The sequence below is a fragment of the Falco punctatus genome (genome assembly GCF_963210335.1).
Source record: "Falco punctatus genome assembly, chromosome: 13".
In the NCBI taxonomy this organism is placed as follows: Eukaryota; Metazoa; Chordata; class Aves; order Falconiformes; family Falconidae; genus Falco; species Falco punctatus.
The window spans coordinates 3,105,917-3,249,134 of NC_137593.1; the positions used below are offsets into that span (position 1 = coordinate 3,105,917).

Sequence of the window (143,218 nt, forward strand, 5' to 3'; positions counted from 1 at the left end):
TACACATCCTTTTGCTGGATCTGAGTCTTTGGCAATACCAGCCACCTGCTAGACCACAGAGTTCAGCACATGGGTGTGGGAATGGGCACCAAAGCCTGGAGATGCTGGAGGGCTGAAGGAGCAGCTGGCCCCAAGAGCCAGCTGGAAGAGCAGCCCGAGTGCTATGGCTCTCATCAGTGCCTGTACAAGCACTCCCGCTGAGCTGGCTCCAGCATCCCCTTTCTCAGTGCACCAGCTTCTGCAAATCCTCTGCTTTAGGACTAGCTCTTCGCCTGCTACGTTGGGAACCTGCACACCTACCTCTGACTGATGCTTCCATCAGGGAACCTCAGATCTGGACAGTGCAACACAAAGTACCAGAATGCCTCCCCTCCTCAGGGGATTTGGGCCTCCTAAAGGACCTGATTCTGGATGATTTTCAATATGATCATTTACCTTTAAGGAAAAATCTAAAACCTGGGTCTTCAAATAGCTTTGAGGGTTTTCTCTTCTGCTGCATTCATACAGGCTTAAATAAGTCAGGCTTTCATATATGAGCATAAATTCATTTCAACGGTCAGTTAAAAATTGCAGCCTGTTGTATCTCAGATCCAGCCTACAAAAAAGTATGAATTAACAAAGACCTACATTAATAACAAAGGTGTTAATCATAACTGTTACAGCCCACGCAACCTGAAGTCTCATCATGCTAAGTGGTATACAAACAACCTGATGAATTTACAGCTTAAATAGTTACCTTCTATCTTACAAAACTTGTCAGTGAGCACAGATTCTTTTAAAATAGTCTTTCAAGTCTTTTCAGTCCTTGGCACATCTGAAACATTTTCTTAGTTGATATGAAAAGGTGAGGATTTGTCTCATACATACTTGTTTCATTTTATAAAGCTGAATATTCCAATTACACAAAAGCGCTTATCTTTCTTTACAGTTCTGCTTTGTTTTTCATCATGGAACTGAAATCCTGACAAGTTTTAAACTTCATCTCCTGTTTCTTGCATGTCTTAACCAGGTTCCCACCCTAAGGTTATGATGAAGGTGAAGTACAGAAATGTCGGTAAATTCTGAAGGCAGCAATAGTCTTTGCTATGCAACTACGTTCTGTAATGAGCTACAGCAAACACTGCCAAAATCACTCTGAAATCCCACACGAGTCTCAGCCCTACAGTTTGCTGTTCTGGGAGAATGTAGCTATAATAAGCTGCCCTGGCAGAGCACAAGTAGAGGCAAATCTGCGGCAGAAGGAGCAGTTTGCTAGGAATAAGTCCTTTAACATCAAGATCAAAGCAGATTTTTTCTTAGCTTAGGTTGGTGCTATTTTAAACTGAAATAAAAATATTAGGAACTACATCGGCATAAATAAGTTTTTCAGAGTTTATAGCTATCTTTTCTTTAGAGCAGCTGAACAGACTGCTTTTGGGGCTGCTCACATGAAGGAACAGTGACATCAGGTGGACTATCACATTAATCACAGGCACTTCCCAATTTTTCTGTGGCAACTTCTACAGAAGAACGGGCAAGTGCCAGCCACTGTGGATGGATGCCTCCTGGCCAAAGTAAGACCTGTGCCTCTCACCAAGATGTCACAGCCTTTCAAGCAAAGTGTATTTGGCCATTCCTAGAAAGATCCTTACAACACACCTGGCAGTTTGGTTCCATCTTGAGCACATTGCAGTTACCAAAATGAGTCTGCCTAGCAGTACTTGCCCATCAGATTCTCAACAGTTTGATTGCAGGCAGCATCTCCTAGAATGGACCATACGCTACTCTCTCAGCAAAGGTCAGCAGTGCATTGCCCCACAGCTCCTAAACCCACACTGAGAGCATCCAGGGACAGATGTGAGGAACAGAACTGATACAGGAATTAATCTAAGGGCAGATTTATTTAGGGCAGAGACAGATATGCATCTGCAGATTCACATTTTTCCCCTAAGTGGTCTGAGAGGATGAACACTGTCTCAAATATGCAGGTTTCCCCAAAATACGTTCCCTGTTTGGAAGTGGTGTCTCCTTCTTTCCCTCCACTGTAACTGCAGCACCCCGACAGAGGAGAGGCCGAGAGCGCTGGGACTGTTTAGCCTGGGGAGGAGATGGCTCAGCGGGATCGCATCCATCTGTATCAATACCTGCTGAGAGACAGTAAAGATGGAGCCAGGCTTTTCTTAGTGGTACCCTGTGAAAGGATGCTCCCCCAGCCACAATCCAATCAACCAGTGCACATTATATGCTACTCTAACTTCTTTAAGAAAATATTTATGACACAATATTCCCCTGTAATTCCCTATATTTGAGCTACTTCTAAGTGCAAAAGAGACTAAACCAGTATCGATTCTATTAAGAACACCCCATCAGATCAGTATCTCAACGACAACCAATGCATACACTACTTCCTCCTCAGCTTGTAATTTCCCAGAATTGGCACAGAAGCAGTCCTTTTTATATGACAAAGGTAAGTTGTCTGGCACAATTGTATTTTCCAGTAAGTATTTCACCTGAATAACTTCTGCCTGAACCATATTTGGGAGCCTCTGTAGTTACGTAAGAGAATCTACTAACAGATTTTTAAAGCAGTTGAAGGTGAATTGATCATCCTTAAGTTTTTCATCATTAGTATACAAGACTTTTTTCTATTAAAAAATTTTCAAAAAGTAGTCCTTGCATACCCACTCACCTCTTTCTGTGCATTTCTTTCCCTCAGCCCTCCAGCTTTCATGCTATACGGTTTGACTTATGCAACATAACCTCCACCATTTTCTGTGGACAAAACTTTCAGACAGTTATTAAAAGTTCTGCAGTTCTCCCATGACAAATTATTTTTTTTTATACAAGAACTTTGAATTTCAATAAAACGATCTAGAATCACAGTAACACATCAAGAGCTCAGGGGAGCTACTGCACACTGTTCACTACAGCAACCAAACCCCGAAGAAGTGATTCACCATTAAGCAAAATGCAAATTCAGCACTAAATCCCCACCAAGTTTAGATCTAGTCTTGCATTTTCTGCCTCCTTTCTTCGCCCCAGTAATTCCCTGTGGGGTAAAAAAGTGAAACTCCATTAGCTTAAGCTGCTTCCACTATTGCTAGCCAGGGAAGTCAGTGTGACAGGCTGAAAGGCTATATGGAGCCGTACTTTGTTTCTCATTGTAAAAGCCTTGCTTCTGAAAGAACAAAATGTTGGCTGTTTTGAAAGACAAAATTTCTCTTCTCTGCTGAAACAGAATCTCACTAGCTGGCTGCATTTTTTTATTTTTTTTAAAATACTTTAAAAAGTATTCTTTTTAGACTTACAACTAACTACATGTGGTGAGTGCCTTTCAAATTTAACTATCATGTAACTACTTCAGACAATCCTTTTACACTGCGTTGCTATTCATAAATTACAATACGTACTGCTTGGTACTCGCTATCACACATACTCCGTGCCAAATCTGTACACCCACACATGCATATATTCACATCTCAAAAGCAAACCCCCCTCTCCCAAGCAAACTAGCGGGGCATTATGCTTTCAGTTTTTCAAATTCAAAATGCATCAAAATCAGGGTGCTAATTAATCATTATCAGTTATGACTTAAAATCTTGAAGCAACTTTTACACATATAAAAGGAGAGGAGCTTTAAGCTGTGGCTCACTCCAAAGATAGACTATTTCAGAGTGAGTGGCAGCCTTTTATCTACTGTGAATTAAGTGCATTTCATCAAATTACTTACCCGGTGTCAGCGAGAAGACCTTGGCAAACATTTCATTTGCTGGTACACCATCTAAGCCTCTTTTGGCTCGCAACCATTTAAATGTTAAAGGGACACTGTAAACTCAAGAATCTAAAATTAGAACTAACTTGTGTTTCAAGTACACAGAGCTTACCCACTCATTGGAGAGCTGTTACTATGTGTTACCGGCTAGCAAACAAATGCACAAAAAGCCGAGCAATATACTTAGATTTATGACTTGTTTGCTTCATGCATCCACAGCATGAGATCTTTCCAGACAAGACTCTTGCTGAAAGATACTAGAAACCTAACAGACTGGCAACTGCTAGGGGAAAGAGGGACACGTCCAGTAACAAACAGGATGACAGACAAGACAGCAATACATCTGAAATTACTGAGAGACACCATGAAGGAAAACATTAGACGGGAAAGAAAAAGATTTATCAAAAAAGTACAGTTTAAACCAAGCTTTTATTACCCTGCCTTCACCTGCCAATAACAGGAACCTTATTACCAAACTATGTGAGATAAAGGCTTGATCATATTTACCTCTGTCAGAAAAATCACAACCCAAAACACAGCTCATCCAGGCATAGAATGTGTTCATTAGCTACAGGTTACAAATTAAAAGTTCTTCAGTTTCCACAGATTTCGCCCAACAGTCACTAGAATAGTTTATCTACATCTCCCCAGTGCGACTGGCAGGTATAGCTGCTGTTAAAATATGTATAATAAAACATTTTTATTGTAGTGATAATTCAGGTTACCTATGCAGCTGCATTCTCATGAATATTTTTAAGCAGTTTTATGCCTTCCCTATACTGAACTAAAATACTGTCGTGAAATAAATTGTACCTTTATTTCTCAGCAGCTTTATGGATTTCTCTTAACTGCTCTTATACATAGTAAAAAAATGACAAAGCACCCGGGAGTGGAAGCAGAATTGCTTCGTGTGACACAAATACACAGCAAAAGACAGCACTACGGGATGGCTGCGCTGCTAACAATGCCAGCAGATGGCTTAGAGCTTTGCTACATCAAAACTGCCCTTCCACATTTCCATTTTTCCCCCCTTTACAAATATTACAAGATTGTGAGCCACAATAATAATAATGAAAAAACCCCAAAACTATGAATAACTGGTAACTAAACCTAGCTCCACCTTTTACAATCAAAAATATCTTTGCTTTCTATGGCGTATTGTCTGGGCTTGGGCAGTAAGCCTGAAATCCAATTCACACCTGCATGGAAGCACAGTGAAAATCTGACATTTAAAAGCAAAAATTTCATTCACGTGGCAGGGGGCTGTACTCTGAGAAGTCCTTGATTATTTCTTAACTTTTGAGTCCCTGAAAAGCTGTGAAGTGTGGTGAAATAGAGAAAGGTGCTTCTAACACCTCCTCAGCTGATACTACAGGGGAAAAGTGTTATTTTCAGCCCTGTGTATTTCTCTTAAAAGTGGTGACAACTACATCAAGCGTTCTCATTTGAGCTACACCCATCCTTGGTAAGAGGACTCAATACTACCCTGTTTGACGAACCCACACATTTTTTTTTCACCTTTACATTAATAGTATTTTCCTCCTTTACACATGCCAGTTATTTCAGAAGATTTCTTTCTGAAGTTACAAAGATGCAGTTGCATGACGACTCTTGCTACACTATGCTTCCACATGTACAGTTAAATCAAATATATACCCACATAAAATTTCTTTTGAACCACCTTTGTGCAGTAAAGTAAATTAAACCCAAATGAATGAAAGTATGCAATGTCCTCCTACACCACTCATGTCCCTCTTTGGGCCTCTGGCAGAGCGAAATTTGATTTTAAAAGTTAACTAAAAAATGATGGACAAAAAATATCTGTATAGTTTTTTAATAGTTCATACCTGATATATTAATTAGACATTGTGCATATTGCTTTTAATCCACAGATACAGGCATGGGTACAGTACAGCATTCATTACACTGAACAGAAGTTTCCAATCTTTCTGATCAAGAGCTGCATCTTCAATCAATTTACAGGGAAGTTCTTTTTGTGTATGCAGCATGTATATATGGAGTTCCCTTACCAAAGGATCTGAAGGTACACTCTTGTTCTTCCCCAAAACAGTTCTATGGAATAATATAGCAATATCATAAAAGGCTTCAAAGCATTCTGCCAGAATGATTAAGACAGGAAAAAAACCTTCCCATGTGAAGAAATGAAGCAATAAACAGTAGGTAGGTAGTCTACCTACAAATCTAGCAAACCAGAATAACATCTCTCCCTCTGGGCATCCTTCCTTATCAGCTGTCTTCAGTGCAAGACAACGATTATTCCAGATGGATAACCCTGAAGTTGCAAGGAGAGAGCACTTGGGGACAGGAGGGACTGTGGAACTTACGTTGCAATGCTTACACCAGAAATTTAATTCCCAATTCTCTAGAAGATTATATATAAAATATTTATCAAGGACCACTATTTAGGGGTGTAGTGGTAGTTATCACATGATTTTTCATATATATGTGATCAGTTTGTAATGTTTACTTATGTTTTGTGTACTTTTTCCTCATCAAGGGAGTATTTATTACACTGACTAATGCACTATTCTTATTCTGTCATCATATTTGCTCCCTCCCCACCAGTGGCATCCTCAGAAATATGGAGATCCTCTAGCATTTCAGCCAGACTGATTCGCGGAGGACCATCATCATCTGTGTCGCTCTCCACTGGAATATCTGCATCTAAAAACACGTAGGAAAAAACAGCTAAGCAAAGGAAAAATAACCCAAAACCCAAACCAACCCCAAGGAAGGAAGGGAAAAAAAAAAAAACCCCAACACCCAGAACAACCAACAAACCATAAAACAGCAAACCAACAATCCCAAATGCCCCCATAGAAGACACTGAATTATGCATCAAATCATTCACCCAGCAGAGGTTTTGGGTATGGGAGAAAATACGCTTCTCTCGTGCAACAGGCAAACAAACAAAACCCATCTACATCCATTCAGTGCATGGGAAATGCATTGAATACCTGAAGGTATCATGTCACACTGTTCTAGGCATGAGTAGTTCAAAGAATACAAATACACAACTTTAGGAAAAATATTTCAGTCAAATAGTCATGATTTAGTTACATGCAATTAAATTATTAAAAAGTCCTTACTTCTGTAAATGTTGACATTCTTCCTTATGGCTTCATCTTCTTCGAGATCTTCAAGGAAGTCCTGGTATTGTCTGTAGAAGACGATTAATACATTTAATCACTTTTCCTTCGGATTTATGCAGATTTATAAAACAAAATAAAATGAAATAAACAAAGCCCCAAGGAATAACTGCAATCTGCAGTCCTTCAGATGTGCCTTCTGATAGCACTCCTACATTTCCAACTCATTCTTTCTGCCTTTTTTTTTTATTATCACCTATTAGTTTCCAAATAATTTAACTTGCCTGTCCTCATTTAACTCTAATTGCCTAATTTTTTCTACTCAATTGCATGTTATTTACAATCTGCTGTTGCTGTTACCAGCTTTGTCACTGAATAAACCAGCATATTTACACATAAGTGTTCCTTTAGCTAGACTGACACCAACTGTAAGCTGCAGACATACTTCCAGTATTACTCACTTGTCTCATTGTTTATGCTTTTCTTAGGAAAAACATAAAACCAATTTTTTTAATTTTGCAACAGTAATTTCTTTTATTTTTTGCATTATAAATTTGCAACTGAAAACCCTGCAGTATTATCTTTCAGATTTCAGGATTTAGTCTGTTTCCCCTGGCCTGCTGTCCTCAGCATCCACGTTCCCTGAAAACTTAGCTGTCAAGATAGGATCAGCTTAGGTCAGGCTTAAAGCACTTTCTGAACTAGGGAAGGGGGAAAAAATGCAGGGAGATACTGCTCTTCCAAGAGCACTGATAGCAACCTGTCCTACGAGCCAGCATCATGCTCAAACAAACCAGCATTTGCTTGTGCCCCCTTAACAATCAGCACATCAACTTAGGTGTTACACTGCATTTATGCTCAGCAAAAACCGAGAAATATTATTTCTAGACTTGGCACAGTATCCTCCTTAGAAGGGACTTAAAAGCTTCACGGCAGATACTGAACCTTTCATCGTCTGTATCCGTGCCTTCTCTGTCCCTTTCTAGCTCTTTCAGCTTCCAGTTTCTGCGACGCTGGCGTTTGGTACGGTCATAGCTCTTCTTTATTAATACCTACAGTGAAAAACAATATGTATTTACACAAATATACCTTCTAATGCAACTGATGACACTCTTTTGAAAACCCCAAACACCCCCCAAGTCTAGACTTGGGCAACTGTAAATTCAGCTGAACAAATGGTAGTCAGTCTGGCGCTCCGAAGTTATTATAGAATTCACGTAGCATTTGTCAATTCAGAAGTTTCAAAACACTTCAGATTACATCCTGAAGAGGCATGCACACACTGAGGCGTAATACAGTTTTCACCACACAGCGCACAGTGATTTGAACAAAACCAACAAAGAGTAAGGGAAGTTAAAGTAAATGTGCTATTTAACCACCACTCAAAAATTTAAAGTGAGAGAATAATTCTCAACATTAGATGCTATTCAAGTTTCAATATTAATATCCCCTCTTCCTTTAGGCACCATGGAACTAGTGAGTAGTCATTATAAAATCGTATTTCCTAATACCTCTGAGTAATGCAGAGAACTTCGTACAGAGAAAGAAAATAGTCTTACCACATCAGGAATATTGTGTGGGTTCATCTTATTGGCAAACTCGTCATTTAAGTTGCAGTTCGCCAAGTCGAATCTAAAATGAAAATAGGTATTTTATCCCTTTCATGTAAGCCTACAAAACTGAACTCATGTCACATGTTTGTATTAAAGACACCATAGCGTAAGTTACAGATCTGATGAAAGAGAAGTATTTCCAAGTAACATACATAGAAATAAATCTACATCAATATGCAGCTGTCATAACTATGAACAACTCTTAGAAGCTGCTGTTACCAAATTCTGTTCAGCAGCACTCCCCAGCCTCCTGAACCCAAACAGCAATACCCACTGAGGTTCTGTTGGGCTCACCACAGCTCCAATAACATTCATGTTTAAGCCTGATTGAGACTCCCCTAATTTGCCTTATCTTACAAAAATTTCACAGTAGTCACTGCTGTATACAAGTCACTATCAATCTCCCATCTATTTGTGTCTAAACTATTATTCCAGTCTCCACTCTAAAGTCAATACTTCATCTCTCTTATTACTAACAGCCCTCTTCACAAGATGACTTCTGCTAAAAATTTCCTGTATTAGGACCTTCTCTTCATGGCCAAGATCAAAGATTCTATCCCTTTTGCCAACTTCATCTAGAAATCAGAACAGTTCAAAACTTTCTTGATAATACTTAAGGCTGTAGAGAATCCAGAGAATCCAGTCATTAAATAATGATTTAATAAAAAAAACCAAGAAACAGAACAGACCCCAAGACAAGGTCGCCAGGATTCAGAATGTGCCCCAAGTGAGTACAGCAGAAATACTGACGATCTGTATTCAGCTCCGAGGTTTTCTGTACCCAGGCTTCAGCCAGTGTGTGCTTGAGGAATGAAAAATAAAACACTCCTGTAATCAAACACTGCTTAACTTGCTGCACTATTAGAACTGCTATATTACTGTTTTAAATTACATTTCTAATTAAACTTGTATTTCTACATGAAGCATCTGGTGTTATTGCTTGCTACTCCTCATTTCTCACCTTTACAAAAGCAAATGGACATGTCAACCACCTTCCACAGTAATTCCACGAAGGCTGCTTCTGTAACTAGACACCTTTTGGTGTCTTTTTTTTTTTAACTATGTAACTTTCAACCACATAGAACTTTTGATTGAGAAGAAAATATCTGGCACCAATTCGTTAACTCTGATTAAAAAGAAATGCTTCTATACTTCAATAAAAAGAATTACTAATTGAAGAGTGGCAAAGCCAATATAAAATAATTTTAATAATGATAGTAACAAGTAAAGTTCTCTTCAACAGGAAAGAATTTCTGGAAATGGAATTCACATAACGCCTGTGCAATCTCCAAACCCTGAGGAGAGTTTTTACCAGTGCCAAGACACAGAGGATGATACATCTGACTTTGCAAGGTGTAATGATTCAAAACAGAAGTTCAGCTGAGCAGCAGAGGGAGCGGAAGGCCCAAAACCTTGAATCAGACTGAACTCTTATGTTGAATCAAAAAGGAACTCTTACCTTGTTTGATCTCGCCCCTGCCCCTGCCCCTCTTTTCTTTTCTTGAACCCTATTGATATCCACAATGATAAATTCCTCCAGTTGTCTGGGGTGGAACAGGCTGTTGAAAGGGTGGCGCCAGTAGGTATTGCCATCAATTTCAGCAACTGGGAAAAAACCCATACACCAACACAGGCAATTAAAAGAACAGAATTTCTTGTGAAGAAATTAAACGGAAAAGGAATCATTAGCTAAAATTAAGGCAACTGCCAAAAGCATTTTGTTAAATTTGTAACACAAGTATTTAGGACATGACCCATATTGCAAACTCATGCCGTGAGAGTTTATCTGTGACAGCCAAATCATGTATCATGTGTCTGAAGCACAGACCTTTTTATTCACAAGAATAGTTTTCCTGGATGGATCCTTATCAGAGGTATTTTGCTGGTAAAGCTTACCAGCATATACCAATCACTGTACAGTGCTTCTGGTCTCTAAGTGGCTAGAATCACAACCCAGAGAAAAAAAAAAAAAAAAAAAAAGATACCACATAATTTTAGAAGGACATACCTGACAAATGCAAGTGCCTAGCAGAGACCTAGAACATCCAGAACTTAACACTGAGCCCACACATTTTGCCTAGGACACTAAGGGAATCAAGCTTAGAGCGCTACGTCTTAGTTCACTATTAAATTTCTAAGTCAGTGATTGTACAGATAAATTTACAATATTAAGGTCTAAAAATACAAGGTTTCATGAAAACAAAAAAGTTATGCCAGCAGAAAAAACAAGATGCTGCCGTAGTGCGGAAAAGAACCCATAACTTACTCTGCAGAGTGCTAGGATCGATGAGGTGAATGGTACTTGTTACTCTAATGCACACACAGATCTGGCTCATGTTACCAAGACTTTGTGCCAGTTTTGGTGACAGACATACAACATTGTCCTGCAAACAAACAGAAAATAATTTACTCACACGCTTCATTTTTACTCATATCTTCAGATAAATCTGAAATAAGATTTTTAAACTTTGTATTTTCAGTTCTCCACCCAGTATTTCCTCAAGACAGCTGCTATCTGCATTTTCCATGCTTCGTGGTGAGTAGACCCCTCCCCATCCCAAATACACAATAAATAAGGCCTCCATCACCAAAACCAAACTCTACCCACTTCACACAACACCCTGAAGATGAAATAGAGAGAAACTACCTTGCAAATTGGAACAATTTCCACAGAGAAAGTGCTTTTGTAATTGTAGACATTACTATGAATATCATGTGACATCAAACGTTGGGATGATTTTGATCTACAAAACATTAGAAAAGAGCCTTCAGGCAGCAATGAGGACAGGAGAAAATCAGTACAAAGTACAGCAATGAAAGTATATAGCTATGTACTGCAAATACAAAAATTAAGGAAACAGAAAAATCCATGAGAGTTAGTTTTACAATGGCGAAGTGGAAAACACGGGACTTCTGTAGAAGGGATTTAGTTTGTTTTAACTAGAATCAAGTTCCTTACACTTTCACTTTTGAAATTTTTGAAAAATAGAAAAGACATTTCCCAAAAGCTTTTGAGAACTCAAGGAAATAAATGTAAACGACATACCTACATGGCACTATACACTGAAGAAAGTCTACCATCTTCTGGGCCTGTTGCTTTGAAGAATAATAAAAATCCAGGCCATCTTAAAGAGAGAAGAAAGCTGGATGAACATATCTTTTTCAAGTACTGTGATTTTTTTCAAAATATGCCAAGTAATCTGCTGCTTATCTGTACATAGCTACTAGCACACACATGTTCTTCCAATACAAAACAGGCCAGTCTATTCCACCTTGAGACTAACAAGCCACCTCACTTACCGTGGATTTCTTTGATGCGAAGTGTATTTTGATGAAGCCTGTGTTTTAAAATCAGCTGCTCCAAATAGTAGAAAGTCTTCTTGTGCAGAGTCTAAAACCCAAACAAAGATAAAATTATCAAGGTTATTTAAGAACCTTCTAATGCAAATGCAGGATCTCTGAAAAATAAACATTTATATGAAGAGATCACCTAGAGAAGGAACAGTCCAAAGCGTGTTCCAAGAAACCAACAAGATTTCAGAGATGTGCTCTATTTATACCAAATTATTTAACACTTCCATTTCTCATTTCTGCGCAGCTGGTTGCTAGAGATACTATCTTCTTTAAAGAAGATTTAAATACTTATAAACAATCTGTCCCACTGTTTCTAACACTACCTTAAAATACAGAAGGATACTCAGCAATTCACACACAACGCTCCTGCCAGCCATCACTTAAGAAAGCATACACTAATACTGGACAGCAGAGTTTTCCTAAACTAAGATCAGTTAAAAAAAACACAGCCTTGAAAACAAAATGTATCACTGTGGCAGTGTGCAAGCATGAGTACATCTTCTGAGAAAATCAGAAAATAATCCAGTATTTGTCTGCCTGATTGTTCTGCCATGAACGAATGAAATTGCCTCTACCTTTTGTCTGACTTGCACTACAGCTTTCCAGTAATCCTTAGCTTCAATCCTATGACAGTCTTCACACATTTGAGGCTGAACTATATATTCCACCACAAATATCTGCTGAAGAACTGCTCCATTTATCACCTGCAAAACAAAAGTTTAAAAGGTTTCTTTGTTAGTCCTAGACAGTCCAAGACAGAAAGCTAGTTTACCACAGCATTCTGAAATAACTTCCGTACTATACTAAAACTATGTGACAGACAGCTATATTTGGGTCACAAATAGTAGCAGTATTTTCCCAGCTTTACTGGAACAGCTGATAACCTGTTTCAAACCGTGAGTAATGGCACTTCAATGACAAAATCCAGGCAGGATGAAATCAGTTTTCTTTCATGATAGGCCAGTAAACACATGCTGGATTTTACCAAAGAGAAACACTTACCTAAAATGTAATAATAACAATAAAAAAATTAAATAAAATCATACTGTTTGCCATAAAAACTTTTGAAAAACCACATGCAGAAAACCGTATGCCAGTTACCTCCTTCTGAACAGTTAATTTCAGCTTCAGCCTCTTAGAATGGGGTTCAGTCCAAATAAACCCTGCATCAATCAACCGGACCTGCCAGTGGGAAAGAACAAGAACTCAGCTGCTGCCAGTAGTTGTACTAGTAACGTGTTAAGGACATGCAGCTAGCTCTAACTACCACAAAGCACAAGCTTCTGGTACAGTTCACAGTTCCTCAACCAAGTGAAGAAGTAATTAACCTTAATTAAAAAACATATGCAACAGTATACCAAACCAAATTAATAATGCTTGGTTAGAACACAGAGTCTGATCTACCTAAAATAATGACAATGCAACCTCAGACTGTCACACTAGAGTAACCGAAAACACTATTCAACAGTATCACCGTATGCCATGTAGTGATGAATTTGAATAGAATGGTTTCCTCAGGACTTAAAAGCCTGTTTAACCTCTAAAACTAAGAGCATGCAACAGAAGGTATTTTGTATATTTAAGCATTAAGCCAATAGTAAGAAGCTCAGTAAGGCAATCTAATTCCAACTGTGATGCCTGCGGTAGAAAAACAATTTTTTTTTACCTAAAACGCTATCTCACATTTTTTCCTCTGGTAAGATTCTGAAACTAAGAGATACTTTATTCAGCTTAGAACATGTGACTTTCATATATAGAGCTCTGCAACCCTCTTTCATACTGTCATAAACCAGTAAGAACAATTATTATATAAAAAAAATTCAAAATGTATAAAAAGAAAACTGTAAAATTAAAGTGCATTAAAAACATGTTAGCTTCCTTTGGTTAATTATGCTCAACTCCCATCCACACAGTAACAGCTGTGCAGTACACTGTATGCTTTGAAGTCACAGAATTGCACTGCAAGGGCCTCCTCAGTATGCCTGGAAATTTTTGTTTGAGCCTGTCCTTACTGAATCCTCCAAAATTCTAGTACAGAGTGATCCGAGATCTGATTGTCATTCTCTGTGTTTAATATAAATCAGTAGATAAGCTCTGCACTGGTACAAACAGCTGCTCCAGAAGAACTGAACTGTGTAAGTTAGCTGGCCTTTATGTGATGCCAACAGATATGCTATGACATACCACCAGGACTGGCTACTCACCTTGCTCAGTGAAGCTTTGAGTTTTTTAAGACACAAAGCAAGAAGCTCCCTTGATTCCAAGGTACACTGAATCCAGGTTCCTGGTGGCTGAAGGTACCTGTGACACAGGAAGGATTTTACAGCACGTTAAAGCCGCTTCAGCAAATTACACCAGTCAGAAGATGAGCAGTTATTCCCCAAGTTTCTAATATCAAGCAAGTGGCAACAATTCTTGCCTCCCTCAGCATTCGGATCCATACATTCCAAGTGCAGTCACGCTTCTACTGCTCTCCTTTGAAATTTGCCTGTTTTTTTTTTTTTTTTTAAACTTTTAAATGCCATAATCTCACTCATTAAAATCTTCCAGACCTACACACCAAAACCTTTCTACTGCCACAACAAAAAACACCGGCGAAGGCGCTGAGGAGAGGCCCGCGGAGAGCAGGCGCGGCCCGGGGCCCACCGGGCTGCCCCGCTTCCCGCCGCCCCTCTGCGGGGGCCCGACGCGGGGGCGGGGGGTGCCGGTGCCGGGGCGGGGCAGGGCAGGGGGGTCCCGGCCGCCCACCTTTCGCACTGCCTGCAGAAGTGGAGGGTGCCCTGCTTGGGGATGCCCTCGGTGATGTCCACCTGCGCCCGCAGGCAGCCCACGCACATGTTGGCCGGGTTGGGCGGGATGGGCACGCAGCACTGGCAGCAGAGGCTGGAAGAGAAGGGAGAGAAAGTCGGTCACAAATCTCGCCCGCGGAGACCGAAAGCTGCGGGAAGCCCCGGTGACGACCGAAGGTACGCGTACGCTTTTTAATTTCAGTTTTAAGAAAAGCGGTAGCTCAGGAGAGTCGCGTGTGCATGTGTGTGTGTGCGCGCCTCCCATCCCCTCCCCCCGCCGCGGCGGTGTATGCCCGCCCGGCCGCCTGCCCCCGCAGCAACGCGGAGGCCGGCCCACCAGCACCCCGCCGCCCCGGGGCCCAACCGCCGGGACCGCTTACATGTTGCCGTGAGCGGGGGCCGCCGGCCCCGGGAGGTACTCCATGGCGGCGGCACGGCCCGCTTTCCGGGCGGCAGAGGAAGGGGCGGGGGCGGCAGAGGAAGGGGCGGGGGCGGCGGGGCCGGGCGGGACAGGGCGGCCGCAAGATGGCGGCCCCGGCTGCGGGCGGGGTGTGGCCGATGCTGGCCCGTCGCGCCGTAACAAAAGCTTGAAACATTAATTCATTTTTCTTTAAAAGTCGTGCGATTTGAGCCACCCGCCTCCCTCCCCCGCTGCTGTTGTTGCAGCAAATGGCGGGAGTACGGGACAGCCTCGGCGGCTTCTTGTATTCTTCCCATGGCCGATAGATATATGCCCTGATTTATTATTTTTTTTTTTTTCTTCATGGAAATGTGCTGCATCATTTATTAGCATGGGGACTAACTGGAGGGGTATTGCACATCCGCAGATCCCGCTGAAATGGGGGTGAACTGGTGTGGTCAGCAATACCCGAGGGGTGGCCCTTTTCAACTAATTAATTCTTACAGGTTGCTGCTAATTTATCTTCAAGAAACACTTGCTTCGAAGCAGTTTTATCATTGTTTCAACCTATGTGTCGATTATGGCTGGGCGTCTCCAAATACTTCTTTAAGTGCATTGTAAAAAGAATTTGCAACTTTGGTGGAAAGAGTAAGGATGGGGATGCTTGTCATTAACTTTTTATTACTTTCATTACTCATTTTGAAAAAACTATTATCGTTTGCTTCAGAATTGACTAGCTACCTTTTGCATCTGCTGGCAGCTTCTCATCACTTTGTGGAAATGGGTAAACCCAAAGTTCCTGAGCTTCTCCCCTTGTTTAGCCTTCCTGTGTCTGAGCAACGAGATCACTTTTCTTTGGAGAAGATACAGATTATAGATTATATACAATAGGTTGTACGATGGTGCAGGCGCTTGTAAATGAAGAAACACACAGCTACTCCAGCTGGGGATTCAGTGTTGATTTGAAATCGTTATCAGGCATGGATGAGTAAGAGTCCTCATCTTGTCACTGATCTATAAAGGATCAGTCCGTGATAATTATTAGATACCTTTAATTCACTGTTAGGCTGTGAGACTGGCCCCGGCCGCTGCGAGTTTCTGAAGGAAGGATGCAGTTTCCAGAGTAGAATAACAGGACGGTACTGTAACTGATGGCGATAATTTACTGACCTTTTTTCAGAAGTTCTTAGCGAAGCCTTTTTGGATTTTGAGACAATTTAAAGTAATATTTTACAAAATAATAAATAATCAGAGTTCACTTTCCAGACAGGTGCTTGTCTTCCAGTACAAAAAAAGACTCGATGAACTGGAGTGGGTTCAGCAGCAGTCACTGCGGTGGTCAGGGCTGGAGCACTTTCCCCCCAGGGTGGGAGCAGAGGGACCAGGGCTGGTTCAGGCTGGAGAAGAGATGGCTTTGAGGGAACCTAAGAGGGGCCACCCTGACCCATGAGGAGGTCATGGAGGAGAAGAAGCCAGGTTCTTCCCAGTGGTGCATGGTGGGTGGATGAGAGGCAACAGGTGTCAGTTGAAACAAGAAAGATTCAGAGTGGTTTGAAGAAAAACTTCACTATGAGGACAGTCAGGAGCTGGAGCATGTTGTCTATGGAGTTGTGCAGTCTCTGTCCTTGGAGGGTGTCAAGTCTAAGCTGGTTATAACACCAAGCAACCTGCTGTGGCTTCATATTTGACCCTGCTTCGAACAGGAGCTTGAGGACAACAAACCTCCTGAAGTCCCTTCCAGCCTGCCTGATTCAAAACAATTAATAGCTGTCTTTTCAAGGTATAAGTTAAAGCTTAAATACCAAATATCCAAGCCTGGCACCAAGTAAGCAGCACCAAGTTTCTCCTCTCTGCTCCACCCATCTACCTTCTCTGAAGGATTGATCGTTACTTCCCCTTCAGAAAGAGGCTTTGAGTTTCCCCAGGGGAGAACAGCAGGACAACAAATACCTTTCTTCCACAGACTATTGCTAATACAGCTTACCTGCAAAGCTAAAAAAAACTTTATGGTGAGATTGTTGCCAACTACACCGTTGTAATTCACTAATGAAGAGTTGCGTAATACTTTGGTTTAGGAGAAGGTGTTGGTACAATCTGTTTGGTTTAGATTCCATTCGTGGTGTACAATAACCAACCATTCCCTTTAGAAAAGAGGAACTGTCATTAAGTTATGTTTGTGGGTCAGCGTCTGTTTTCTGCAGGTTTATAGTTAGGATGGAGAAGAGTAGAGCTGAATTGCATCAACACATCGTGTGTGGCTTATTTAATGCAGTAATAACCTGATGGAAAGGAAGAGTTGTTTTGATTGCTTTAAAGTTGCTTTGGGGACTGAAAATCACAGGCTGTCGAGCTGTCTGACTTGTTTTTTCTTCTTTGGCACATTTTTCTTTGATGGGCTGCTTGTGTTCACAGACTGTTACTCCTGTTCCTTTGAAATTAAGTTTCTTTGCAGACCTCCCTGGACTCTTACTGTGGACTATATTAAAAATAAGAAAGGAAAAAGCAAAAAAAAAAAAAAAAAGTGTTCCCCTGCACTGAAGTTTCATTTCTATACTCTTCAGAACCCCTGCTGCACAGTGGGTATTATAGAGTTTTTACTTTCAAGCCCTGATGAATCACTCAATCTCACTCAATCTTTGGTGTCTTTGATTTATGAAATAATACACTTCCTGTGAATTCCAGGCTGTCACTTGGCAAGTCTCACATTGCAAGGGGGGTAGCACAAAGCCTGCCATTAATGGGAGCCCAGTGTTCTGTGAAGTTGCTGGGAGGAGAATTTGATCCTAATAATACTTTAAGTGTTTCCACTGCAGATATATTTTCAACTGCAGTTTTCTCTGCTTTATTTTGGTGCTAATATGTAGAGGAGTTATAGAGGACTGTATGAAAAATTTATTTGTAAAAAGGTTGTAGTGATTGTTAAAAACATAAGGTATGCAATGTTGAAAAAAAAAAAAAAAGGGGGAATTGTGGAAGAATGAAGCTGGGTTAATTATCATTGGTAATATGCAGCTGTGGGCTGGCTTCAGGGGCGGCGGTTGGCTGATGTAGATAAGGTGCAGCTGTGGCTGGTTCTGTTAAGAGGTTGGGCAGCTGAGAGAGGAAGAGCAGCTGAGGAAGAGAGAGGATGAAGAAGCAGAAAGAGAACATACGCCCTGGAAGAGGAGAGACTAGGAGAAGGCAGCAGAGGGGCTGGCATGAAGAGTGTGTTGGTATGTGATTGTAAAAGACCTTGTTGTAGCTGGCTAGTTTGGAGAGTGCTGCGACACTAATATACTAAACACTACCTTAGCTTAAGGCACGGCCACCGTCTACTGCCGGTTAGTATGAGAGCCACGTTGTTTGTAGTCATCAAGGTCCTTTGTATTGCTTCTGTAAGCTCTTGTTGCCCTCTGACTTCCACCCATCCAAGTAAAATTTGTTTCAAACTGTCAAAATATTGCTATAGTCTTAGCAGTGCTTCTGAAAGATTTTACTTTTTTGTACACAATTAACAAGATAAAAAGCAGACTGCAGAATTCCCTGAGCACTTTAGCAAGGGTAGGTCTGGATGTCAGAACTTACTATGTGGACTTTGGCCATGGGGTGTGGGCTGAAAGATTTCACTATCTCTTCCTAGTGAGGATCTAGTATTCAAAGAAAAGCCGGTATTACTGTAGTTGTTGAGATGGTTGATATTTCCTCTAAACTGGAGGCGTTTTTAGGAATGGGTTTATGGGTAAGACCTTACTTACTATAGGCTGGCACTAGCCAGAGATCTGACATCTTAGGAAATCATTTATGCTGCAAATCATTTAAGAGAGGGTCAGATTTGCGTAGGCATGAGTATTAATCCCGTAGGCTATCAATTTCTTCTTAGCATATGATTGCCACATGTCTATGATAATGCCTGTAGAAAAAATGATGGACATGGGTGTATTTTCCAGACCTGTTGAGCCACAGCAGCTTGATTTGTGGTAGTCCAGATCAGTCTTTTAAAATAATAGACTACATCTGGGAAGACTGCAGAGTATTTTTGCCATTGTATGCTAGTTACCATCTTACTGATACTGCAGCCAGACTCAAAGGAGCCATGTGGGATATCTGACAGGGCTGGTGTGCCTTCAAAACCAGACATGCCTTTTCCTTACTGCCCTACCAGCCACGAAGGGACTGTGTAAGAGGCACAGAAGGAGACCCCAGGTTCGAAAAAAACAGTGCGTAAGTACATTTGTGTGATTCTTCACTGTTCTGTACATATGTGGGGCAGTCACACTTGTAGCAGTCAATATAAAACTATAGCGTGGAAACAGAAAAACTGGATTTGAGAGTGTTCAGTTGTAGGGTGGTGTAAGTGACTGGGGGAACGTAGGGCGGGAAGAAAACTGAGTGTGCCCAGTTGCTGTTTTAAACAGGCCAAAGAAAGATGTGGGGGCTGGATTTCAAGCCAGTCTGGATGCGCTGCTGCATGTGTGCTGTTGGCTTCGTTTTCGTTCATTCTCACTGAAACAGCCACGTGCTGCATAATGGCATATGTGAGACAGAAGTAAGAAAGTGGCAATAACTGCTTACCTTCTTGGGAAAAAACCTACAGGAATTATACCTCTAATGTGAGCTGAGGCCTTGAGTGTTTTTTCCGTTCCCTACAAATATCTCTGGAGCTGTTATCTAAAGTGCAAGATGGTAACTCGTCAGGACATTTCAGTTTTCACAGCTCCATTTAATTTCCCTTTTCACCCAGGAGCTGCAGGAGTTGTAAGAGCATGTACAGGCACTGCTGTGAATTTAAAGGAGGCTTTGTAAATTCTGGCAGCTTGGGTGATAAAGCTGTCAGTTCTCCACCACCAGCTACTCTTGTACTCATGATGGAGGGTGGAAGGGGTGAGGGGTGAAAAATGTTGTTCCCCCTTCTGTGACTGCTGCGGTCTAAAACTGCATGGGCATTTCAGAGTATGACTGGTTGCATGGAGTTGTTAATTACTCCTTAGGATTCCCTAAGGTCAGAAGCATAGTAAGCAGTGTGCATAAGTTTTTATTTTACATTTTTTCTTTGCAGAATTTGGAGATACAGAGTGATTTAAATGTTTTGTCACTTTTTTCCGTTTGGATTTATAGGGTAGGATGAGAGCATCTGGCAAATAAACACTTGGTTTGAGGAGTGTGTACTTGCTAAGCCTCTGCATCTGTGTCTGCGCAGAGCTTGCTTGTTCAAATAGGGAAGGCACAGCATTACCGTAGCATCAGTCTGAATGCTGCAGTAATCACGAAAGGGCAAGCAGAAGCCCTGCTTTTCAGTGGCCCAGGTCCTACAAGCTTCTCTGTCCTGTGCATCTTTCCTTTGTGCAGGACTGTTTTGAAATATGTTGAGGTCCATGTAGTTTCTCCAGAGACTGAGGGCACAGACAAAGGTTGTACAGTGAGGTTTTATTTATATAACTCAGTTTCTTCTAATTTCAGTTACAGAATCAGAAATTATGAGTTAAAATATGTATAAAAAGCATCGTGTAGAAATACAGAATTTATTAATTGACAGTGTGTACAGTACACCCATCTCATTTATAGAACTCTAATAATTAGGGCAGTTGTATAATTAATTCAGTCATCAGTATAATTAATTCAGTTATCAGTCTATATACTTTATTACATCCTAGAATGAGCCTTTTCTCTCTTGCATTAATTTTATCGCTATCAACAGCTGTGGCAATTTTTTAAGTGTCATTTTACCCTGATTCATCTGTTGCAAGAGGTACATATATTTCAATAAACATTATTTTTAATCCCATTAATCCAGAAACCAGTCATCAGAATGATTTGTAGAAATGGAGACAGTATAGAGAAAGACCTTTTCTGGATGGGTACTGCTGCTAAAGGTGTGAATGGCTACTAACGAAAAATATTTTTTTTGCCTATTGCTGTCCCGTGGGGAATCTCCTGACCCTGTCCTTTGCACCAGGAATGGTCCTTGCCACTGGATTCACACCTCTAAGCCAGTAGAAGTGTAAACAGAAAAGAAGCGATATTTTTTGCTAGTAGTGAGCTGTGTGGTGAATTTAGACATTTGCTTGAATCTTACACCTAGTGGAAAAGCATATCAGTTTGCACTGATGTCTTCTCTTTCCCTTTTCTGATCTTTCAATGAGTATTAACTGTTATATTTATGGTATGTATTAGTTTTCTGCTCTTACTGTTATATTCTTTAGGGTCTGTATAATCCATTACCATAAGCACACTACTTGATCTTGTGCTGTGTTGTTTCATTTCTATTCATTAAGCTATCCAAATATTTAACTGACGTGCACACCAGCATTTGAATTCTATGAATGGCACTGAACTCATATGCAAGTCAAGATGAGTTTATCCTAAGATTTGTAATAGATTTTGTATCCGATCTTTAGAAGTACTGCTTAGTCCCCAAGCTTCCAAAGAATACCAAAGTTGCAGCATTGAAAGGACCTGTGTGATATGTAAGGAAAGCAAGCACACTGTATCTGACAGGTTTAATACAGGTTTGCTGTCATTCTTCTATGCAGATGACTGGGCCCTTGGGTAAATAGCTGTGTGTAGTTTGCATGAAAGCTCGAGTGCTGAGGCAAGAAAAGGCAGGACAGCCTTTGTGGAGGTGTGCCAGCCAGAACAGCTGGCTCACAGCAGCTTAATTTTCAGTAGAAACGTCAATAAATGGAAGAAGCATAGAACGATAAATTAATGGGAAAGATATTCCTGTGATTAATTTAACAGACACCTGAGGTCACTATTCCCTCACGTAAACTGTATCCAGGAAAGGAGGTGGTGAAGCTACTAGTGGAGCTTCTGGGACCTATTGACCAGTCAGCTCTGCTCTGACCTTCCAACAAACAGGTTTTGTTCTGGTCTGGGCTACTGTTTTCATTAGCTGTGTTAATAACTGCTGTGCCAGCAGTTCTCGAAGCTGTAGGAGGTATTCTTGTGTAGGAACAGATTGTGCCTGGTTTGTGTGTGGGGCAGTAACTCCCAGCTTCCAAATAGAGTATGACCCAGATCTAGCTCCCAGCAGGGACCAGCAGGTGCTTCGCTGACCAGGAGGTATCTTCCCCCATGTACAGCCGGGCCTCCTGCCTGCCCCTGCGTCATGAGCCCCAGGAGGGGTGTCCTCACATCTTCTCCCTGGAGGATTGCTCTTCTCTGCTGTTTCTCCTGTGCAGCTTTGCATTTGGTTGAGGTTTTAATCAGACATTGCCAAGTGGCCTGTTCCTGTAGGAAAGAAGGGCTCTCATTGCCTTTCTGGATTGCAGCTGTGAAGTTGCATACGAGTCATTTCAACAACACAGAGCTGGCAGAGCTGTGCTTCAGCAGATGTACTGCTGTTCCAACTTGTCTTCCTTCCATGGTCCCAAGGAGCAGTATGAATGGGAGGAATAACATTAGCTAATTCTGTTGGGACATGACACTTGCAGGGGCTGCTTTCTGTGAGATAATCTACACTAAATGTACTGAGATAATGCTCCAGTTATTTTCCAGTTCTTGCCTAGTTCTTCAATTCCTTGTGAGGAATCCAATTAGTAATCCAATTTATAGTATGAGCCACAAACATTATTACTGTTGAACTTCAGAGGCAGGAACAAAGAGAGCCGAGAAGAAACTTCTTTTGAATAGCTTTGCAACAGAGATGGGCGTGTTGGACACTTTCAGCTGATTGATAGATAAAACCCGTGCGTTGCATCGTCGGGCTTCAGGGAGCTTCGTGGCAGCACACACAGCCGTGGTTTGGGTTCCTTGTGACTAAGCCATGTGTTCCAGGAAACTGGCATGTAGGAATGCTCTGACCCCGTGCAGGGCATGCTTCTTGCGCGGTGTTTGCCAGCGCAGCAGCCTCTCGCAGGGGTGCCCAGGCTGACCTGTAACACCGGCCGGGGGCTGTGCGAACCCAGCCCTGCTGCTGCAGGCAGGGGCACTGCGGTGGGTGCACGCAGTGGTTTTGCACTGCAGGGTATCCTCTGCTTTCTCAGTTCCTGAAGCCCTTTAAGAATCACTGCTGTGTTTGCTGTGGGATAAGCAACAGGTGAATTTATCTTAGTAGCCTTTTAAAAATTGAAATAAGCCAAACGATGAAGTTGCTTGAATTGAGCTGCTTGAACAAAAAGACATCCTAGAGTCATGAAACAGGATCTTCTTCTGCGTATTACAAAGGAAAATCCTCCTCATGCTAATTTCTATTCTTCAACAGCTTCCTGTCACCCTTTTTGTGTTTATCAAACATCACAGCTTGTTTCTTGATAATCACAACCCCCCAAGATTTTAGTTTATTGTCAGGACAACTTCAGCAGCGCAGCCTTTATGCTGTCTTATCAATGTACTGTATGGTCAGAGAAACTCTTTTTGCTAATTAATTCCCCATTGCATTTTAATACTTAGCTATTCTCCCGAGATTGCAAAGTATTCCTCTTTAAAAGAGGAGTGACAGTTGTAGTGTGGCACTGTTAGCTTGCAGTTTTTCTTTTTTAGTGTAAAAGATTGTGATGGGTCTTGTTACTCAGTTCAGCTCTCTTTACCTGGGTTGGGGAACAGCTATGGCAGAGACTGAGTTTTAAGGAAAAGTGTGGACAGGAGCCAGGAAGTGTTGCTTTAGTACTGGTATGTTTGTTACCTGTACTGGGATGCACTAGACCTGAACCTCAGACGAAGAAATAATTGTTTTAAAAAGGTAAATATTTGCTCATTGGAACATGATAGGGATCTTGGAGACTATTGTATAGTAGCTGTTTGCTTTCCATTTGCACATTGTGTCTGTTAAAAACCAGTACATAAATATTATGGGTGATGTTGACATTTCCTAGACTTGCCTTGCTCGAGCTGGCTGGAGACAAACCAGAAGAAGCCAAAAAACAGTTCAGTGAACTTGCTCTAGAAACAAACCCGTATCCCTTGTCTTTTGGCTGGGATGTGCACTGCTTATCTTCCCTCCATCACTGCTTTTGAGGGTCAAACAGCGGCCAGAAGTATCGTGGAAGGAGTTACGTGTTTCGATGTGGGTGGAAGATTGATAGTTTATAGGGGAGAAGGAGGAGTAAGGGCAAGTGTTGAGAGGACAGGGCCAGGCTCTTTTCAGTAGCATCCAGCGACAGGACTGGGGGCAGCAGACACAGACTGCAACAGAGGAAGTTCCACCTGAATACGAGGAAAAATGCCTTTACTTTGAGGGTGAGAGGGCGCTGGCACAGGCTGCCCCGGGAGGCTGTGCGGTCTCCTTACTGGAGACATGCAAAACTCTCCTGGACGCGGCTCTGTGCAGCCTGCTGTAGGAGAGCCTGCTCTAGCAGGGGGTTGGAATGGGTCATCTCCAGAGGTGCCTTCCAATCCCAACCATTCTGTGATTCTGTGAAAGGAGACTTTGGTGGTGGAAATGGAGATAAAACAAATGGAAACAATGATCCAGATTTGCAAGGGGGCCATGTGGAGCCAACTGGAAAGGGTAGGGAAGGAAGATGATCAAAGACTACGCTACCGGATGAGTTGCCTTGCACCAGACTGGAGCAGCCTGAGGTCTGCTGTAAGGCATGGCTTCTCTGGAGTGCAGCGGGGGAGAGGTGGAGTGGCTCTGCTTTTGTCCAGGCTTGATGCCTTCTTCAGTAAACTATGGTAATATTCCAGCAGTTACTATGCCAACCTTGCATCACTGGAAGTGTCTTCTGAGGCAGGGCTGCACTGCAAAATAGTCCAATTCAAAGGGACAGAAAGAACTTGAGAACTAGTCTGTGTGACTGTAGGTAATTTGTGCCAGTAAGTGTGGACTGATAAATGAAAATTGCATAAACAGTCAGGAAAAAGGAGGAGGACAGGGTACTCTGTCCACCCAGGGCTCCACCAGGCCACTTGAACATTTTAGCATTAGACGCCTTTCCAGTGGTAGCCTAGGACATTGCTGAAGTAGCAGGTTTGATATATGTAATGGCAGTTAGCAGTCTTTCTTGGCTTTTTTCTTTTTTCTTTTTTTTTTTTTCCCTTGGGACAGTCTTCTATGATGGTATATGCATTTTATAATTATTCATCAAGGCAAATTCTCAGAGAGAGGTGTTGCAATTTTAGTGGGTTGAAATATTCTTTGCACCGCTCCCATCTTGCTGGCACATGCACAACATGGAGATCCAACACGTTGCTATTAAAAGATGTCTGTGTAGGTATTGCTCAGCTATAAAATTGCAAAACCGGAACTTTCTGTATGTATGAGAGACTTTTAATATAAAGGCACTGACTGTAGATGGCTGGTTTTGAGTGGAAACTTCCAAAGCTGAAATGAATGCTTGCAGCTCATGATTTATTTAGGAGTATATGCATTTATATAAAAGATGACCTCAGTGATGCTAGTTTTGCTGTTGAAGATTTCTTGGGAAAAACAGGCCGTGTACCCAGCCAGGGCTGCTGCAATAACAGTGCTTCAGTGCCCAGGCTCTGCATTCTGATAAGAATGTTTGGATGGAGTGGATTTTAGAGGGCACAGTAATTCTGAATAGGAAGTTGATACTGAACTGCATATGGGGCTCTAAGGTATTCTGGTGCCACCAAAATGTATCTGTCATAAGGAGGAGCTTTTGGATATCAAAGTACTCAGATTATTGGATAGCACGAGTCATGTCTAGCCAGATGTGAAAGGCTTCAATACAGGAAGCACTTGGCATTTCTTGATGTTTCTCCACTCTGTGAGACAGCAGGGGCAGCACTAGATGTAGGTATGTGCACGTCAGTAGTGGATTTCATCAAGTTGTGCCTTTTATTCTCATGTGAGGAGAAATATTGGAAAGGGGAGTAAAAAGTATTCATCTGTGATGTGGAGAGGGCTTCTTGGCATCTGAGTATTATTTATCTTGAGTGAAATATCTGGTATGTCCTGTACTTCCCCTGGGCAAGGCACCAGCACATATGGAGTTGGATGCGTCTACTTGGTTTACAATCTTTTTTCCAGCTGTTACTTCATAAATCACTCAGTCTCTGTGCATTTGGCAGATAATTATGTATATGCGCTACCAGGCATCTCTTGTTGTGCAATTTGCAGCTGTGGAAAATGCAAAGAACTGATACAAGCTCTTTCCTCTGCCAGGCTGATGGGTGAGGCTGTTTGCTGTGCCTTGTCACCCCATTTTTAATTGCATTGCTGCAATCCTATTACAGCCCTCTCTGACATTAGGGTGCTTTATTCTGAGCCTGGCCCTGCTTGTTTTGTGTCAAATACTCCATGATGTACATTTTACCTGCGTTTTCTTTTCCTGCTATTTTTTTAATATCTAAAGATCAGATTCATGGCATGTGACTTATCCTTGAATGTGACCTTCAAACAATGAAATATTTCTGATCTACTCCATGATTATGAAGCAAAGATAGAAGCTGACAATATGTCTATTCCTAACGCTGCCACAATTTACCTTCGTTTCCTTTCCTTCTCCCTCTTTGCTCAGTCATTGTAAGCAAAGCAGAATCTGATTTTTTTTTTTTTTTTCATACAGACTTGCCAGATTTACCCTATCCTCCTCCATACAGATATTTCCACTCTCCTCTTTGTCCTGGTTCTTGGCTTTTTTTTCTTTTCCCTGAGCATGTCTTAGCAGTAGGATACATATTTTGATACAAAGGTATGCATGCATCTTTTTTTAGTTTCACTTTTAAACATAGACTGATGTATCTTGGCAATTGAGGGGGGCTATAGCTTATATTGGGCCACATGAAACAATTTCTACAGCCTATTTCTAGCTCTTACTCTAAAGGAGACCTCAGTTATCCTGGTAACAGCTCCAGGACAGCCCCACTTTGGGGCTGACTGTGCTGAAACACTAGAATCAGCAGAGTTTATCAGCTCTTACCTGTCCTGATGTAGCAACTGCTGAAAGCAGCCTCTGAAATAAGGGTGGAGCAGACACCAATGATGAGAAGTATGAACTCTCAAGAGTTAATGCCTACCTCCGCCTGTGAATCATAGCCTTACAGGTAGGGAGTTTCCGTATAAGTTGTCTGCGGATCTTTTCATAACTTGGACTCCTCAAATTCAGGCCAAATATTGCTTACTTTAAGGAATAAAGAAATTAAGGACAAAATTGATCATGTTTTGGACCAGAGTGTCTTTACTTAGTTCAGGCTTCCTTCCTGTAAGGAGAGGGTTTTCATTTCAGCTCTCGCTGCTGGAGTTGTGGGACAAGCTCTGTGCTGTTGCTGTGCACTTGGATCTAGCCTTTGGAGGACCTCGGGAACGGTACAGGCATCTGACATCCTCTGTGAGCTGACAGACACTGATAGTACGCTGAATTTTCAGTTTCCTGAGATTTAAGGAGGTTTATTTTCCCACAACATGTTGGCAATTTCAGCTCCCTTTATTCCTTTGACTGCAACAAGTTTGCAGCAGGGCTGCATGGTGGGTGAAGTTTGCTGTGGCTGTAGGAGCTGGTGATCTGCACTTTTTAGAAAGAGTCTGGCTTTCCGGCTGACCCGTTTTTTGAGTTTCTGATCAGGCTTGGCTTGGAGGGAAGTACTGATACGATCAGAATAAGGTACTTCAAGGGTTGTGCTGGAAAGTTCTCCAGGCAGCTGGAGAGCTTAGTGCAAGCTAAGAAGCACCAAGTAATTTAGCAGGCAAAAGAGACAGGTTTGGTTTTTAGTTGTGATTTTGTATCTACTTTGTCTGACAGAACATCCCACAATCTTTCTGGAAATAATGAGGAGCCCACCTGGTTTGGGAGGTGTAGGAGGGGGTGTGGGAATGCCATGGGGCGGTAGGATGGAGGGGCGCACCCTTTTTCATGCGGTGTGCCCTATGCTGATCTCAGGGAATAGATGGGACTATGATTTCCTCCTCCTCTGGGGATTAATGTCAGCAGCAGAAACTTCTTCAAAGCAGGAGGGGTGTGAAACAACAGTCACGCACTGCTTGGACAACCTTTAATCCCATCTGGGACAGCAACAGCAGCAAAAGTCACTTTCCCAGGAGGGCGAGCCAGATGCGGCCACAGCTCTCGGGGAGACTGGCAAGCTGCTGGCGGGGCCGTGGGGCAGGGAGACACAAGAAGCTGATGTCTCCTGCTGTCCTGTAACCCCACTGCCACATGCTTTCTTGTCTCTCAAGAAGGTAACCAGTACTCCAGAAGGGGGTGGTTATCTTTGTCATGGTTTATCACTGAACTCTGCTGTTGTCAATACCTAGATGCACAAAGGGAGTCCAGATAAATGAATTGTTGCCTTATCTTGACTAGGAAGACTTCTGGAGTTACCAGAGAGAAATGGGCTCCATGCAAGAAGCAGTTTGTGGTAAGATAACTTGCTGATGATATAGCTGTGGTTTGGTATTTCAGGAGTAAATAATTAAAATTACTTGGGTATGGGTTGACTCGTGCACTGTGAGAGGACAGCGCTTCTTTTGATGCAACATTGATCGTTTTTGTGTGATTATGAGAAAATTATGACAAGTTCAGTAATATTTAATTTGGAAATTAGCCTTTTCTGCTTTAATATTCAAATGCTCATCCTGGCACACTGCCACTTGTCCACATCTCTGCCCCAGAGTGCAGTAATCCATCTGCGAGAATTGTCCCAATTCCGGCACGCACATTCCAGGGCTGTGTGAGTGTGATTTGCAGTTTGTATGGTTCTGCTGGTTGTTACTACACCCTACTGTACTTCTTTTACAGTGGCTTAAATAGTTGGGTTATTTTTTTCCTAGTAATTAGGGAAATTAAATTCTAGAAATGGAGCATTGCCTTGGTAAGAGGTGAAGGGAGGCAGACACAATGCATCGTATTCACAGTCCTCCTTGGTATGTGCTGTGTGCTCACTGGGCAGGGCTAATTCTGCGCGTACAATATCAGGACAACATCTGTCCTTTGCAGCAGAAACTTCCTGCCGTGGAGATTGGAGTGATTTCCCTTTACATACCAATTTTAGTTGTAGGCAAGTTTCTAAGAGGTACCTCTGTGGAGGCACATTTCTCACACCTTAGTTTTTGCATGCTCTTGATTATTGCTGTTTGCTCTTTTGGAAGGTTTATCTAAAACGGAGCCTTTATAAAAATGATTATTTAAAATACATTAATAACATTTTTCACTTGATAAAACCTTTAGGGCCTTTTTACCTTTAACCATAACTGTGTATGAATCATTGTAAGTGAAAAGAATAATAATTTTTTTTTTGCTGAATTTGCATCCAATGTAAGAATCTTAAATGATGGCCAAATAACAGCAATAATAAAACTTCAGGAAAACACCACTGTACCTAAAAATCCTTGAGATTTCAAAACTTCATAAACTCAATGTCTCATTTTTCAGGGAATTCCATATAGATGAAATCAGACACTCAGATGATGGCCTGTCTCTACAAGTGACTGGTTTGAACCCAGGTGCCGTGAAGTTGTGTGGGAAAAGCAATGGCAGTGCATCCCTGCCAGCTGCCTGGGACTGTTTTGCCAGTCTTTTCTAGAAAGATCAAAAGAAAGGATGGAAATAGAGCTTTCTCGTTCTTCTGTTGAGTAAGCAGTCAGGCAGGAGCCACTGTAAGGTGTTCTGGGGGTATGAAAAGGACTGGGAATATCACGCTTCAAATAAGTTAGCACCACATTTAGTCACTGCTCACATAAGCAGAGTTTAGTTGGCAGCTGATCATTGGAGATGTCTGTATCCCACTGATGATCCTCTGAGCTATAAACTGCTGCTACCCTCTTGGAAGCTTTGCGTTTTAGTTCATGTGATCAAAGGTGTGCATGAAAATAACTTAGAAGTCGGCCTGTTAGATGTGCAGAGTCACTGGTGGCAATGCTGATCCCTGTTTCCTGTGCAAGACCGCCACTCAGGAAAAGGTCCCTGGGAAGCTTTTTTTTAATAGTCTTGGGTAAAGGCTGCCTGGAGGGGCTTCAGGGGGAGTCTTCTAGAGGTTCTGGGCGTGTGTGTGTGTAGTTGCCCTCAGTAATGGATTTGGGAGGTGATCCATGAAATTGGCCAGGAAACCTTTACAGCAGGATAAATGCTAGCTTTGATTAAATGAAATTAAGAAAATGAATTTTGAACAAGGGAGGTGTGGTGCTGGCCAGCTGAGCCCAAAGATTTCTTGGCGTTTAATTTAATGATGCATTTGTACTTTCAGGGTGGATGCAACTGGAACTGGTTCATCTCCCTTTCTGCTTTCGTTTCATTTATCACTGTTGGATTATTGGTCCTGTTTACTCTTAACATAGTCCTTTCATTTGCTTTCTTTGGTGTAAAAACTTCCAGCTGCTGTGCTCAGCCTGAACTGCAATTAGCATAGGGTAATAATGGAGCAATTAACTAAAATTAACATGGAGTAATAATGAAGCAGGAGAAGAGAGTGCCCTGCCAAGGTGTTTTATAAAGAGCCCAACACTATACCCTTCACGATGGAGTTGGTGCCCATATGCTGTACGTACCGAGCCGTCTGCTGGAGTTACTGGCAGCCCTCCGAAATGCCACCCTCCTCCTGCAGCCTGTGGCTGTTACAGCAAATGGTGCTCCCATGTTGGTGTGCAGATGTAATCAGATGAAAACCTCTTTCCATCGTGTATGAACGGCTTCACCTACAAGGAAAATGTTTTCGGAACTGGAGCAGAGTTTCTTTCCTATGCTGTGGTGTGGTCTCAAGCTGTCGGAAGTAGTATCCCACCTCCTCTGTCTTTCAGCAGGGGAAAAATGTTTCTGTTCACTGCTGTGTGCCAAAAATGCTTTGAAATCCCCTGCTGGAACCCACTAATTTTGAATATTAAGTAGGTAGAGTTATTTGAGCTTTTCTAGTAGAAAGGAGAAGTGAAAAGGGTTGGGAAAATCTCAAAAGGCTTTTTGGCAGAGAGAGGTTGTTTTCAGCTGTCTCTTTCCTTCCTGGTGAATACCTCTTGCCCAAAAACTTTAGAATTCAGTAAGGAAGCTGAAGAACGCATACAAAAAAAGTGTTTTCACTTAAGTAAGTCTGCCGGGACCCTCCCAAAGAGAAACTGCTGCTCTTTTCCTCCCTCTTTCGAGCACCTCCTGCACAGCTAAACAGAGATAACCAGAATAAGGAAGAGAAGTGCTTTGCAAGAATCCCACCATGAGAGGTCAGTGGAAATTCCCTCTTCCTGAACAAAGCTGTTTGCTTGTTCTGTTTGCTTTAAGTTAAATGTTTAAATAGCAACATTGTATCGGGGTGTGTGCTTCTTGAGATATGAGACCCAGCCTTTGCATACCTGTAAGGAAGTGTTTTCTCTCATACTCCAAAAAGCAGGTCAGTTGTGTTTGGTGCCATTGGGAACAAATGACCTTTCTGAGAAATTAAAAAAAGAAGATGACGTTGGAAACAGGATTGATGGGGAGATGCCGTGGCATTTACATCGTGACATTATCTAGTAGAGTCTTTTGAGGATAGGATATTGGGAAGTATTTTTGGGTCAAGCAGCAACTTCCTAAGTAAATATTTCAACTTTTTCACCTCCCACATTTGGGCTGTTACTTTTATTCTATGAAAGCAATCACAGAAATTTGCACAGGTACTCAGTGTTTTGTCTCCTCCACTGCTTTATTACTGTAAGTGTGATTACAGCTGGGTACCTCATATTTGCAGGTTAGCAGCTGTGATTAAACTGATACAACAGCTAAGCCTTTGGCTCCTGTATGAGCCTAAACGACTCAATTGTTGTGCCACCAGCATACACAGGTAATCATTGCCATAATTTGAAGCACATCAGTGGCTGTCTGCAAGAGAATTCAGGCGCATCCATGATCTGCTTGTATTGGCAATATGAACAAATGCCTCAGGTGTGAGCCAGCACCTGAACACAGCTAGGAAGTGGGATATGATGAACATGGCCTCTGACAAACAGGAGACCTGTGCATCCCTAAGAGTTGCCTTCAGTACCTCCTGAGCCGGTCCGCAGAGCAGGATCTTTGATGAAGTTTCTAGTATTTTTCTTTTCTTCCCCCGCACCACCAGAGGGAGGAGAGGTCTTGGGCTGGAGGATGACCATGGCAGTCCACACAGGGGTTTATTTAAGGGGGTCTGAAATGTTACCCTGAAACATTTGCAACAAAATAGCCTGTCTGCCATGGTGTCAGCCTGGCCCACGCACATCCTGGGTATTTATGAACAAATAGAAAACACAGGAAGAGCAGAGTCATGCACTGAAATGTTATTTCTGATGAATAAAATTTTATTTTTCTCTGAAAAAACTGCATACACATGTTCAGATCTGTTCAACCGTCAAAACATGTCTTAGTTTCCAAACAGTGTTCTTTTAAGCATGCAGGACCCCACTGCAGCTTGGTAAAGAAGTTATGAGTTGGGTTTTTATAATCCTATAACTGTGCAAACATAATTTGAAAGCTATTTACATTTTTCACCCCTCACTTCTAATAACAGTAGCATCAGCTGTTAGATACATGCACTGTATAGCTATAGCTTATGATTTGGCATTCACATTTGATTTAGGTGTAGAGTGAAAACCAAACAAAACTTCCATTGTTCAAGAAACTCCCTACAGGCAATTATAATAAATCTAATTTCTTCTTTATAAAGGAGATCTCTTTAAGCACTCAGACTTCCCTGCAGTTATGAAAATATTACTTCAGCTGTTTTCTGGATTGTCTTCCTCTGGTGCAGACATGCACTTTGCTTGCCTTGGTGAATGTGAGCAGAAAGAAAAGATGTCTCGGTTTTTATCAGAGAAGGCAGAAGTGCACTGAAACAGAGCCAGTTCTGTGTCTTTCTGTCATTTTCAGTAAACTGCAAGATTACCTATAGTATGTTTTTACTATCTTAGACTATCTGAACTCAGATGAAGCAACTTTGATGCAAAAAGTTGGATTCAAGTTCATACTCTTATTACTTTTGCTTCTCATTTCCTCTCCCATCCATTAAATAACAGAAGTCAATAGCCAGCCAGATATTAATACTCAAATCATGCTGTATTATATTCATGTCTTTACGTTCTCTAACCTGGGTCAAAGAAGGCATGGTATGTTTTGCCACTGAATTCTGTTGGCAGAACTTCTTAGTGCATAATGAGGATAGTACCGCTCCTCACAGCCATCATAAACGGTCTTTGCTGTTTTATACGTGCCAGTGTGATTAAATTAGGGTGCTGAAAGTGGGAGCCGGTTGAATATTAGGTAAACGTGGCATTCCAAGTGATGTTTTCCATTATCTCACAGCAAAAGCTGGCCTGTGTTTCATTTAATGGGAAATGTGCAGCTAGTAGTCGGTGCGTTATTCTGCTTTTCAGTTACGGGAATTAAGCAAGCTTATTTTGTAAGCGAAAATGGTATTTTCACAGCTGCAAAAATGCCTCAGAATTAATACATGTAAGTGAAGAAGACACTGCATCTCACAAGTTGCAAGAGCTGCTGTTCCCTACTCAGGCAAATTCAGTTCACGACAGAAGCCGTGCTTTCAGGCTGCTCTCCAAATATCTGGGAGAAGAACTCAAAAGCCAGGCGGACATGGATGGGGACGAAGACATAAGCTGTGTACACCACCATAGCGAAAACAGTCACAGTGATGGTGTGGAACATGGATCGCTCCCAGGGCTCCAGGACGTAGCTGCAGGTGATCAGTAGGTACTGGTAGTACAGCCAATAGATATAGTCCTTCACATGCTTAATATCCATCTTCAGCTTTCAGTGGTTTTGAGAAGATGACCTGTAATGAGAGAGAAGTCTGGATTACAGCTGCAGTGGGAAGTAAGTCATGGAACTAAACAATGATGCAATGACCATAATTTCAAATTTGATAATGTGTGTAATTGTTACATAAAATAAAGTTCAAATAGAAATAATGCATCAGTGCCATCACCAGCCTCTGCTGCCACGGAGCAGCAGAAAACAACGTTTATCGCTAGCGCCTGCTGCTTGCAGTTATTGAAGCAGTATCAGTTAGGCACTTTCACTGCCTACGTTCTGATTATGAGTGTGTTTTGCTATTCATTTTGCAGTAGGAATTAAAACTGCATTAGCTTACAAAGGCACAGGGTACATGTGGAAGTAAGGGAGACACATTTAAAAGGGTAGGTTTGGGGCCAGCTTCCACAAAGGTGGATGGCAGACTCATATGCTCTGAAATAAAGATGAGATTAAAAGAACTGCTCTGTAAAAACTCTGCTTCTGGTATTCATTCTTATTCTGCAATTGTTGGGAATAAAGAAAAGACAAGCTATGAAAGGGAGGGGAAAAAAGTAATCTCAAATAGCAGAAGTTTTTGCCACTCATTCCAAAGAAATAAGATACATTACTGATTAAAAGAGTATTTAATGCCAGTTAAAAGTCTAGGAAAGGTTTTTCTCTTAGGTAATACCTTTGTGCATTCATTGTTCCCTTCTCCATGCAGAAAGAAGAACAGCTGAGCAAGTATTAACTAGGAAATGGGGTTTTCCTTCCACTGTTTTTTGTTAAAATTGCTTTTCAGTATTTTACATCATCTTTAAATTCAGGCTAAAAACATCTTAGAGAAAACACAGAGACAGAATGATAAGCAACTTCATGAGGCTCCGTAGAGAGACTCCTTTATTTTGGGGATTGAGTTTAAGGTCACACAAGCTGACCAGGTCAGCTCGCAGTAAAAGGGAACACAGCAGACATTAGTCCTGTTGGAAAACCTTCCAATGTATTATTTCGTTCTACACTTCTGTTGCCTAAAATGCCTGGAACAGAGATGCTTGGACACGTCACAACCCTCCGGTGTTGTGTTTGTAGTGAGTTTTGGGCAAGAGAAATTTTCTGTCCCTCAAGGCAACAAATACTAAGGTAGCACTGGAGAATTTGCAGTGTGTGATTAAAATAATGATGGGCCACTGATACAGGCCAAATATATTACAATATTCAGTGGTTTACTGCCTCTGGAGTCTGTACAGTATATTCTGGTGGTATGTGGGCATTTTCTGAAGGGAAGACAAATTGCCAATAAAAAGGATCCTTGGTTTGTTTTGTAATAGCTTTACTTTGGTTACTGATGTGTAAAAATTTTGTCCAGTGGATGCACTGTTAAGTGCACACACCTTGACAGACCGTATTTCTCCATCTTGCTTCCTTTAGATCACCGGTATGGCCAGTTCAGCATTCCCCCGTTACCTTGCAAATGGAGCATCCTGCCAGACTAGCTTACACCTCGCCTGCTGGAGATGCTGTAAGGTAGATTTTTGCCCCTTCTTCTTTGGGAAGGCAACAACTGCAGGCTTACTCTAAGTGTGGCAGACTTTTGATTGAATTGGCACCCTGAGTGTCCAACGTTGTTGATAAGGGAGCTGACTATCTTTGTTTCCCTTCCTTCCTCCGTGTGCTGGCCTCTCTCCCAGTGTTTCTCCTCCTGTCCCTCGGCTTCCTGTCCAGATCTTGCATCTGTTCCCCTCTTGCAGCTCAGCTCTCAACACCCCCATGAATGCAACCTCTTTGCTGGCAACAAGCACAGTGAAACTGTAAACACTGTGCATTAAAAAAGGGAGGGAGGCTTGTTTGTGTTAGCAGATTTTATGCAGATTTTGATGTACTTGCCCCATCGCCCACCCAGCCTTTACTTTCTACCAGCCCCTCTTCTGTGTCCTCCAAGCATCAGTACCTTCCCCCAATATATCTTTTTAACCCTCCTTCTCCCAAAGCAGTCCATTCCCTTCGCTTCCATCTTCCCCGTATCTCCTAGACCAAGAGGCCACCTACAATGCTTTTGCAGGGCAGATCACTTCCATTTTAAACTTAACAGTGACTGTCTTTGCTGTGAACAGCTTCACTTGCAAGGGTACAGGCTGGTGAGGAAGGCCAGCATTGGTTTCTGTCCTGGTATGAATGGAAGATGATTCCTTTCAGAAGATTTGTTTTAAGGCAGGACTCAAGAGAGGCCTTAAAGCCTTGTAAATATTGCAAAGCCTGTAATAAAAATGGCACAGCTGGCAAACTGTGACTCACTGGGAGCCAAAAGTGTCTCTATTTATACTTTCTGCAAAAAGAGCAGCATTTTTCAATGAAGAGGTTAAGCCCTTTCCTATACAATTGAAAGGAAAACGATAAGGGCCCTCTCATACTATCTAGGATTATGGTATTTACACTGGGGTTATACCTGTGCTAGTTAAACTCATACCTTTCTAGGGTAAATATCTGTTAAGCCTGACCACCATGCAGAGAAACTGCAAGGCTGGAGCGCTTGCTGTGGATGTTTAAGGCTATAAGGTTATCAGAGCGGTGCTGCAGTGGTTTTGAGGGGAGAGATCCCAGGCTAATGGAGCTTTCTGCCCACAGCGGCACATACACTTGTATATCTCAATACAGAGCTGATATAAGGAACAGCCAACAACAGGAAAAAAATTCCCCAGGCTGAAATTTTACTGATATTAGACCAGTCTACCAGGCTGCAGACTCACCACTATCACTTATTAGACGGTGCTGTCTTGGAGGGAAGTATGAATAAAGTATGAAGTAATTAAAATAAGGAGCAGACCTTCTGATTTATTCCAAAGACCTTGTTACACTTTCTCTAGCCTGGGGATTGCATTTCTATTCAGCTCGGTAGCCAAGTCCTAGCAGCCAGCCTGTGCTTTTTCAGTTCTTCCAGTTCACGGCACAGGGGTATAACCCCGTCCCCCAGCACTCAGGCACACCGGTAATGGGACTCCCTGGACTACCAGCAAGGACGTAAGCAGTCTTAATGCAGAGGATACACGGTCTCCAAATGAATGACAGAGGCTGAGATAAGTAAAAGAAAACCAGTCACATTACAGTCATTGTCCTCACCGCTAAACACACTTCCACTGCATTTAACCTACCCAGAGACTTTCTCTGTTAGCAGGACTGTCTTGGAAATGCAGCAAATGTGAGGGGTATCTTGGGATAATGCAATTCTAGATGCATAATTTATAAAAGGAAAACACAGGATGGAAAGAATGAAGAGCCATCTTAAACCAGCTGCTGAGTCAATGAGATACAAGAATCCACTGCGTTACTGTGACATAGATACCTCTCCTGAAGGTACCCCATTTGCATTAATTCAGGGCCAGTTTTAAGCATAAGCAATAGCCCAAAGCTCCAGAGATCTCAGGCAGCCTTACCACCCAGGCCAATTACCTTCTAGCAATAACTAAAGGGAATGGCAGATGAGGAGATAAACTTTTGAGGCTAAAAATTCTGTATTTTAAATAGGACTTGTCCTAGAGAGTGTCTACTTACATTTTTAAGCATTACTGATTTTTATTACATTAGTGCTGCAATCAGTTGGTGCTCTGAGTTTAAAGGGTCTTGTGTTCTTAGCTCATCATTTCTCAATATTCCAGCACAGGAGATAATTTGCTATTATGCAATTTTAACTTAGCACTCATTTGTCTACAAATTTGAATTTAAGTATTCAGTTGTGTTGTGGAAATGCCTTCCTGTTTAGAGGCCATGGGACTGTCACAACCAGCTATGAATAATATTAATACAATTCAGCTTCTAAAGCCATTAAGCAATATTCAAATTATTTTCAGCAATTTCACCTCCAAGCAAAAAAAATCAAGAAGAGAAACCTGTAAAGCAGCTTTTATTGTTTCAAGTGGCAACCTATTTCTCTGGCTTGTTGACATGTCTCTGATTAGGGCAGCTGAAAGATAAATCATCATAAAAAATATCCCAGGTTTCATTTAAAAGCATGCCTAATCTCAAAAATTTATTTATTAATAACTGTAGTTCCCAGCATTGGAGCCTAGTGATTGGAGTTGTAACTTGAAGATTCCAGCGTTAAGTACTTTACTAAATCATTTCTGCTTTGAGCAACAGGGGTTTGGGGACTTTGTTCACACTAACACTCTGCGGCTCTGGACAGCATCTAGCAAAATGCATCTGCTGGGAAATTCCTGTGGAAAGAAACAGTCTTGTAGGGAAACTGGGATAGACTGGTTTCCAAAGAATGCTTGAAAAACACCTTACACCCTCAGCAGGAGAGTTTGGTTGACTTATACAGAGAAAAAGTGTTTCCAACATACATTCAGGTCTAGATAAGTTTATCTAGAGTGGGGAAAACAAACCCTGGAGCTGGAGATAGCCCCCTTGAATGTAAAGTAGGGCCAAGTGTTCTAAACAAGGTAGGAAGGAAAACCAAGCAAACAATAAGTCCATCCCCAAATGCAAATATTTAATTGGCCATTTGCTAAATAATTGCTGTGATAGCACAGAAGCAAGAGTTGGTGGGTGTTGCAGAATCCTAAGGGATTGCACTCATGCTGGAGCTTAAATAAAATCCTGCCACAAGCCCCTGCAGCTTGTGTTTGGTCTCATATGTAGAACACCTACAACATGCAGGCTCCAAATGGCAGGTGTGATGAGGGACAGTGCAATAATTATTTTCAAGTTGTCCGATATGTAAGTAATTTCACCTATTAGAAGAGGAATGGGTAGTCATCCCCCTGGGAATGGAAATATCTCTCCTTTCTGCAAGTTATTTATCTGTAGTTGTTATTACTTATTTGTAACTTTACTGTGTTAAGGGTTTGTTCTGCTGTTACTCAGAATATCCAAATTGATCCAATGCACCAGTCTTGTCCCTCTTAATGCTAACATAACTCTGGGATGAACCCATTGATTTTATGTAGAAGGACAAACATTTCTGTAAGTGCAAAGAGAACGACAAAGGGATTCACATTCCCAGTCCATCATGCCTTTGCTTTAATATGTTTTATTCAGTGAGCACCAAGCATAGTGCATAAGGAATGAAATACAGGTCCTGTGGACCAGTAACTGGGAAGAAATTTAGATGAGGCAGCAGTTAAAATTGTGCAGAGAATCTGAACACCAGCATTTCCCAGGGACACCATCTCAGTCTGTTCCTCTGTTGCATCTGTGCTGCTCAGATTCCCCATACGCAGCATGGCCTGTGGCCATATAGCATCAGCTCAGCCTAGAAAGCTGCCTATTACCTACTGACAAGCAGAACCCTCAGGTCACTGTAGTACTTAACACACGGATGTTTAAATGTACCCTAAAGCTTGTTTTCACAGGGAGGTAATGCCAGACAAAGAATGTCAATGAGGAGAGCAGCAGTAATCACAGCATAGCTCCCACTATGGACAAGTATGCACCAGTAAAAACATCTTTACAATAGATTTTAATAAATAACTAACTCTGGAGTAAAAATGTACAGCAGCAATCAGGCTGTCTCTGGTTTCTCAGCATTCATCTTCCCAAATCAGCACCTCATCGCATGCTCGCCCATACATTACTGCCAGCCACTGTGCTACAGGAACCGTGAATTCTTCTTTCTTATGTGTTCTTGTCACCATCCATGCAACACCAGAGTGAAGTTCAGAGCTGGTAAAATTTTGTTGCTTGAACATGACTCAGACATTTTGCATGTGGGTGAACATGGTTTGACTGTGCCTGTGGGGTTTTTTTTTTTGGAAAAAAAAATCTTCCAGGAGTAGAAAAATACGTGAGGAGTGGACGCGGTAAGGCAGAAAAGGGAATGGCATTTTCAGCCACATTTCTGCTTTACCTTGTTCAGAAGAATGAACTCCTGCAGCTTCCTCATCTGTAAACGCTAACCCTCTTTCCTGCCAAACTAAGTGGTAGCATGTAGGTGCTATTTTGTTTCTTTTAAGTGTAAACAGTTACATGGTGCCTACAAGACCTAAGAGTCTAGCAAATACCTTTTGCTGTTGGCAGAAAGACTTCCTTTTACCTTCCGCAGCTTCAAACAAGGCAGCAAAACACTCATCGAGTTGCTCTACAGGAGTGGCAATGCCACACCTGCACAAAACCTGACCCAGACTTTCACAGTGCCAGCTCTGAACACCAACCTAGTCCTTATGTGCATGCTTCTTCAACAGCTCTTCAGTAATCCTGCAGTGCCAAGCATTAGTTTGGTGCTATAGTTTAGCTGAATCTGTAACTGGAGCAAATGGATTCTTGTCAGACTCTCCACCCAGACTGCAGAACACCCAGACGATTTCCGAAATACCATTTGCTCCTTCAGTCAAGTTATATACACAGATTGAGCTTATGATGGCCTGCAACAACATGGGCAGTAATTTTAAGCGTGGTATATAAACTATTTACCCTCAAGAATGGAGAGGATGATCTATAGCATCCATAAGGACCTGATTTGGAGAGAGGCTCCCAACCACTCAAGTTGAATGCAGTTAATGGTTAGACTGATTTCATGCCTTAACTGCTGCCTGAAAAACTGTAGACTGCTCCAAGCAAAAAAACCCCAAACCCATATTAAGAAAAATAAACTCCCCCTTAACTCTGAAGCCTGGCTAATTTATTGGCGCACTCGCTTTTCTCTATTCAGACACAGAGAAAGGAGAAGATACAGCTTCTGTAACAAAAACACCCTTGGAGCAGCTCTGTCCCATTTTCTTCCAAGGCCAAATTAATTTCTCAAAGAATTTTCTGTTCTTCCCTCCTCTGAAATTTCCTTAGTTATTTTCTTACATAACTATCTTCTTACAATTTATGCACAGACCCTTTCCTTTCCAGCTTTCTCTGGGCTGGGCATGTTCTGGGCTCCAAGTCCTCCCCCTGTGACAGGGCTTGCACTGTGGAACAGAACTGGCCGTTGTTAAGTGCTGCCAGAGAACCAATGTGAATTGGCAGGTTGAAATCTCAGAGCAAGCTTCGCCTGCATTTCCAGTGTAAGCATAGTTTACTAACATGGTTTTGGACAGAGCTGATTCCCAAACAAGACCTCAAATCTGTGACTAGAGACCAGCACCAGGTTTAAGTTGCAAATACTTAAAAATTTAGAGTTTTTGAAGGGCTGTTCCAGGAGGTATCTAAGAGCGGTTTTGGCTTTGCTCTTGGTGACAAGCCTCCATTCCTGTGAGGAGGTTTGGGGATATCAGCTAGATCCTTCAAGGGGACTTAAAAGACTCTAAAGTTCAGAAGGTTGTGTAAACACATCACTCTATAAATAAAATAGCTAAGATTTTTTGAGCTCTACTAAAAAAGATCTTTCAAATGCAGTTCTTGTTTTGTTCAGACTCCTTTGGTTTGCTCTGAGTCATTTCTGAAGCAGCTGAAAATAGTAGCTGGTCTTGGGTTATATGTACCACAAGAAGGTGAATACTGTCATAGTTATGACAAGTTATTAGTGAAAAACAGGTACTAAACTCTTGTGCAAGTGCATCTCCTTTGATATCTAATGAAAGGAAGCAGTATTGCACCATGCCAGTTATTGCTCTAAAAAGGGGGGAGGGGGAGCATAAAACCAAAGTGAGATACCTGCAACAGATAAGCAAAAAGGAAGATTCATATTTTTTCCACAGAAACTGGTTTAATCCCATCTATGCAATAAGGAACAGCTTCCTTCACAGGCCACTTCGTCCCTATGAGCCAACAGCTTTGAAGGCAGAAATCTTGGTATAGCAGGATACCCTTGAAATTTGGGAGAGCCAAGCCGCCCTTCATTTTTTGGGGGGGAGAACACAACAAGAAATACTCCTGTCAGACAGCAGGGCAAGACAGAGCTTTTCAAAGTTGCAACATGCTGCTGTGCTGATTTCTCCTGAAAAGCAGTAGGAGCTGGGGTACGTAGTCTTTAAATAGAGCAGATGGCATGGGTGAAGAGAAAGGAGGAAGTCTCTGGAGTGACCTGCTGACATCTTCAAGTGCTTTGTACATGCCTATACGCCCACGCATGAGGCAGTGGGAGCTGTGGGAGCAGAGCTCCTGCTAAGCAGGGGAAGGTGGGTTCCCCTCCACAGGGACATGACCAAGTGTCACATCACAGCCCAGCTGCATGGGCTCCTCTCCTTCGTGGCACCGGTTTGGAGAATACTCACTTGGCTCTACACAAGGACAACGGCCAGGCTTGCGGTACACAACTGCTGCACAAATAAAAAGCTCAGCAAAAACAGGATTGGCAAAACACAGTGCAGAGCAACGATTGCTTTTCCCTATCAGCCAGCTGGAGCACCCAAGTCTTGCTGCTGTTCGCTACATCACTTGTCCTGGACACTTTTTGGGCACAGGGGTGATGGAACAAGTATTCCCATGGCCCTGAGCTGCTCCCCAGGCAGCCTTCCACCACATCTCCTATTACTGCTGAAACAACATACACGCTCTGTGCAGAGCTTCCCCATGTTACTCTGCCAAAACCACACCATCTAGAAATCACTCCATGGACTTGCAGAATCGCTCTCAAGATAGAGTTATTTGTGCCATACTCATGATATTCAGAAACAGAAGATAAGCATCCCAATTCCTAAAGCATTTTAAAAGACACAGTCCAAAATGTACCACATGTGCTGATCAAGCAGAACAGCAGCATTTACTACAGGATTTCTCCTCCATTGTATCCCAAGTCAGCTTACACAACAGAGAGGTACTCTCGCACCTACTTCATACTGCAGGATTACTGGAAGCAACCAGCAACTCTAAGAAACCCAAAGAGCAGAGACCTGCAAACAGCAAGTATTGCCACCACACCAGTACAAATAGCACCTTCACCACCCCTCCCCACCTCTTTCAACCTTTTTAATTCTAGGCATTTGCCTTGTTTCCAGTGACTCCCTGCTAAGGCAAACCACCTTCCCAACAGCTGTATGAGCAACAACACCTGGAAACCTGACTGCAGATCTCCAGCAACAAGTCCAGAGAGACCTTGCTGGAGGCCATAGGTAGCACCACCAGGCACCTTGAGGAAGGCAGACAGCAGATCTCGGAGGCTTTCCTGCTGCCACCCCAGCTCCAAGGCCTTTGCTCCAGCGCTTCTTACCGAGCTGCCGACGGCAGCGCAGAGTGCGCGGCTCCGCTCGGCCAAGGTCACCGGCCCCAGCATTTGGGGAAGCCCCGGGACGGGGACGGTGCTGCCGGGGGCCCTTGGCGAGCGCGGCAGGGGGGGGGTGGCTGGCCACGGCCCTCACCTCCCCTCCGCTCCGCCGGGCTCCGCGTACCGCCGCTCCCAGCCCAGCGCTGCCCGCCCCGCCGCTTAAATACCTACCGCCCCGCTCCGCTCCGCTCCGCGCCCCGCCGGGGCCGGTCCCCGCCGCCCCGCGCCGCGCCGCCCCGCCCCGCTGCCGCAGCTGCGCACCCCTGGCCCTTGCGCCCGGGCGGGCGGTGCGGAGCCGTGCGGGGGTGAGGGGCTGTCACGGCCGGGCCGCGGGGCGGGGTGCTGCTTCCCTGCGGTGCGGCTGCGGCGGCATCTGCCGAGGGCACTTGCGTAACGCGCTCGGTGTCCCCGCCGCAGGAGCGGGAGCGCTCCGGGGAGCCGGGCACCGGCCCCGCCAGCCCTGCCCTGCACAGCTGGCCCTAAACGCTTTGTGTTCCACCCGTGCTTTGCAACAGATAAGCTCCTAACGCGGTTTGGAACGTAGCTGGGGGAGGGTGGGCGTGCAAGGGGTGCCCGGGGGTGCTGGCAGGTGCCTGGGAGCTCCCCAGCTCCGAGGGGCTGAGCGGGAAGGACCTGGTCCAGCGTGGCTGTGAGAAACCAGCGTGTAGAGAGGGACGTGGTGACAAAACCTCAGATGAGGTGTTTCCGGAAAAGAGAGATACCGATGGACAAGTGCTTACAAGACTTTATCTGAAATCCTGTGAATACTGCGTGGCACTGCTCACCACAAGGCTTAGATTTCCTCGCTTTTCTGCCCTCAGTATAAAAAAACCCCATGATTTAGTGTCCTGCTCCCTACCAGAGAGCGGCAGGAGAACTGAACTTTGCCATATAAATGAGAGATAAAAGTAATAGAACTGCTTCGTTCACTGTTTTCCCCTCAGGCTGTGGGATACCAGGTACAATCTCATTCACTGAGCAAAGCAGTTGCAGAGACCTAATCTTGACAGCCTGATCCTATTTCTCAGCCTTCAAAACTGTTACTATGTGACACTAATTAAGCGATAAGCGAGTGGCATTAAGAAGGGTTGGGTTTTGTCTCGTGTTGCTTCACTTAAGATTATGGTTTTTGCTGCTGGCCTATGGCTTCAGCTTTGGGGCCAGCGGGGTAGCGCCGCTTGACATGAGGGATGCCTGAATCGCTCCTGGTGACCTCTCCAAAATGAGCTTTGCCAGTGTAGTGTCTGCACCTAAACCCTCACACTTGTACTGCAGCATAATGAACAGCTCATGGAGAATGAGCAAATTCCTGGCCAGGTACGTGGCCACAAGGCAGCATCCCGTTTAAATGGACACATCAAATGGCTCGTAGCGGGTGTGCTGGCTCCGAGAGCAGTGTGACAGGCTCAGGGAAACATCTGCAGTTTTCAGGGGAGCAGGGGGGCTGCAGGCATGGCTGTGTGGGCTCGGGCACGTTGTTTGGATGCGCTGCCAGCCTAGATCCAAATTTCTGCAGTGCTGGGAACAGCTGGTCGTCCTGCTCTGCCCTGAGCTGTTGAAGGAGCATGGAAGCAGCTGCTGTACAAAGTCTTCCTGTAAAAACTGCCCAAGCCAGCCACACCTGGGCACTGGGACATGCTGTGTTTTATATATGCAGCAGGAGGTACAGAGAAACTCCCGTTGCCTTTCAGAGCAAAAATCCTTAACTTCAGCCCCCTAGGTGTGAGAATGAGGGTGTTGCGAGTGTGGTCCGAGCGTGGGTAGGAGCAGGGCTGTCTCTAGTGCCAGGCCCTTGCCTTGTTGGGCAGCAGGCAGCTCCCACAGCCAAAGATTGCCTGAAGCCACTCAAGTGCTGTTAGGAAGGACCATTCCCAAAGAGTGTGGGAACTCATGGCTGTAGCATCGTGTGCCTGTCCTCAGCTGTGGCACAGAGCCACCCAGCCCTGCCCCTCTCCCTGCCTGCCCCTTTGGGGGCACATGCCCTTCTGTGGCAGGGGGGTGAGCTGGGCTGAGGGAGTCATCAGCTGAAAAATAAGTTTATTTTGCCGGTGTCTCTCCATGCCACAGAGGCAAGAGCAAATGGCCGGGGGCAGCACAGGGATGTGGCAGGTGAAGTGTTGTTTAGCCTGGGGAAAAGGGCACTCTGAGGGTTTGGCCACAGGCTGTTTGGCTGTAGGCACCGTGGTCTGTTTGGCTTGTGGTTGTGCTCACGCTGCAGAAGCAGCCACACGCACACCCGTTCCAAAGGCAGCAGGTACTGCAGTGAGCCCAGAGGCTGGAGCTGGCTTGTTGTTCTCACAATTAGAGCTGCTTTTTACAATGAGGTGGGAACTGTAAGACAAAGACGTGGTGTTGGTAAATTGTGTAGTTTTCTGTGCGACAAGCTGCCTCTTAAAGATGTGCCTCTGCAGGTGAGGTGAAGTTTGCCCGTTCTCTGCAGCTGTGCAGTCTAGTTTGTTTAGATCATGGCTTCACCTTGCCAGAGGTGACTGTCACCACGGCTCTGCATGCAGAGTCATGGCTGCACCCCCAGTGGGGACCTCCCTGCAGAGAGGGGTGGCTCGTCCCTGAGCGGGTGGCTGTGGGAGCTGGGGTCACCTCCAGCTCAGCGGGGCCACTGTATTGCTGTTCTGGCACTGGCTGGTGTCTTCTGAACCACAGACAGCCATAAAGGAATGCAAACTGTTTCAAGGGCCAGATGTAACTGCTGTTATTTAAGTTATTCTTTTAATATTTGAACACATTTTAATGGTCCTTTAAAAATGCTCTTTCCTCAATTAATATCTTTAAAAGGCACTTACACAAACAAAGCTGCCCAGGCAGCAGAGGGGCAGTAAGGATGTGATGCTTTCATTCCCAGCTCATACAGTGAGAACAGTGCCTCTTTCTTCTGCTGCTATTTTTATGGATGTTGACTGCAGAACTGATGCTTGCTTATCTTTGATCTTAAAAAATACTTATGCAGAGGCTTTGTTTTAAACTTACAAACAGTTGTACCCCTTTCTAGCTCAAAGCAGAGCTCCCATCGGTCCTGGAGTACTGCGGAAGCCTGCCTTGTGTCTGTGCGCGTAGCTTAGCTTGGTAAAATACCTGGTGGCTGAGTGGACAGTACATGAAATGGTCAGAGTGTTTATGCAATTGATATAGCAGCAGGTAGATATCACTTACAGCAATCCTATACAAATACTTGCAAAAACATTCTCGGTTATCAGAGTGCTTGCTCCATGCAACAGCTTTAACTGTTGTTAGGGCATTTTTTGAAGGGGAGTTTACAAATAACTTTCCCACAGTCTCATCATCATCCTGATGATCTGTTACTGTCCTGATTCACTGGGTTCCACTGATGGTTGCATTAGAATCATAGAATTGTTTATGCTGGAAAAGAACTTTAAGATAATCGAGTCCAACTGTTAACCCAGCGCTGCCAAGCCCACCACTAAACCGTGTCCCTCAGCACCACATCTACATGCCTTTTAAACGCCTCCAGGGATGGTGACTCCACCATGTCCCTGGGCAGCCTGTTCCCATGCTTGACCACCCTTGCAATGAAGACATTTTTCCTAAACCTCCCCTGGCACAGCTTGAGGCTGTTCCCCCTTGTCCTGTTGCTAGTTATCTGGGAGAAGAGGCTGATCTCCACCTGCCTACAGCCTCCTTCCAGGCAGCTGCAGAGAGTGACCAGTTCCCCCCTGAGCCCCTTTTCTCCAGGTTGCCCCCCCCCAGCTCCCCCAGCCGCTCCTCACAGGGCTTGTGTCCCAGCCCCTTCACCCATTAGGTGCACTTGCCAATTTTTCTAAGATGAAGGTTCAGTGTGTATACAAATGCTTCACACTTGTCTTTTGACACACGCGATCTGATCTTATCAAATGGAGGAGGATTTGCCTTACAATGAATTGCAGGTTTGCTGGTGATCAAGTCTTGTTTGCCTTAAGACCAGACAGGGGCCCTGCCAAGCCCTGCTGGTGTTTCAAGGGCTAGTATTTCCAGAGGGAGGAACCTCACCGAGGAGGATGGGCAGAACTGCCTCCTGACTGAATTCAGGATTAATAACTCTGGTGAGGAGTGGGACAGGATTTAATCTAAAGGAGGCTGTGTTGTGATCTGTCGTGTGTTGCTGCTGAGAGAGGGAAGGGTCTTTCCCTTCACCTGCTGTTTCTCCCTGAGCTACCTGCTCCTGTGGGTCTCCTCCACTCAGCTGACCCAGGAGAAGCCTGCTGGCTCGCACCTTGGAAGAAATGCAAAGCAAAGCAATGACACAAGAACAAAAAGAAAGTGAGCAAAAACCAGGAAACAAAAAGTTAACTTTTCTACTAGACCAGCTGGAGCAGCCGGGGTTTGAAAGGGAGACACTTCGTGTGGTCACATAAATGCATGTAAAAAGCCCATCTAACCCCCTTCCCAGCAGTGCGTGGTGAGCCCCGAGGCAGGTGCGGATGTGCCGGGTTTGGGGGCTCCCTCCCCCACTGTTCGCCCCTCTCTGCAGGAGCTGTGGTGGTGCCTGGGTTTGCTCAGCTGCCCTGAGATGTGCATCCCCGTGTCCCTCATCCCTCACATTTACCAGCACAGCCCCTGCTGTGGGTGCTCCCAGGGCTGTGGAGGCCCTTCCACCCTGAGCAAAGGAGCCGAAAAGTCTTCCAATGCCTTAAAAACAGGCCTATACAATAAAAGATGAGTAACACTGATAAACAAGTACTAGCCGTCACCTCCCTTGGGGTTGCCAGCCTCTTGCCCCAAACCTGCTTGAACCTCAGGCTTCTCCGAGTTTTGTGCTTGCCATGGTAAAAATCACACCACAGTTGTTACTGGTATAAAGGATATAAAAAGAAGGGAGTTTGTTTCCTTGTCTCCCCGGGAGTTAGTGTTCTGCTCCCTTCCTTGTTTTATATCTGTGGATTTGTGTTAATTATTACTGGGGATTTGAATGTTGGATTCCTGCAGGAAATACACAAATTACCCCCTTGAGGCCAGAATAAGATCACTTACCTGCCGTAAAGGCTAACAATAACATTTAGAAAGTCAAAACTACAGTTTTTGAATATTTCATGAGTCTTTAGGCTCTGTTACACCCTGCTGCAGAAATACTTGCCGAGAGGCAAGTTTCTTTTCAGCTTGGGTCAGTGGCTGGCTGGATTGCACACCGGGGCAGGCTTGGCTGTCCAGGCTCATTTCCATCCCATTGCCTTCTGCTAGCTCCTGCAGCTTGTCTTTGCCCATAGGACTTGGATACAACACATGGATGTTGAATTTGGGCAGGAGCTTAGGTGACACTGCTGTGAAGATGATCAGTGGGCTGGAGCATCTCTCCTATGGGTACAGGCTGAGAGAGTTGGGGTTGTTCAGCTGGGAGAAGTGAAGGCTCTGGGGAGACCCTGTAGTGGCCTTCCAGTGCCTAAAGGAGCTGACAGGAAAGCTGGAGAGGGGCTTTTTACCAGGGTGTGTAGTGATAGGACAAGGGGGAATGGCTTTAAGCTGAAAGAGGTAGATTTAGGTTAGACATTAGGAAGAAATTTTGGCCCAGGCTGCCCAGAGCAGCTGTGGGTGCCCTGTCCCTGGCAGGGCTCAAGGCCAGGCTGGACGGGGCTCTGGGCAACCTGGGCTGGGGGGAGGTGGCCCTGCCCGGGGCAGGGGCTGGAGCTAGGTGGGCTTTAAGGGCCCTGCCAACACAAACCAGTCTATGATTCTGTGATGCCACGACTTTGATAGCAGTTGCTTTCTTGCCGGGGAGCACCATTTTGCAAACGGACCGTGTCGCTGCATGTTACAGCTGCGTTGCTGCTGCCCGTGGGCACAGGGGTTTCTGCAGTGTCCCTGCCCCTTGTCTGCTGCTGGTGATTTCACTCACACGTGCAGGCTTCATCCATCCTGGAAGGTAAACCACCGGGCTGTGAGGCCGCTTGTTAGGGATTAAGTCGACTCTGAGGGCAGAAAGGGGTGGATGTTCTAAAAATAAAGACCTTCATTTGTTAGCTGTCTGCGTTTGTGTCATAGTCAACGTGTGTGCGTTGGGTATTTGTATGCAAGCTTTGAATGTCAAGTATTTACTAAGTCATGTCCAATTGCCACGGTGATGCTTTTATTAACTCTACTACGTAGTTTGCACCTGTCTTCTACATATGGTAGATATTCTGTCTCGCAAGCAAGTCTGAAATTTCATTTTCTTTCATGTAGTCTTATTTTGGATAAGTATATTTTAAGTGCAGGAGGAAATTAACTGCAGGGTCCTCTGCAGGTCTGGTTACCAGAGCAGACCTGAGGATGTTCCTGCAAACCTAGCAAAACAACAGTCCTGAGCAATTTTCTTTTTGCAATAGTGAGATATCTGGGTGTATTTTTTCAGATCTTGCCTAGCTGGTCACTTAGTGGAAAGAAAACTTCCGGACTAAGTGCAAGGTTTCGTTTTGTCTGAGTTTGCAGAATATACCTGTGAAACATCCCTAGGCTGGGATGCTAGGCAGAGGTGATGCTCTGGCTAAACCTTTGATTATTGTCCTAATTAGGTGTTACTCTTCTCTTGTGGTCCTGTTGAAAGTCACAGACCGATCTCCTGACAAAACTGCAGTTAAAGTCAACCTGACAAATTGGAGAACAACCTTTTATCTAATTATAGGGCTGATTGGATAAAGCAATCACCTATGTGGGGTGTGTATGACAACCATTTGGTTGGGTGATTATCTCTCCACTTTTTTTAGATGAACTTGCTATAGATTGGTTTATAGCTTCTATTTTGGAAATTAGTGTTAGTGCAAAGGTGCCTGTAAAGCGGGAGAGGCTGTGCAGGGCACCAGGCAGATGCTGGCTGGCAGGACGGTTATGAGATCCTGCCTTGTGATGCAATTTCTTTTGGAATTTTGTGCAGGGTGAGATCCATTGTCTGGTGTGAGAAATTACGTTGCATGGGAAACTGCTTATATGTAGCATACAGCGAGTTTGTGATTATTTATAAGCAGCCTGTCACCTGTCCTCATAAATATCAGAACTAACTGGTGTTCTGGGTAAATTCCAGCTGGGGTAACTCTGCCAGAGGAGAGGCTGGGTGGCATTCTGAGATCAGGTACAACAAGTAATTAGAAGGTAAAGGATTAATCAGCAAGGGCTGGGTGTGTTCTACAGTCTTGCATGAGTCAGATCTTCACATCATTCTGCTCTTGGTGTGTCCCTTGACAATATTAAATTGCTACAGCCAGTTTAATAGTCTGTATAAGCAAGTGTGTGATCTCTTGCTGTAATTGTAATCTTGTTGATGGCCTGTAGAAGATCTGAACATGTCCATAGTCACATCCTCACTCAGATATCAGGTGTGAATATTTGTGCTTGTGGACTAAAAAAGTGTTACTGGAAAATTTATTGTTTCATTGACATACTTGCTACAAAGCTTATTTTTCTGAATAATCATAAAGACAAAACAGGAAGAAGGGTGAACGAAAATCAGTTCAGAGTGGGTTTGGATGAATATTCACAAGTAGGTTTAGTTACTGCAGAATTCTTTCTTTCTTTCTTCTTCAAAGAGTGGCTCATCTACAAGATCTTGATTTCTGATAGGCAAAGCTGCTGTGAGCTTCAGCCAGGGATGTTCATACCTTCAAGATACAAGCCAGTCCTCTTTCCCTATCTGCTGGGTGACCTGCACTATCACCTACCTTCACCAGTAGCTATGTGGTAGTGAATGCATGGTTTGCTGCTATAACTGCTTCTTGAGTGTTTTAGAGAGTAATGAAGTTGGTTTAGGAGTTTAGAGAAGCGGCTGTGTTTGGTGGTGGTCTGGAAGGAATCGCCCATTGGACAGCAGTGCCAGCCAGTTTGGCAGCTGCTCTGGGTTGCACCCAGTTGCTGGAGAAGGCTTTCATCTTCATTTTAAAAACACGCAATTCTATCCACTATCTGTTTGATCTCCTCATGCTCTTTCACAATGCTGCGTGAGTACAGCCAGCCTTGTGATTAATCCTACTCATTCTGATACCAGTTTGCTATGGGAAATGTTCTTAAAATGAGCACTTCTTACCAATAGGTGAGTTAGTTTTATTTTTTTTTTTCCATCTGTATACTTTGACCATACAGATTCAGCCTTTATTACTGCTCTCAATGGAAACAGGTTTGAAAAAATGTAGGTCTCACAGGTACCTGATATTTTGTGTTTTATCTATTGATCACATCTATTCAGTGTTCAAAAATTCCATTTTGGTCTAGAAGCTGTTGGTAAGTTATTCCAGGAAAATGTTTGTTGTATCCTGCTGCGCTTGTTCTGGATGGAGCAGGATGCTCAGGATGTGGAGTGTGATATCCAGGGTCTGTGGGGATGATTAAGGTTTTGGGCTGGGATGTTTGTGCTTCATTTTTGGATGGTGCGGGATGTAAACCCATCCTTGGCAGGGCTGTTGGGAGCACTTTGAGTGCCCTCTTGTGCTAAGCCTCTGGCTGAAGCAGCTGTCCTCCACATTTTCTGAAACTTCCTGTGTTATCCTTCTCCATCCCACCTTCTGCCTCCTCATCCTTGTTTATTTACAGCTGCACCTGCCAGTGTGGAAACCTCCTCCTTTGTCTTTCAGCTCTGCTTGTAAAAATATGCTACATTTCATCACAAGTTCTGGCATATGGCAAAGCTCGTCACTACATTTGCAGTCCAAACCGGGCTCTGTTGCCTCCTTGCAAACAGCAGCTTCTGCTGTAGAAATCCTTCCCGCTGAGGCACATTTTGCTTTTTCTCCCTTTTCAAGGCCTGCCATGAGAGACAGAAAGGAGGTTACTCTGCTCCTGCTCTAAGCAGAAGATCTAAAGAATACTATGTATCTTCTGGTTTATTTATATTTATAATTTATTATTATTATATATTCCCCTGTATTATTCTTTTGCTGCCTCTGCTGCTGCTGGGTGAGGTGCAGAGGAGGGGGCGAGGTTTCCACAGTGGTTCCTTTCAGGAGGTCTTCAGGGAAAATTGGGATAAATATATGTGGGAGAAAGATGGATGGTACTTTGGTGGGTGGGAGTGTAACCCCATAGAGCATGAGATACTCCTGTGTATGGAAGTCCTGTAACAGAGCTGTGGTGGAGCCAGCAGATGCTCTTCCAGCCCCACACTGGTGACTGCAGCCACCGCACAGGAGACCACGGGTGTAACAACCTCGACGTGCACCTCGCTGCCTCTGCAGCTCATCTCTGAGCATGCTGAGGTGTGAAATGAGCCCCAGACCACGATGTTCTTCTCACAGTGCCTTTCGCCGGTTGTTACACGGGGAGTTGTGCTTCTAGGATAGTTAATTTTCACCTTGCGTGGGTAATTAGGCATCTATTCCGAATAAATCAGTGGAAATATTTCCCATGACTTTAGTGTTGATCCAAAGTCCCCTGAATCTCGTTTGTATAAAAACAATTCTCTCCCTCTCCTCTGTTGCTTTTTAATTTTTTAAACACTATAAACTCTCAACGAATTTTGAGTCCAGCACACAGACATGGTTTTGTTCCCAGATTTCTTGCTTTCTATCATGATTTGAAGGTTGCAGCACATGATTCTTTAAAACACCGTGACCTGTGCTGTAACTTTTCTTTATTACAAAGCATACATTTGCCAGAGCAAAGAAGAATTCGGGTTAAAGGAAAACATATTTCCATTTCCTTATTTCCAAGGGGTGTTGCAACACCTCCTGATGCAAAAGAGCCTGCAAAGGCGTATGCATCACTGTGTGTTGACGTTGTGCCACAGAGGAGCAGGACAAGATTCTCTGCTAAATAAAATTTGCTGTTGTGGAGATCTAGAAGCCCTTTGTCTCTTAAGATGCTGTTAACTTGGGTAGTTTCAGGCTGACTGGATTTCACAGTATTAAAATAGGCAATGATTGCAGTGTTTAGGGTAGAATAATAAGCTGAAGACAAAACCTTTTGCTAATGCAAAGCACTTTGCCTTGGACAGGCTGTGTGACAGTGAGACATTGCCATCTCTTGGGCAGGTGCAGCTTGAGCATAGACTTTGTTTAAAACCTACAATAATTAAAAGCCTGGTAGTGTAGCTGAGGACTAGGGAGAGGCTGAGTCTGTCACTGAGTCCACCATCCTGGTATTTTAGTTGATGCTGTTCATATGTATGCATCTTAATACTGGCAAGGGCACAATCCAACTCAGAAATCAGAAACATGGCTTATCTCTTTGTGCAAAAATTGTAGCTACCAGGTTGAAGTCCCTTAAATATTACAAGCTGTGAGTAATTTCTTCTCAAGTTATGAGACTGGAAAAATTTAAATATAACTACATTTGGGATTTTTGTCATTTACCTCCTAGAGTCTGAGCCTTTTTAACACAAGGCTCAGAACTGACTTTCTAAAATAAAATCTGCAGTTTTCTGCAATCACAGGGTTTTAAGAGATTAAGGTTTAAGAGTACTAAATATCCTAAGTCTCATGGCAAAACTATGAGGGTTGGCAGTACTGTTGCCTGACTTGCTGCTTGATACTACATCTCCCTTTTTAGAAAGAAGGTTTGTGGGCATAAGCTCCTGATTTTAATTATTTTTTTTCTTTCAGAAGGGAATGTGGCAGGTTATGGAGCTAGAGAGACCCTCTGCGAAATAACTAGATGAAAACTGATAATATTTGGTTTAATCCACAGTGCTGGCATGAAGGTTCTTAGAAAACAACACCTGGCCTTTGCTGGTTAATAGGCTGCTGCTGTGTTAGTGATCCCAGCACACACCTTCGGTAAATGTTGCCTGTTGTAATAGTGAAAAAAAAAACACAAACCAACCCAACTTGGCAGCTAGCCAAGTCAATTTTATTTGTCTGTGGAACTTTATGGGAACTTTACATACATGAGAATAATTGCACCTGATCCAAATACAGCAGCAGCTGTATGGCCAAATCTCTCCTTATTGGTAAAATAAAAGGCTAACTAACCAAAAAACCCCTCCAAACGCAAAAAAAAACAAAGAAACAAACAAACAAAATTTTTAAAATTTTGAATATTAGAGTATGAATTTTGAAACAATACTGGTTCGCTATTTTTGACCAAGTTTTGAACTATAAGTGTTTGGCCTTTATAGCCTGTAGGGTCTTTGCAAAGGAAAAGCGAGAAGCTGCCTCTTTCCTGAAAGAGCCCCAAATACTAACGCCTGTGCTGCATCTGCCAGGTCTGGCATTGGAGTGAGGGTGGTATAGGGGTGTGCACTGCAGGAGGAGGCCTTGGCATGATGTACCCGTGAAAGTGGGGAAGGCAGGTATGTGGGATGAGTGAGACAACAAGCAAGTGAAGCAGTACAACCAAGCATACAAAAAATTAGAGACAATCTAAAACTTTATGGTGCACTCTTCATTCTTTGAGTTCAACCATATGCAATAGGAAAATCTCCTAGAAATACTCCCTTTTACACATATGTGCATGTGTGTGTGTATATATATATATATATGTATATCCCCACACACTATAGTGCTTAGATGCAGAAACTTCTGTGCTCAGGGTGGTCCAAACAGCCTCTTGACTACTCCAGCGCATCTTTCTCCAGGTGGGCTGTTGCCAGCTCGCTGATCCTCTCTCCTTACTTTGGCACATAAATGCACTTTGGATTCCGACTTGCACCCACCAGAAGGCAGAAAGGGCCGTCACCTCTTTAAATTGTTCAGAAAATGCAGTTAAAGTTGGATGTTCATATAAAATCACTCTGACAGTTCATCTCTTTCCTAAGATATTAGCCAAAATACAGTTCTATAGTCCACAGTGTGAGTAGTTTTAAAGATAAATAGATAAATTACAGCTTACAACTGTTTATAGAGGTCACTGATTTCTCCCAGATTTTTCACAAACAAATATATAGCCTGAGAGAAAGAAATATTTTGAATCGTTTAGGTATCTATTTAAATATAATCAGTTATAAATTTGGATACATAAAACTGCTGGTCTGTAATATGCCATAGGCATGATGTACCTCCTTTGGGATTATTTTGATCTCAGAATAATTAAAAACGGGGATATACATCATGAAGTGTTGAGTGGCCACTTTAAGCTGCAGAATTTGCTCATGAAGGAACGTGAAGGCAGCACATTACCTCATAGGCAGTAGGTACTGGGTCTGTCTCATGGGTTTCATATATTAAACATGAAAAAAGAGTTTTCAACAAGAAAATATAATTTCCAGGAAGCTGCAATAAGACAGCTGTTGCTCTCTGTGTCTTGCAAATAGTGACAGTGGAGATCCTTTTGTGCTTCTTTTAGGACTGTGCAATATATGCAGTTTTTCTTCTTTATTTTAGGATCCAGTCCTCTGCATACAACAATCTCTGTACTTGTGGATGGGAAGGAAGCTTCTGCTTTGGTAGATATTCTTCAGGTGAGATACTTGCACTTGCATATTGCTTCTCTGCTTCTTGTAGAAGTTATCATTTTGCTGGGAAAGCGCTTGCTGGTGGTGCATTCAGCTGCTTCCCGTTGATACCAGGAACAGCAGGGGACAGGGACCAAGAACCAGGGACCTGCCATGGCCACCTGCTGTCCCTGCTGTCCCCGGCTGGGGACACATGCCACAGAAGTGGTCCCAGAGGGTGGCTTCTGGGGTGGCTCCTGGGCTGCTTTGGCATCCTCAGCTGCAGCATGCAGCTGGTGGAGGGGCTGCGAACCCTCACCCCAAAGGGACTAGCTGCTGTCACCAGCCAGCCTGGCATTTCAGACCCACCCCAGCAAATACCATCTTCCATGAAAGACGGTACTGGAGACGAGGAGAGGAGGGAAACTATCCCACCACTTGCTATTAGCAAAGGCACCGCTATTGAGGACTATTGTGTTTCTTAAGCACACTGAAGGGAAACAACAGTACACCAGAAACGCAGGGTTTCTGTGACATCCCCGAGCCCAGCGCACAAAGGGAGACCAGGGTGCAAAAGGGGAGCCAGGTAATTTTATCACTTTTTACCTTTGGCCGTCTAGAGTTTCCAAGGAGCACAATGGATGTGTTTCTCAGTCAAGACCAGAGGCACCTGTAGATCCCGACAAAGGAGATCCGTGCCCCGGAGCAGGGCTTGGAGTGGTGCCGCGCTCTGCTCCCCGCTGCGGTGGGTGGTGCGGCACATGGGGCAGCGCATTTGTTTGCAGGGCTGTTTCACACTCCTAAAAGGGCTTCAAAAATCAGCACCAGTGTAGGTTTTCAGCCCGACAAGCTAGAACTTGTGTGCTGTAATTCTGGTCTCTCACATAAATAAGTACATGTTACTGGTGTTTTAAATATGCATTTAGGGACTCTTAGGGTGATTGACTCAATAGAATGTAATAGGTATCATGAAGTTCTTACAGTCCTTAAATAACTCCCCAAATGCTTATTTATGTGAAACGGTAGCGTTTGGATCCTTCTAGCCATTATACTTTAAAATGCAATAAATCTCTATTTAGGTGTAACTGCCCTGCCATCCTGCAGACCTAGGAAATTTAAAACAACATATGGCGTAGGGTTTGTGGGATATACTGGCATAGACTGCTGCAGTCTGATCTCATTTTCCCCTTGATATCTGAATCTTAATAACTCTAAATGCAATTATACTGATTTTACAGGGATATTATTTTATTCCTTTGCATCTAATGAAAATCCCTATGGCAGTATTTTTCTGAAGTCAATCATTTAGAAATCCTACATAAGCAGTAGCTCCATTTTCTACATCAATGACTTGTTTAATTTTTACATGACACAGTATTTAAAGTTTTTGTCATGAATGAAAGCCACCCCCCCCCCCCCCAATTTTGAGCTGAAAACAGAACAACTGTAAAGGCAAAATCCAAAGAAAATTTGTTGTTATTAGTTTTATGTTTTATTTCTCTCAAGCATTTAGTTCATAATTCTTTTGCAGAAAAATGCAAACTACCATCCCAAGTGCTGTGCACATGGACAGACCACACATGACCTCCTGGTTTCCAGGACGGCTGCAGTGTCCCTGGAGTGGGAAGTTCTCCGTGGCATCTGAAGAGAAGTATCCCCAGATGGAAAAAGATTTTGATCTTGTAAGATATTCCTTGCTTTATTGTGGTGTTTTTACGCTTAGAGCTTAGTTCTCAGTAGTTGTATGTTGCATAGAAAAAAATTGACATTATTTGGGTGAAATTGTAATCTGATGACCAGTGAAGGCTTTCCTACAGAGCTGTATTCTGTCTATTCTGACAGGTTGCTCTCAGTAAAGGGAAGTTAACCATTTCTTCCCTTTTCTGGGTAAACCAGGATACATTGGGAAGAGAGGAATACAAGGACCCCCAGGAGGACCTGGACAGTGAGGACCAGGAGGAAAGAGGTATCAGGAGCTCAGTGGTGAAGCAGGACTTCCTTCCTGGAGGGGACAAACTGGTCCTAGAAGACCTCCAGGAACTGCAGACTACAAAGGGCAACTGGGTCCCAGGATGACATGGAACTGGGAGGTAAGTGGGGAGAAAAGAGGTCCAAGGAGGACAAAGGACAAGTGGGTGGGAAGGGCTGGCAGAGACACATGGGGTCACCTGGTGTTCAAGGAGTGCTGGTGCCCAAAGGGCACCCTGATGTCCCTGGGGAAAGAGGTCAGCCTGGAAAACATGGGCTGGCTGGATTTCCAGCTTGAAAAGAAGAGAAGGGACAGAAGGAAAATGGGGGAGAAAATTAAACCATAGCTTTTCCAGCAGGTCTTAAAAAAAATAATAATGCAGCCTTCCACTTTTCTTTCACCCAGCAAGGGTGAATTCCTGCTGACCATTTAGTGCTGCCTCTAAGCGACATTTAGGAGGGTACAGCATATTGAGTACATGAGAGAGGGGAAAAAAAGTTGTATCTTGACTTGATAAACTTATCTATTTTACTGTCTGCTATGGAAATATTCCCTCCCCTAATTAACAACACTGCAGAAAATTTTCATTTCAGTCTGTTTTCTGTTTAGCTCAGTTGCTTTGTGATAATGAATAAAGGAAACCAAAACACATTTCAGTGTTTCAGAAAATAAAATTACGGGGCGAGGGGAAGGACCTTTTCTAGGAAGCCTGCTAAATTGTTGTGGGAAATCTTGTGAGAAGTGCTAACTATTTTTTTCACACAGAAATGTTAATTTCCTTTTAACACTTTTTACTCAGCTCAAATAGAATTTAATTCCATTTTTACCCACTTCCTATTCTATGTGAATATTCTCTTTTCCAGTTTTCCTTCTTGATAGTTGAGCATTAAGATTTTAAATTACTTATTATCACAAACCTAGCCTATTTTCTCTGCTGCTTTGGTTTTCACTGTTTCCTCCTTTATTGTATTTCCAAACCAGATTTGTTTAATTTATCAGTCTACCTTGCACCTGCAGGTCTAAATTTTCTATTTTCATTTGCAAATAATTGGAAGTGCAACCCTTTGAGAAGTGCTTTTTGAATCTCTGTTGCTGATCTTGTTTAAGAAATACTCCATTAATTTAATAAAAAATACATTTACACAGTTTGCTGTGTCCCTCTGTGTTTCAGTGGCAGCCAAGGAGAAGATCCCGTAAGGACAAGGTTTCTGCGGCATCCAGGTTCAGGACGCCATTGTGTCCCAGGAGCAACAGGCTGCAGAGGACAGGAGAGGTGAGGGTCTCTGGTGAGGTCCTTCTGTTCCCCCCCATCTCTGATCGTGATGGGGAGCTGACATTGGGGTTGCAAGGATGCTGCTTCCTTGGGGAATTGCTTTATGCTGGTTAAAGCTTCCTCCAGGATGCATTGGATTTCATGTTTGCTTTTGCCAAGCCCCAGGATGAGGTTTTAGTGACCCAGCAGTTAGCAGAAGATCACAGCCCTTCCTGCCCATGGCTGGTGGACGTGCTGGTAGAAATCAGTAGCATGGACACAGCTATTTTTAACTTAATGTCATGGTTTAACCCCAGCCAGAAGCTAAGTACCATGTAGCTGCTCACTCACTCCCCACTCCCTGGAGGGATGAGGAGGAGAATTGGGAAAAAGGTAGAACTTGTGGGTTGAGATAAGAACAATTTAATAATTGAAATAAAGTTAAATATTGACAACAACAATTGTAATGAAAAGGGGGTTGAGAGAGAGGAATAAAACCCAAGACCGACCAGCGATGCACCACCAGCTGCTCCCCCCGCTGAGCGATGCCCAGCCAGCCCCCAGCAGCGACCGGCCCCTCCCGGCCACCTCCCCCCGTTTATATACCGAGCGTGACGCCCTATGGTATGGAACAGCCCCTGGGCTAGCTGGGGTCAGCTGTCCCGGCTGTGTCCCCTCCCAGCTCCTGGTGCTGGGGAAACTGGGAAGCCCTTGGCTTAGAGTGAGCCCGGGCCAGCCCCAGCTAACCCATCGGTGTGTTATCAACAGGATTCTCACCCTGCACCCAAACCACAGCCCGTACCGGCTGCTGGGCAGAAAATTAACGCTGTCCCAGCTAAAACCAGGACACTGAACTTTGCAAATCAAGACCAGTTATCTACAAATATGCAAGGCTAGGAGTGTGTTTCAAACATACTTTTAAGGAATTTTAACAGCCCACATGCATCATTTATATCAGTAAAATGGAGGTCCAGATCCTCTGAATAAACAAAGTGATTAATCTAATCTAGTACTAAATCTTAATTTATAATCTCAGCCCATGAGTTTTCCAGACTGCTTCAGTAACTCGGTAAGCACTGTATAATTTAAAAAGCTGCAATTGTCACATAATCTAATAATACTATCCTAGACTACTATTATTCATGCTATTCAGGAAAATAAACTAACCTAGGATTAAAGCGTGTTTCTTGCTTTAGCTTTAGTGTGCAGCAAATATAGCATTAAATTGAAATATATGGAGTAGCAGCTTCAGTGAGTGTGGAGGCAACACTGCAAAATGCAGTAATCTTTGTTAAAAATGCTTAATCTTCTGTTCAGTAACTTTTGTGGCTAATGAAAAGTCTTGATCAAAATAAGGTTTTAATTATAATTGGTTTGATTACCTTTTATCTGCAATTTATGCGTCCATGATCTTGTCAGAATTACAACTGCTGAAGACAAGTATTTTTAACTTCAGTTTAAAACAATGAGTCCAATTACAGTATTGAAAATGATTATTAGTGTTTTTATAAAAACCTGTTTGAATTCAGGACCCAGCTCTGTTTTCAGCTGTATGAATGAGCATCACTGAGTGCTGGTGCAGGTTCCGTTGCAGGAGATGTGACAAGCCCACGTCCTACACGGGGTTAGAGTATCTCACTGCAAAACTCCTAAGTGATTTCTTTGGAATAGCCTGAGAAGCTGGTGAATCAATCTGGCCTCGTATTCTTAGTAATAGACTTTCCCTAATCAACTTTTTATTGCTGAAAGCTGTAGACTATTGTGCAGGAAAGGGTGGTCACACATAAATCACGGAGGATTATGGTTCTCTCCACTTACATTAAAGGACAATTGATTGTTTTCTCAAGCCCACCTGAAACAAGCAGCCTTTATTGTCTGGCAGCTGAGCTTTGAGTGTACTGGTATGTAGTAAATTCAGACTGACTGAATGAGATGGTTTCCTTGCTCATATTTCACCAAGACAAGGCGATGAAAGGGAACCTTTACGTTCCTGTGTTTTGCACTGCACTCTGAACTGGGTTGGGAAATCCAAGAATAAAAACTGGCCCATTTTAAGGCCACTGGGGAAGGAAATGAGTGCTATGATTGCTGGGAAAGAGTGAGGAAAATCAATTAGCCTGTGAAATCCAGAGGGGCTATCGGTTCCAATAAGAACAACGTTGTAGCAACCCTCCTTGGATGGATTTGTTCCTTTTCCCAGCAGGACTGTGTTCTGCCACCGCACTGTGCAGCACAGCCGCCCGCAGGTACCATGATCTGCGCTGGAGATGGAGAGAGAAGAAAATGTTTGCTTGTTCCATCTCTGCATTTACCTGGGACAGCCCAGATTTGAGGCTGAATTCCTCTTTTTGGTGCATTTCCATGCAGGCACATGCACACGTGCACTCATGAGGCCATACAGCTATTTCTGTCATTTCTCCTTCACTCTTTCTGAACTCTCACCACAAGGAGGGGACCACGATGCCAAATTGCACTAAATAGCGGGAGAGAAACCTGGACCCTGCTGACGCAAATGGGCAAATTCATGCTGAGTCCGATGGTACCAAAACCTGATGCTGTGAGTTGAAAGAGGAGTGTCCCTAAAGCCCTGAAAAATGGTGTTGGGGGAAGAGCCCAAAAAGTCCCATGTGAAGAGCAGCATCCCAGCCTGGGGAAAGTGTTTGAATTTCCTCGGATTTCAAGGTCACCTTGCTCCTTTCAGGGGACTTTGCCAATCCCCCCTTCTCCCTGCACCATGCAGGCTCTCATTGGCCATGGGAGCAGCTGTTACACAAATAAAACTGATTGTCCGAAAATAAGATCGCCTTTTTCAAAGTGCCATTGAGGGGTGATCGTCCTGGGAGCAGGACCGTTTATAAGGTAGGAGGTAGCATGCACTGGTTGTTTAGCCTTCAAGCGGGATATTTGCAATGAAGTCATAGAATTTAAGACGCAGTTGCAATATAATTTGTCTCAAGAAGTTTTACTTTCTGTAATGAATATATAGCTGCATGAGGACTACTGGTTTTCCTCTTGAAATAATTGAATAATAGAAAATACAATCATTTCCCTGATATTTAAATCTGGGAGACTGGGGTTAAATACATGTTGGGAACTGGAATATCTAAATACTATAATTTTAGGGACCAAACAAAAGTGCAAATATATTATCACAATGCAATTACGGGACACATGCTAACAATGAATAGATATTTGGATCCAATTAAATACAAGTGTATTGAACAAGATGTCACTGCAACGAAGTTTAATTCTTCATATTTTGTGTCCACTGCGAATCATAATTTTTCCTAGCAGGGAGATTCAAATGAAGGATTTTAGAATCAGTGGTAGTAAGCTAATGTAAGGAAAAATCCCAAATTTCAGCTTTATTAAAAATCATTTATATATTTAGGAATAATTATTTTAGGAACAGTCCTGTCCATTATAATGATATTCTGTTTAAAGATTCCCTGCTCTGAGCAATTTATTTTCTAAACAGACGCGTAAGGTGTAATTTTTTTATTAATTATGTTTTTTCAGTATTTGACAGCAATCCATCAATCTGGTTATGTGATTGGAGACTGTCTGGTTTTAGAGCTTGTTGCAGAAGTGGTTTGTGACAGTAAAACATAGAAAAGGTTTTGATTTGAAAACTGATTTACCATCGCCCCATAAAGTTACTGAGTCTCTAAAGTTGCAGCTTCTTTCTGCTGCCGGCTTTAGGTGTGTGGAAGTTAGGGGTTTATTTAGTTACCTCCAGCCGTGGCAAAACACTCCTGCATGAGTATATTCTTCAAAAGGAGAATTTGGTGCTTTTTTCTCTCTTCCTAGGTGGCAGATGACCCTCCTTCTCTGCGACTGCGGCTGCGTCCCTGCTGCCGGCTGTGAGGTCTGGCTGCTCTCTGCCTGGCTGTGCTGAGCCCTGCCCTCCCGCGCCAACCGCCCCGGAGTTACACGCTTCATGGTATGGTTGACCAAATGTGCGCCTATGACAAAAATCAGTGCCTGGCATCCCGTCCTGGCCTGACACATGCATGGAGAAGGGATAATTTATCCTTTACTGGAGCTGATGGGGTGAAGAAGGGGTTGAATGGCAGCAATGGCAACAGTGATCCCTGAGGATTTTGTGTGGATAATCCATTTTCCATTAAATGATTGGGTTTTTTGTGAAAAAGGAAAAAATATTGACCCTTTCCTCTAAAACTGAGTTCTTAAAGATAGAGATGTTATAAACTAGCTCCCAAATACCAGAGTTTGAGTTGGACCTCCTTTTGCCCTCTGGGTGGCAAGGGTAGTCAGCATCTCTCCTGGTGACTTTTTTCCTGTAATGAAGGGCCTTAGCTGCTGAGGAAGGTTAGATTACAGGTTCAGCAAGAAAGGGAGTCTGTTCCGTTTGTGTTTACAGGTCAGTACACTGGTTTAAAAAAGAAACAAAGATGCTTTATATGACAAGTCATCTGAGAGGCATCATCTGTCCTATAGCAAAAAATGTGTGCTTCTTGCTTTGTTCTTTCTTCCTGGTTCAGCTAAATCAACACTTTAAAAATAAAAAGAACAAATCTGAAAGTTTACACTAGAAGAATATGAAAGTCCAGAAAATCAGCCAGTAACAAGGAAAAAAATGACTTAAAAATTTTGGAATACTTGATATTTCATTTTGTTTCCATTTATTCTTTTAGAGCAAAGCTTTTTGTGATGTGCAGTTGTGTTGGACTCTGAAATCATTATTGAATTAATCCTAATCATACACTCAGAAGAGAGGCATCATGTGTCCCAGTGTAACTCGCAGTCAGTCCCTTGAACTGCTGTTGGTAGCTGTGGCAGCACTTCCAAGCACAGCTAACAGGAGCAGCTGGACAGCAAGTGCTCTGTAGGGTGATGGTCAGCTGGGGTGAGCAGGCAGGAGGTTTTGCTAAGTTTGCTTTACTTTCCCCATAAAAAGTGAGGCTTTGTAATGTACTCCTCTAGGCAGATGCCCCCATGTGCCTGACACTACTCATGCAGGTCTTCTGGCTTTGCGGGAACACGCAAACGCGAAGGGTGTTGTGCAGCAATTTATTATTGTGTTCGTCTCTTCCTACAGCTGCCAACATGAGGAGCTCACCGGGCTCCGTCTCGGCGTTTGTGATGCTGGTTGTTACTGCTGTGCACGCGGGACCGAAGGTGACCCCCGCTGTGAAGTACACGAAGCCGAAGCCCTTACAGCTGGTGGGCAATGGTGCCTCCCACCTGCCCCTCACCCCTGTCGTGGGGAAAAGCTCATTCCCAGCAGCAGCAGGCAGAGCCGACTTACCCACCCCGAGCCCCATGGCCCGAGGGGCCACCACGCTCTTCCCCTTCGAGAACTACACACTCGATGCAGCCGATTTCTTCTTCAACTGCTGTGACTGCTGCCCACCTGCCGCGGGGCCCCGGGGGAAGCCAGGAGAGCAGGGCCCCCCAGGTATGGTGGTACCTGCCTCCCCACTCTCAGCTAAAGCACATAAACCAAAGAATTTATCAAAGAATCTCCTGCTTTTCCTTCAAGAAATGAGTTGGCAAGACTTGTGCGGCAAACGCCAAATGTGATTATTCCTCATGTAAAGCCAGAGCAAAAAAAGTGCATGCTAACTACATCCCAGATGTTATACAATGCCAATATGAGTGGGAAAGCCCCCCAAAAGGGGGTTTGGGGACCGCACTGGTGTGGGAGCGCATGCAGAGCTGGCCCCATACCGTGTTGCTGCCGGCTGTACTCTTTGCTTCTCTGTCCCTTGTGTCTGATCCCCTGGGAGTCACAGATTTAATTTCACATTCACTTCAACCATGGTTTTGTGGCCCTCAAAACTACCTGCAAACAGTTTTGTATCTTTGCTGAAGGTTTATGATAAACCCCTCTTTTTCTTGGATTTCCCCCCCCCCCGGAGAAGAGAAAGTTAAATACAAAAAGAATTTTGGGTTCAAATTTTAAATTAAATACTTGCTCTCACAAGACACAGCTCTGTATAGAGCACCTAAATATTTTATAAGATACTTTGTCTTTTTTTTTCTACTGCTAAAATACATCTCTATAGAGCAAGTAATTCTACTACTGCTATAACGAATAGTGCATTAGTCTGCAAATGTTCACTTCAATAGCACTAATACTGGAGATAGAAACTATTCATCTGAAGAAAGGTGGTAAAATCATGAAATAATTTTCTTTCAATACAATGTACTCGAGGGATTTTCACTTCCCATAGCTTGGGAGGGATTGGCTAATGGAAATTATAGTGGCTGCAGAGGGAGTTTGCATTCATGCGTCTCCTGAGTGTTGATGGAAAAGCCCTTGTGTCAAATGGGTGTGTTGTGATGACTGAAGCTGCCACAGCCTGCTCCCAGACATGCACTTGGAGTCTTTAGATTCCCAAGTGGATGAAAAAGTATATAAAAAAAAGATTGAAGCCAGCTTGCTTGCCTTTCAACCTATCCTTTATGCAGCGTGGAGCTGTCTGCCAGGTTCCACTTTTATATTTGCAGACTTAATTCTTTTTAGGGAGAGGGGCAATTATGAAGCTATGGGAGCTCCTTAGATGCACTCAAATATTAAACACAGATTACTTCTGATGTTTTATGAATGTCTGAGCTCCTGTGACTCTGAGGCAGCTGAAAGTTGGTTTTAAAAAGTCTACCTACAGCCAAGAGTGAAATGCAAAACTGTAAGGTTTGGGGATTGCAGTAGCTGAAAGGAAGAGGCTGGGGAGCTGCGTGCCTGACCAGGGGACCCGTGAGCGTGCACCCCACTAATTTCAGCACGAGCAGTGCGGCATTGCCCGGGCCACCCCGCACCTTTCGCCCCGCTGTAAGGTCTCGGCTGCAGTGTTTGCAAGGCGTTGGGGAGCGGGGCTCGGGCCAAACCCGTCTGTCTCACGCTTTCTTTGCATTGGTTGTGTAATGTCAAAGAAAATGGCCAGCTCTTGCCAGGGTGGTGGAAACGGAGTTTGCCTTACACGCACTCCTCAAGGCTGCTTAGGTGTTACTGCAAATTTTCTTTATAAAGGTAAACCTTTGAGTTACTAAGATAATACTGTTGATGTGATTATGTTACAGGTCCCAAGGGGGAAAAGGGAGATGCTGGTCTGCAAGGTCTGCAGGGAGCCCCAGGTCCTCAAGGTCCAAAAGGTTCTAAAGGAGAAAGAGGTAAAGCAGACTAAGCGCTCATTTCGAAAACAGATGTCGTTGTCCTCATCAAATATGACAAAATTATATGAAAACATAGTTTTAAAAGGAAATGGAGTATACTGATAGAGATTGGCACCTCAGGAGTTTTAGCTGGCGTTAGTGCAGGGACAATAACTCAGTGGTAGCGTATGCGCAGGCAGTATAGGAATAGCTGCTTATAAAGATCTCACTCGAAACTCCTTGTTCTGCATGGGTGTTCAAAATGGGATTTTAACGGGAGTTTGAATTTGCTTTGGATAAGGGACACAAGTAGGAAAAAACCACTGTGGAAGCTACACGCAGGTATAGATACTGCATTTCAGTGTAGGTATCTCGGGCAGAATTATTTCAGCTAAGATGGAGAGCAATTACTATCCATCAGTAGTAACCAAAAGGAAACCCTGCCCTTCCTTTCAGGCTCGGAGCAGCTCTGTCCTGCTGCCACTCGCTGCTGGTAGGATCCCGCGGCTGCCTTTGGTTATGGAGAAACACACAGCAAAGCTGTTAATGGGGTTACCAGCAGCGCCGTGCTGCGCAGTTCAGCTAGCACAGTCTTTTAGGCTTTCTTGAACAAGGCTTTTGGCAACTGTGGAGTGCGAAAGGCAGAGCTGTCATCTTCTCCATCTCGCCATTAAACAGTAGCAACTGCCTCCCAGTGAGGCGCTGATTAAAAATCTGAGTCGATGCGGTTGTCTGTGTGATGGTGCTTGGAGCTGTGAGATTCAGCCAAGGTTTCTGAAAGCATTTCTTGACAACACACATTGCTCATGTTTGGTTTATTTAATGAAGTGAGGGGGAGATGCAAAATGGCACCAGTCATCTTCTATGTAATGATTGCTGTGCTGCAGACACAACACACCAACAGTATATTAATGGTGAAATGTCCTAGGAGGCAAAGGGGAGCAAGGCGAGCGAGGAGTAAGTGGAAACCCCGGTTATCCAGGCAAACCTGGGCTGCAAGGTACGTAACACGGGCTGGGAGACCCAGGAATATAGCGTTGACCTTTGCCTTTGCTGTTGGTGATGCCCCTCTGTCTCCAAAGCAATCCAATACTAATGGATTTAATTATTTCCCCCCCCCCCCCCCTTTGCCCCCACTCTTTCTTAGGTGAAGCTGGAGTAAAAGGCAATAAGGGCAACTACGGCTTCCCTGGACTGAAGGGACAAAAGGGGTCCAAAGGGGACACTTGTGAGAATGGGACCAAAGGAGACAAGGGAGATAGGGGGGATGCTGGAGACCCGGGAGTGGATGGAGAACAGGGGGACAAAGGAGAAAAGGGAGACACAGGGCAGAAGGGGTACTGTGGGGAGCCAGGGGGAAAAGGTGCGAAAGGAGAAAGAGGGGAAGGGGGGGCAAAGGGAGAAAAAGGGAGCAAGGGGGAGATGGGGGTTGACGGTGTTCAGGGAGTGGATGGGAAACAGGGAGAAAAGGGCGAGCAAGGCACTAAGGGTGAAAAAGGGGACCTGGGACCCGCTGGTGTGATGGGACCTTCTGGGCCCAAGGGGATTGCCGGCAGCAAGGGGGGCCGAGGGGCCCCGGGAAAGAAAGGCTCCCGTGGGGCAAAGGGTGCCCGAGGGGACACTGCAAAGCTCCTGCGATCAGCATTCAGCGCTGGCCTGTCCAAGCCATTCCCTCCACCCAACGTCCCCATTAGATTTGATAAGATCTTGTACAATGACCAGGAAGATTACAACCCTTCCACGGGGAAATTCAACTGCAGCGTGCCTGGGGCGTACGTCTTCGCCTACCACCTGACGGTGAGAGGGCGCCCAGCCCGCGTCAGCCTCGTCGCCCGCAGCAGGAAGGTGGCCAAAGCCCGTGAGACGCTCTACGGCCAGGAGATCGACCAGGCATCCTTTCTGACCGTCCTGAAGCTGAGTGCGGGCGACCAGGTGTGGCTGGAGGTGGCGCGGGACTGGAACGGGGTCTATGTCAGCGCTGAGGACGACAGTGTCTTTACAGGCTTTCTTCTGTATCCAGATGTTTTTGAGATCCTGCTATAGGTTTAAAGGGCAAAGATGGTACTGAGAAACATGCCTTTCCCTCTGCCTGAGGGAGCAGAAATAAGCATCAGTTTAGCATCATTTGGTTAGTTGCTAGGTTTTGTGATCTTTTAACAAAAATATTTATATTTACAGTACGTGGATTAGTTTTATCTAGCAGCCCCAAGATGCAGCATGTCCTTTGCACAGGTGGGTGATGGCTAAGAGAAACCATCGTCCAAATGCAGGACCAGCATGGGTAGGGGATTTCACATCACAGACGTCAGGTTTGTAATTAGCCTATTCAAATTATGTAATGAAACTCATTGTCCAACTGCAATTTTAACGCAACCAGTTCCTGCAATCCTTGCGTGGTCAAAACTCCACTGGAAGTCAGTACTGATAACCATTGGTTTGTGGGAGAGATTGCAGAGTTTGATTTATAGAGCTTAATCAGACAGGAACATGAACAGTAGGTTTCTTGAAATCACGTGAAAAGATTTAAAGTTACTTTATCGTTGAATCAGTATTATGTAGTACTTTAGACTTGGTCATGAATTATATAAAGGTTTGTCTAAGAGTATTAGAGCTATTTGAGAAGTGTAAAAAAACCCTTTATTGTCCTTAGGCAAAAATATATCTGCAACTTTCTAAAGTAACTGTGAGATGCATAATCCACTTTATTAGTCTACTCAGACCCCCCGGTCTGAGCGGCTGAGGGTTCGGCTGATGCTGTGCGGTGACCCTCTGCTGCGCGGAGGAGGCGGCGGTGGCGGCGGCCAGGAGCAGGCTTTGGCACTTACGTGAGTCCTCAGCCATGGCAGGGCCCAGTGGATGTCTGGGCATGGTTTTAAAAAGCTGGTTTACCCCAATGGAACTGAATCTTGTGAAATAAAAGTATGGCATGAAATAATCTCTGGATGTCAGATTGGATATATTTCCTTATTAATGCACCTTCTCCCATCATAGTTAACTTTACACCACCTTTGTCATATTAACTAAGGCACACAGAATTGTTCCAATCACTCTTTCTTTTTTTGAACTAACACTCAAGTCTCATAGTTAGCCTTCAGTGGCACTGGGTTTAACTTGTCTTCTCGGGCAGTGGCCAGCCTGGGACACTTTCCCGGTGAGCCGAGGAATGCTGGGTCTGACCCCAACACGGATGGGGTGAATTAGGCTGCTGTTCCCGTTGGTCCTGGTTTCCTTGCTTAAAATGCCATGGTGCTTTCCAGACCATATTTAAATACCATCATAAATCACGTCCCTGTCCCTAATGTCTTCTTTTTACACAGCACCAAGGTGAAGAGTTCCTGAGGGTTTTTTTCAATCCAGTGAGAAAATTAACAGCAGAGAATTGCTGTTAAATTTTAAGATAAAAACAAGGCAGTTTTGAAAGGCTGATCCAGTGAAGGGTCCTTCAGCTCATCAGCTTTGCAACCCTCTTTTAATATCAACAATTCAAATGGGACATGTATTGGCTTTTTCAAAAAGTTGGTACTTCATTTGGTGCTTAATCTGAGTTCCTATGTAGTTCAAATCCAGAGCACTAAGTATATAAAAGATGCAGATTTCAGTTTATGAATTCTCTGGCAGCTGTAAAATATTGAACAAAACCAAGAAGCTGTAATAATAATTTTGGATTCCTGTTATCACAATACCTTTCGTTGTGCTTTCATGCTGCTTCCCATATAGCCCCTGTAACAGATGGGGGTATATGGACACCCGACTAGAAATTTCCTCTTCTTCTGCTGAAGTTTCTTGTGCTTTTTGTCTAAATAACCTCTACAAATGCTTTTAAGAATACAATGCAAAAATTTAGGGTCTCTCAAGAATCTGCTTAGGTTCTTCTTCATCCTCTTCATAAATTAATTACCTGGTCCTCTAGAGAAAAAAGGTGCTAGCAACACCATACAGGCTAGAAGAGTAGCTGCTTGCTTCCAAATCTCTCTGCCTAAAATATACCCATGGGGGAGGCAGCTAGATTAGGAGATTTTGAGCTGCTTAAATCCTGCAAAGGTGCTCTGAGAGCAGGTTAATAGGAGCAGCTGGAGACCATTCAGGTTGTGCAAATGTCCAGACTTGCAGATCCTGGGGAAAGAGATGGGATGTGCTTAACACAGTCTCTCTGATTTTCTAAACCCCCATAATAGATGTGCGAAGGCTGTGATAGTGGTTTGTGCTGGTTTCTGTGCTAAGAGCATATTTTGTTATTAACCAAATACCAGTAGAAGGGATTTCTGCCTGAAACCCTGACTGAGAAGGCAAGGAACATGCATACAAATCACTGAGAAAGCACACAGTTCTTTCATATTCATAAATTTCTTAGGGTTGCTAGCTGTGCCAGTGGTACTTCTAGTTTAATTTAAAGTGTTGATGTTTGTTTTGAAAACTTTTTTTTTTTTTTTTTAAGTTAAAATACACTAAACAAGTATCTTGGAAAGTTAAGCACAGTGAGGGGTGGTTTGGATAAATCTGGATCTTTGTAGAGAGGGAGCTATTGTTATCTAGTATCAAATTGAGTTAACAATAATACCTAGAAAATGTTGTTTCCCTACATTACTAATTTTTTCTACTTTGGTATCTTGGCCAAAGCATGTGTTGTTTGTTAACCAGGCACCTTTAATCAGATCAGTCCACAGCTGGTCTCAAAAATTGCCCCAAATGAGTTGAAATTTTCAACACAAGTGAACATACACGCCTTCTCCTTTTACAAGTAGACCCTTACAGAGCTGGTGCCTTTGTAGGCTTTTTCTGTCTTTTAAAGGTTATTTGAAACCTCCCTGCTCAAAGGGTTTCAGAGCTTTAAACACAGCAGATCTACAGGAGGGCTGAAATGAAGGAGAGGGGCAGAGCTGCTGCCCAGCTGGGTGTGATGCTACTGTGGAGGGTCTTGCCAGCTCTGCCTGCACCGGCACAGCCCCGGCTTTACCCTTTCCTGCCTGCTCCCAGCTAGCCTCCCCGAGACCACTCAGCTAGAAAACTTGAATCCAAGCCATTTTCCATTTTAAAAGGTCATTAAATATATATATATATATATTTTTTTTGTGATGGTATTTGGAGTCTCGCTGCTGTGGGGCACTTTGGTGAAGTGTTCTGCTGCAACAGCTTTTAACTGAAGCAAACTGTTCTGTGGAAAGTTTCAAAGTATTAAAAAAAGCCCTCATTTTTGTATGGCTTTCCCCATTTTGCATGCCGTGTCAGAAAAACAGTGAATGAATTGATTGAGGATGTGCTTTTTCTCATTATGTAGCATTATTTATGCTAAAAAATGCCAAAATATTTGTTCCATTTTGCTTCTGCTTCTACTTAGCACAGATTTATTTTGTGAAACTAAGTGTCTTCTTTCTGTGCTGCAATGAAGCAGTTTGACACTGGTATAAGAGAAAATAAATGCTCAGTGTACTAATCAGAAGAGCAGCTGTTTTCAATAACTAAGAAAAATTATTCCAAGCTGACATAAGGCCATAAAAAGCAGCTGCTTCTTTAATTAGGATGTTGAGGGCTAAATCTACAGAAGGATTTGGGTGCCTTGCTAGCACAAACATACTGGAGCCCTGAGTTAGGCAACCAAGTTCTCTGTATAAAACCAGGGGAGAGTGAGGGATATCGGATGGATGGATCCTGAGCAGTCACGACTCCTTGCTGCAAACGCTCTTCCTGACCTCAGAAAACAGAGCGTGCTTGTAGGAAGGAAAATAATTCTTCATACTTTGATAAAGCCCCTATCTGATACAGCTCTGCTTTGTGCCATCACTTTCATCTCAAAGTAAATAAAGCACCTGGAGTGGTGTCAGGGCAGTGCTGAACTCGTGCTTGCCTGGCACAAATCATGTTGCAATCAGCTCTAATGAGATTACAAAGCTGTTCTGATTTCCACAGAAAAACACCTGTCTGCTGGTATTTCTCATGCCTTTTCATCCCTGTCTCAGACGTTACCCAGGTGCCATGGTATTATCACTTATTTTCATAATTTTTTGGTAGGGCTGTGGGTTTTGCCCAGAGGGGCATCAGAGGCACTCTCCTACACCAAGTACCTTGGATCTCCCATGCTTCTTGCTCTTGTGTTGTGGCTTTCCAGATGCCCTGTGCTCCTGAGAGCCACCACTTGCTTTCAGACATCTCATCTTGCTCACCAGCCTGGCTGAGCTTGCCCCAGAACGAAGCCCACCTGCAAAGCTTGAGGGCTACAGGTTGGCTAGTAAAAGGGGATAATATCACCCTAGCTGGGAGTGCTTTGGTTTTTTAGGAGCAGAAACCATGCCTTGGTGGTCTTGGCTGGTGGAAGGTAGCCAGCCGTGGTGAGATCTTCCTCCTTCCCTCCTGGACCAATATGCTGTGTCTCAGGCAGTGGCCAGGTAAGCAAGCATGTGCTGTTATAGACTGGTTTGGATGAAAATGGATGTGTTTTGGTGAAGGCACACTGACTTTGAGAGGGGAACGTGTAACAGGTTTGAAAACACAGTATAATAACCCAAATTCAGGTATTTCAGCTGAAATATGTCTTGCTTTTTCAGAGATCCATAACTTTGCTTGCAACCACTTGGCTGCAGAAAGACTTTCTCTGTTGAAAGGAGAAACCCCACCTTTCAACATGAATTAAAATGGATTATAGTGTGATCACTGCCGGTTATCCAGTATGCTTGTAAAATGCTGGAGCTGCTTAATAGGGGATATTTATCAAGTGGTGTGTGGGCTGGCGTTGTTTTCTAGATATAGCCACCATTATTTATTCGCAGTAAGAGCTCTGTCACAGTTTTATGTGCCTTGTCTGCAAAGCTGTACCTCTGAGGCTGGAGTTTCAGAAATATTACTTGAAATTGTTTCAGAATGGCAGAGCACTGCACCATGCAATGATTTAATTTCAAAATGAAAAGGGTTTGCTCTTGCATGGTGTTACAAGGTCTGGTTTAACAACATCTATAGTCTTCTGTAGAGGTGCCTAAATGGAGATGCACATATTAAAAGTTGCAAAGTCAATTTTTGGGTAGATTTGAATCACTTTGTGTGTGTTAATGACTTCTTTGAATTGCTTTAGCTTTTTGTAGATGAATCCCGTTTTTCAAGCAGGGGTTTTCCATTTTGATGAAAAGACTTTCTGGGTGAAATTCTCCTCGCTGTAGCCCAAACTTTCATACTTTTTTCCTTTTATAGGCAATCTCTGACTTCAGTGAGATAAAATTGAGAGTGGATAGAAAATGCCCTGGCTCTGTTTTAGCTAATCTTTCTCATTTTAAGCTTGGTTTTGCAACCTCCAAGCCTATCTTTTAAGTTTGAGATGCTCCAGACTTTGACTCAAATTAAAAAAAAAAAGGAGTAAGTCATGTTAGAACTGAGATGTCTCCGAATTTTTTTCATGAAACGGGTATTTGTTTGTGGGACACTGGGGGGTGAGTGAGTGAGGCACCAAGCTGAAGGGCTGGTATCAGATTGTGACATTAGGGCCATGAAATAAAGCAAAAAAACATGCACACTGAGTGATTAAACTAATAAATTATAGTGATTGATGAGTTTTCTGGTATTCTGTCAAAAAGCCCCACACAGCTGGTTCCACAGCATTTAAATCTTGTTTTGTTATAAATCCTTTTTATGGTCAGGGGATTTGAAATTAATTATGGGACTATGTCTATGAGTATTTCAATTTTTTTAAAAAAAAAATGGTTCACTTTGGCCTTAAAGGCTTGTGCCTGTGTGTGCAGCTTTATGCTTGCACATGCCAACGTGGATGGATGTTGTGATGTGTCTGCGTATTTGCTGTGGGGTCATGCATGCGAGGAAGGCATTGCTTTGCTTATTTTCAGGGTATCTAAATGGGGACTGACATGCTGGTGGGTGTCTCTGGGTGCTGGGGCTGTTCTGTGCACTGAGTCACACGTACTGGCTATCAGCAATGCCTGTTCCGTTCCTTGGTGTGGCCAATGCAGTTATTAATACTAAAGAAATAAATGTAAACAGGGGAGAAAATAGAACGTTTGATCTAAAGGTGCAAAGGTAGTGGGAGACGAAGGGAATACAAAAAGAGGTTGGAATGTCTTATTTTGAAAATGTAACATTTTTTTTTTTTTAAATATGACAGCTCTGTCCTAATGGCTTTGTATTTTCTGGATGTAAACAAGGTGGTCTGGGTTCCCCCCCAGGTGTTTGATTGGATTCAGTGGGGTTGCTGTGGTTCATACTCCTGTGGAGTCTGGCCCTGTGTGTGTTGGAAAGAGCAGATGACGGGAGCGGGGAGCTTTTGGGGAGCCTGCGGTTTGTTCTGCTTGAAGTCAATGGGCCGATGCTAATGAATTCGGTTACAAGCCACAGCATGTCCTGCTTAAGGGAGCATGGCTAACTGAGCTGGGTGGGGGGCTTGTGTCCTAGTAAAACAATGCAGGGAAAATGTTAGGAAAAGAAAGGTGGAGGGGTGAGCGGCATTAAGGAGTGCTCTGGTGAGCTCCGCTCGGCAAATGGAAATTGAGAGCTGAGCACCAAACCCCCATTGCATCTCCAGGGCAGTCCCGGCAAGGGAGAACTTAGTTGTCGCAAAGCCTTTGCTGTTGCTGGAAATAATTATCAGGAACGAAGCTGATCTAGGAGTGTTTACAGGGAAGAGTGTAGTACCATCTGAGGAGGCTACGGATCTTGTTTTGGGTGATAGTGGTGGACACGAGTTCATTTATAGTAGGGACTAGAAAAGGTATTTACTCTTGGCCCCTTGCAGGTCCTTGGCTGTTTCATATGTCCTCCCCAGCTGGAGCTGGGTATGTAACAGCTGAGTACATCTAACTCAGAGTCACAGTGTGACCAAAATACTTACGGAGTCTGTTTTAATTCTGTTTCCCTACCTGTGCCTCTGCATCTTTTTTTTCCAGGGATGATTTTTGGAGAAGGTTTTTGTCCAAGAGTGCCACGTTCTGATAACAGAGCAGCTTCCAGAGTTGTGTTTCTTGGTGAAATTGTACTTGTTTAGGCACAGCTTTAAAGAAGAGCTCCAACTCTTGCCCTGCATAATTTAGTGCAGGGTTTGGGACCCGTCTCCTCTCGCTGTGTGTTATTGCAGCCAGCAAGCCTCTGCTGCTGCTTCTGGGGGAACTGGCTTTTGCTTCTCCCACTAGCGCTGAAAAGCCTGCGTCCATTTGGATGAAAACTGGAGTTTAGTCCCTAAAGGTGACTGCTCCTTACTCAAGACTGCAGTAGAGCAGCCGGGTACAGCTTGAAAACTTATTTTCAGTTTCCCTTCATGTGTTTCTGGTGGATGATGTGTGAAACAGATGATTAATTGTTTTGGCAGCTCCTCCAAGATAATATAAATGTTTAAGACTCCCATTCATGCTCCAAGGAGCTTTCAGTTTGTTTGATGGGAGATGGATCATCTGAAATGAGATTTTTTTTTTTTTTTTTTTTTTTTTTTTTTTTGCAAAGGGGCTGGTGCGTGTGGTCTGTTTTGGCCCAGTTCTGCCTCTCTTAGGAAGCCAGGTAGATGCCTGGGAGAGGAGATAACCAGGCAGAGCTGCTTTTCCTTTCTCTTACGCTCTTCTGGTAAGAGATCAATGTAAATATGTCTCTTCTAGACAGCGTAACACTTCATGGCTCCTCTCTTTGAAGGAGCCACGAGGCAGTGGGGAAATTGCTGACGCGCCCTCTCTCCTGGCAGGGGAAGCATCTGTTATCGCTTTATTGTTAAACTCTCTCTGTGGTTGCTTCTTGCCCAGCTTTCTCTATGCACTTTTTCTTTCTATACCTTAAAATTAAACCTACTGCTCTCTAATGAAAATCAATTATCAGTAAGTAAAAATTATGTTTGTGGCATGTCTTGCTGTGCTGAGTCACCAAGCAGTGAGAAAGGGCAGGAAAACTGGTTTGCTATGAGGGCAGAGTCATAAAACAAGCGCTGGGTTTTCTTTTAGTTGGATTGTGATTCAAATGAGTACTACTGTATTTTATGGTGCCTGTGTAATATTATTCTGACATTTCTAGTTATCTATGTAAACTTTCATTGCTCCATAGCAATTTATTAAGCCATATGGTATTCATAAATATGTGGCTAGCTTAATATGATTGTTCATCAGTTTGGTATTGAAAGGGCACCAGCCTAGTCAATAAAGATATCTGTCTCGGTGTTTCTTTCATTTTAAAGAGTCGATAAAATGTCAGTATAATACAATCGCTGTGTGAGCTAAATTGTTATTTTTTCACTTTGACTCTTGCCCTTTTCCTTTTGGTATTCAGCGCGTAACACAGGCCAGTAAATTGGCTTTAAGGGTGTACGATTGGGGTTATGGAGGATAGCTTTATAAACACAAACTGTAATAATTTAGATTCAAAGCAGTTATGACCCTAGAGAACATCTTCTGCTGGATAAAACTGTTATCAGCCTGTTCAGAATATTTTTCTCTTTAGTGAGTGGAGCAGCTCAGAGCTGCGGAAAGTACAGCTGAAACTGCAGGGGATCTTGAGAATGTGAAGAAACAAACCCAAAAACTTACAAGTTTTCAAGTCCTCAGTAAGCTTCTTGGTGTCAAAACCAAATAAAAATTCTTGTTAAACCTGACAAGTCATCTTGAAGCTTTCAGTAGCTCTATGGCAGGTAAATCCCAGGTTTTGAAAATGGGTATTACTAAAATGTAGTTCATGGTGACCGCCCCAAGTGTTTTTCTGGGATCAGTTACAACAGCCCAGGCGGTGGTTGTTTCCCCCTCAAGATCCCCAGAATTAAATAATGAAATAATTTAGGGATTCACCTGCTTCCAGTGCAACAGTGTGGGGTGTTTAGGGTACCGGGTGTTAGGGTGGGGACATGCAGGGGACCTGAGCGGTGTAAGGGAGCTGCTGAGAAACCCCGTGTCCCAGTTACCACCTCGCTCAGCAGGTACCTTGAATTCGTCACCACGGACATGCAGGGTTGCACAGAGCGTCTCGTAGGGGTTTGTTCCTTGTTCTGAGATTTTGGAAGGTCCCTGCAGGGCTGGGTTAGCTGGTGAGCTCTGGTAGAGCCACGCATGCTGCGTGGAAGACAGGGCAAACCTGACTCTCCTGTGACCAACCCTTTTCCTCTCTGCTGAAGCGTTATCTTTAAATTAAGCAATTCTGTTGTCTGCTCCATAGGTGGTTTTCCTACCTATGTTACCTGTACCGATGTCATCTTAGCCTCTCTGCTCTGCCACGGGACACAGACTGAGGGGCTCTGTGTGTGGTGAAAGGTGATGTTTCTTAGCTTGCACGGCCGCCCTGCTTGCGGCGGGTGATGCGCAGGAGGGCAGTGTGGGCGTCCTGCTGGCGCTGCCGCAAGAGGAGGAGAAACCCTGATCCCAGAGCCACAGTGGGTGCTGGGGCTCCGTCAGGGCGAGCGAGTGCCACAGGTGAGAACTCTGTATGAACTCCTCCGTAGTTTGTTACAGTTACTTGGGAGGACCTAATTACACCAGAAAGCTCAATTCAAATGCATTTTTTCACCTAGTAAAGCTCTACTGCCTTTATAGCTTCTGTAAGTGGTCTGAATGGCCCAGAAAGGTCAAGATCTGACCGTGGCCACCACAGAGCCCAGTGGCCCAGCTGTCACAAGACCTTGGGATCCTTCCAGTGTGCAATTACCTGCTCTAAACAGTAGATTAAACTGTCCCACAAATGCGGCTGCAAGTAGCTCTTTGTGGCATGTTCCTCGAATTTCCCATAGAAAGTGTAATTAACATAGCTGCAAACGAGCTCTTTCAGCAGTTTTCCCCACTGTCCCATAAAATGTGAAAAATATGGGTGAGTGCATTTATTAGACCCTCAGAATGTGCACAGCTCTATCAGCTCCTGGCACTTAGCAATAAGTCCTCTGCTCTCCCATTAAAATGTAAATTGGAGGAGAAAATGTCTTCAGGCTGGTGGGTTTCTAACTTAGCTCTTCTGGTACTGCATGGGAAGTTAATGGGAGAATGTGATTTTTCACAATCTCCCTCGTGCTGAAAGAATTAGCTGTTTTGAGGCTGATATTTAATTAGTTCTGCTTCTCCTGGATAATAAATGGGGAGAAGGGAGTTGTTGCATATGTTACTTAACTTCTGCCTGTAACAATGACTAGAGAGAAAGAGTCAGCAGCTATTAATTCCCCAACAGTTTTGCCACGACTGACACAGCTGTAACTGGGGGGTCCCACCTCTCTGCGGTGCTAAATATACCTGAGAGGTGGGCAGGTGTGTCTCGCATCTCTGATAAGCAAACTGCATCTTTAGACTGCTCTGTTCTTTAACAGCTTTCGGTGAGTTAAGGGTTGTCACTGAGTGCTGGGGGCTTTCACTAACTGTATGAAATAGGTGGGGTTTTTTAGACTCTTGGTGACGAGAAGATCTCAAATGTTTCTGCTCAAACTGTTCACGTCTTGAAAATCAATTTCTTTGAGGTAAATTTAATGGCTGTAATGTTACGTGTTCTTGAATACAAAAATGTTTCGCACCAAGTAGTGGTGCTTGGGCTGGAAGCTATTTCAAACCTGAAATATTTTTAATGTTTCGGTGCTCTTATTCTTTGGCTGTTCTGTGATGCCTCTGCTCCTGCACAGCTCCTGGCATCAAGAGGAGATAGTGCTGGTGGAGGCAGGCTGGAATGTTGGGGGTCTTTCTGCCCGTGTTCAGGACAAAAGCATGGGGCTCCCTTGCCTGTGCAACCTGCCTCGCTTCTCGTTTCTGTTGTTCGAGTGCCTGAAACCCTTAGGTAGCCAACTCGATGTGAGTTGAAAGAAAAACACAAGGCTTCTTATGGATGAAGGAAGGCTGAAGTCCAGCCTGGTCAAAACAGGCTGTGGGTTGTATTTTTATTTTTTTTAAATATGCTTTTTTGACTGATTTTCTTTGAGGCACTGAACATTAATGACATGTTTACCAAAACAATAAATTTACTTTAATAATGATTTCCCCTTCCATCTGGAAATGTTTGAAGACAAAGCCTTTAGACTTCTGCTCTAAGTGAATGACACTAATGTGGGTTTTGGTTTGGGCCTCTCCTTGGGTTTGGTTCCAGGGAAAGCCTGCCCGCTGTTCCCATGCGATCGCTCCGCAGAGAAGTGGGAAATAGCAGCCAGAGTAATAAGTAGCTCATCCTTGTTAATTTACCAAGGAGATGGAAACAGAGCAGGGACTAGTGTAACTGTCTTTCACTGCCAAGTGCAATCCAGGTGTCTGACATGCTCCTCAAGAGAATACTTAATACCCCTGTTGCTCTGTGGGTTTTTTTTCTTTTTTTTTTTTTCTTTTTTTGTTCTTTTACCCTGCCTTCTGCAAAGGGTAAATACAAACAGTATCTCAGCTCTTTATCCCTGTGTCCTCTTGCTGAACAAGAGATAGCCTCTGACTTACCAGAATTTGCATCTGTGGATCTGGCAAACAATTTCTGGACAGGTGGAAAGCAATAGGGTCCAGGAGAATAACCTGCTGTGCATATGCTATTTCTAGATGCTGTGTATTACACGTAATCTGTAATGCAAACTGAAGGTAACAACACAGCCCTGACATGAGAGATGATTAGATCATCCACACCATCTTCTGTCTTGGCAAGGTTGCTTGCTTTAGAATATTTCTAAGAGAAATTACTTCAGAAAAGCTATTTATTGCTGAAGAGATCCTGCTTTGTGACCTCCCCCCCCCCCCCTCAAAAAAAAAAATTAATATTAAATCCTGAATCTAAATGTATCCTGAATATCCTATCACCTCTAGCTGCTGATGCACAGAAGGTGAATATGCATTGCACAGTGCCAGTGCTGGGAGTCTGAGGCTGCTGGCAAGTGCTGGGTGCATCACATGTATGCTCCTGGGTGACCCCGTGCCCGGGCTACCAAGACTTGCAGAATGTGCCAAAATGACTCTGCAATGTCAGACCGCAGGTGGTGTGGCCAGGCACGGGGAGCGTATGGCTCCTGCAGTGCCGGGGAGGCTCCCCCCAGGTGTGCTGCAGGGGATCTGTGTGGGCACGGCTGGGGCCCCCATCGCCCTCTGCAAAACCTGGGCCCAGGAAATATTGAAGTGTTTGAGAAAACACAAATATCTGGATGGACCTGTGTGTTGCAAAGGCTAGTGTATTCAGTGCTTTTAAGATCTCGGCCTTTCTTTCACTGTGTTACAGATGCAGTTGCACAAGAAATGAGCATTTAGCAGAGTTGTTTGTGCCTGCTTTGTGTTGCTGTGGCTCTTTTAATATTCACTTTTTATTTGTTTCTGTCTCCTGCATACTCAGAGCCTTTGTTTTTCTTAAGGTGTTTTTTTTAGTTCTATTGCTATCCAGATTTTTCTTCTCCCCAGGGCATATCTATTTGTTTGGATGACTAACTTGCTTTTCCTGTATAAATCTGAATTTCCAAGTTGCTGATCCAAGTCTCTCCAATGATAAGTCATTGTCCATCTGTTTGCTCTCTCTGAGCTTGCACTGTGAGCTGCTAAAAGGATTAATGTATATATACAGCAGACATGCAAGTTAGGGTAGTTGGAATTAGTAAGGAACAGCCTCATGCCTTGTTCTTTCTGTGTTTGTGTCAGTATTCCTGGCTGCTGAGGAAGGAGTCTTTTGTACTAGACTTATGTTTCTCACCTTTCATGCTCAGGTAACTTTCTGAAAAAGAATATTCTTCCAATTTCCCACCATAATTAAGACCCAGGTTCCATCCCCTGAGTCTGGTTAGGTTTGTCCCAAAGCCATCGCTTAAACCTGTGTTTAATAGAGACCTTTCTGCAAGTTCTTTAGGGAAAAAAAAAATAAAAATAAAAGGACAGGACCATGGGCAAGCCATGAAGGTTGTTTGCAAAAGCAGGCAGCTGAGGGGTGCTCGCCTGGCTGCTTGCAGGATTTACATAGAAGGTTGTAACTGTTGCAAATAGCTTGTCGTATCATTTCAGGAACCAGTTAAAAAAATACTGTTGTATGCTTGGATGATAAAAACAAGACATTATTAGCTGAAGAGGCATGATTTATTCTTGGATGGCTGAACTGCTGGAGTATTGAAAGCTGTTTTAGAAGCGATACACCCATGCATACCATCATCCTAATGTGTCAAGATTGTGTTGCTGTTGTACACTACTTTTTGTTTGTGCCACTTAATCTGCCTGTGTCCTTGCGAACTGTATTGGGTTTGCCCGGCCAGGGTTTGGTGCTGGGGGGTGCCGGATGGCTGCTGCGCGAAGGTGCCCGAAGCTGCCCCCGTGCTGCCCAGTGGAGCCCGTGCCAGCCGGTGCCACCGGGCCCAGCCCCGGGGGGGGACCCACGCTGGGGCAGGACAGAGCGGCAGCAGAAAGGAGCAGCCGAGGCAGCGTGTGATGGACTGACCATAACCGCCATGCCCTGGCCCCGGCGCTGCTGGCGGGGAGCGGGGAGTGAGGTTGAGCCTGGCAAGAAGGGAGGGGTGTGAGGAAGGTGTTTTGAGAATTGCTTTTATTTATCATTACCAATCAAATTAAAGTAGGATAATAAATTAATTTCCCCTAGTCAGGTCTGTTTTGCCCATGATGGTAGATGGTGAGCGATCTGTGCCTGTCCTGCCCCGGCAGCCTTTTGCCGCACACTGCGCTGGAGCAGCTGTGGTGGGCACGTGGCTTCCAGCCAGGGTCAACGCGCTGCACGAGCTTGTCTCTTCTATTTCTTAAATAGTTAATTAAAATGTTAAAATCCACTTATTTAAGTGATGGATTGCGGCTCTATTTGCATTTTGAACAGCTTTGTTTAGACTGCGCCGGCTGTGCCGCTGTATTTCACCGGGCGGCTGGCGCTGCGGGGCGGCCGCGGGACAGCAGATGGCAATGTGGTGCCGCGAGCGGGTCCGCGAGCGCGCCGGCTCCGCTCCGGCCCACGAAAGCCCCTGAAAGATGAAGACAGCTGCTAGCGTGGAGGACCCGCTGCCGGTTGGGACCTTGGTGGGATGGGGTGGGCGCAGAGAGGGGCTTTGTGCGGGGGTCGGGGCTGTGCGGTGGGTTCTGGTCCCCAGCGCAGTCAGGTTGTTAGACGTGGTGCACGGGCCGCTCCGAGGAGCCTGTCTGCACGCTCCCTGTAACGGCGAGGCTCGGCGCAGCGCGCTGCTTTGTCCGGCGTCCTACTTGCTGCGTCCTTGTTGCCACTTGCAGATGTTTGGGCTGGGCTGGAGGGCGCTGGGCTCGGGGCAGTTGTGGTGGTGGGATGTGACCAGGGTGCCCCTTCCACTTAGGGAAGGTCAGTTTAGGACTTTATGCCCTAGAAACTGCATGAAAGGCCAAGCTTGAGTCCGTGGGTGGGGTGGTTCGTGCTTGTCAGTGGCTCTCCGTGTATATTTTACAGCTGGCATGCACACAAAGAATGGCTTTTCCTGATGCCTTTGCTGCTACCAACCTCTGTGCCTGCTTGTTTCTTCCTCCCAGCCTCTTCCTCGCTCTCAGCCTTGCTGTTTGGGAGCCCTATAATAAACTACATGACACATCATCATCACATGTCACACTGAAGATCTATAGATGGGCTGCAAAAATGTGCAGGTATCTTCAAGAGGGATAAATGCTGATCAAATCACTGAACTTTACTTTGTTTTTCAAGATTTGGAATTAAACATTGTTTTACCACAGGGGATACATCCATAGTGAGAGCTCTGGCTGCGGAGAGCTGGAGTGCAAATCTCGGTGTGTAATATGTGTGTTATTCCCCAGCCATTCCAGTCCAGACGCTATAAAGTGTGTGACCATGTAGGGGACTGTGGGGGTTTTTTGCAGGTAAGGCCTGTGTTAAATGAACTAAAACCTAAACCTTCGCATTTTTAGTGTCTCTATATGCACAAAATTATGAGGTGGAAAAGCTGTAAGTGCAGCACTTGGACATCTACTTGATTTGTGAGACTTATCATTTATTTAGACATCCAAATGCTGTTATCTGCACCTGCAATTGATTTTTGGATGGCAAATTACTGGTACATTATTAGAGGTGGTCTTTAAAAAAAAACAAACAACCAACTTAATTAGCCTTTCTGGAGCCCAAAGCATAAATAAATCCAGTGGGTTTTCAATGCGTGAGATGTTTCCGTTTTCCCTTTTGCTTCCTGGGGAACAAGGAAAAGACGTTCTCAGTTTTTTTTTCAAGTACTGATACTTCCCAGGTGCCTCATTTGCACTGGAGCTCATTTTGGATGGAAAAGCAGGGAGAAGGGCAATGTGGGTGTTACTCTGAAGAGCAGGGTTATGGTTACCAAGCAAGTGAAACCATGGCAGGGCCAATGTTCTGGATGCCCTCAAATACACTTGTATGGCACTGAGGTGCTATTACCTCTATTGTATAACTAATGCATGCTCAAAGTACTGGAGACTGTGGAAAGTTATATATATATAAAAAATATATTTTCCCCTTAATTTTTGGTCTAACTAATGAACCAAAAGATTATCAGAATTTAACTTTGTGCTTTGTGGACTAAAGGACCCCACTAGCATTTCCTAGTGTTGAAGTCTTTGCTTTCTCACACAGCTGAAGAAACAGATGATGTGAGTAGCAAGGGCATGCGGGCCTTCGAGCAGCCTGGGCTAGTGGGAGGTGTCCCTGCCCGTGGAGGGGACTGGAACTTGGTGATCTTTAAGGTCCCTTCCAACACAAACCAGTCTATGAATACAGGGGCCAAGCACCTGGACTGCAAATGGATCTTCTCCGAGCAACCTGCCTGGACCCAGAGATACTAGCAGAAGTTATTGAATGAAGAGGAGAAAACAATAACTGGATGGCAGTCGTGACCCATCTGGTGACTGACAGCTGAGAAAATAGGGGTAAGCCAGCAGAGATCTTGTTTGCAGCACAGTGTGAAGGCTTTTCAGGAAGATGCACTATGAAATAATTGTGCTTTCCGTTCTTCAGGAAGAGCTTGCAAGCACTATAAATGATTAACTCAATGGATATATTAGCTCTTTTTAATTTCATGCTCTTACTTTGGAAGATCTCTTCCAATTTTTGAATGAGCCAGGATTTTAATCTGCTATAGTCTTGTGTCCCTAACCACTGCCTCCACTGTGAAGGATGACATAAGTCTCCTTTAAAGGCTCCGCCTTGGAGCTTTCCCAGTCACTAAAAATCTCATTTTTCACAAAGTATTTCCCCTGGTGTAGCTGGGCAGAGGCGAACAGGGTTTGGATGGTGTGAGGTTAATCAATAAGCTATTCTTATGCTCTGAGACTCTGGGGTGGGGAAAAGAATAGCACTTGTTCCTGCCCTCCCTTCCCCAAGGCCCATGTGTGCTCGGAAAACATCTATTTTTTTGTTTTTTCTGTCTGCTTGGAGCTCATGCAGTATCTGCTTCTGAGCACCTGAAGTCACCGACCCCCAGAGATGAGTCTGACATCCAGCTTCCCAAACCCCAGAGCTGGGTGTGAGCCCTGCCTGTGTCCCCTCCTGTTCCTATGCCATGGATGCCCCGTGTCTGTCGGCTTAAATAATCACGCACTTTTTTTTTTTTTTAAAAAAAAAAACTCATAGTGAAAGAGGATTGAAATTGGGTGTCCACACTACTTTTTCTTTTCAGCCATAAGTTGGCCTTCAGAAATTCTCATGGACAAAATGATTATTCATTTAAAAATTCATGATATTTCCTGAATTTGTTTTTTCCACGTCTTGTATGGCTTTACAGCCGGCAAGTGCATGCTGACCGCAGGACTAACAGCCCAGTACAGATGCTGTAGAAATGCAGGGTTTGGATCTGGGCTGGACTGTGGCCCCTGAAGAGCTCTATACTGGGGTTTTAATTCCTACTGCACTGCCAAGCTTCATACAAGCATAAAATGATATTTCTTTTAAAAGTACCTCTTATACTACAGACATCTTTTCTCATTAGGCTGCAATGCAATGATTTCTTAAACAGTGCCAGTAACACACCAGCCTAAGCTATTTTAGAATAGCAATAATTATTTTTTTTTTTGCTAGAAATCTCTAATATGGTAATGTTCTCTAAAATGTACTGAAGCAGATGGGAGTAAAAAGAGATGAACATCTTGTTTTTGAATTGGTAGAGCTTAATGGAAGTAGCCTTTAAAGTCAAATGGTTTAAAGCTGATTTTCACACAGTTTATATGTATGAAAGAACAAATCCTGTCTTATCAGGACACCCGAATGAGTAACTGCAGCAAAATGTCTTGTTATGAGACAGAACATAAATAGTGTCGGCATAGAAGAGAAGACAAAAGTGTTGTTAACATCACCGAGGAAAGAAATGAAGTCGTGTAGAATAGACTGGAGCCAGATGTAAGGATTGCTTATGCTGAGCGAGGCTTTAAAGTACGTGTAGCATAACAGCGTGACCTTTAGCGCGGGACCGCCTCTACAAGGCAGCTGGGTTTTCTTCATCCCTCAGGTGGTTGTTTTACAGTACTTAATCACGGGCTCTCAAAGGTCAGACAATTTTAAGGGGGGAGAAGTGGTGTGTGTCACTTAAATTCTTGAAAACTGAAACTTTATGATGTGCTGTAACTCTGCCCTCTAGTATTCCTAGAAAATTCCTGTGTGTTTATGTGAGGACTTTCCCCGCAGGTGCGGGGTGCCCGGCATGTCCCGCCAAACCTCCGCCCCCACCTTGTCAGACGCTTTGGCAAGGACTTGTGGCGAGCGGCAGCTCATGGTGGGCTGGTGGGGCTGGCGTGTGGCTTGGCTGGGAGCACGGCTGTAGTGTGATTTAGGTTGGAAGACCCCTCTGGAGGCCTTTACTCCACCACCAGCCATGGCAGGGTCAACCTTGAAGCCGTAGTAGCTTCATCAGGGTGCTGTAGTGCTATCTACAGAAAGTTGATTAACATCATAGAAGCAGGGGGACAGCTCCCATCCCCGCCCCTCCCCCCCCCCCCCCCCCCCCGTTTTTTTTTCCTCCTTTGCTTTCCTGTATGCTATATGAGTGAAGTTTAGCTGTGGTACAAGGACTTATGTCTTCATGGGCTGTCAGAGATGACTGTCTCTTTCAATCTAGTCTTTGACACTTGTTAAATATCCCGACGGAGTACCTTATCAACATTCTTCTTGTTTCCATAATATAACTAATAGCTGGCTGTTTGTACAGTGTAACTATTCAGTTCGTCCCTGCAGTTCCCACCAGTGCACTAGGTCTGGGTGATAATAAATCTATCAAACAGGTGCAGTAACTGCTTGCCTTTAAGCTTAATAAGATTTATTCGTGTGGATTTAGCATGTGAGAAGTAGTCCCAGGCTCTATTGGCTGTAGCATTACTTGCACTGCTACTGTATAAAGATACCAAGGTGCAAGAAATGGTGTTTGAAAGCTCAGAGCTCTGGAATACCAGAGTTTCATGAAGCTAAAATGGTATTTGCCATCTTTAGTGCATTGTATATTCAGCATTAAAGGCTTTTCTGTAAGGTTTATCTACTGGTGACTCCAGACGAGAGGAATCTGGGTGGAAGTGCTGAGGATAAAGGGACTTGCTTGGTAGGCTCTGCAACTTTGGGTTTATGAAGAATTTATTTAAAAGCAGTCCTCTGCTGGCTGTAGTTTGGAAATGACATTTAACTGTGTGAGGTGAATTGAAATGAGCGTACTTGCAAGATTACCTTGCTGTTTACAGCCGTTGCAGGGGATCTTTGGACCTAACATTGCAGCCATGGTATTTATGAACAGGTTGGATGCTCCAGATCCAGCTGTGGCCCATGAGAGCAGCGCATGTTCTATGATATAACACAATATTCAGGTATCTAAAACTTTTTTTAAAAAAAAAATCTCTTGTGTACTGGGAGGAGGTCACTGAGGAGTGTATTAACTAGGAACCCTCTCTTACTGAACTTGTCTTCTAAGCCAGTGCTAAGTATCAGACTTCAAATTTATGCTTCCAAACTGCATTGATAAAGCTCTGGAAAACTGGATGAACACAGGCTTGCAACGGATGTGAGGTACTTTCTTTTGGGAGAATCTGCTGTGCATCTTGATAATATAACTTAATGATCTATGTGTGTGAGCATGGTTTTCTCCTCGGGCCTTTTTAGTGCTATTTTTGGTATTGAGATTAAGGGTAACTGCTCCTTGGCAGGAGGGCTAAATAGCTTTTTGGAAGGGAGCAGACTCTGATTTGTGGGTTTGACTAAAGGTGATGGTATTGACGCTAGATGCTGATCCTGTGCTTCTGCGTTTGTGCAGCTTCTGCTCTGTTCCTCGTGGGCTTTAAATCGCTGACTCCAGAGGGTCCTTCTCCAGCTTGAGTGCTTATTTTTGCAGGCTAGAGGCACACCTGTGGAGATGTGCGAAACACGACATGGGGGGGCATCAGCGCTGGCTGCCACTAAGCTACTTGCAAGCTGGAAGTGGCACGGCTGTGTTGCTGCCTGATGGAGGGGGTCAGCCCAGCTCCTTCTGTATTTACCTCTCAGCAGGTGTGTCCTAGCTCATGCTTTCACTGTTAATCTGGAATATTATCGATCAAACGGAACTGGGACCAATAACTTCCCACGTAGCAGTGCTTTACAGTCCTGTTGAATGTGTGACCCCAGTGCCTAAATGAGAATTTCAGCTTAGCTTCCTGCACTTGAGACAACGTAAAGAATAATTGAAATGGATTGATTTTTGTTCAGTGTTCACACACAAAAAGAAGACTCCCAGCTAGCAGGCACTCTGCTCTCAATGCCATTAGCTTCTACGTGTGGCTTTTGAACGTAGCTTTTGTACTCTGCCTTTAACTCCTCTCTTCACTCCATGCCAGCAAGGCTGCTGAGTGCTAGTGGATTTCGGACCTCTCCCTTGAGATTTGCTCCAATGCCCTTTAAAAGGAGCAGGAATTTTGCTCCGGACCCAGCCTGCGAGGTCAGCCCGGCCCAGCGGCCATGGGCAGGACACCTCCACGGGGTGCTGAGGCTCGGGCTTGGTGCGGCCACAGTGGGGTTGTTACTCCTGAATTAGATTGGATAGGTTGAAACTGAGCACAACTTAACTTTCCGTTGAATAACAATAATGAAGAAGAACACCAAGCTATTAAAACAGTAATTGGTTATAAACAGCCATGCCATAGTCTCTTTGGCTACTTCCAAATATATCTTCCCATTTTTTATTCACTGTTTTTATCCATGTTTAACTCTAATATAAATGTTTCCACTCAATTGGTTGCAATTGACTCAGTCACTTTAAGGAAAATAACTTAAACGTGGCTCAATACATTCTTTCAGAGGTTCATAAAACCTTCCCTAAAACTAAACAAAAATAAATCCCATATACGAGCTGCTGTTCCCAAAGGAGACTAAATTAATCTGCAATGTGATTAGAGTTATAGCATCTCTTGGCAGCCAAAAAGAGTAATCAAGAAGTAAAACCTAAAAGATCTCAGGCACTGGAAAGTTATTTTAAAAACCAAAATAAAGCACTTGAGTGAAAAAGTAACTCATGATAAACCCAATTTTAGCAACAAACTGTCAGCTTGGTCAAACTATATATCAAGTTAGAGTTATAGCCGCATCTCTGTCTTATTCAGAGTAAACAAGTTATAATTGAAAGTACAAGAGTCTCAATGGCTCCAGTATCTAAAGCGAGCCCACAGACACCGGTACCTGAAACTGTAGGAATTCAGTGCAGAAAATAGCACTTGGATTTCAACACCATATGCCCACCTCTTGTTTACATGTGAAGTTATTCAGGAGGCAACACTTTCATCCCCAGATAATAATGTGCTTATTAATGTCTTGGGTACTCCAGAGTTTGTGGCGAGGTGCGCAGCCTGAGGCAGGTAAGCTGGGGGCTGCAGCATATGTGCCAGCTGCAAACCTGTGGTGCTCCAGATGTGCGCTCCCCCTTGGGCGGGCTCCTGGTGGAGCCTTTGTTTGTCAAAGGAGTTGCTTAATACCACCGGCAGGGCTTTGATGAAGATAATAAATATTTTCTGTTGTCATTTATGTGTTAACGAAATATGTAATGGATACAGAAATACTTTTTAGCAATATAGGGGGAAGAAAATGCCCTGGCCTGTTCTGTGTATGGTTTCAATAGAAAAATAGTGGATTTTTGCTGCTTTATACAGAAAGCTAAATATGCATGAGGCAAAAAGTTTCAAGTTGGTGCAGAAGGTATAGCTATTCTTTCATAAAGAATAACGTGCTATACCAGCTCTGTGTGCTGGGGCAGGGGGCTGTCGGATGCAGGACAAAGGGTGATGTTCCCCTTGCCAGAGCCAGCTGCCTGTCCGGGTTTTCCTGGCACATACGTGCTGTCCAAGAAAGCAGCTGTAAAATTACCCTCAGGTGGCAGGGCACAGGGATGGGGTGTTGTGGTGCAGTCCCTGTGCTGTATTTCTGTGCTCCAGTGGAAGCTTTTCTGCCTTAAGAGTCCAATGTGTGGTATGGCAAATGCTGTTTGCATGTGCTAATTAGTTTTCCATCCTTTCATTGTCTCATTGCTGGCTCTTACAGATCCCGGTTCAAGGAAAGAAATCCTGGTGAGTTTTACACAGTGAGTTGCAGGATTTCTTCACTAGTGCTTAGTTAATTTAAACAGAAACTGCTGCTGAGAGAGTAACTTGTCCATCCAGGAGTACTCCATAGTTTGTGGGCTTCTGAGCAAGCCCAGGCGTGCTCTTGGAGAGGTTGTCATTCCATATCACACCAAAAATCCCCAAACGCTTTCATCCTAATGAAAAAAATCTTTCACAGTGGACAGATTTTGAAAGATGTGAAAGTTATTTTCTGTCATCAGGATTTTACAGCAAAAGATGCTTGCGAGGGCGGTCTCCCAAAGCAACCCTAACAAATCAGCACTGCTGAAAACATTAAAAAGTTTAGTGGGGCAGAAGAAAATTATACTTTCAGAAAATGAGAGTTTTTCTTTCTATAACGCTTTAGGAGCACTTCGCTGTTTTGCTAGAGCCGGCCCCTCCTCTGAAGTCTATGGCAGACGTGAGCGGAATTGGTGTGCTGGGCCCGCTAGGGTAGCTGTGTGTTCCTTCACAAGGTATTCTTATCAGCCAAAATGTGCTCAACGCACCCTGGCTGTGCTGGGATTTATGGCGAATCACTTTCCATGAGATTTAAAGCGGCTTCAAATCTGCCTGAGATTTAAAAGACTTAGAGCAGGGAAGCTTTGGGGATTTACAGAGTTTTCGAATTTGCAAATGCTAGGAATGCCATTATCTGAGCAAGTCTTTATTAATCAAAATAAATAAAAACATTTTTCTCTCCAGCAGAAAGCTGTAAAGCAACTCTCTGACTTCTGGGGAGTGTGTGGTAAAAAATGCAATTGAACAGAAATCTGCAATTCCACGCCTTGGGTAATAAGGAGCCATTTACAGCCAGATTGAGCTGTCTCATTCAGGTGTAGCTTGAATTGTTCTTTAGAGCCTCTCCGTAGGTGTCACGTGTTATCAGAAGTCTCCAAAGCCTGTGGGAGGTTTTACTATCAGTGTGAATGAACTTGGGATGCAAAAGGAAAATAAGATCTGTCTTTGGATGGAGAACCTGCCCTTCGAGGAGAGCTTTCCTGAAGGGTCTCGGTGCAGGTTTGTATCATGGAGTGGGGAGGTGAGACCTCATTTACGGTGGGCAGCTCCGGGTTATTGCTGGTTAGGGGTTTTGGAGACGTGGGATGTGAACTGGTGGACCCTGAATTAGCCCCTTCAGCGATTTCCACAGCTATCCAACGGCTGCTCTGGACGAGGCGCTGAGGATGGCTTGTCCGCCGGGAGCACTGCCAGTCGTTCGCTGCACACGCCGTGTCAAACCGCGGTGTGCTGATGTGCCGCTCTGGATTGGGCTGGGAGTGGGCTGCTAACAGCAATATCTAAATAAGCTGAGTAAAATCTGTAATTTCCATCTACTGCAAGCTCCGTGGGCACGTTGGCAATGGCACGGGCGGGCAGCTGAGCAAACTCGTACCTGGCTCCGTGTGTTAGTGCACCCAGGTTGAAGCCTGGTACAAACCTTGAGTGATTTGGTGTGGGACAAGTTGTTCCTTCTGAAGTGCTTAGCCGATAATGACAAGTGCCAGTGATCCCCAAAAGGTGTGCAGAATGAGAAATATTATTACCCATGGCTATCTTTTCCTGGACCTAGCCAGTGGGTGGGATCCAGGCCCAAGTGATGTACCACAGGCCTGGAAGCGGCTCTGAATGTTTGCCCTGTGGCATGGACATGGCAACCAAGTTTAAAGTTATCGACAAATTAATTTTTCTTGCTCTTGGAGGAAATGTTACAAAAGCGAGAGCATTCTAATTCCACTTTTTTTTTTTTTATGTGTGGGTTTTTTTGTCTGAAGAGGCAACTTACAGACATGAGATGGAGGTTTGAGTGAAGTAGAGAGGATGCTGATCTGGTATCTGAAGTAGCTGCATTGCTAGGTTGTGAATTCTCATTCTAGCAGCTCTTTTGAAACTTTGTATAGTCTCCTGCATACTTTGAGCACTTACTGAAGCCTCTGCTATGTGTAAATTGTTCTTATTTTTCCTTTCCACCGCTGCCTCCCCCCAAACATTCTACCTTTTATTTGTGCATTATCTTTGTCAAAGTATTTCTCAGCCCGACACTTTTCTTTCTGAGGTTCCAGTCTTCCATTACAGGGGCTTTTTACGGCTGTGTGGCAGGAACTTGCCACAGGATGGGTTTTTTCTGCTCTTCCTGATTATTTCACTTCCCACCGCTGACAGCCCTTCACGCTCGCATGAATGGGGGTGTCTTCGTGCCATTTGCTGCTTCTCAAGCAGAGTCAGCCTTTTAATACTGGGAAAGTCTGAGGGGAAACAAAATGCAAAGGATGACACTTTTGACGAGGGGAAGATTTACATTTTGTCAGTTCTTCCGTTCAGTGCAATGTCAGTGTCGGGATGCGGCAATGATTGATTCTCTCTGCCATTAAAGTTTTCCTTATGCTCCTGAGTAGACTATCAGACATCCAGCTAGAGCCATCTGCAAATAAAATTTTTGATTTCTTATTTCATTCAAGAAAGTGATTAAAAATAATGAAGTAGTTAAGTAACAGCTCTCACTGTGTATCCTGTTCCTGTGTCCCTTCAGGCTGTGGATCAGCCTTCAGTGAGCTCTGTTAAGTTGAACCCATGTTCTGATCATGAGATCTTTTTTTTCTTATATTTTTCTTCCTGAGCCAGTAACAGAATATTCTAGCATCGAACATGATTAATATTAGTATTGCAAAGCACTTACAAGTGGTGCTTAAATCTTGCACATCTTAAATATTTTACACACAAGCATCATACAACCCCAAGATCGTACAATGCATGGCAAAGCAGGAAAGATCTGGTCTGTTTAACCAGGTAATGGACCAGCAACTAAATGGGAGGGGGGTAATCTCTCTCTAAGGGCTTCACTGTTAGACAATAGACTAATTGATCAGACCACCTTGATTAGTCCAAGGTGAATTCAGTTGTTTGTAAACTCAGCCTAAAGCCAGGATGTCTTCTACAGTTCTATTTTGTTTCATTAAGTGGTAAAATGTTTTAGACTTCAGTATTCAAATGTCTTTATTATTTATTCCTCTCCCAATTCTTTCTGGAATTCCCTTTTCATAGCTTCTCTCTTGCTAGCTCTTCTCCCCATGTGCTGTTTCATCTTGGCCAAATTTCCACCTTCTTGAAGATCTCCCATTTTTGAAGTGTTAGCATAACAAATGTAGAGATACTTAGTCTCCTTAAAATATTCATGCGATCTGTCCTCCCAAGTCTTGCTTATTGTTTCCTGGTTTTGTTCTTGCTAGAATGCTAATTAGTGCCTATGACTCAAAAGTGCTTGTTTAGGGAAATGTACCCACCAGCAATTGCTGTACAGCGGTGTTGCTGATCTGAAAATTTTTTTAGTGTTTTCATTAAGTGTGTCCGGAGTTGCTATAATTGCACGTAAACCAAAGAACACTGAGCAGACAAGGTTGCAGGGCTATAAACAACTTGTCACTTGTAGGTGACTTCCTCGCTATTCTGGTCTTATCACAGTTCCTATGTCTACTTTTTTTCTTGATATCTTGCACTGTCTCATGAAAAATCATGTGCTGGATATTCAGTCTCAATGGACTCCAGGCTGGTCCAAGGTGGATTTTTTTTTTTTTCCTGAGATGCTGCAGATGTACTCACAGTATAAGCACATGTCTGCTTTATCTTATAGCCTAAGTGTATCTGTATCTAAAATGCCACTTGAGATGAATGCATAATCACCGTGAAGAAGTTATCCAGGAAATGTAACTTTTTTCATATTGTCTGAGAACAGCACAAGATTTTTCTTGAGCTCATTTGAAAGTCAGTGTTAGCTTTTAATAAATTCTGCAACACATCCTAGCCTGTGGATGGATTTCTTGTAGACAATTTGTTGCAAGTATTTGAAATACAGGTAATGCCTCTTTCTTTAATCACTGGTATGGATTTATCCTTGAGCCCTGCTTGGGGCATGGCCCAAAGCCAGCTGTAACTGGTGAGAGTTCTTCCAATATCATTAATCACTAGGAAAACAAAGTATGTTAAAGGTCTGACTTGGATTTTACTTATCAATCCCATTGGCTTGAATGGGGTTACAAAGACTTCAGAAGGGGAGGATGTTGCGTCCTCTCCAGCAACTGTAAAGAGGTTGCTCCTCAATTTGGACTTATTTGTGGCTTATTAAAACCAAACTGTAGGCTTTTACCATAAAATAAATACATCTAATCAGGTTTTATAGGAAGGGTGGATTTATTTTATGTTTTCATAAATTCTCCTCACTTTGGCTATCAATACTTATAAGATATTTGAAAAGCAGTTTGAAAAAGAAACTCATTCTGCCTCTCACATCTAGTTTATCAACAGGACTCTTAAACCTCAGTCCATGTTACATTAAAAGCAGAATCAAAAAAGTGTTTAACAGCTTATTAAATCTGTTCTCCTAGATCAAGTGAAGATGGACATCCCAGGTGGAAACTCATTCTCATAAGTATGTTTTGCACACAGGCACAAGGTGTGGGTGCTGGTGAATCACTGAAACAAAACTGATAGATATAAAGAAAAAAATCCCCAATCATAGTAGTGCTGGCTTTCAGTTCTTCATGCCTTTAACACGCTACTGTTCTTGTGTGTATCAGTTCCATCATTAAACCAAGGAGCACTGGATATGGTGCATTCCAGCTGCAAATATGAAGGAAGAAAGGGCGGGCACTGGGCACTCAGTCTCAGCCTCCATCCTTAAAACGCACTAAAATGGACACAACTTCATTTTTTTCAAATTGTTAGATATTCAGCAATGTGGAAGATGAGAGAATTCAAAAGGCCTTTGCTTTTCTCAGTAAGCAAACCCTGGAGAATCGCAATGGGGTGCAGTTAGACACATTCCTGTTCTGAACACAACAGTAACTTATTTTTTTTCACCCCACTATTTTTATTGAAAAATGGCTGCAAACCTGAGACATGGATCTAGTGTTCACTATTGCACCCTGCAGTACTGCAGCTAGGCTGCAGGGCCTTGGAAGTCTCTAGCAGTTCCTCAGAAAAATGAAATTCAGCTCCAGCCCAAGAAGACTTTGAAGCAGATCTGTGTGCCTTAGTGGAACCAGCATCCCTTCATCCCAAACGCATTTTTTTCTCTCTGTCCTTTGCAGGAGCCAGGGAGTTATTTTGGCAGGGGAGCCTGATCTGCCAGCAGGGGAGGTGCCTGACTTTTGGATTAATTGTTTACACCAGTCTTCTGTTCTGGGGGGGGGGGGCGGCTCTCATCCTGTGGTCCCTGGAGAAGGGTCATAGGTAAGAGGCTTGTGTGGTACAAGAGAGGAGCAAAGTGATATTCCTCTTTCCCAGCTGTGCTGGGTCTCCATACAAGTGAGTTCAGGCTCATGGACATCAACTTCTTGAGCAAAGTGCTTTCTAGACATTTTTTTTTTTTTTAAGCAAGATTCAAAGCAGCGGTGTTTGTTAACAAATTCTATTTTACAGGCTAAATTTCTTTAAATGACGAAATCTGTCAGTGTCTTCTCTGAGGAAAAATATTTTAAACCATGTTATAAAAAATACTGCAATGCGTAACTTCATCTGCAATATCTAATTTAATCTGGTATAAGTGTGGTGTTTTTTGCTTCTCTTCGTCTCTCACCCAGTATTGGGTTGCGTTTGGGCTTGAAATTAGCAGTTGCTCTGAAGCAGCGCGTGGGACAGGAAGAATCTGGGAGCTCAGGAATTAAGCTTGCACCGACTCCCTTACCCATGCAGTAAATCTAACCTACTACCTAACACCAAGTGTAGGGGTCTAAATGTTGGGAGGAGGATGACCTGCTGCACGTAGCTGTCTGCTCTACATGACCTGCCTCAGAATGTCCCTCGGGCTAAAGGCTCAGCCTGAGCCTGGGGACTGGGCTGCCTGACCCTTAAGGGTAAGCTCTATCTACCTGGGTAAAGTTTTCTCTTGCTTTAAGGCACCACTAGCAAGGATCAGATCAGGGTAAAATGCCCCAAGAAAGAAAAAGTTGCTGCTGCTTGGTGAGGTGGTTTCTGTGCTGGGGACACCTGGCAGAGCAAGCTGGCCCTTCTGGATGCAGCCAGCTGCCAGCATCGCTCCCAGAGCTCCCCGTGGCAGCGCCTTCAATGGGCAGGCGCTTCATGGCGCTTTCTTGATGCTCTTTAGGACATGCTTTTTCTCGTTTAGACTTCTTCCTTTTATTTTTTTTTGTGTGTGTGCATGTAGGATTTTCCTCTGTGATCCATGTTGCTCTTGTTCTGATTTCCCATTACAAGCACCTCTTTCCCCGCTGCGTGACTGGGAACCTGTTTTCTGGTGACCTCCCTCTGAAGCCTGCCCTGCTCTTCAGCCTTCACCGCTGCTTGCTGACTCTCCGTCCTCTGCTGTCACATGCCAATTAGGTTGGGGTTACTCCTAGGACTGGCTTGGCATATCAGATTGCTATAACATTTGTCTAACGCTCTTTTTCAATGTAGGCTACTCTCAGTGAGAAATGTGCGTATTGTACTTTGAGATACTTTTTGATGTTATGCATGAAAGCATCTATGGCCAAACTTACCTAAATTTGTTTTTCTTTTTTTTTTTTTTTTATTATTATTATTATTTTAAACCATGGACAAAGAAAGACATGTGATAAAGCTACCTTGGAGTAGCAGCACACTCCCTCCTTTTGCATGGCTTAGGGCAGTGCCCCATCCTAGGCAGCCGCAGCCCTGTGTGTGTGCGGCTCCTTGGGTGCTCCCGCAGCATTCCCAGCCGGCAGCGCTCAGCACCCTGAGGTCCGGGCTGGGTAGGACTGGTGCTGCGATAGACCTGTGAGTCCACCCTGATGTGAGCTGGTATCGCAGACAGAACGAGCCTGTGCCCTGTGGGTAGGGGATCTGAGCTTCCCTTGCCCGGTGCGGTGGGGTGTGCGTGTATGCATAGCTAAGCAAATGGACATTAGGATCTCCTACTCTGCTGCAAACAGCTGGTTCTGTCCCCTGTTCTCTTAAAATTACTGTCACTTTCATTTTTGTGTTGAAAGTAACTTCTCCTCAATTAAGGGATATTTTTTTTTTCCTGTTCAGCAAAGTGGTTGTGCTGGTTTCCCCCCCTCCCCGGAGACACACGTGATGGATTTTGTGTTGGTACAAACAGTGGAACTGAATCATTATGCATACCTGATGCCCTTTCACACAGGGGATGTTGTATTCCTGGGGAAATGATTCATGGAACTCTACCCAGAAGGAAAGTAAATATCAGCCTTTGGATTGTCAGGTCACTGCTTATACACCAACACAGCTCTGTTGACCCTGAACTTTTTGCAGCAACAGAAATAACTTGCTTTTTGTAGAGGTCTGCTTTTGCTTCAGTTAGGAATATGTGTTTATATGGACACGTGTGTAACATTGCAAACTTATCTAGGGTGCTGATTTAGTTCAAGGACAGGATCCGGAAATGTTGCCAAGGGGTTTAAGATGCCCTTCTGTTATGCAATATTGCGTCCTATTTTCACGACAGACTAATAGTTTGCAGGCATCTTGTTTTCAATGGTTACTGTACTGTTTTAGTTTGGTTTAGTTTTTTTATGGTGAAATTTATTCATGGCCAAGAAGACATGGCTGGATTAATACTCTCTTAATGGGTCTGTTTTCTGGTCATAACTTGCCTTTCATGGCTGAGCAGGAGCTGACAGTGGAAGTTGGACAGTAACCTGGAACAATGGGGCTGCTTTGATCCTGACCTTAAACCTTAAAACCAGCGTAGGTTGCTGCTTTTGGTGTGTGTGTGGTTTTTTTTTTTTTTTTTTTTTTTTTTTGGTGTGTGTTAATACCTCTTCCTGCTAAAGTTTATTCTGAAATTATAGTGACTATATTTACAAACAAGAGGCAAAATGTTGTGTTCCTGTCTGTCTTCATGGTACACAGACTTAGAAAGGTCTCAGCTACGCAGTTGTACCCGATGCATTATAGCCAGCAGGTTCTGTGGGGGGTGGACCTCCAAGTTCATGAGGGTACTGAGTTTTTTCTTTTCCCCTACCTTTGATGGCATAGCCCATAGAAGGGATATTCTGTAAGGGTGTTCCTTTACAGTCGAAAACCAAGTTAACAGTTGATAGTGAAAGACAAAACAAGAAACACTGAAATCTGGTAAATGCAACAAACTTATGCTCCCCTGTGTGGGGAAGGTAGAAGAGTCAAAACGTGTGGCGATCGCAAACCTGATAATGTTCCCGAAGAGCTGTGAAGGTGGAGGGGGTGGGTACAGCCCCCGTTTGTGCTCGCGCTGCCTGACGCTTGCTGCTCATGGCTGCCAAGGACAGTACGTGCGCTGTGCATCAAACAGGGAAGATGCTCTTATCTTCTGGCTAGTAATTAACCCCAAAGTTGAGTTCCTTCTTGAGTAGGAGGCTAGAAGCATAGTGTGGGAAGCAGGTATTTATCTGATTACTTCTCTTCGGTTGTTCTTGACACACTGCATATTTATTTCCAGAGTATTTCTGGCCAGCAGGAGGAACTGATATTGATAACGGGGTAGCCTTTCAAAAGATCCTGATTTTTAAAGCAACTTTGTAGCCAGTTTCCTTTAAACTCCCTTGAAAACTTCTGCTAGTATAACTTTATATTTAAACATAAATAATTAAAATCTTGCATCTGTATGATCTTATGGTTATCGCTCTTAACTTCTTGGTGTTTTTCAAACTAGACTAATGAAGTATTTTTTGTTATGACAGAACACTGTATTCAGCGTTGGACCCCTCACTACAAGAGGGACCCTGAGGGGCTGGAGCATGTCCAGAGATGGGCGATGGAGCTGGGACAGGGGCTGGGGCACTGGTCTGATGAGGGGCAGCTGCGGGGGTTCAGCCTGGAGAAAAGGGGCTTGGGGGGACCTGGTCACTCTTTGCAACTACCTGGAAGGAGACTGAAACAAGGTGGGGTCAGTCTCTTTTCCCAGATGACTAGCAACAGGATAAGAGGCAATAGCCTCCAACTGCGTCAGGGGAGGTTTAGGTTGTATGTTAGGAAAAATTCCTTCACTGAAGAGTGGTCAAGTATCGGAACAGGCTGCCCGGGGAGGTGGTGGAGTCAGCATCCCTGGAGGTGTTTAGGAAATGCATAGATGTGGTGACATGGTTCAGTGGTGCGCTGGGCAGTGCTGGGTTAATGACTGGACTGGATGATCTCAAAGGTCTTTTCCAACCAAAATGATTCTTTGGTTCTATTCCTATATTACTTTAAATATCCTCATGTAGGTTTCCAATACAGTTTCATACATTTAAATCATGACCTTGAGAGGAAGCTTGAGTCTCTGTCATGGAACTTGTGAGGGCACTCAAATTTCACACCAAATCTAAAGTGTGTAGCAGGCCCTCTGAACACACTTTGCACCAAAGGAATCAAATGTTCTTAAACACAGGGTATTTAAAATCCCAAGTGTAATTCTAACTGCAATTTTTGTAACAAAACCTTATCTCTGTTTCTGCCTTCTGCTGTCACAAAAGGGAAAATATTTCTCATTGAAATGTTAAAGAAACCGTTACCTCAATCAGTGTTTTGGTGGTCTTTTGCCATTACTGTCCCTTCACCTTGGCGTTTGATAGCAAAACATCGTTGTTATCTCCTGTTCAAAAAGGAATTAATCTGAGCTCTGCTGCTGTTGGTTCCTCAGCCTTGGCCACTTGTCTGATCAAAGCCTGGTGATGAGGGAGCTTCTGATTTTTCCTTTACTCAGTGTAGTGATATTGCTGAAACTAGATCCATCTTTTTTCATGAAATTTCTGTGCTCCAATTAAGAAGGTGCTTGATGGGCGCCTTTGATCCCTCAGCTAATTAGCAGGTTAGGGAACAGAGCTTCTCCTGTTGAACTGGCCCACAATGAACCAGGGAATGGAAATTACTGTATTTTTTGTCTCCTCCCACCTGGAGCTGCTGGATGTGTGCTGATGGATGCAGGGCTTGGCAACGGACCAGGTCCACGATGTGCCATCAGACCTGTTGCTGACTGTCAGATCTTCTGTGTCACCTGGGTACCGGGCTCTGTATTTCATATCACAGACTAGCTTCCACGTGCAAATCAATATGATAGCAGCAAGTTGTTTTTTGTTTGCTTTTCTTTTTCACTAAAGGTCTAAACCAAAACTGTAGTTTTTGGTTACCAATGGTTTCTTGCTGTTCTTCTGAAGCTTCTCCTTGCTGGATATTGAGTAGCTCCTGCCTTATGGATGCTGTGGTTTGTGCCGATCCGCGCAGAGCTGCAGAGCCCACCTGTCTGCACAGAGCTGGGGCTCTGCTGGGCACCTTGAGCCCTTTTGTTCTCATCCATGTGCTGTCCTGGATGCAGACACCCCATCGGACCTGGGGTTTTCTGTCAGCCTCCTCTCCTGCTGTGCTCCTCTGTTTCCCTCCTGGTCTGGAGGCCAGGCTGGAGAAGCTGCTTTGCTGTAGCAATTCCCATCCCTTTGTCAAGCAATGCTCTGTCCAAAAGCGGGGAAGCCCGACATTCCCCTTGTGCCCTTTCTTAGCTTTCTGCCCAAGAATTTCTACTGGCCCTTTTATAAGTAGGAGGCTTAAAAAAAAAAAAAAAAAAAAGTATAAAGTGTAAAAAGACAAAAGCAATGAAAGCTTACAGCCGGGACAGGCTGCAAACTCTCCCCTTGCAAAAGAGGAGCCAAGAAACCTGATGGGAATTGAAGGTCACCAGCAGAGCTTCCAGCCTGACTTTCCAAAAGCTTTGTTTTGAGTTGCTGCAACAAGTGACTTGGCTGTGGCAGGGCTGATCCCTTTGCTTCTGCAATCTGCAGTGTTCTTACCCCTCTGGTGTCCCACCAGCACCGTATAGACCAACCGAAGGTAGATGAGCCCCAGCCACCTCTTCGTCCAGCTCCTTTGCCCAAGCTGTGGGCTCCCTCGGGCTCCCCATGCTCTGCTCATCCTCTTCTCTGGGGCGCAGCGTGCTGCTTGTGCGCCCCTGCTCCACAGCGTATGAACCAGCGCTACAGTTTGCACTGGGAGTCTCATGAAAATGCCATAGAACTTGGTAGCAATGTATGTAAATCTCCTGTCTTGTTGTGGCTCAGGTGCCTGTCTCTGAACAGGTATAATGACCACGGTCCTGCTCTGCCTTTCAAAGAAATAATTGATATTTGCTTGGGGATGTCTGCGACTTGAGTCTCTGCTTTATTTATGTGGGCTCAAATCCAATCAATTTAGCTTGAAAAAAATGCTGGTGTTGTCCTTGCAAAGTCAATATTTCAGAACAGTTGCAAGGGGGAAAAAGCTAGAGGATACCAATATCCAGAGTGATGGCTTTTTTTAATCCTTTATCTTTAATTTAGGTCAACTATTGTGAAATAATCTTGTTATCCATAACTACCTGCCTGAGTAGGATGACATTCCTTCATTGTTCATCTCCGTAGCTCACCGCCATCCTTGTCTGTAATAGCAACATGTTCCCGGATGCCTAATGATAGCATGCAAAGTGTCTAATATTTTTAGATATCCTTTAGTAAAAGCTATGAATTCATATTTAATGAAACCCAAGTGTCAAGGAGAGTCATTTCAATTATACTTGTGACAAAAAAATATTTCAGAACATGCAGAGAGCTGTAAGACATAATTGTGCGTTCCTTATTTATATGGCAACTAATAATGGTAAATATTTTTTTTTTTCTCCCATAACATGATTTAGTCTCATGAAAGAGTGATTTTCTTCATTTTCCTGTGGAGTGTGTTTTTTGCTGCTGCTCTTTTCTGAGATGGGAATGAGATATTTTTTTCTTCTGGAGGTCAATTGCTTTACTAGCCATCTGAGTTAAGTGATGTGACTTTAGTTTTAACCAAATATCCTAATATTCTGTTGTGCATGTGAAACAGAAAGATGCTGTTTGACAGATAATGGATCAGTTACAAGGAGGATTACAAAACCTGTAATAAATACTGCTTTTAAGACATGATCTTCTTGGGTGTTTGGGGTCTGTCTGGTGGCGGGGAGTGAACAGCTGCAGCTGGAAAGCCTGGTCCTGGTCCCAGTTACTGCTGTCTACTCTCCAGCAGATTAAGGGAAAGAATATCCCCTTTAAAACCTTTTATTTTGATGGACAGAGCAGAAAGAAAATACATTCTGATCAGCAGAAAACTCTTCTGGCTCTGAGAATATTTCTGCAGTTGCAGCAAGCGCACATTCTGTTGAGGATAAGCTGGTACTTGGTAACATCTAGTCCATGAAAATACTGTTGTGCTGTTTGACACTTCAAGACAGTAATTTCAAAATCTTAATAGGGGAAAATATTGGCTTTGTCTTTTTCTGTATTGGTACTGAAAATACTGACTCTGTGTGGCTCAGTAGTTGAGGGTTGTTCACATTACTTCAGGTATAAAAACTTCAGTGCTTAAATAAAAACTTCTCACCTCAACCGTTGTTTGTCAGTGGATCCTAGTGGACAACTTGTTTGCTGTGGAAGAGTTGTAAATAAAAAGATGAATTTTTATTGTAAATCAGTTTAATTGAAACCAGAACACCTGACTGATACCCCTAGTTCTATTAAACAACTTATATGTTGCCAAGATTACACCCGTGTGGGTTTTTTACACCTAAGTGTGATGCTCACCCCGGTGCAAATAGGGGATTGCAGCTCGGAGCCTCCTAAGCCAGCACAAGGCTACCAGAAACCTTTGGTGGGAATGATGGAGGGCAGTGCTGGAAGCCTTTGCAGATTCCTTCCTAAAGAATTAAAAATGTACTTGCTCTTTGATCACTTCATTTTTCCTGCTTCCTTAGATTTAGTTCCCCAACTGTCTATTTCAACACAGAGCAAGGAAGAAAAATACCTTTGTGCTCACATTGATTTTTAAGAGGTTGAGGTGTGTGTTTTTTTTTTTTTTTCTTAATACAGGTTTGTTTAAATAAATGATGCATATTTAACTGAAAGGCATGAGATAGAGCTCTATGGTGTAAAAAAAGGTCAGTGTAGCGTGGATCTCGTGAACCACATGTAGATATTGAGACAAGTTCAACAACTTCCATGTTTGGCTAAAATGCCTGTAGATCCACAGCCTTCAGAAATTGGTACCAGCGGTGAGCTGGCCTCGGGGTGCGGGGCACGGGCGTGTTTGTGCTTGAGAGGTAACTCTGCATCTAGTTTAAAAACCATTTGCTTTTCTGGAATGGAATTGTTGAGGATGTATGTTTTTGTCAGATGTTCATTTAACTGAGTATATTAAAGAGAACATATTAAATTTTGGAGGCTATATTCAGGAGAATTAGATGTATTTTTATGTCTGTTTAGGATGTTTGGGTCAAATTTTTAAACAAAGACTGAGTGCTTCATAAATGCAACACCTCCTCCTTGTATTTATTGGCTGTAAACCCATACGAAGACCTGCATATGATTGTTTTCCTTATTTAGGATTTGTGTGCAGAAATTCAGAATTGTTTTCTGTTAAGGAATAGGTAACACTAATATAGCTTTCCCTTTTTCTTTTTTTCTCTCCCCTTTATGATCAAGCCTGAAGTGTGATTGCATTTCAGAAGTAGTTAACACTAACAGGTTTAACTGCTAACATCAGAGCTTAATTGGTACGGACCATGCAGTGATTAGTCAGATGACTAAAGTAATGGCAAGCAGAGGAATCCCTTGAATGGTCACAAAGTAACTGGGACATCAATCAAAGGCTCAAAGATTATGAGATTATTCTAAATTTCTGCAGGGTTCAGACCCCACTGGGGAACTGTACCCTGCCTGGGAGGCTTAATTAGACTAACTGTCTGCAAGACAGTGTAAAACAGATGGGTGCGTTCCTGTTGGAAGTTGTTTAATGCACCTTTTGATAGCTCCAGCAGCATATGTGTGAACTTTTAAGCTTCTTCAACTAAGCCTTTTGTTCCATCTCTTATTTCCTTAAGGAGAACTTTATTAATGGGAATAACTGCGTTGAAGAGCTTCCTATTTCCAAGTGCTCTGAACTGGTAACATCTACCTAGGGTGGGAATTCATCTACAACCCCAGCCTGATGGTCGGCTGAGTAATTTGAACAGCAGAGCCCAACATCTCAGTTAAATATAATTTATGGTTTGGGAAACATGGGGGATATTTTTTAACGAATCGAGGCATGGAATGTACTAAATAAAGTGTGTGTTAATCATGGTAATATCGTGTGAACCGTTTTGGGTTGAAGTAATCAAATTTTCCCACCCAGTATTTTTGGTGAAGCAAAACAGCCCCTTCCTCACATATGGTTGTGCTGGTGCTTTTACAGGAACTGTTGCAATTAAACTGTAAAGCAAAGACACATATATTTTTCTGCTGCCAAGATCTTGCCTGGGGCTGACCTTGCCTCGCCTGTCCTGGCCCCAGGTTGCCCAGCCGGTGGCTTGTGTCCCGTTCTTGTGTCACTTATCCCATTTAGACAAATGTCCCATTCCTTGATAGCTCCCACGAAGTAGGGCTGACGCAAATCTCTGTCGGTAGCTCTGATACAGCTGAGGTAAGAGCAGGTTGCGATGTTTTATGTTGCAGAGGCAGGCTGAAGGAATGTTGTTCTTTGTACAGGAGAAGGCAAAACAGTTTTCAGTGACTTTTAGTTAATTTAGCTATTTGCCCATTAACCCATTTTTTGGTCTAGGGGCTGCTAGGGAGCTGTGCGATGCTCTGCCGGCACCTGTGAGCCGTACGCCCAAACGGGTCGAGCAACGCAGAGAAATGAGAAAACTTGTGCTCCCCCTGGTAGGAGACACAAGGGATTCTACCTACTCAAGAAAATGCAATAACTGGGTACCCTTTAGTGTACTGCAGCCTGGGGTCAAGCAGTATATTTGTATTCAAGAATTTTGAGACATTTCTTTTCTTCTCTTAAGCCAGCCCAGCATCCGCGGGAGCTCGCGGGGTCACTTGGCAATCTCTGTTTTAGTTCCTTGCCTGGGAGAACAGATGGAGGCTGGCTTTGTGCTTGGGCTGAGTGCAGACATCAGGAAATCGGTACAAAGGTAGATGAAGAGAAAAACACTGACATGTTTATTCCTGGTTTATAGAACTCTTTTATATCCCAGCGAGTGTTTCTTCTTTTGTGTTGTCTCTTGCCAGCAAAGCGATCTTACTGGCTCTGTGTGGGATTTGGGTCATCAGACAAAAAGGATCAGATCTTCTGTCCTTGAAAAGCTTTGAATTGACTTCTGTGCATTTTTGGTTGGAGTCCTGACTAAATGATAATTGTTGGCTTGGCTCATCTATTAATTTCACTTCTGAAAAATTAGAAGATCCTTTTGAAATCGTTTATTACGTGCCTCTGCTAGAAGCCTGTATTTATTTCCCTAAAGTTAGTTTTCATAATGTTATGGAGTTTGCTGCAATATTGTTTTCCCAGCTTTTGAAGCTTAAAAGAGTAGTAGAGCTTCCTCCTTTACATCTTGCTGGATGCTTTGTAAGTGATTTGTATTAAAGTGTCCCTAGATTAATCTGTTTTCATGAAAACACTGGGGCTTTCATGGATGAATGGGGCATAATTCTGCCTGGTGAAAACATTGCTATAAATAAGAGCTGATGCCATTGCAGTGAGAAGCACCAAATATAAATATGGGAAGAAAATTCTGTTCATGGAAATGCTTCTTGTCCAGAGGGTCATAGACATTTTTATTTATCTACTTGTTTTTAACTTGCAGAATGCCTGTATTTGGAGTGAACACAGGGGTTGTATATTATAAAAAGTAGGAGCTGAATGCTGTGGCTGGAGTTGGCCAAGTTTAGAGTAACTTAATTGCTGAAAATGCACATCTTCCCCAGGAAAACTTGGAGTGTGATAAACTCTGCCTGGCACAACAAGCCTGCCACTTTTTTCAAGCATGGGAATTCATTTATTTTTGTGTCGGTGGCAGTTTTGATGCTTCAGATTTTCTCTCATAGGTGTTGAAATTTTCCAAGATGAAAAGGAGTTACATGAAGTTATTCTTGAGGCTTCCTTTCACCAATTTTCTCTGACATTTAATGCTGTATTATGCTTGATTTATCGTCAGTTCTCCTAGGTCTCCTTTCTCTTTTTCTTTCTTCCTTCTGACACTGTAACATGTTCCTTTCAATGTTTTTATAGATCAAAGCATTCTCCTCCATTTCTTCCTGTTGCTGTCTTTAAAACAGGTATTTCAATTAATGTAGACTGCAGCTGGAAAGCAAAGATGATTCAAGAGCACTATAGTGCTGTGGTAATTTAATTTTGGCATCTCTGAGTATCTCACTGAATTTCCAGTTGTTAATGTGCTTAAATTTCTTTGTCACATTAGATTTTCATGGAAATCTTCAGGGACACCTCCAGACAGCCAGAGAAGAGCAAAGTGCCCCAAGGAAAGCAGAAGAAAGAGAGTTTAGAGAGGTCTTGTTTATTCGGATATAGTTTTTGAAGATGAAATGAATCTTTAATTGGCAACCAACTCTCCGGGAACGCTGCTCCACAGTCAGGGGTGTCCCCTGGGACTTGGTTACCTCCTAAGCAATCTCTTGCATGTTTTAGTTGTCATCTGTCCTGCTGGCAGCCAAGATGTAGCCACCTCCCCGGGGAGAAGCCTGACACACCACTTGGGGGGAGGAAAAAATTATTCGTAGTTCAGAACCAGCTGCTTAACTGAGATCATTTTACTTACTTCATCAGAACAGCTAACTAGAGATTTGTATGTTCTTTCTCTTAATTGATGTACCTTATCAAGCAAATCCCTGGGCAGAGGATGGAGGTGGAATCTCTTGCTCTTTCTGTTGCAGCTTTCTCATCTGTGGAGCAATTTTGCTTGGCATTGGAGGCTGCTAAGATGTCAGAAGGCAAAAGAAAGATGGGTGCAGGTGGTCTTTCCGTAACATCAAAGGAATTAAAGAATTGGGAGGATGCTCATTCCTTTTAGTAAGATGCTGTTTATGAGGAAGCATTAGTTTTCCATAAGTAGGACTTTTTTTTACTATCTAAAAAAAAGACTTAGTAGCTGAACTGCATGGAATGGGTGTTTTTCCCTGGCATGCTGTGCTGCTGCGGTTCCCTCTGGGCTCTCCTATCCCCGTGTCCTGGCTGGGCAGGAGGATGCAGGGCCACAGGTATGGGCGTGCTTTTGGTCTTTGTCCCTAGGAAACATCTGTCCCAGATCTATAACTGCGTCTCTTACTTCCCATGGCATCGCATGTGGTATGTGGCTTCCCTTCCCTCGCTGTAGGGCCTTACCTGGTCCTTTCCCCTGGCTAAAACACAAAATTAAGGTGGAAGGAAGTTCCGTGGCTTGGAGCCTCCTAAGCCAGATTCATCTCAGGAGCCTGGTTTTGGCCTCCTGGGGTTTAATTCTGAAGATGTGGATGTAAATGAGTTTATTTGCATGCAATCCCTTAGGGAAAATCTTGATTTATTTTTTTTGCAAGAATGGGTACTGAGCTGAGAAAACAGGGACTCTGTTTACAGCCAGTGCTGTTTGAGCATCTGCACGTATGTGGGAGATGGACAGCTGTGCCATGTTGGCTCTCCTCATCTGAAACCTCTTGTTTAAAGTAGTAGGAACCTAGGATTTTTTTGGGGTTATTTAACCACCCAGATGGAATAGAGCAATTGATATTTACTGAGAATGCTGTTGACTGGCACCTTCTACACGTGCCTGTCTCTAGGTGAGAAGGTGACTCTTTGTAGGTAGGCTGTGAATCTCCCAAGAGCAGCATTTCAAGTAACCTGAAGAGAGAAGAAACGCCAAGGTGGACAACGTGGAACCATATGTGTTCACACCCCCTCTGTGCCGCCAGCAGTTGGTGGTTAGCTGGTGCCCCCTGGGAGAGGGGTTATCTTTGTGCCCTTTTACAAGTTTTCATGTAATCTCCTTTTCTAATTCTGATAGAACCACAGTAGCGTCACTGGCTTATTTCCGCAGATCTGGTGTCAAAATTTCACAGAACAGTTACAGACTGGTAGGCAGTGCAAATGGGTACTGCAATTCTTTAAAATTGTCCTGCAATTTAATTAGCTACTACTGTGATCTGTTGCAGTGTCAACAGGAAAGTGAGAGTCCATTTTTCCCCAAAAGGCACAGATAATGTTTAAACCGATAAAGACACAATGTGTTTCTGCAGCTGCTTTTGCTTTAGTTTGTCATCAGGTATATTTATTTGTTAAAAAACTGCCAGCAGGATCATAAAGTCTTTTTTTTTTAGCTTTGAGTTTCTTCTTTTTGTTTTACAAATACTGTGGGAGCATTGTGCTTGGGTTACGTTTAATCTCTTATGTGCAACCAAAATTGTGTTGGTTATAAGTAATCATAAACTGACAGACTTTGAAGCCAGCAAATGTTAGCTTTTCAAGGAATGAAAACTGGTGATAAGTGAGGTTGTAAAAAGTCAAATTAAATGTTAATTGATGCAAGGGCACAAAGCAGTGAGGCACTTACTTTAGATGCAGGCACTACATTTATCAGACTTGACAAATTGACCACTGTGGTTTTGTGGATACTTTAATTTCTATTTTCTTCATCTTCGTTTATATGAAGAATAAATTGTTGTGAAAAAATGGTGGTTAGACTACAGCTAAAGCCAACTGTTTAGACAGATGCGAAAGCGCAGGTAAGACTTGAATGCCGTTGTGGGTACCTGAAGTGTTTTATTTTGGGAAAAGTGGTAATGTAAAAAGAACAGTACTGAGTAGTCCTGAATAATTTGCATAAAAAGAAAGGACACACACAGACACTTGGGGAAATAAATTGAAAAACCTGTCTTAATCATCATACAGCATTTAAATTATGTGAATTTGCAACCTGAATGATTCTTCTTGGAATTGTCACAGTATTGTAACTACTCGTTATTAAATATATAAAACAAAGATTTATTTTCAGAATTAAATCAGATGTTAGAGACAATTCTTCTTTTCTCTTGTTCCCAGCTTGCTCTCCTTAGTAACCTGAGATGAATCACAGACTGTTTAGAATTGCTTAGTGCTTAAAATAGGTTGCAGAAGTAGGACAGATACATGAGCATACATCTAGGATATTTGCATTGGCCTTCAAAGTAAGCTGATTTTGGGGGGAAAAAAAAGGGGGGGGGCATGACACACAAAAATCATCTTTCCTCTTTAAAATTAAATTCTGTTGAATTCTAAATCAATGTGTCTCCATTCTTGAATGCTGTCTGCTCAGTTGAGGAGAGCTTTGGAGCAGAAAATAGCAAGACTAAGACCCTGGTCTTGAGATTTCTCTTAGCTCAAATCCTAGCCCTGCCAAATCAGCCTAAATTTTGTGTTCTTAAAAGAGGAAAAATAACAGGCACTTTCTCACCCACTCATTTGACTTGTGTTAGGAACCCTTTGGGACTACTTGGGTAACATGAGTGGGGTTCTGCACTGAAGCTTCTAATATAAAACCTTCAAAAATTAATGTGTATCTGGAGTCTGAAAGCATCTCCTTTATAGTGGTAATTTTTGAGTAAGTAAAGCCATACAGCAGCATAGTAAAGATTTAAATAATGAAACAGTGAGGCAGTAAGTGATACCTCTGAGAAGTGTTAGTAACATTAGACTGTGGTTTCAGGTTTCTGTTATTAGGACTCTATAGATGGGTGAGGTTTCTTGCTGCCCTCACTCCTTGGTAGCTCTTCAGCAATGTCAAACCTTGCAGCCCTACCACATCTTCCAAGCCTCCTGCCAGCATTGGGGAGGAGAGTACTTTACAACACCAGAGAACAGTGTGGGATGCTCCCTGGTCCCTGGAGTAGCATCTCGCTTGCTCCTTACTCAACTGTATGAATACTTGAAAAAAAACCCCAACAAACAACAAACAAACAAACAAAAAAACCCAAACCAAAAAAATCACAACAACTCCCAACCAAAAAACTTCCAAGATACAAAACCTGACCAAAATACCCCAACCAATTTGACATGATTAGGTGGTCACAACTGCAGACTTCTATGCAGGTTTGCTGGCTGGCTTCCCTGCAGCTTTCTGACCTTCTGGAGAACATAATCTTGCCTGAAACTCTACTGGATCTGTCATCTTCAGAGCTTGTTGGTGCTTTAGTTTTGTAGTGTCGATATTGTGAGAAATAGACTTGTGCCCCTCAGACTTTGAGTTGACTGGTTGGTATTGGCTTTGCTACATAGTCAAAGGAGCCTGAGCTGTCTTTGACTCGAAACCCAGATGTTAAGATTTTAGTATAAATTATAAGACTGTATTTTTGCAGATTGCTGCAAGCTAGTCACGAAGAGATGTCCTGTTCATTCTGTGTCTCCTCAGCATCTGAATGCTGGTTGTGGGGGTAAATGTAGAAACCACCCAGATTTCATTTATTGAATGTTTTATAAATTAAAACAAACAAACAAAAAAACCAACCCTCTCCCCCCAACAAACAAACAAACAAAAAAACCTCACAAAAAACCACCCCCCAAAAAACCCCACCAAACCACAAACCCATAAAACCCCCAAACAAGCCAACACCAAAAAGCAACTTAATTGATCAGGTAAGTGTGATTAACTTTGAGTAATCCAAGTGGAATAAGACACTACCTGGAGAGCTGTGTAAGAAATTAAAGAACAGTCCTGGTGACCTATTAATCCTCTAAACAAACAGGACACCACCAGCAGTGCTGGTAACTGGTTTCTGTTTTATAAAGTCATCTAGGTGTGTCCAGAAATGTGTCTAATAATTCTGTGTTTGGAAATGTTGCAAGTCATTTGAGACATTCACAGGTATTTTGAGATATTTCGGTTCAAGGGTCAGACCATGTGGCAACCATTCTAAAAATTAATTTATTTTAAAAAACCCATGAAAAATAGAGACAAAAAAAGGCTGGAGTTGCATTTCTAGTGAGTCAGAAGTTATATGTTGCTGGACACATGAAGAGGTTCCTGATGGTTGTAGTGTTTTGTGTTTTTTTTTTTGTTTTTTTTTTTTTTTTTTCCTAAAAATATAAAAAGATGTGGTGTAAGTTACTTAGGAGGCTTTTGGCTTGTGATGACCATCTTATATATGTGAGCCCCTTAAATACATTTTTTTTTTTTCCTTCCTTCTCACCTCAAAGTTTGATTTTTTTTTTTTTTTTTTTTTTTTTTTTTTTTTTTTTGTGGTTGTGAACTCACTTCCACCAAATGCGCAGGGAACACGCACGTGTTCCCCCAGAGCATGCCAAGACCAGACAGATTCTCCCAGCTTTCATAAATGTGTCTTCTGTTGCTGCAAACTGCTCCTCTGCCCTCGCTGCAGGTCTCTGCCTCGTACTCTGCCCCCTTCCCTGCAGGCAGTGCCCGCTGGTGCTGGGGAGCTTTCCGCATGCAGAGTAAGCGATAGTGAGCTCCAGTGGTGATCAGAGCAGGCTTTTGCCTTCGGTATTTGATATAATTCTTTACACAAAGGAAAAAAGGCAGGGGTGAACGAACAACCCTTGCCCACCTTGCAGTATTAACCTCTGGTAGTTTGCCAGCATCTAAATTTTCACTGCAAAGTATGTACTTCATGTTGTCTTTTTGTTTGCAACAATTACTCACGAAGGATTAAAAGACACTTGCGTTGATGTTCTCCAAGTTAAACTTCTCATTCTTGACATGTGCCGAAAGACAATTGAATTTTTCCACATGTGATAACACTGTGGGAAGTCCTCAGTGTTTTACAGATAGCTGGGGATGCTATTTGAGTACTTGGTTTCTAGCCTTTCTGATATGACAGCCTGCCTGGCAGTTCTTGGTTTTGCTGTTGATCTTGACTTTTTTGGTAGTGCTTGGTGGTTTTGTGGGGTATGCGTGTTTTTTGTGTTGTTTTTTTTTTTGTTGTTGTTGTGATTTTTTTTGGTGGTGTATTGTTTTTAGGTTTTTTTAAGCAGTGCAGTGTCACCAAATTACGGTCAAAGTCAAGGGTGTGTGTGTTACAAGTTTTCAGCATCTCTATTTCTATATCTACACAATATTTTCTATGTGTCCTAGTAGTGTCTTACTGTTTGAGAAGGTTCTAGTCAGCTGGTTAATGATACTACAATATTTTTTGGCCTGACTACTGTAGCATGTCAAGTTATGGCTAACACTGTTCAAACATGTACGACTTGGATGAACAGTCCAACTTGTAAACTTTAGAAAAAAGTGTCATATTGAATGTTCTGACAAGTTAAATTAATGTTGCCGCATCTACAGAAGTGTGGATGGTATAGATGTAAACAAGATATTTTCTGTGAATACTATCAGTGTATTTAAAAATGTATAATTATATTGTGAAAGATTTTTAAACAGCAAAGGTTTTCCAGCGATGCCTGTCTGGCTTCATGAATTAGCGCTTTAGTATAACATTATTCCTTAAGTTTCTGAAGAATGTGTCTTTATTCAGTGCCTCTTGGCTTCCTGATAGGCTGAAGTAAGCTTGAAGTTGGCCAGAGAGGTGTCTAGAGGGTCCATGGAAACGTGAGAAACAGAACTGTAGCCTGGCTGTGCTGGCGACAAAGGCTGCAAATAATCTTCTCCAAGTACACAAGTGATCCTCTTATCTCACCAACTATTTGCATAGTGACCCTTAGAGGGATTTAGATTAACTAAGTAATTAACTGCTGTGGAAAGGTCACTGTATATAAAATAGCTGGGAACACGTCTGCCTGCTTGAAAAGTACCTTTTAAGATGATGAGTTGGTGTGTGTGGGGGGAGAGAGATGATAAAGTATGGGTGAGAAGCAAAACTTCCCAGATTTTCTTCCAGGGTCTGTGCTATCCATGAGCTGCTGTTTCAAAGCACCCAGCTGTTTTTCAAAGCAGGACCGATGCTGCTTTTCTGTTGCATGAATTGCTGTTTTGGTTGATGATGATGGCAGTTGTGGTACCCCCTGTTTGTTGTCCCCGCCGTGTGCGCTTTGCTGGTGCCGGCAGCACCCGGACTCCTGTGCTCAGGGCAGTGCAGGGCAAGCCTCCGTCCCCTTCCCACCCGATGCTGAGGGCACACTTACATCCAGGTTTTCCTGCGCTGCTTTCTCTTGAAAACAAGTTATTGATGTGGAAAAGAATAAACTCTTACAGTTAACTTTAAATAAAAGTCAGATAATAACTGTGTGCCCCGTACCCAGATGATTTTGCAAGGCCAGTTAATTTTGTTGTGAACAGCGGTTGGGTTGTGTGATCGTTCCTCTTTTGTTTGTTTGTTTGTTTTCCTTTGATTTTTTTTTGATTGTTTTGTGGTGGTGTTTTGTGGTTTTTTTTTTTTTTTTTTTTTTTTTGTAAAGCATAACAACAGCTTCTAAAAGATCTAAAAATCTTTTTTTAAAAAATAAAATATTCCTGACCCTCTAGTGTGAGTTAACATCTCCTATGTCCTCTTCGTTATGGGTTCATTCACTCAAAATATCTCACCCCATTTCTCTAGGTTTTAACCTCCGTGGGTTGTTTGTCTCTACTTCATATGGGTTAACTATGTAAATCATTTCATGTCAAGTCTCTTAATTTCACACCTTCCTGGAGCTGGTTAATACCCCATAAAGGTATCTGTCTTATTTTATTTGTGTGTGTGTACCTCCTGACACAAGTTAATGCTCCATAAGACCTGGGGTTTAATTTATTTAAAGTATGTTGGATCTTTCTACTTTGTGTCAGTGCAAGTTGTATTCAGGATATATTTTTAATTATATTTTTCACGAGACAATAAAAGAGCTTAATAATTCCATGTGTCAGACTTGAAATGTGTGAATAAACATGGCATACAGTGAATTTATAGTCTCAATACTTTCTTTTTCATTAAAACAAAGGGAAAATCAGAATAAGCAGACACAATTTGCTTGTCTTAATGTGAGCTTAACCTTGATTAATTTTGAAATTATTATTTTCTACTATTAAGCCCCATTCCCCCAAAAGGTTAATCCCCCCCCCCGCCCCCAAATTCCACTGCCACAACTAAAAGTTATTTCTCCAATACCATAAGAAATCTTCTATTTCAACATCTATTTTCTTTTCAATATGTTTCTCTTTGTCTTAGATTAGTATCTGGAATAGAAGGTCTGTTTCTCAGTCCACGTGAAACAGATCGTGTAGGTGAGAGGAGAAGACGGTGAGTGGAACAGTTTGCTCTGTTATGTCAGCAGGGAAAGGGATGATACATAAAAAGATTTAAGGGGTTTATCAATACTTGCTATTGCAGCTGAGCTTACACAGTGAATGAAAGCTGTTGATATGGAATGGCACTCCTACCCGACTGGTGGCTGAAGCAATATTTGCAATGAAATATCTGCCTTTTTAACACGCATATGGCTGTAATTGCACTCTTGCTCATTGCAGTAACATAATCTTAATTTTAAAAAAAGACACTCTGAAAATTTAAGTCAATGGGATAAAATCACAGATAAAATTCTGACCAAATATCTGGTCCATGTATAGCAAATACTTGCAGCTCATCCTGCTGTTTTTGCTCTCCTGTGATCAGCAAATATTGTGTTCTCATGTGTATCTGCACACCCAATAATCTAGTTACCTGGAGGTGTGCCGGGCATCGAGTTCCTCGATCACTGATAGACGTCAACGGCAGAAGAACAAGTCACTCTAAGCTGCCTGCTGTCCTGTAACTGCAGGATTAGTCTTTACAATAATATAGATCTTTCCCTACTTAATGTTTAAGTGATTCTTTAATTTCATCCTCAGGGATGCTCAATCTATTAGTATGTGTGCTGCTTAATTTTCCCTAATGCAGAATTAAGCAAAGAGAAACTCTAGGCTTAAGTTTATCCTAGTTTTATAGTTCTGGTTCTGTGTGGCAATGCGTGGTGCTGTGTTGGCAGGTTGTGGTGCTGTGCACCTGTGTTTCGAGGCATGAAAGATGGATGCTGAGACAATAGCAAGACCCCTCTAACATTATATCTACATTTACATGGGCAAATTCATGGCCAGGGCATTAAATTATTTTCAAAACTATATGGGAAGAGTGGACACAAGACAGCACAGCATTTATTGTGGACTGTATTAGATACATATAAAAAAATCTAACAGTTTATTTTTTTCAGTGTACAAAATGCCACAAAATTTTAATCCAGTCTCCTTGCACTCTTGAGATTTCAATGTCACAGCTGTTCCTGCATCTTTTACTTTGTTTTTAGTGGGTCTCTTTGAAAACTTCAGGTGATTTTTGTGCTGTAATTTTCTTAAGGCTGTTACCAATCACATCCCATGTCCTGACTAATATTTCATTCTCCTGTGGAAGTTAGAAAGGGCTTTTCTACAACAGAATCAGGATAATTACTTCAGCAAAATTACAGTACATTATCTGTGAAGTGTCAGAAGATGGCAGCCAATTTCTGCTGTTTGATCAGGATATTCAAGATCCTCCTCGTTTGGTAAGAACAAAAACTCTCAGAAGAGGAAATGAGATGTAATGGTAATTTTCAGATTGCCTGTCAGCCCTGAACACATTTCTATCCATCAGGATGGTGACATAACGTTGACTTTTCTAGCATTTTATGGTTAATTTGCATAATGCACAGCACCCGTGCTTTCCTGAGACTTCATAGCAACTTTTCCATGTGTAATTCATAGAAAAACCTTCCACATAGTGTAAACAAAGGCTAAAGAAGTTTACTGTCATTGCATGACTTGTTATCTGAACGTATCATGGCACTGCTGCACAATTTGTGTATAGCTTTCAATAAAAATAACTGGCGTAAAGTCAAAGCTGTCCTCGAGTAAGCCACGTTGGTATTATTTTATGCCTCTTATATCTGTGACTAGGGTAATAAATACTCGGCAACAGGGCTTTTGGAGTTTTTGATGGCTTGGTGTTAGACAACTGGTTAGCATGTCTTTCTGTTTGCTACTTAAGAGCTACTGGATTTATTGCGTCTGGATTAGCAAGGATGTGTGCCCTGCTGGTCATCCAGGCTACGGACAGACACAGTGTTTGGATGTTCAGACTTGTAAACGGGGGTTATTTGGTGGTAAAGGACTGAACTTGCAGATCCAGTTTGTGAGAAATTCCCAGTAAGATGTAGAATGACATCCTGTAAAAAAAAAAAACACCCAAAAACCAAAAAAAACCCCAAAAAACAAAAAAACAAACAACCCCCCCCAAACAAACCACCAAAAAACCACAAAACAAAACAACCAAAAAACCACCACCCCCCAAAAAAAAACCCAAAACCAAACAAACCAAAAAAAGCACCCCCTCCCACCCCCCCCCAACCCTGTGTATTTACTTTACTACTTCTTCAGATTCCATCAGTACAACGACAAAGAGAGCAAAGTCTTTAAATAAATTGTCTTAACCCCTTTTTCCCCAGCAACATGCAAGACTAACAGTTTTAACTTTTACTTAGATTTGCCTAGGATATAGCTGATACTGGCAAAAGCACAGGCATCAGTGCAGCTCTACCAAGGCCGATCTATGTGATGGCAGAAGCTGGTTAGCCTGCAAGGAAAAGGCTTAAGGAGAAGTCAGGCAAAAATAATACTGGTTTTCTTAAAAAGTAGAAATGAAGGATAAGAATATGAAACAAATGAAGAGGACAATGTTCTTGTCCTCAGTTAATACTGAAAGAGGAGGTGTTAGTTTCTTACCTGCTGCTCCATCTTAGTGGGAAGGATAAAAAAGGGGGAGGAGGAGGAGTTTATCCTTCTCAAAGGGATGCTGGAAGGGCAGAGAGCTCCTTGGGAGTGATTTGTGCCAATAGGGCCAACAAAATCCCCTTTGGGTAGTTTCCTTTCATGCTATCTGAATGTATAGGGGGTAATTAACAGTAAGGGTTGAACAGGACTTTAAATGTAGTCTGAGTTGAACTGGGATGGCTGAACCCAGGGGGACAGTCAGGAGGCAAGCTGCCTGTGTAAAGCAGTGTACCTTGTATTCATGCTTCTGCAACACAAACTCTAGAAATGGTTCAGTCTTGTTCAGTGAGATCTGAGCAATTCACCTGCAGCTAGGTTATGTGCAGCGTCCCTGCTCGGGGCATCTGCCCGGGCGGTCCTCCCTGCAGCTCATCCATTTGCCCCATTGAACGAACCATGGGGACACAGTCTCTGCTATATTACATACAATGAAAAAACCCCTAATGTTTCAAAATAAGCAAAGCAGGAATTAAATCTGAGTGATAATCCTGTTTTAAAGACATGTGGCTACTTTAGCCCTGTGTTTTAGAAGAGTTTGTCTGTGTCCTTTACATATTCCTAATGCACAACATAATTATTACCATTCTAATACATTTATAAATACATTTTTATAGTTATTTATAATCTTACACATACATAGATGTAAATTGGAAGATGAGACACTGTAGTAGGAGAAATGTACTCCTCTGATTTTTTCACCACCCACCCCAAACTGCAGTTTGATTTCCCGCACTGGTTCTAGCACAGATGTTGTCTCAATGGCTTCCATAGCAATCGTGGAAAATTTACTTAGACTGGTCGGGACTGATTAAGGAACATCAGGTTTCAGCAGCGTGGGCGTGCTCTGCAAAGCTTGGTCAAACAACAGTAAGGACATGCTCAATCCTCTTGGGCTCCAATTAAGATTCTGCTTATTCCTTTACTTAGCAAAGCTCTGAGCACATTTTGTGCCTGGTGATCTACATAACCTGTGTCCCACCGAAGGGGAAGAATGCCTAGCTGCAATTCCACTGGTGCCATCAGGCATAACAGGGCTTATGGCTGAATTAAATCTGTTTATATGATTCTGTTTAATTTGTCCTTAAAATGTTTCACATCAGCCACTGGTTGCATGGTGACTTTTTAGAAATCGTGTAATATTAATAGTCTAAACCCAAGAAAGATGCCCCTAAGCGTGATCTGCAAAGCTCTACAGGCTAGTCACTGTATATAGAAGACTTCTAGGTGGGGAATTTTCTGGTCTGCACCTTCAGCATCTTTGCAACCTTCATTCCATACACATCAATAATCAGAAGTGTCTCCTGGCTTACTTCAGTGCTATCACCTGTAACCTGGAAGCATCAGACCACTGAAGGTGAACAGAGCCCTCTGGCAGTGTGACTTACTGAAGCATTGCATACAGAGCACCAGCCTTGCCTTTTTGCTGAACTGCTTGGGTGGGTTTTGTTTTTGTTTTTTGGTTTGGTTTGTTTGGGTTTTTTTGAGAAGTGGTTTATTTTTAGTGCTTTTACATTGTGACATTTTCTGTGGTGTTTTATCAACAACCCAGTCCTAGGGAGGGACCCACTCCCTGCCTACAAACTGACCATGTGGCAGGAGGTGAGCTGTGGGCTGAGCAGGGTGGGCTGCGATACTGCGGGAGGTGGCGGAGCACAGAGTTTTGGGAGCAGTTTGTCCAGTGTGTGCGATATTCTTTGTGGTAGCCTCTGAGCGTACACGGATGTGGCTGAGGATAAAGCCAGGGAAGGTTGATGGAGGTGGGGAGCGATCCCTGCTGCCGTGCTGGGTAGGGACAGAGGGGGACGGGTAGCCATGCAGCCTGGCGAGGCAAGGGTAAAAACTCGTCAGCAGTGGTGAGACAGTAGAGAAAGAGGAGGAGAAAGTTGAAAAATGGCCTTTGAGGGAGGGGAATTGCCAGCCTCCGTGGCTAGTTTGTGTGGCGCGGAGCAGGTGGGAGCCAGGCTGGAGAGTGCATCCACCGTGAGAGTGTGGATGTGAGCAGCCTGCTCAGCATGTTCAGAGGCACGGGGTGGGAACAAGTAAGGATGGCAGTCGCAGAAGAGTGTATGTCCTGAAATAGATTGCCTCAGAGTGTGTTTTGTTCCTGGAACTACAGGAAAGGTATCATTTTTGATGACTAGTCTATCTATAATTAGGCTCCTAAGCTGCTGCCAAGGAGAGTATGATTTTTCAAGGGAACATATGCCAAATGTATCGAATTACTTAGAAACAAATGGGCTTTGTTTACATTTTTGTGGGAACTTCCTAATTACGTTAGGTTCAAGTGCTGAGAATGTCAGCAATGAAAATACACAAGTGATTTAAGAAGTCGGATACCTTTCTAGACTGAAAGGGTTGTTAGTGTATCCACAAATAGGAAGAATATTACAACCAGAAGGGGTCAAGTATATTTAACACCTAAAGGCTAATCCTAGAATAATACATGTATTTCCTTTACTATGTAGGATAACTGCAGTTACGCTACCTTGTCTGTAACCTTTGACTCAGCTGCTTAAGAGAAAAGCTTTTCTTTTTACCCTTTTAAAGATGTAAAATGTCATATGAATGTAAACAGAATGAGTACTTTTTTTTTTTTTTTTTTTTTATGTAGGCATTCAGTTTTGATCAAGTTTGAGGTTCTGTTTGCACTATAATTTTAGACTCTTAACATCAAAAGTTTCTACGGAAAAGAACACGCACACTAAAAATGGGAAGTCCTTCAGATTTTGCACACCTCTGAGGGTCTCCAACTGCATCTCTGTTTCACCACTTCCAACATCAAACAAACGGTGTGCCTCATACCGTGATAGCGGCGGGACAGAATCGTAGGGTCCCAGACCAGAGACCCACTTGCAGTTCAGATCTACTGATACTCTCCCACTACAATGTCCATCGAGTCTCTGCTGGCTGTTTCTACATGATTCCCTGTTGGAATTTTCCAGTGCCTCATTATTACTGTCAAAAATGTTGTTAAATGCAAAGTCAAATACTTTTGTCCTGTCTCCCACAGGCAGAGATATAGAGCAAATTCTTTTCCTTTGAGGTGACTTTTGCCCGTCTGAAGCCATTATTGTATCCTTTCCCTTTTGTCTTGCCTCCAGAATTTTCTGCTGCTCTCTGTTTGATCAGCCTCTCATCATTGGTCCCCTTTACTAGCCCAACAATAACTGTTACTGTTACTGCTTTTCTTATTTTCCTTGAAGTTGTCTCCAAAAAGGAACTTTGTTTTCCCTTCTTGCAAACTAGGTGCAAAATTACTAAAAATCATGAAACAATAGGGATTTCCCATTTGGTAACTGCCATGTTCCTTGTTGGCCTACTGTCTGCTGTATCCTGAGTTTTTGAAACACACAGAGTCCACAAATATCCCAATGAGACATTATATTTCATTTTGTATTCACGACTTTGACATATTGAAATTCTGATTAGAAATGTTACAAGTTGGTAGGGTCTGAAGAAAAGAGTTTGTTTTTTTTCCTTGGCTCTTCATGCAGTCTTAAGCTTAGCTGCGATGTTAGCTTCCAAGAAGTCCTGTCCTGTCCTTAATTTCAATAACCGTCACATCTGCTTTCTTGATTTGAACTGGGTCATGAAGCAGCCTGGAACATTGCTTGGTGTTGGTGTTTCAAGTATGCATTGATTTAGTCTTTGCCTTCGTTCACTGTTACTTTCTTTTGTATCTCAGTCTGGTTTAATTTCTCAGGATCGGTACAGAGTAACTTTGAAGCTCCCTCAATAACCAGGACTTTTCAGAGGCACTGATGTTTCTTTAAAAGCACATCCAAGGGACCGCAGTGCCTGCGTGTGTGGGTGGTGTGGGAGGAGGGTTCTGGGAAATACCGAGGCTACTTTCCTACCTGAAGTTCTTGCATGGTAACGGAGATGAATGCAGAGGGGTGAAAAACCTATAGTTCTCATCCATCATCAAAAGAGTAAAATTTACCCTTCCCAGATGAGCTGCTAACTTTTCCTCTCTATCATCCATCTCACAATGGTAGACCCCTGTTGCTGCAGTGAGGAAGGCAGGACTAGTAGATGATCAGCAAGAGCTGTGACCCTACGGGTTTCAAGAATTTATTAAAGGTCAAGTGAGAAGAGGTTTGGATCTCAGACAACGACATACACCCTGTGAAGGGAACATTCGGTTTCTGCAAACACCTCAGACGGCACTCTTTTTCTGCCTCTGCTCATTAATCTTGACCTAGCAGCATTTCTCCTATCATATATCTTTCCTCCTGTTAAAGAAAAAGGTTTTTTTGGTAATTATGAGGGCACAGTTGCAGACAACAGCTTGTTATGTGCTGAATGAGAGAAGTGTTGTAACTGAAGTGTTACCTCTTAGAGCTTAATATTCTAAAAGCGGCCATACACGTGAACCACGAAGCATACCTAAGAGAAATAGTAACTTTTAGAAGAAGTTACTTTGTTTTTAAAGTAATCTTTTAAAGGAAAAAAAGTAAAAACACCTCCAACCCCGAGAACAATTTATTGTGAAAAATATATGTTTATTTTACAGGAAAGAATGAAGGGTTACTGCTTGTACATTGGTACCCTAAACCCCACAAAAGGTATCTCCATATTCTAAAATTTTGACTGCCAAAATGATCAGTATTGAATTTTGATGTTTGTTGTTTTTTGTTATACTTGCAATGGTCTCTTCTTGAATTATTCTGATTAATTGCAGCCTTTTTTTTGTTTGTTTGTTTGTGTTTAATATTACCTTACTGATACATTCTTTAAAAGCACCTGTGGTCTCTGAGGTCTTTCCTTTCATTAGAAGCAGTATGTCACTTTTATGGATTCCAAAGGAACAGCTCATACGCTGTCATTGCAGAAGGTGGATGCCTAGGGTACTAAAAATCAGCTATCTGACAGCACATGCCTCTGGGAACTGTTTATTTCCTAGAGGATAAACAGTCCAAACAACCCCCATAGTAATCCTTTCTGGAAAAAGAGCTAGATTTCTTCAGTCTAAATGTAAATACTAACCAACCCCAGGTCTCAGCTTCTCGCTTTTTTAAGCCGGAGGTGCTAAAACCTGTGGGAGAATTCAAAGTACTTGGAATTCTCCTTCAAGTGTTGCGTCAGTGCAACGATCTTTTCCATTAAAGTAGGGAATAGCTCAGAATAATCCAGAGACAAGAAAATATATTACTGAAATAATTTTCTTATTTTTAGGGAATTACTAGGAACAATACCAGTACCTCCTGAAATTTTCTGCCGTGTCATGACTTGCTTTATTTTTTGATTAATAAAAATGGATGTGGCATTTCAAATTTCACCTTACTGCTTCCCCGAGGTTGGGGTTTTACACATTCTATCATGTGTTTGGTAATTTCTTTTCATTGGCACAAGGCTATGGCTGGAACTCTGCAGCTATTTGACGAATAACACACGGATTAGAAGACAAATCTTGGTTAAGAGTCACAAAGGTAAGAGCAATGGAAAAATATAGTTGAGCTCCCCCAGGCAGCTTACGCAGAAGTGCGTTGTCTAGGTAATGGAAGTGGCAACGGCGGTGTTCCTACTGCTCAGCGCTTCCAGAGATTGAGAGGAGTTTTTGGGCTTTATTGCTTTGATGAGAGAAGAATGGAAACACCTTTTCTACCTGGGCTCATAAACGCTGGCATTCGGTGTTTGCAAAAGCTGCTGCGCTGCTTTTTATTATTTTTATTTAATTTCTTTTGTTTTGATTTTTTTTTTTTTTTTTGGTAGGGGCTAACAGTAATTAACTTTACAAGGTTCTGTTGCATTTTCCATTTTATACTGTAGTATTTCATAACGGTACTGTGGTATTCTGTAAGACTTTAAGTGAATTTCCCATTGGTTTAGCGTTTGCTACCGAAATGCAGCACTAAAAACTGAGCATCTTGTCTTGGTTCAGCCACTCTTTAGCTCTTGTAAGAGTTTGTTTTTGATCTTGAAGATAAGCATATTAATATCAGTTTCACTTTCTGCTAACATCTCTTTTAATTTTCAGGGCATTTCTCTTTCCTGCCTGAAATAAGTAGCCTTTCTGAAGAGTTGAATTAAATTTAGAGGCAGAATGTTTTTCTTTCTCTCCTTTTTTGAAAGCCAGGTGGGAAATCAAAATCTCATCTCCTGAGATCTCCCTCCTACAAAAAAGGAAAGCCCATATCTCTTTGAGAGTCCTTAATTTTACCATTGTTTGAATTGAATGAAATGTCTGATACTGGAAAAACTGATTCTTGTTTCACATCTCCAGATCCTTTGAAACCAAATGTCGGTGTGAGATACCAGTTCGAAGCACTTAGGATAAAGATGTGGGGGTGTAAATCTCTGGTCTGTGATCAATGCAGCGACATATAACTTACCAGTATTTTGAACTGGGGTTTTAGTATAATCTTAAGAGAATTGTGAATGTCAGATTTGAGGCTTCACTTTCACAAGGACTTTCTTTCAAATTATCTAATTCTTAATAATTTTTTTTAAAGTCCAAATATTGTCAAGTCTTGGAAACTTCCAAGCACATGCATGGATTTGTCTATGCAGAGAAAGGAGGTATAAAAGTCTTGGAACTAAAGGTCTTAGAAATAATCTACTTCCAGAAATATGTACTACTTGTTTTTTAGGTACTGTTTTTTTATTTTTATTTTTTTTTAGCCATCAGTCTCATGCCTACTATATGATGGAATGGAGAACACTGTGATAGATTAAGTGGATTAGTTCAAATAAATTGATTTATTTAGACAAACTACATAACTTTTGAGATGTCTCACTTTTGAAGCATGGCAATTGGTGACTGAGGTACAGATCATAAATAAGACTGGCACGCTGAATTTTATTTCCTTGGGCTGCTGTTGAATGCCCAAAGGATGCTGTCCAGGCTTGGAGATTTCAGTCCTGTTTGTATCGAGGGCTTGCTCTTGTTCCAGGTACATTCTGTCAAAACTTTCCATTATTGAATTAGTCTAATAGATACCTGCTCTCCTTGCCTAGGAAGTGTTCAGGGAAAGAGAAATACAGAAGGACACTTTTCATGTTGCACAGTGCAACTATTTGCTGTGTGAAAAAGGACTTTCCTTTGGTTTGAAAGCTGGATGCCTCCATGAAAGCTTTGCAAAAGAAAGGCTTAAATTAGTACCATATAATCCTCTATCTGCACCTAGGGATATGTAGAATTTAAGCAGGCTGCAACATAAAACCAGTTTTTGTTCATATAGATTCGGTTACAAATAAATAAGTAAAATGCTTTTATTTACCCTCCACCAAGGGAGCAGCAGTGCAATATCCTGCATTAATTTTACATGAGATATGAGTTTAACGTGCATGTGCAATTTCCTTCAAACTCCTTGTATAAATAAATAGCATTTTTAAATGCCCATATGAGAGAGGCATTGGGTAGTCCATTGCTTTCTGTTATTTTGTCTCAAATTTTATGGGTATAAGTTAAAATAGAATTAATCTTTGTTAAAAGATGACCTTTTGAATAGGTTCCCTGCTGAGTGTTTTAATTATTTGAGCAGGTATTCGCAGCTTGAGACCCATGAAAGATTGATTTGCTTTGAGTATATCAAAGAGAGTGGGTCAAATTAATCCCTGGTGTAACCTCACTGAAGTCGGTGCCATTTCTGAAAAAAGGAACAGTGAAAATATCCTTAGAGGAATACCTATTTTGCCCAGGGGACTCTTCTGGAAAATGTCTCATACTCATGACATTTTAGCAGTGCAAACTTTGTTAGCTATATGAAGATTCTTTGTGTCTGGATGTTTGTTTTATTTTTGTTTGATTTTTTTTCTTCTTTCTTTTTTTTTCTTTTTCTTTTTTTTTTCTTCTTTTTTCTTTGTAAAACACCAGATGAGAAATATGTTCCTTTATCAAAGAGTAGGGAGATGGGAGACCACCCTTGGTGCTAAGCCACTCAGGAAATTGAGGTGTAGGTAAGTCCCTCAAGCCATTTTAGCTTTCTGGATGGTGTAAAGCAGGATTCTGGGTTCAGACCACGGTCCTTGCTCATACAGAAGATGTCAGGGCAGCTTTGGCCACTGCCTCATGCATGCGTCAATGCCCCAGTGATCGTTTCCCACTCATCTGGGCAACGCGTGCCCTTCCTGCCTGCATAAACAGACAAATCTTATTTAGTCTCCAAAGACTAAATCATGGAGCAGGCTTTCTAGAAAGGCAATTATTCGCTAAACAGGGGATAATTGGATTTAATAGGAAAACTGTAAAGCGCTTGAGAAGCAGACCGAAGACGTGAGAGCAATAGGTTGTGTTGAGAGAGGGCGAGTCTTGGGTTGGAGGGTAGCTGTCAGTGGGTCCCTCAGCGACTGGTGTTGGACCAGTATTTAATATTTTCATTAACGGCCTTGGCACAAAAGTAAAAAAGTGCTAATGAAATTTGCTGATGATACAAAGCTGGGTAGACAGTGACCTCGAAGACTAGAATAATAGAATTAGGATAAAATTAATTAGTGCGAGTTCAGGGTCATGTCCTGAGGACTAATGAGATGAATATCATTCAGCAACAACAAGAAGAGAAAGACCTTCGGGGCATTTGGTTGATCGCAGGATGCTTTTGACCTGTTAATGCGATGCAGCGTGTTGTGCGAGGTGCTGTCTTGGTCCGGGGCTGCGGCTGCCAGCGCTCCGGAAAAACCTACCGGGGGCTGGACAGGTGTCTGGAAAGGCTGATCGGGGGTGGGAGAGCCGGTCCCACCGGAGGCTGCAGCAGCTCTGCTTGTTAAGCAACACGAGGACTGAGGAGGGGTATGGTTGCTCTGTATAAGTACATCGGGGGATAAAGAAAAGGAAGGGGGCGGCTGTTCGGAGGGTGATTTTTTTTCTGCTGGATGAGGACATATAAGCTAGGTTTGGATAGATTTAGGCTGGAAACTAATGGATGGTTTCTAGCTGCAGGAGAACTGGGAATACTGGGCAAGCAACGTAACTGGTTTTATGCAGGATGGGGCTGATACAAGGCAAAGGTTACGCCTGTCCGCAGGGAGAGGGCTGGTGGCGGTGGCCCCGGAGCCCTTCCAGAGCTCTCTTCCGAACAGCATAGAGCTCGTTCCTTCCTGGTACCCAGCTGTGTTTTACATACAGCTCACAACTAATTTACAGACATGTCTGGACAACGTCCGTGGCATTTGAATTGCTTGCTGGTGTCCGTAGAGGTCTCAACACCAGCATACAGAGGGAGCAGGGCTCAGTTTTTCAGTCTGTCGCTCAGGCATTCAGAGCTGTGCCTGCCCCTTGCAGAGACCCAGCGCGTTCCCACGGAACAGCCTTTGGAGGGGTTGAATTTTGAACTAACGCTTAGCTGGCACCTGCCGTGCAGAGAGATTTTTCTGTACATTTTTTCAGCAGATGATTTGCTGTAAACTTTTCATTTTATAGCACACACAGAAAAGGGAGTTGGAAGGTTCGTCTTGAGTACAGTGTCTGTTTTAGTGAGGAATACTCTACATCTTGTGGCTTTACCAAAAAAAAAAAAAAAAAAAAAAAAAAAGCTATCCAGCAGATAGTTTTCTGAAACACCATCGGACTTGTCAGTCACGCTGCGGGATTGTGACACATTACAAAGAAGCACCAAACATTTCTTGGACACGTCTGGGGAGAAGTGCTCCCTGCCTCCCCTTGACAAGCGTGGCCATTCGCGAATGGGCAGGACATGTGGAAGGCAATGTGTTGTGCCCATACGCGTTTTTAGTGACTGCATCCCTGGTGCTCCAGGGGCTCTCAGACTTGCTCTAACACGCTTGGATAGCCAGGCACCCCAAGTGAAAACAGCAAGAGACAAATCCAATTAGAAATCTGTTACTGGGTTGCCAGTCCCATACATTCTGCAGCTGGAAACTGCTTTCTCCGAGTCTTGTCTGTACTCATCTGTCTCAAGAACAGCAAGCTACGGAAGCAGAGGACTTGAAAGCTTTCATAAACTCTTCAGCCTTTAAATCGCCCTTTGGGAAACTGTGAATAGAGTGGGACAGGCAGCAGAGATATCTATCCTGCTGCAACACCACCTGCACAGTAGATCTTTGGAAGGTTCAGTTTATTTATCGGGTCTTCACAAGAGTCTCTGCGCTGATTTAGGGAGGGAAAGCTGTGGATTTGCAGATGCTTAGATGTCCTTGATGACAGAAATGTTGAAAGCGGAGAAATGGGATTATTTTTTTTTATTTTGGTTTTATTTTGTGTGTGTGTATACGGTTACGTAGTGTGTCTCTGCTTCAGCTTTGGGGGCTGCTGCAGCCCACCAGCTAGGAGTTACCCCGGTGTTGGCTGAGGGGGACAGCTGAAGGGATACAACAATATTTTTGTTTTCTTCAGCAGACATGCAGTTGAAGCCCCTTAGACATTTTTTTTTTTTTTTAACATGTCCTTCATGGGGCAAAGCTGCAGTCCAGGTCTTTCTTTCCTGTACAGATTTTGATGGAGAATGTTTTTTGTTTTCATCATGTTTTTTACAGTCCACTAAAATACACCAAGCTGAATTAAAGAACGTGCAACTTATGCTATATGTAACACTTATTTTCAGGTTTAAACCTGATTTTTGTTTTTAGAACAAAGGGTTTTTGAATATCTCCTTCAGTAATGGATTCTTTCCATTTGTAGAAGGCCAACCAGAAGTGCCTATTACTTTGAAATTTGGCAGTTGACTATAGTAATTTTTTTTTTTTTTCATTTCCTACCCTTCTGTAACTGTTTTTATGAAGGCCGTCCCATACGGGTTACTGAGGTATGGAGCTGCAGGGCTCAGTAAGGTGATTAGCTTCTAGTTCCATGCACAGGTGCTGTACAGCATCCTTCAGTGGGTACTTTGCTCAGCAGCAGCGGATGTTAAAGCTTTTACTTCTCATGCCTGATTTCCACAGTCTCCTCAGATCTGCATACGTAGGACAAACGGAATTATTAGAAACAAACAGGAATATTTTTTTTCTCCTGTGTCTCCTATTGCTTTGCTGCTTTCGAGTTTGCACTGCTACCAGGACTTCCTGAGATGTTCCCTTGCTGATTTTGTTGTACCCTAGCCCTGGCTGCTGCGTGTTTCACAAAGCACTTCTAATTCTCTTGCCCTGCTGGTTGTGCCCATCTGCAAGTGGCGGGTCACCAGCTCAACATGTAACATGGTTTCAAAGATGAAGGGTGATAGTGCAAAGGGATCCTATGGATCCATGCTATGACCCCGTGGCACGGGCACTGGAGCTGAGGAGCTGGATGATGTGAGTGCCAACGTGTTAGTGCCTAAGGCAGGGCTGGTTCCCTTTATAGAGGTAGTTTGGAATAAAGCAGGGCCATGGGGTCAGCTGGGGTATCCCTCACCACAGCTTCTTCCCTGGCACATGGTGCAGGGCTGATGGGACACCTGGGATCTCTGTCCAGATCTATCTCTTGCTGCTGCAGAGCTGACTGGCTGGGGGCTAACTGTTTGTTCAGGATTTACTTTTTAGTGGATGCACTTTCAGGAATGAATCTGACTGCTCTCAAGGAAAAAAAAAACAACATAGCTTTCACAATTTTTCATTTGGGCTACACTGAAGATGAAAAGTTTATAAAGAACCCCTGGAAGGGTTCACCATTGGACTTGCATGAGGACTTAGTGGGAATATATGTGGAGGTTAAGTCCTATAAGGAAAGACAGCTACCTGATTTATTTCTAGATTCACTAGTGACCATAGTCTAAATTTACTGCAAATCTAAACAAACAGAGTAAGCCAAAGTTTACCTTGGGGAAAACGGGAAAAAGAAAGCCAAACCTTCCCGGGTGTTCATGGCAGGGATGTTTACAAATAACAGTTATAACAGGGTCAGAATGATATAAGATCCCCTAGAAACATCGTTAATGAAAGCACCGTTTGCAGAAGCTAACAGCTGTAGCTGTACACAGTTTATCAGTCTGGGTACTCTAAGTCTGCTTTGCAGAGACATGGTGGCAGCAGTGCCTTGCAACCCACCCTGCTCCTGCCTCGGCAGATGACAACTTACCAGAATAAAGCAGCCAGAGCTGACGGAAGACTATAGCTCCTTTAAGGTGAAAATAATCAAATTTTAATTACCTTATGCAGGGGCATCTTTAGAGACATGGCTTAGTGGTGGACTTGGCAATGTTAGGTTTATGGTTGGACTTGATGATCTCAAAGATCTTTTCCAACCGAAGTGGCTCTGTGGTTGCTGTGCCCTGCTACAGCGCTGGGTGCTGAACGATTCACTCACAGCATTTGGACTCAAAGACATGATTTGTTTGCTTTAGGAAATGATTTTTGACCACTGTGCCTGTGTCGGGAGGATGTATAAACCTTTTGTAACAAGGCAAATACAGATTCCATTGCCTGTCTCTTGGAAGCCATTTCCTGAGCGTAACCTGGGAGTGTTCGACTTTCCTAAATGCAGCCAGTTACAGCCCCGTTTTGCAAATGTGTTTTAAAATTATTAGTTTATTATTTTAGTGTAATTATATTCTAAGACCAACTCTTTCCAGAATTAGTTTTGGTTCTGTTCTTACAAGTAGGTATTATTTGCTTTATGTAATTGTAGATCTTCAGTTGCCTTGGCAACGTAACACAGTTTTAAATTTAGAAACTAATTTGTTTTCTGTTGCTTTGCTCTTTACTGTTAAGGAGACAAGCTGTTTGCTATTAAATAAAACTTAAAAAGGAGAGATAAAATGTATATAAAAATATAGCATATAAAATATCACGTAGCATTCACTTGTAGATGAAGGAGAAAGCACTGGCAAGGCCGGGAGGGAAATTCCTCTGTTCCTTAAGGATTAAGTGGAAGGTTCTTTGTGCTGCTAAGGGTGGTTTGGATGGACGTGCCCCTGCCCCGCTCCAGGGGGAGCGCGAGGCACTGGTGCACCCTCAGCTGCCTCCTTCCCTGGTGGGAGAGGGGAGAGACGTAGGTTAACCTCAGGGGAACCTTGCACGGGATGAACGTGCATAATCTGACCTGAAACATTCTGCTCTGCTGTGTTCAAAAGAGGGCTGGGTGCTAACGAGTCGTTGTGCAGACACGTCACCCTGGCTCTGTGCCTGGGTATTGCCTCCTGTTTGTAGACCAGGTGACTGTGAATGTTTTTGTAAACATATATGCATAGGTCTGTATATGAACACATACAATGGGTCTGCTGCAACAGACTAGGAGGACCAGAGTCCCAAATTCCTGAGTTTAGAATCCCACTTCTACCATTCAGTTTCTTGTCTAGAGCACAGAAGGTCACTTGGCCTCTCTAATTTTTGGCTAAAACACTGACAATATGCAAGGTACTGCCTGAATTAAGGATGCAGAAACTCCAGAAGTGAGCTTTTGCCCTCTTTCCTACAAGATTTTCTGATCTGTTTGCCTGCCTGGCAGATGTTTGTCTAACCTGTCCTTAAAAACCTTTCCCGGTGGAGATCCCTAAATAATCTGTTCTACTGATTAGCTCTCTTCAGTAGTAGACTAAAATCACAATATCCTAGTTAAATCTTCTCCGCTTCTGTTTAAGCCCATTTTTCTTGTACTGTTCCCAATGGGTATGAAGAAAAGCGTTCTTCCTCCTTTCTTGCAGGAACCTTTTACGCGTTTAAATGCTGCTATCAGGCCTCTAATTGAGGATGTGTGGGATGCAGGAAATGCCAGAATTGGTGACATGTGAAAAGCAGAGGAACAAAGCAATTTGCTGCTCGCAGTGCCACCAGCCATACATCCAAAGCACCAGTAACGTGGAGCTCAGCTGGGGCTGTGTGGGGTACCATCCAGTGTTTAATGCCCAGCATTAGTGCTGCCGAGCGGGATAAGTTAGGCAGTCTGTGGGAGATGGGATCATTTAGTCGTTTTGCTGACGGGAAAGTTTTTAAGTAGTGAAAATCAAATGGTTACCCAGACTGAAGGTGAATGCTTTTAACTGTTCTCAGCCCAAAGTGTCAGAAGACAAGGCAGGTAAGAGATACAGGTCTCTCAAATGTTTTTTTTTTTTCCCCGATGTGATGTGATTTAAGAAGCCATGATTAACTTTTATAGCACCTTACTTGTTACTGTTTTCCACTTAAAGCCAGGAAGTTTGGCCCTATTTCAGAAATAATTTAAGTGTGTGTTTGACCTTGGAGGGACTCCAATGCTTTCTTGAGCCTAAGTATATATGCAAAGGTGTCACTACTCTAATTTTGTGTTGTGTAGATTAGATGAAATGGAGGTAGGGTAATTATTTTGTTTTATGACTTAGTCCAGAGCACTGATTTAAAATTAAAGATAAAAAAGAAGCAAAACAAAAAGAAAAAGCAAGCACTCAAAAAAAAAAATGGTCAGTGTTACGATGCGACATCTCAGAGGGGCTGTTACAAGGGTAATTTGTTCTGTGTGGTGTTTGTGTTACACTACTGCACTTTGTGTTAGTATGTTTTTTAATATATATTGAAGGAGAAAACACTGCAAAGTTAGATGGGACTGAGGTGTACCTCATCTCGCACCAACAAGCTGAAGCCAGTGCTCAGAACTTTCTGGGGATGTTAGCAGAGAATTCTTCAGGAAAAACCCATGGCAGTCATCTTTTAGTAGTCCCTGTAGTGATAAGGGGTAATAGTTTTAAACTAAAAAAATGTAGATTTGTATTAGATACAAGGAAGAAATTCTTTGTTGTGGGGGTGGCAAGATACTGGCCCAGGGTGCCCAGAGCAGCTGTGGGTGCCCCGTCCCTGGCAGGGCTCAAGGCCAGGCTGGACGGGGCTCTGGGCAACCTGGGCTGGGGGGAGGTGGCCCTGCCATGGCAGGGGGCTGGAGCTAGGTGGGCTCCCTCCAACCCAAACCAGTCTTATGGTTTTATTCTATGATTCTGTCTCCTCTCAGTGCATGACTAAGCACACACTTTCACACTTTCCTTAGAAGTGCCGGAATCTTGGCCCTACAACAAGAGGTCCCCAGTACAGCTGGCTTGGTCGAACCGGTGGTGTGTGTGCTGCTCCTGAACCTGCCTGTGAGACTGTGCACATGCGATATGCAAGATATGCAAAGAAACATTTTAGGTACATACTTGCTTTCATGACAACTTTATTAGGCTTTTGCATGTAAAAAAAAAAAAAAAAAGAACTTGACATTATTGCCAATAAGTGGGTCACTCTACAAATAGATAATAAAGGAATGAAAAGAAGGTAGAATAAAAACTCTGGCTGGCAGAGATGGATTGCTGGGCTGAGAGCTGCTGCTGATCAGCATTGCTATGCAGCCACATTTTTAATGGCTCTTTATTCAGCCACTTAAAATAGATCATTTGTGACAATTTAGGACACTACTAAACATGCATTGTCACTCTGATGTGCCAAATATGTCAGAGAAATAAAATAATAATTTTCTAAAGTCCTTCTGGGAATGCTGTGTTGCAAAGCAAGCACATTTTTAAGGAATGTGAGAGCTTCCTTTATCTTAACGTTTTGTCCACTGTGGGTTTTATTGGAGATTTAATTCTCAGACTATTTCTGCAGCTTTGTATCCTTGGATTAAAATGTGATGTTCCCTTGGAGACAAAGGTGGTATTTTATTTTACATAATATGATGGGTTCAGTACTTTTTTTTTAAACAACATATAAATCAGCCTGATATCTTTACAGCAAAAGGGAGAATATAAAATATTGATGTTACTGCTGTAAAAGTAGATCTTTCAGATTAATTTTTTTAATAAAGTAGAAATCCAGGGTTGTTTAAATGACTAGAAGAGTAGGCTGGCGAATTTAGCCGAGTGGTTGCAGTTTTGTGTTGCAGATGTTTGTTCTGCTTGCACTGGTGACCTCAACTAGGGCTGGTGAAAACTGAAAGCCAGTCGTCAAGACTTTTCTTACTGGACATCACACCAAGCTCCGATGCCATCTCTGGCTCTGCAGAATATGTTAGTACATAATATTCAGCAAGGTTCTGTTTCACCCTGTAGGCTCGCAGCCTTTGTAACAGTGTCTGAAACTGATACTGCGATGTTGTCTGGTATCCTGTGGTGCTCGAGCACTGTTTGTGATAGGAGTCGTAGCTGAACTTCATGAAATTTGGATCTGTTAAGTATTTAAAAATAATACGTGTCTTGTAAAGGCCTTCTTTTCCACACAATAAGTTTGATTTCTGTATTTTTAATTTTTTTTATGGTTCTACTTCTAGGAGCTGCTAAACTGATACTGTAAGAATGATTTTTAAGTTTCTGTATTCTTGGAAATAAACTTATGTAGATAAAGCTAATTCTGTAGACCTATATGCATCGATTTCCAGTATGTATAAAGCATTGCCTGAGGTTAGATGCTCAGCTTGCTTTAGCATTTTAGCAAGAGCAGTAGAGCAAGGATTGGCTATGTATTGCCATATGTGGTTTGATTATGATCCATGGTCCTAATCAATACGTTGAGCAATGTCAAATTTATTCTCTAGGCTTTTATTTCTGTAGAAACAAACAGCAATCAGTGTGGAGGAAAGGAATTTGGGAGGTTTCAGTTCTGTGAGTCCCAATTAGACTAATGCTGCATTTCCTGCAATGCCACTTTTCTGTAATAAAAATGGGATCTGAAGTACAGGGAGTGTTACGTCTTTGTGCATCCGTGTGGACAGGGGGCAGGCACCGATTCCTCCAGTGTTTTGGCTCCATCCATGTAATGAATGGACTGCCCTTGGCTTGGGGGCGAATAGATGAAGTTCTGGAGTCTCATCACAAAAAGTATAAGTCTCAAGTACTGCTTTTAGCTTTGGAAGTGTCCTGCCAAGAGTTTTTTGTGACTGACTTTACAGATACCTACCAGGCAAGCTCAACCTACAGGTGCCTGTTTTTCTCATGCTCTCTCCTTCTGTATAGCTGTTGTCTACAGTTGTGTTCAGCCTGTGCGAAACGCCCTTACGTGAGGTTATTCAGGGGTGTGGCGAGATGAAAATTTAACCAGATGTCGTAATGTGTAAAGTAAAAGCCTGGAAAGTGAATTTAACTTGTAAAAACACTCTACCATTTTCATTAACATTCTGGGAAGAATAAACAGGATTAACCTCCAAAATAATTTCTGTGCTCGGAACAGATAAAGTTATGCTTAAATAGTTTTTAAAATGATTAGGGATTCAGTACAATTGAAAGGCACACTTATATAACTTTTACATTGTACTCAAATGAAAAAAAGAAAAAAAAAATTGAGCCTGCACATAATCTTAAACAAGAAAGAGGTGGGTGTCAGTTTTGTAATCCCAATGTCTAGCTTTGAAACACAAATCTGAAAAGCATGCAGCACTTCTGCTTGTATTTAGAATAAAACTTGTTGAATCTTGTTCAGCCAGAGAGAAGTAAGCCAATTATAAATAAGTCCTGTATTTTTAGTTCAAGTAGAATAATAAGATGTACCAACCAGTATGGCATTTGGGTGTCTTCAAATAATTTTTATTTTTAATCCAAGCAAACACTGTAAAGCATTTATGAATAACTGACTACTACTTGTCTTAGCTCAAGTTAAAGCTTAAGAAAGTCGGTGGAGCTACACTGATGTAGGTGCTTGAGGGGATCACCTCCATGTAGATTATGAGAGCTCTATACCTAAATCCCTTTGTAATGTGCGGGAAGGAAAAAGTAAGATAAACCATGCCTTTCTGCTCCGTTTGCTTTTGCCGTCACTATTCCTGGGTTAAGCTATAACCAGCGTAAGAGGTACTGAGTTGCTGTTCCTAGAGCTGTATGAGGACAGCAACAGCTGGCATGTGCGGTAGTGGAAATACTAAAAAAAACACAAACCAAATCAAACATGCAACATGCATGTATTATAATGCAAAAATCTCTCCTAGAGATGAAAATTATGTCTAGTCTGGATAAAAGCAACTCAAGCTTTTAAGCAGTTATTCATAGTATACTGTGAATCTAAACCCACCTAGAGAGCTTAGAAGCTGCATGTAGGATGATCTCCCTAGCTAAGGGATGGATGGAACAGCCTGTCCTGTGAGCTGGGAGCATCTGCTGCCACAGGTCCTTGTGCACAGCTCATTTCACCTGGTCATCCCTCTGTTACCTGGCCCATGCTTTGCCCAGGGGGTGCTCGGCTCTCCGCTTCCTTGCTTTCAGTATGCACAGTGCTGCTTGCACCCTTTTCTAATGGAGGTTCCACCACTGAGCACTTGAACTGGGCTTTTCGGACAAAGCTCTACGTTAAAATCTTTTGGGTTACTCCTTTGGGTAATGAGACGAATACACAAAACTTAAGATGTCCACGATTTCACTGTTCCACTTCTCTGTGACTCCAATTTAATGATATGTACTATACAAGAATAGCAATACCAGTAAGGAGCATGCAAAAGCAGTGTAAAGGAGATGTAGTTATGGCATGGATTTATTTTGTCTAAGCAATTCCGCATGTTGAAAGGTGGTACACTTATGCCTGCTTAAAAAACCTGAAGTATCTGGGAACACAAATCATAAATTTAATATATTTGCTTAATAAAATGTTCCCTATGTCTTGTGTATTCGTTCACACCCAATTATGCCATCTGCATAGCTACTGTGAATGCAAAAGGCTGCATCAACTGAATGGTGCTGCAGCAGAGCTGCTTCTGTCTGTCCGACTTCTGAAATTACAAACTGACTTAAAAGACATCCTGCTTTTCAATTTGCTTGGAAAGTGTGCCAGTACTTCTCATTTCATGGTGCAGAAACAGAAAGTCTTGTTGAACGACTGATGTATACCTATGTGATGAGACCATAAAGTGTATTTCCCAATATTTAACCTGCAGTGTGTTGGGACACTGGGACAGCATCTACTTGTCGTAGCCTCTCACCACTGGTATATATCTGTCTTGGTTAACCATCAGACGTGCAGCCCCATGGTATTTTGTCAGTATTTCATTATGAGAGCTCCAAGGAGGCAGACATTTTCGGGAAGGAATCAGCAAAAGGCACAGACAATGTCATTGGATACAGATGTGAACTTGGATCCATCTTTGGAATGGGTTTGGGAGAAGTGATGAAATGGCAACAACTTGCACCTCTTAGAGTAAAATAAAATTAAATCAGTCTTTGCTAGGTATTGGCTGAACATTTTTAGCCAGACCTACTAATGTTTCTCTTAATTTGGGCATTTCAGATGATCCATTTTGCTATGAAGGGATTCCAGAGATGACAACCCTTAAAAGAAAATATTGGAAGTACATTAAGAAATACAATTTGCACAGCTAATTTATGTATATGCTTCATAAAATGACAGGATTTCTGCAGTGTTAGGCTTTAACTTTATGCCCACTCGGTTTTCTTATCAGCTGTATGCCAGCGGCTATACACATAATTCTCTTTCGTTGCTTACTGGACCCAAGCCTGCTCAATTTAGTTTAGCTGGCAATGGTACATCTCACTTTCTTAAAACACAGAGCTTTCCAATTTCCAGGAATGTTTATAGTACCATAATAATTTGAAACAGGTGTTCAGGCCTCTCCTCTACTGTGCAACAGAAGGTTTATATATTTTTCATTATATATGGAGACAAACCATAGTACTTAGAATGACCATCTGTGAATGAATTTCTTCTCTTTGACTATCAGCAAAATGGATTGATTTTTTCTTTTTCTTTTTCTTTTTTTTTTTTTTTTAATGTAAATTTTTATTACAAACACTGGTGAAGCTGATGGGACATCCCACTTCCCACACAGAGTTTTATGGATAGTAATTTCCAGAGGATTAACATGTTTGATTACTGACTTTCTTCTGTATTCAGGTAATTCTGGTAAAAATGAGGCTATGTGTGCCTGAGTCAAAACTTCTTGGTGCTTCGTTTCACTGTTTAAAACTGATGAAACCCGCCGGTGATACAGGATCACTCCTGTGGGATGTGCCCCAGAATTTCTGCTGGCACTAAATAATGGGGGATCTCAGGATGGGCTGGTGGTCCTGCTGGTGTCTTTGTGCTTTCTCAGGGACACTCGCCTAATGCACTTTGGGTATGCTGGGTGCTCCTTGGTGCTATTTGAGCTCATTATCCCACTGTCTGCATCATATTTACTTCCCTATTGAGAAATTTTCTCCTCCCCACCCAGCAATTGTTTCCATTTGTGCCCCCTGATAGCCCCCTCCTGCCAGCCCAGCACTCTTCCTTTTCTTCTTTCCTTCCTTTCTTTATGTCCCCTGACCCTGCACTTGCTGCCCCTTGCATCCCACTGTTTTACCCCAAGCTTATCTGTCGGGCTCGTTGCATCCCCTCTGGTGCCCTCTTTTCTGCCGTTTGGCCACTCTTGTTTTGCCCAACAGCTTCACCCCTGTTGGATTTTGAGGGCAATGCTGCAGGGCATGGACTACACGGAGCAAGAGTTGAGGTGCTCTGGGATTTAGTTGTGAAACTTGAGTGGTAGTGGTGGCTTTGTGATGGGCTACCTCAAAAAAAAAAAAATAGTTTCTGATGGAAAATACAAGCAATATTGCTGTGTTTTGAACAACAGTTCAAGCTTTGTGTAGTCTGTAGTGTGGAAGTGAGTATTTTCTTTTTGCTTTAAAGGAACATACTAAGGTAAACTGGGGAGAATAGTCACTGCAGTTCACCGTGAGGTTATATACTTACTTAGAGTAAAACAAAATTCAATCAGTCTTTGCTAGGTATTGGCTGAACATTTTTAGCCAAGCCTACCTAACGTTTCTCTTAATTCGGACGTTTCAGATGACCCATTTTGCTGTGAAGGGATTCCAGAGATACTAGGAATAACTTCTGCATAAAGAGGGCAGTAACTGCATTTAAACAGTGACTTCTAGACAACTCTTAGCAACAGACCTACTCTCGGGTTTGGGAAGGGAAAATGAAGCTGAAGATGCACCCATCTGAGGTACGTGGGCTGCCAGCATCTCCCCCGTGGGCGGTGGGACTCCAGCTGTGCCCGAGAGCTCAGAGCTCCCTTAAATACCTCTGTCATAGTGCTGGGCCTTCCATCTGCAGCTCAGCCCCTGCTTTGGCTCTCTTTGGCATCTTGCAGAGGGTTTCTATCAAGTTTGCCTCCCCTAAGGAGGCTTTAGCGGAGAGATGTAAGCAGAGAAACCTAATCAGGCTGCTTCGTGGTTGGGGGCTGTGGGAAAGGGCAGGGAGATTCCGAGTGGTCCTGAACAGTGCTGCCAGCCAGCAGACTGCTGGGCTCCTGTCAGGAGACTGAAAATCCAGCTGGGTCCGCGGTGGGTTCTGTAATGGTTTGCTCTTTCTTTGAACTCGCTTGATAATATAGTGTCATTAACGTGCTTCTAAGCATGTTAACACAGCTGCAAGCTATTGTGTTTTATGGATATAACAGACCTTGTATCCCTGCCCGAAGAAATCTTATGGGAAATTTTCCAAGAGCTCATTAATAGCAGACACTAAATATACATTCCCACTACAAGAACAAGTACTCTCAAGTCTGGTTAATTGTTATGTCAATTAATTTTACACAAGAACACTTCCCAACAAGCAGGTGGGTGAAGGTTGTAGATAGGTGAGAGGATGTGTCTGCATCTCCATCCACATTCTGTTCTCTTCCCATCCAAAATTATCAAAGCAAATGTCCATCCGGAGCTGGAGAAGCGCGTGGTTCCTGGAGGACAGCCCACACTGAGTCAAAATGAACCCTTTCTCACTTTCACATACTGATGCATTTGAAGGGACATTTGGTCTGAGTACATGGTTAGTAATTTTTCATTGTTTTCTGTATTTTAAAGGTTGATAGAGCTCTTCCCTAAATAACGGTGTGAGCCAAGAAGGTTTCTTGCCTTTTTGTAGTTTATATATGGGCTATTACTTACCTTTGCCATTACAGATGGACATGGTGGCTCCTTTTCTCCAGGAAAAAAACAGTGTTGAGAAAAGATAGAGAAAAAATGTGGTTTGGGTATCAGGGAGGATCCCTTTCCTTGCACTGTGCTTTGGTCAGCATGAGGTGGCTGGCCAAATGGACTCCGGTCCTTGCCATCCGTGTTTTTCTCAGGGAGAAGAAATGACTCTTCAAGTATAATTTAAAAGATTTTTTCAGAGCTGCCTCACAGTTCAGTCCAAGCTAGGATTTGGAAACCATCGCATGGTGAAATGAAGGGGATCTGGGCACCCAGAGCACTTCGGCAGATTTGAGCATCTCAGCTGCAAAAGAAAAGGTAATTCAGCTCAGCCAAGCCCTTGGTGTTATTAACTTGGGGACTCGGTTCCACTGTTCTGGTCAGGTACGAAGGGACTGGAGCTTGGCTTTTTAGTCTCAGACGTGTCTAATTACAATACTAAGGAAATAATTTTTATTAGTTCACATAATTTCAGTGTATTTTGGTAAGATGAGAAGCCACAAGCATCACTTGTTACTAGCTTGACTGATAGAAATATCATATAATGATGCTGAGAAATAAAATATATATTATGAAAGAAAGAATATACAGATAAATAATAGATCTGTCCCTCCTCATAGATTTCCAGGGTAGTTCAGAGTAAATAACTCGAATTAGTTTTTCATAGAAAATTTGATTAGCAGGTGAGGGCAGACTTCCCTAAATCTCAAGAATGGCAGTTAAAAGGCAGCTGTAATAGCTGGGAGAAGAGGTGCAATTAACACAGTTCCACTAGTCCCTTTCAACCACCTTGGCAGGAACGCCGAGCTGAGCCAGCCCCCGGAGATCTGCCCTGCCCCTACCTACCTGGTAGGTTCAAACCCTCACCTGGAAGTGACTCCACTTCTGGGTTTATGTGGAGTCAAGAGCTGTTGTAGCCATCAGCAGCTGCTGCGGACCCAGGGCAGGCTCGCTCGCAGGTCTGCTGGCATTTAAGAGCTGGGATTACAAAGTTTTATAGGTATAACTCACAACTTTGAACAGCAGTAAACACATTTATAGTTGATTATCTTCTCATTCAGCCTCTGAAGGAAAGAATATACAATGCCATATACACGTTAAGTCAATTAGTATCTCATACATAGAAAGACTTATATTTTATACCTACAAGCACTACATAGTCTCTGGCTTTCTCTGTGTAAACATATACAGAAAAAAAGACTGGAAAATCAATTTCTAAATTTAATTTCAGCCATTTTGCTGGTGAATGAGTTGCAGGATCGTGCTCCCCAGGAAGCAGTAATTCTTGCTTTGTGTTTCTAGGGTAGCTCTTGATACCCAAATGCTTTGGCAAGCTGAGTTCATGGCTGTATGTATGGCATGTTACTCTTAAAATGGTTAGCAAACAGATCTGGAGTCTCATCAGGAAAAGACTCTTTAAGTCATGCTTTATGTAAGGTTTTACTGTGGTCTAATAAAATAATTTGGTAATTAAATTCTTTTCCTTGCATTTCATAAGGTGGCAGTTACTAGTTTAGAGACACATATGGGCAACATATGGATTTTGATGTAATGATTCTTATAGGAGGCACTGCTGAGTTAAATTTTTTTTATTCGGTTGTGTGGCTTCTTACATGTGCAGATGAGAATTTTGACGTTTTCTCTTGAAATGGAATAAATATTTCCCCCCCTCAAAGTATAGGACCTGCTTAGGGTTCTAGGAGCTTGGATTTGTTCCACCTAGTCAGCCCTTTCTGCCCTGCTTGATCTGACACTACCATCACATATAAAGAAGTATAAGTCTTCAGATGCTTGTATTGGTGTAAAGTAAAGCTCCAGTTTCTGCATAGTTTATATCCAAGAGAAACAAGTATATCCTCATCTTTATATGCTTCCTGGCATGCTCAAATTTGTATATTTTGCAAGAAATGAGAGGGTTATTGTCAGTCTGCAGCTGAGAGCATCTTGCTAATTTTAAGCTTTAGCTTGGGGGGTGTTCCAAAAAATAAGACTTTAAAAAAGAGGGATAATGGACTGAATTGAGTTCTGCAGTAAGTGACTAATGTAGTAAGGATTCAGTCCCCACAGGAGTGACCCTTTATTTTACCCCATCCACCATGACCTCTGATCCTGAAGTTTATAATTCTTAAGAATTATTGTTTCTGAGTGGATCTTAAACTTCTTTCTTTAGAATCTTACTCTGTATTAAGACATGCCATGACATGGGAAATTACCTGCCTAGTCTTCAGTAAACAAAGGGACAGCTGAAGATAAATTACATTTAAATTTGGAAGTTTAAATAGAATCTAGGCTTTTTTTCCACCCCCCCTCCCATTACCAGAAACCCGGATCAGATGGTAGAAATTTTGGAATGCATGTCTGCCACTGTCTTACTTGCCTTTGTACCTTAATTGCAAAGTTCTTGAGAAGAAGAATGTCTTTCTGACACCGGTCGCCTGCTTGCACTGTGTTGCTGGTGGAATCTAATCGTTATTAACATCTGCTGGCTGGCTTCAGGAAAGCAGTGAGGGGTGCATGGAAGGGAAAGGGTCGGAGGCTGCAAAACGGTTGTTATAGGTAGGATGAGTATTGTAAATCATGGATCTAGCACTCCTAGATCTTTGCTTTATGTCATGTTTAATAAGTTGTTTATCTCTGTACTGAGACCTTCACCCATGCGAGTGTTCCCTGCCCTCCCTCGCGCCAAGGTCCTCTGCACCCTGCCCCAGCGCTGTGGCAATACCTCCTTGTAACGGCAGATGGAAAAATTGCTTTCACAAGGAGTTAATGTGAAACAGTGCCACAGCTAACACATCCCACTTAGAGAAGAACCATCATCATTAGAGAAGGTGGATGGGGGTCAGGACAGTCTCTCCGAGGTGAATTCGTGTGCAGTGTTTTGCTGCTGCAGAAGCGGCAGAGCTCTGTAATAAGCAGAGCTCCAGTGATTTGGAACCTCCCACTTTACCTAAGCCCTCATATCTTGTTTTCCTTAGCATTTTCTTAACCTTCAAAGAGGAATGGATTAACTTTTTAAGTAGGCATGGTGCTGGCAACTATAAGAACTTGCATTTACAATCCAGAAGAAACTTGTCAGTAGAATAAGTTTAGAAGAGTAGGGAATGATTCCTTGCTTAATTATACATTAAAAAATGGTAAATTTATTCCTGAAGATTATTCAAGACACATTATTCAGTCACCCTTAGGGAACACTATGCAGCCTGTAAAATGGGTAATGCTTGGGCACTTCTGCTGGAACAGAGCCCTCCTTGCAGTTATGGGTGAGAGAGTTTGAACCGATGATTAGCCCATGATGACTGGAAATGTGCGAGGAGCAGAGGGATCACACCAGCTCTTAATCATCACCATCCTATTAAGAGATATCTGTTATGACTGCAGCAAGATTCCTGCTCCTGTACTTATCTCACACTGGTTAACGCTGCCTTTTTCTTGACTTGAGAGATGTGTGATAGAAGCCCCAAACCTGACAACGTAGGTTATGGGGGAAGGAAGAGTGGGAGTAAAACACTTTCTGGGCAAAGCCCAGAAACTATCACAACGTTATTTGTGACCTAATAGTAAATCAGTTATGCTGTGTCCCTTGAGATCTACTTACTGCACTGGCATATTCTCTGCTTTGAAATGTGAAAACTGGTGATACGATGTAGGTGCTTGTGAGCCGAGACCAGCTTGGGAATCCTTGTGGATGCTTCCACCAGCTTCAGGGCCAACCTGGGGCATCCCACTGAAGAACCGTGCTTGGCTCTGCCAGCTGTGCTCCTGATACCCTTTTTTTAGGGGAAAATACAGACCTCCATGTTCTGGAATGAGCTTCTCTTTGGCTTCAATGTGTTGTGTCCAATAACTCAATTTGTGTCACTAAATTCCTGAAATAAGAACTGGGATTATCAACCTTTGTTTTGCTGAGAAAGTGAAGATAAACCATCGGTGGCCTTCTATCAACAGCCTTGAAATCTAGTGCTCCTTCTGGAGGAAAACACTTTGATTAAATTTCCAGGGGGGGAAAAATGGTCTGGACCTGGATGGTGAGTAGGGATCGCCAGACCTTGTGGGTTGGTGGCAGAGGAGCTGAAGGGCTGGCTGATGATGGGGCTGAAGGCAGTGTGAAGAGGGACCCTCTTCTTCCTCCCTGCCTGTTAGCCAGTGAGCTTTTTTTAATACTGGTTGAGAAACCTCTTCAGAATTTGCTGCTTTGTTAATCATTACGGACAGATGCCTTGCTGGTGTTTTTTCATGCAGCACTGTCTGATCTAGATGCTCTTCTTGTCCCTGGCTGAACATTCTCATAATAGGTAGCAGAGATTGCAGTCAAGGTGCAGGAAGACAAAACAGCCAAATTTTATGTACTAAGCATTCATCCAGAAGGCAAACTTTACAGGATAATTGGAAAAAGAAGCATCTGTTACTTGATATTGTTCCTACCTGAGCCTTATGAAGCCAGGCTGAATCTGGGTTGTACTACTTTGTGCAGGACATGTCATACATCATCCCATGTTTTACAAAAAGCATGGTATACGTGAAAGTAATAAAGAACTTTCGCTCCTGTAATAAAATATTTCTGCCATCTTTTAAGTCCAGTTCCCACGAGTGAAAGTATGTAAATTGTACTCCAATAATAAGTTTGCCATTTAGTTTTATTTGTGAGATGACAACACTGGGTAATCACAAAACATTATTTACAAAATTAAACAAACAACAGTGCCTGCAATTCAAAGAATTAATATATCCACACACTCAAAAAACCAAACAAATCAAAGAGAATTCATTTGTTTGACAGCCATACAAACTGAATAATAAAACGGAAAAAAACATGAAGCTGTTTAGCTTGGAATAATTTCAGATAGGAAGAAAGGGAAGATGAGGGGGAGGAATAGGAAGGGAGACAGACAGTATTTTAAATTAAATGACAGCTTTAATCGCTATATTCTCTACAGGACAAACTGCATGAGGTTACAGGTATACGCGTGTCAGTGAAGCCAATGTATAACAGTAAAGAATTGGGCAAAAAACCCCAAAGTTTTACAAGACAGTTCTTTGAGCTTTAGAAAAGATGCCGTTTGTGACAACTCTAGTAACAAAAACTTAAATCCTGCAAATTCTGGGGTATTTGCTGGTTTACCTGCTTTTGTTCAGCCTACTGACAGGACTCTAGTTTCCCTTCTTACTCTATCCTAGCAATTCTGAATATCTAAAGACATGACTTCACGTGGATCCAACAGGCTTAACAGGGTGTAATTTGCTCTTCAAACAGTCCAGCTCTGAGTTTGCTCCAGTAGCATGTGTTTTGGCAGGCTGTAAACACGATACTCACCCTGATCTTTTCTTATTTGTCTACAACCAAGGGTAGCCAAATGAGGAAGAGGGTAGATGATCTTAGCTTAGCTTTCCATGAGGGATCATGTCAAGGTACAAATCCCACAACACTTGTAACTGCAAAACCAACCCTTTTCGTCATCTTTTAGCCTGTGCAGCTGGCAGAAGAGCTGTCGATGAAAGTTGTTTTTTTTTTTTTTTTTTTTTTTCTGTGTGAGGTCTGAGCTTTGTTTTTTATGTTTTTGATCTTCCTTGGAAGAAGGCAAGACAGATGGCAATAAGGTATGAGTTGCGCGCCTGTAGCTCTGGTAAGGCTTTTGGTTCCTCTCCACTTCAAGGTGAACGAGTGGAGGTTGGGCGAGTTGGTAAAGCTTTGTGTTATAAAGTATGTTGTGTTTACTTCTTGCCTATCTTGATGAGGTCACGTGAACTGGTCTCCAGTCTTAAAAGCCGGGGTACTGCAGCAGACTGACGTTTTAGTAGAGAATGGTCTGTGTGTCTGACTTCTTATCAATCTTGTCTTCATCAATATATTAGCTCTCTCCGAGAACTGATCTGGGATTTCTTTCTTGTTCAGACTTAGGTATTATCACTTTTCTGGATGACTGAAACTACACCTATCACTAATCCCTACATGTATTATTACCTCCAGTTTTCCAGTAGTATTTTTATCTGTTTACATTTAATTAAATAAAAATCCACTACAGACTCCCTTGGGTGGGCCAACATCAGTCATATCTGCCAGGGGTTATTTGATGAGGAATTGTTTTAAAACCTTTTTGTTTGAAAAGTTGATAATTTCTTAACATTTTTCAGATGTTTTGGTATTTCTCTTTCTTTATTATATATATGTATTTATTTTTTTTTGTGTGCTGTACTTAAAATTTCTGGCATAACTCAACATTTTTCTCAATCTGTTTTTACTGACTGTAGTCACATGAGGGTTTAAAATGTCACCAGGTCTAGAGCTATCAGTATGGAAGTTCTGCATAAAACTAACATAAAGGTAGAGTTATT

The 143,218-nt window shown here is 42.9% G+C and overlaps 3 protein-coding genes across 7 annotated transcripts; 1 reads left to right on the forward strand and 2 right to left on the reverse strand.

Moving 5' to 3' along the window:
• Positions 1-5,569: 5,569 nt before the first annotated feature.
• On the reverse strand, positions 5,570-15,104 carry NMD3 (NMD3 ribosome export adaptor). Its single transcript, XM_080409549.1, has 15 exons — positions 14,998-15,104; positions 14,577-14,711; positions 14,033-14,129; positions 12,930-13,010; positions 12,404-12,532; positions 11,775-11,865; positions 11,521-11,599; positions 11,122-11,218; positions 10,741-10,858; positions 9,934-10,079; positions 9,164-9,276; positions 8,421-8,493; positions 7,807-7,913; positions 6,862-6,932; positions 5,570-6,436 (listed from the first exon to the last, which is right to left on the reverse strand). Exons 1-15 carry the CDS (start codon positions 15,039-15,041, stop codon positions 6,303-6,305), a joined length of 1,515 nt encoding a protein of 504 aa, XP_080265675.1. The 5' UTR covers positions 15,042-15,104; the 3' UTR covers positions 5,570-6,302.
• Positions 14,657-78,950, forward strand: OTOL1 (otolin 1). Of its 4 annotated transcripts, XM_080409551.1 has the most exons (9): positions 14,657-14,794; positions 35,009-35,104; positions 54,932-55,008; positions 56,513-61,061; positions 62,013-62,145; positions 63,265-63,624; positions 65,250-65,339; positions 66,250-66,321; positions 66,469-78,950. In XM_080409551.1, exons 6-9 carry the CDS (start codon positions 63,273-63,275, stop codon positions 67,362-67,364), a joined length of 1,410 nt encoding a protein of 469 aa, XP_080265677.1. In that variant the 5' UTR covers positions 14,657-14,794; positions 35,009-35,104; positions 54,932-55,008; positions 56,513-61,061; positions 62,013-62,145; positions 63,265-63,272; the 3' UTR covers positions 67,365-78,950. The 4 variants fall into 4 exon arrangements, with proteins under 4 accessions (XP_080265677.1, XP_080265678.1, XP_080265676.1 ...); XM_080409552.1 differs by lacking the exons at positions 35,009-35,104; positions 54,932-55,008 and having other exon boundaries at positions 14,712-14,794; XM_080409550.1 differs by lacking the exons at positions 14,657-14,794; positions 35,009-35,104 and having other exon boundaries at positions 43,184-56,663; positions 56,878-61,061.
• SPTSSB (serine palmitoyltransferase small subunit B) lies at positions 15,097-43,176 on the reverse strand. 2 transcript variants are annotated; one of them, XM_080409557.1, is made up of 2 exons: positions 42,876-43,176; positions 15,097-33,620 (listed from the first exon to the last, which is right to left on the reverse strand). In XM_080409557.1, the coding sequence occupies exon 2, from the start codon at positions 33,587-33,589 to the stop codon at positions 33,347-33,349; it is 243 nt and encodes an 80-aa protein (XP_080265683.1). In that variant the 5' UTR covers positions 33,590-33,620; positions 42,876-43,176; the 3' UTR covers positions 15,097-33,346. The 2 variants fall into 2 exon arrangements, with proteins under 2 accessions (XP_080265683.1, XP_080265682.1); XM_080409556.1 differs by lacking the exon at positions 42,876-43,176 and adding an exon at positions 42,651-42,866.
• Positions 78,951-143,218: the final 64,268 nt, after the last annotated feature.

Bases quoted from the DNA above. Each gene is read 5' to 3' on its own strand.
- NMD3 (XM_080409549.1), bottom strand. From the start codon at position 15,041: ATGGAGTACCTCCCGGGGCCGGCGGCCCCCGCTCACGGCAACAT. The intron at 12,533-12,929 runs GTAACTGGCATA...TTTGTTTTGCAG, and splicing joins AATTAACTGTTCAGAAGGAG to GTGATAAATGGAGCAGTTCT. The intron at 8,494-9,163 runs GTCTGTTCTGTT...TTTTCATTTTAG, and splicing joins CCTGGCGACCTTGTCTTGGG to ATTCGACTTGGCGAACTGCA.
- OTOL1 (XM_080409551.1), top strand. From the start codon at position 63,273: ATGAGGAGCTCACCGGGCTCCGTCTCGGCGTTTGTGATGCTGGTTGTT. The intron at 63,625-65,249 runs GTATGGTGGTAC...ATTATGTTACAG, and splicing joins AGGAGAGCAGGGCCCCCCAG to GTCCCAAGGGGGAAAAGGGA. The intron at 66,322-66,468 runs GTACGTAACACG...ACTCTTTCTTAG, and splicing joins AGGCAAACCTGGGCTGCAAG to GTGAAGCTGGAGTAAAAGGC.
- SPTSSB (XM_080409557.1), bottom strand. From the start codon at position 33,589: ATGGATATTAAGCATGTGAAGGACTATATCTATTGGCTGTACTACCAG.